General features: G+C 42.7%; 2 protein-coding genes and 1 long non-coding RNA gene across 7 annotated transcripts; 2 read left to right on the top strand and 1 right to left on the bottom strand.

Annotated features, from left to right (window-relative positions):
* The first annotated feature begins 323 nt into the window (after positions 1-323).
* On the top strand, positions 324-2,544 carry LOC124069765. Its single transcript, XR_006845099.1, has 3 exons — positions 324-363; positions 844-912; positions 1,491-2,544. It is a non-coding gene; the product is annotated as an uncharacterized LOC124069765 (long non-coding RNA).
* A 5,029-nt stretch (positions 2,545-7,573) lies between these two features.
* LOC124069539 (histamine H3 receptor-like) lies at positions 7,574-12,306 on the top strand. Its single transcript, XM_046408775.1, has 3 exons — positions 7,574-8,287; positions 9,112-9,278; positions 11,358-12,306. Exons 1-3 carry the CDS (start codon positions 8,041-8,043, stop codon positions 12,108-12,110), a joined length of 1,167 nt encoding a protein of 388 aa, XP_046264731.1. The 5' UTR covers positions 7,574-8,040; the 3' UTR covers positions 12,111-12,306.
* An 8,263-nt stretch (positions 12,307-20,569) lies between these two features.
* On the bottom strand, positions 20,570-110,603 carry LOC124068792 (zinc finger protein 521-like). Of its 5 annotated transcripts, none has more exons than XM_046407276.1 (8): positions 110,440-110,603; positions 102,643-102,699; positions 95,684-95,884; positions 67,731-71,224; positions 67,465-67,549; positions 38,539-38,670; positions 32,512-32,627; positions 20,570-22,024 (listed from the first exon to the last, which is right to left on the bottom strand). In XM_046407276.1, the coding sequence occupies exons 4-8, from the start codon at positions 70,866-70,868 to the stop codon at positions 21,995-21,997; spliced, it is 3,501 nt and encodes a 1,166-aa protein (XP_046263232.1). In that variant the 5' UTR covers positions 70,869-71,224; positions 95,684-95,884; positions 102,643-102,699; positions 110,440-110,603; the 3' UTR covers positions 20,570-21,994. The 5 variants fall into 5 exon arrangements, with proteins under 5 accessions (XP_046263232.1, XP_046263234.1, XP_046263230.1 ...); XM_046407278.1 differs by having other exon boundaries at positions 102,643-102,696; XM_046407274.1 differs by lacking the exon at positions 110,440-110,603 and adding an exon at positions 109,742-110,433.
* Between the last annotated feature and the right edge of the window lie 11,293 nt (positions 110,604-121,896).

Here is a 121,896-nt window from a genome sequence, read left to right as displayed (position 1 = left end):
TGCACTCACAGCACCTCCGGCGGATTTTGTTTGTTGTTCATGCAGTTGGCCGTTACAGCCAACAGCGTTTACTGACCATGTTGAAATATTCACACTGAGTTGTGTGTTTGCAATTTATATTGGAAAGGCTCACTTTTTCCATTATTATTATTGTTTCCCATTATCTGTCATCTCTTATTCTTTTCAGGGTCACTGGATGGCTGCAGCCTATCCCAGTTCACCACAAGGCCGACATATAAAGACAACCATTTGTGCTCACATTCACACCTGCTAACTTTTTCACCTCTTGTCAGACCAAATTGTCAAAGGATTTGGACACCCACTTCATCACTTATCTACTCATTACAATACACCTCTAGTCAGGTAAAGGTAGTATGGACTTATACTGGAAATGACTCGATGCTGCTTGTGCCATGCTACTGTAAATTAATTCTAGCAATGTCATAGTGTTTCCAAATGTCAACATTTAGACTACACTAGTGAGAATGTTAACAATAACCACAACCATAAGCATACATCCCTTCTATTTCTTGAAAATATATTTAGAATTCTGTTCACATCATAGCTAAATTAGAAATAAAATCCTCTACATTTTATGCAATATTTTGCTGATGTTGAGTACATAGTGTTAATAAACCCCTGATTACTCACTCACCAGAGCCCAGTTCTTCTTTTGTACAGTAGATTTATGTATTTGCTGAACTAGGTGATGTCTCCCCAGGTTTATTTTCTAAGCTTATATCAGGGACACAATAACAATGTTTGGACAAGACCGAAAAACATCCACATCCCTGCCACACTTTAACCTTTTTTGCTTAATTGTAGCTTACTTCTGTTTTAAAGGTCATTCATCCTAGACATTTTGGGCTCCACTATGCTATGTACAAAACTGCAACTGCAGACATTTTTGAGGTAAGGTCAGTACTCTGTGAGTGGCTTTGAAGGCCCTTCAAGCAATTAGCTCCCAAGAGGTATGTGCATATCTGGCAGAGAGGGAGATGGGAGGGTATGACTGTAATGAATGTGTCAGAGAGGACTTCAAAGATGAGTTACTTAGGCACCTGTGTGAAGAGAGATGTCTCTCTGAGTGGCTGCATTGACCAGGAACCTCGATCACAGGCAAGGCTGATACACAGTAGAGCTGTGGGTATGCAAAAATAAGATAAACACCGAATGTCAAAGGGCTTTAATGCAGAAGCAGCTAAATCACATGGACGAACAATGTATTCCATGCACAACATCTGAGTTAACAGTACTTGCCACCTGTAAAATAAGTCTGTAAATCAGTGTGTGTTCTGTTTTAAAAGCAACGTGACTGCAGTATTCATCATTTCAGGGTTACAAGTCTTGGGAATCATGACAATTATGCTAAACAAAGACAAACTGTGCTCTGCTAAAAATGTAGGTTTGACGGTTTTGCAGTAAGCAATCACTGACAAAAACAACAATGTTTCTCTCTCTGTGTGTTTTTCTGTTCTGTCTTGTTGCAGATGCAGGGATAAAATGTGCTCAGTCTTAGTCCTGTCACCTGTTTACAAGGTCATGTGGATGACCCCATGCTGGGGAAGAATGAGCCACTTCACAGCTTCCTTTTAATTTTCAGCAAGTGAACATATTTGTTTGTTGGTTATTGCTAGTCTCTACATGCAGATCTAAAGCTGTTGAAAAGAGTAACTGCTTCAATTAAAGGTTAAAGGTGGGCTTTTCAAGTTATTATATTTGAACTGATCATAATTGGTGTCACACTCCAGCGATGTTTGCACTGATCTCATTGCAATTACATTACTGTTCCTTACACTGGTTCAATGCCTAAATGAAAACGAAACTGTCTCAGTGGTAGAACTGAATGCAGGTTTTCTCTTTGTCCTTCAAAAAACAACAACCTCTGCATTTTATTTTTTAACATGTGTTGGTCAGTCATTATCATCAGTGACATATTTAATTACAGTGGTTTGGAAGGTATGGAAACACAGACATTAATCAAAGCATATTCATCAGATCAGGTCTGGTGAGGGAAAGAAGCGCACTGGGCGAGTTCCTGCTAATTAGCATGGCAATTATTGTAAGCTGTCACAGTTCTTAAGCAACGGGGTGGACTGTGTGTGCTCCAGAGCGTAATCCCTCACAAATTACAAGATAATGGAGGCAAAGAGAGGCCACTGCTTCAAAAGGAACCAGGAGATAGAATCCCCAGCAGGGACATTTTAGGGACAGGCAGGGAGAGAGACAGTGAGTGAGGGAAAGGTAGGGGAAAGTACTGCATGTATTCTCTTCAAACAGAGCAGTCTGAATAGGAGAGGTTCATTTGTCTGCATAGCTGTTCCTCTTTTATCACATTGTGCTTTTGTACTATAGCTGTAAAAAGAATTTTGAAGATAGTGGCCAACAAAAAAATTATGTTTGACTCTATATCTCAGTGTACCGCATGAGTTCAGTGGGCAGTTCAGCTAAAAACCAAAGATCAATAGTCCTCTCTCCTTGAGTTCAGCATGTGGTATGCTTATCTATGGTGGAAAACACACTATTAAAAGCTTATTCTAACTAGTATTAAACTGTTATGATGCTTTTGTTTTTTGGGGTTTTTTTTTTTAGCTTTTTTTGAGTTAGCTGACTTCTTCTCAAGACTTGATGCCAAATGGTAGGCAGAACTTTGCAGGAAAAAAGTAAGTATGCTGCAGCATTTCTAATACATCATATATGATTGTGCAGCTATTACACATTCAGTAGCACAGGAAATACTGATCTCATTTACACCCTGCATTAAATGCAATTGATGATTAATTGATTAATGCAGCATGGCCACATATACCCAGTAAGTCACCTCGCTCTGCTTCCTCCTGCTATCTTAAACCAAGCCAGGTGGTAGCACAAGCTAACAGGTAAAGGACTGTTTATCAGATGTCATCATTGAAATCATGTATCCAGATACAAATCACAAGTCAATACCAGGCTCTAAACTGAGCATTAATTGTGGAGTTAATAAATGATTATCTGGTAGATAACGCCTGTGTGAATTGATGAGGTCTTTAAGATCTGCATTATAGATTTGTACTTTGCACCACTAATGGCAAGGTTTTTTTAGGAAATAAAATTTTTGTTCTGTCTTATCATTTCTGTAGCCTTTCATATGGAAGTGAACCCAAATGTCACATTTATCACAAACTTCTATTACACATATGACTTATCTTCAAACCTGTGCAATTTGCCTGAATTTCTAAGGCTCTCAAAAGCACAGTCTCTTCATTGAATGAACCCCAGTGGATCATCAGGTCTGCCTGTTATTTTCACAGAGTTATTATTGACAACACTGATAGGTGTTAAGATCCTAGAACATTTATATTCATAGGAGGAACATTATTCTCAGTTAATACTGCCATTTCCAATGCCTTGATACTACAGGATAGATGTGACACTATGACACTTTGGGATAAATTACATTATTTGTCTTTGGTTAAGTAAACAACCTAATTTTAAAACATTCTTAATGAATATTTACATAACAATATGTAGAATCTAGTAAAAGTTGAAGCCAAACGTTTTTCCAAAGCAGCTCAGTAGAAATGAAAACAGACCACCAACACTGTGTGCATGGTGAAAGTGAAATTCTAAAGGATAATAGTTGCATGTTATTTACATAAAATTTGCATTTTATACAACATACATTTGCCATTCTGTCCATTTGCAACAAGGACTGATTATATAATACAATTTCTGTAATTTTTGAAATTATACAAACATCTTACAATGCCTGCACTTAAGTTTTGCATTCTAGTTATTTACCATTTAGGGTTTCCTTTTAATGCTTTCATAATCTTTATAGGAATGATTACTGTGCAAAGATACATTTTGATATGAGGGCAGGATACAGTGATACATGGATTAACCAGCTTGGAGCTTTTGAAAATGAGATGAAAAATTTAACAAGTCAAAATACTGTCAAGAAGAGGCACACCCACTGCATTTCAATGAGCTTCTGTGGATCTGGAGCATAAGGTAAATGCCAGCACCCTTCATCTCTCGAGCAGCTCTGGCAAGCAGACTGCGAAGCCATCCAACTATGAATTCAGTTCTCTTGTTAATGATTAGCATTTATTAAGTAAACTGTGACAGCACTGATGTGATGTGCAGACTGAGAGGGAAATTTCTATTGTGTTCAATATGGCAAGGAGCCCAAACCAGGGAGTTGGAGAATGCTTTTCTCCATAAATGTTATCCTATTTCTCAAACAACATAAATTCATTGCTATTTTAGTATAATTTTCCGCACAGCAAGATTAGGAGTCATTACTAACGTAATCCACATGCCTTGCTCATGTTTTTGTTAGCCAAACGTGAGATTAACACTTTGTTTCCTATTTCTATTAAGGCGGCAAGAGATGGGAAACATAAAAAGTCAAGATTGTGCCTTTTTGCCACAATTCCATCAGCAAGACATTTTTCATGTTCCTGACAGATGTGTGGCATTGCAGTTTGAAAATTTAGCCATGACACCTCAAACACCGGAACAAAATTAAATCAAATTAAAATTGAAATCTGAATGGCAGCCTGAACAATTATTGAAATCAAGTACAATCAGCTATAATATGTAACCAGCTCACATAGTATTTCCATTAAAACTGTAAAGCCTAGCCTGATGCGTAACACTCCCTGCCAAAGGAAGGTTTCTACTTCCTGTTTTTGCCATGGTGATTGCACATTTGCTGTACGTTACTTTCCATCTGTCCTCAGTCAAGTTAGCTCTCACTTTTTTCAAATTTTAAAGAATGCAGTGCCAGGCAACAGTTTTACTTTTAACAGAGACTACCCAGTTATGCAGTGGTGTTAAATAGCCAATAATAGGCTATAGCTCTGTAGGTTTGTGGGTTTGTTTTGCATGTTTTTTATCAGATCTAACATTTTACTGTCTCTCCCTCTGGCAAGGACCAAAATTGAAAAAATGATTTTAGCTTTAGTGTTATTTTATCCTCGTTATTTTTACTTGTATATCATAACTGGGTGTTTGCAGTCTTCTGTTTGGCTTTAGTATTGTCAAGTAAATATTTCTCCACCTAAAAACCTACTCAATAATAGATTATTGGTAAGCCCATAATATAATGCATAGACCTAAAATAGTATGCAGTAGTTATTGATGTTTATGATAAAATATCTACCTCAGACATGCAAACAATATGTTTTTTGTAAATTTAGACATATGCTTTGAATATTCTCTTGGAAAGATTTCTACAGAGGCTCCAGTGGGATTAAAAAGGAGAAATGGGATGTGCACTGTACATGTAATCTTTTGTATCTTTTCATGTAAGTTTAGTATCAGCTGTGATTAGTGGAAAGGCACATTGTTACAGTCTAATAGCATCAGTACTCCAGCTCAACATCCAAACACAAACACTTGAGCACTGGAGTAATGGAGAACCACAGCAGGGCGCGGTATAATCGGCAACACTAGAGCCCCTGTGCACCCTCTGTGGCACTGCTTTGTCTCTGAGTGCCCTCCATTTCCAGATGAGTCACTGCACTTGTATTTCCAAATTCAGCAACAATGCACCTGTCAAACTGATTGCATCCCTGACACACTTTCATATTTGTTTAATATGCATGCATTGGCTTAAGATATTTTACACAAGCAAAGTGCAGTTACATTTAAAAAGACCTTGGTGTGTGGAGGTGCTGTTCCTAATATTTCACTCTGTAGGTAATCAAGAACACTTTTAGAATGACCTTTGGAGTAATGATCTAATATTAATGTTGGGTTGAGATGCCTGCATGATCTTTACATTATATATGATTCTTATTTGATTCTTGTGGATAGAATATTTACAAGCTTTTAAAGGCACCTCATGATGGCTGAAACATTTTCTGTCTCAGGTGTGCAGCAATAGTGCAGCACTGGTGTAAACCTTGCATTAGTTACCATGACGGCACACACTAGTTTCCATGACATCTCAGCGTCTTTGTTGCAAATTTGAATAACTCACATTTGTAACTAATGGGTACTTTATGATTAGTAGCCTTTTCTATAGGCAGCTAGGAACTACTTGAATATTGAGTCTGACCTTTAAGGGACAATTTTTGTGTACAAGCATTAACGATTCAGCAGGGCTTGAGCGTATACTGTATAATCTGAAAAGTTAGTTGTCATTCATCCCTTTCTCTAGGAAAAGAACAATTAATCATACTGTATATGACTTTTATTTTCCTGTCAGCTTATTTACAGTATGTAAAATGAATGTGTTCCCCAAGCTGCCCTTCTGCATTCAATTCCAAATGTGGAAGTATTCTAATTTTTGTCTTTGAAAAACAAACAAACAAATATAAAAACAACTGATTTCCCATCAGTCATTATGAGTCATTCACAAACACAATCTCCTGTGTTTGATGATGATAACACATTTGTCACAAAATGAAGCTCTCAGTCATTTCTCTCTTTCTCTCGCTCTCTCATTTTTTTAAACTGACACATCGGCTATGAAAATTGCAGCATATGATGACTTTGTCTGAGACTAACTGCAAAAGCAGTTATAGTCAAATTTCTTAAGGGCTGGTTTGGACAGAAAAAAACATTTTAATTGAGCTTATTTTGAACCATATTTGGTAAGGAGTCACAATGAAACTGCTTTTGAACTCCTACGCTTGCCTCGCATCTTCGCCTGTGCTGATTCCTGTCTTGCAACTGTGACGTGACTAACTCTGAGAAATAGTGGTGGTTCCATTTGTGAGGAAATAACAGTAATTCAAGCTTGGGTCCTTCAGTCACTTCCACTGTTCTGTAGTGTTTCTCATTTCTCCTGGACCACAGCTGGGGGACTGACAGGATACTATCAGAATGCAAATAAGACCTACAACTTCTTCCACTGTGTGCCAGAGGGAGTTTGTACGTGCGCGCACACACACGCACACACACACACACAAAGAAGCTAAACAGGAACATGAGCTATAGGAATGCCCACATACTGGACTGTGAGGCACCGTGTGCGAGAATGGTGAATGTATGATTACAACTGGTAAACTCTTAATCTCACAAGGCGTCTTGATGAGAGCTTCAGTGAGAGACCTTTGGTGTCTCACTCATGTTTTGTCCATCATGCTGCTGCTCTTTGCATGTCAGTCAGACTGAAGGTACCGCAGGTTGGCTGGGTGGGAGGAAAAAACATGGAGTATAAAAAAAAATATTTACATTTATTTTGGGAGATAATGTCTCTAACTCAATATATAAACCAAAAAACTTTTGTTGCACGAAACCCTTGAATGTCCATATAGTGTCAACTTTGATGAAACAAATACCCTTGAGAAAAGTAATTTACACTTATGCCTTGTCAGTATCCATGTCCTGTATCCTCTCGTAGCCCACCGCATGTTCATTGGTAGACACAAAATTGGTAGACGTCTTGTGCGGTGGAGGGCTCATGCATCAAATATGAGATCTCTGTGAATGTATTTCAGCAGGTGAGACCGGAGTTGATCCACATCATGAAAATGGAAAAAGGAATCGGTAAAAATGACAGAATATCTCACTTTACATTGCAGTATAAAGACAGGTTTGCTGTCCTACCAAAACCTCTTTTCTTTCAACGCGTGTGTGAGGATGCTGCCGGATTAACATGGCACCATTTCTTGGTATCTATAATTTAAGGGAGATGGCAGTTTTAATTTAATTTCGCATTAGTGGAGAGAGCAAAACTTTTCTGGAGCTACACTGTGTGAGGCTTATTGTGTCATTAAAATAATCCCAAGTGAGTGAAAATCTGATACAGCAGGAATTATTCCTTGTTTGCTTCTAGAGGTGCTCTGTCATGTATGGTTGCTGGCAAATACGTGATTCATTAAGCGTCCTGACACCCTTTTGTAAAGAGCGATGTGCGCACTCTCGTGGATATTCTGGGACTTTGCGCGCAGTTTCAACAGGAGAAATCTGCGCTTTCAGAGGATTTATGGGGGGGTGTCGGACGCAGTGTCTTTTCGCCTGGCACCTGTTGCTGGCTTATTATTTTTCAGAGCTGGTCTGTTGAGGATTTAACCACAGTATTTCTCAGCTCATATCAAGAACATGTCGGAGGAAGAAACTGATTCTAACTCCAGTCGCTACTATTTTGGCAATGCCTCAACTAGAATCCAGAGCAGCTTCGTGTTTTCGGGACCCATATTTGTCATTTTGATGGTGATGATGGTGACTTTGGTTGTTGTGATAGTTTTGGGTAACGCACTGGTCATTTTGGCTTTTAAAGTGGACAAGAGTTTGAGAAGACAGTGCAATTACTATTTCCTGAATTTGGCAATATCAGATTTTCTTGTAGGTAAGTCAAACCGTAATCTTTAAAAATAAATTAAAAAAAAACCCAATACAGAGTAAAGTTTAATACAGAGGATGAATGTGTTGTCTAATAAACGGTATTTTTGTGCTGTGGTATACGGTGTGTGTCCAAGCTGATACATGAGACGTGAGTTCTGAAATTCTTACGTTTCTTGAATGCTCCTTTGTATGCCAGTCAACCTCCCTAACCCACTAGATACAGTAGTTGAGGAGGTGTACATTCACAAATTAATTACCTGCAAAATAGTTCAATATATGGTGTCAACAATAATGATTATAGTGCTTGACACATTTTTATTTTATTTTTATTTATTATTTATTAGGCTAAGGCATCGCTTTTGTAATGGTACTATTTACAGCTATAAAGAAAGGAAGGTTAAAAAATATTTTAATTTGAATTTAACACTGTACTTGATTCCCTCTTTATGTTGCACTCATGGGCACCATTTAAACATTTGATACATGGTTTAAAACACATTATAATGTAGTTATAAGAGATATAAGGGCATTTTCGTAAGTGTTCATAAATACTTAGCATTTTCAACAGCTATAATTTTGAGACCTATTTCTTTTGTTTAATATTATATATTACAATTATTACAGCTATGTTTTACTATTTAGTCATCAACTTTTTCTTTATACATCAACATCTATTAATAAAGGCTTTCTTTTTATATTATCCCACATTATTATTATGAATGATTTATCAAATACATTGTGTGTGTGTGTGTGTGTGTGTGTGTGTGTGTGTGTGTGTTATATGCTAAAAATATGGGTTTGTATGTTTTCCAATGCCTGTTTCTGTAGGGGCTTTCTGCATCCCAGTCTACATCCCTTACATCCTCACAGGCAGGTGGACTCTGGGTCGAGGACTGTGTAAGCTGTGGCTTGTCATGGACTACCTGCTTTGCTCTGCGTCTGTCTTCAACATTGTACTCATCAGCTACGACCGCTTCCTGTCAGTCACCAGAGCAGTGAGTGGAATTGTCTTGTGCATCACGTCTGTGATATGCAGAGCCATCAAAGTGAACTCAGGGGTGTAACACACAGAACAAGTGTCTGTCATATGTGCAAAAGAATCTGTAATGTCATGTCAGTCAAATGAAGGTAAATCATAACATCTTTGGAGTTAAGGCTAAACTTGCTCAGGATGATTTTCCCACCTCAGTTTGACTTCTTTTTTCCACATTCAAATATAATGTTAAAAACTGAAGAGCCCCTTTCCTTGCAGCCATACAGACATTCCCTACTTGTGCTCTGTGGCTTAATTTCTGACTGGTGAGTCTCCCAGGTCATTGATAGGGGCAGCGGCTCCTCATTCTCCCAAATGTGCCCATCTGCAGAGGTTAATCATTCCTGACCCATTTAGGCCCAGTGCCACCCCTAATTATAGCCCTTCCCCATGACATAGCTTAAAAAAAAGTCACATTTTGACTTTGGGAGGGACTGGCTTTCAGAATACACACAGAAACACAACATGGGATTGTAAAAACGTCTGATATACGATGACCAAAAATAATTATTTTAGTTTCCACCTCAGCAAGTTATTTAATATCACTCCATTAAACTATGGGCCACTGCTTTATTTTTCTGAAATACATTTCTACACCATGAGTCGATTTTCTGCCTGTCTTGGCACATATCTAGCAGTTCGCATAAGCTTTTGTTGGGGCTTGTCCCTGCATTAGCCAACCATATCCTATACACTTGTGTGTTAACTCGAAGGTGGGATGAGGCTTGGCATAGTAGACAAAGAGAGTGTTCTGTTTCCATTCACAAGCAAACACTTAACATCAGAGCAATGAATACAAATAACACCAGAGAGAAAGAGGGAATGGGAGAGAGAGAGAGAGCCTCTTCTTTAATTAGCTAGCTTTGATCATAGAGATCCTCCTCTATGCCATGGTCCTTCCAACCTGGAGAGATCAATCACAGCAGAAACAGGCCACTGGCAGCCAAGCAGCATTTTCCTAAAAGCATTTCCCTCTGAACCTTGAATGACAAAGCATCATCAACAGCCACAGGACAAAGTTTGTCTTTTCAACGAAAAGACGGAGTCAGATTAGATGCATATATTTGGCAGTCAGATGAAGTGTCAGCACATTAACAAAATTCCACCTGCACAATGTTAGAAACAGAAAGTGTTACTTGAATGTGTTACTTATGAATTTAGGATTATAAGAGTGAGCTACGATGAGTCCTAGAAGCTGCCAGCATGAATCTTTTAAAAAGATAATGTAAAATTTTAGATTGGATTTATGTCCACACCTGATTCTTCTCTGTTGAGTGCTATGTCACAACATGAAGAGGGGAAAAGTGTATACCAATTAATTCTTACAAACATAAGTGGAACCATTTTTCATCTCCTTTGAAGATGAACTGCACTTAATTTTTTTTGTCATTCAGAACAGGTGCACATCTTCAGAGCAGCTGAAGACGGAGTAAAGTACGCTGTCCACTGAGAGAGAATATGGACAGGGGCATAGGCTGTAACTCTAATTGAGAGCGGTCATGAGAGGTGCCTCGTTGACTTAACCGTCATTCATTAACTCTCCTGCAACACATGATGTTGGGATGCTGGAAACAACAGTTCATATGTTTTGCTTCATAAATATGTTCACAAACATATGATTATGTATCTGTTAGGAGATACATATGTTCCAGTGATATTATCTTGATACTTGATTATATTGTAAAAATGTACATGGGTTTGAAGTGTTTTACTCCTTGTTTGGTTTTGGGTGATTTAAAGCTATGGCTTTTGCTTTAAGACTTGCCTCCATATTCACTATACAACTGCGCAGTGATTAGTTAATGGAGATTAGTGTTGTGTTAGAAAGTCCTGGAGACAAACCTTGTCCATTAATACTGTTAAATGAACACTGCCTACCTTTTTATGGCTAAGGACAGCATACTTTAGGAGAATAAACTGTTATTTATCCCTCTAACTACATACAGGGCTAAATAACTGCGGAATGCTGAAATTACACATAAAATGGAGCAGCAGCATCATTCACAGTATATTTTCTGATTGAGACTTATATTTACTGCAGGTAAGTTACCGTGCAAGACAGAGCATGACTCATCAAGCCATAATCAAGATGATTGCCGTCTGGGTGCTAGCCTTTGTCCTGTACGGTCCAGCTATCATATTCTGGGAGCTGGTGGTGGGCAGAAGCCGCGTGCCAAAGGATGAGTGCTTTGCAGAGTTCTATTACTCATGGTACTTCCTGCTGAGTGCCTCCATGCTGGAGTTTTTCTCTCCTTTCATCTCGGTGGCTTTCTTCAACCTCAGTATTTACCTCAGCATACGCAGGAGGAGGTTCCACAGCAGGGAGGTCCAGCACCATCTTCAAGTGAGCGAGCCTGCCTCTGCCCAGGGGGAAGGTATCCCCCTGTCCCACAACTGGGGATTAGGAATGAAACTGGCTGTAAGAGGCTCTATCCACTCCCAGACCTCCTCTCCCAGTTTGGGTAAACTAGATCCCTCAACCAGCAGGGCTGCCCAGCCTAGCCGTCTGTCCAGGGATAAGAAAATTGCTAAGTCCCTGGCCATCATAGTGTGTGTGTTTGCCATCTGCTGGGCACCGTACACCCTACTGATGATCATCCGTGCTGCCTGCAGAGGGCGTTGCATCCAGCATCACTGGTACGAGGTCACCTTCTGGCTCCTGTGGCTCAACTCTGCTATCAACCCATTCCTGTACCCACTTTGCCACAGTAGCTTCCGCAGGGCTTTTAGCAAGATTCTCTGCCCAAAGCGACATACTACTCCCCCATCATCTGTCCTTCGTGCTGGCCAGTAACAAGTGGATACCCTTGGATGGTTGGGGACGAACAAAACTGCGGATGGAAATATTCATATCTAACCCTTAAACTCCACAGTGTCAGCAGACGAAACTAAACTGTGCACCACAGTTTGTCATACAGACATTATCATTAACAGTTTTCACTTGTGCTTTTCTGTGTTTGGATGTGTAAGGTCGGTACTGTAAAGTATGATGTGCATACTGTGTTCACATCAGAAGCATGTAGCAAACATCATAGGCTGGAACATAAGTTGTCTGAGTAAAAAAATGATGATGATATGGTCATTAATATAAAAATGTTTTCACATGGTATAAAAACCAGAGAGGTTTACTGTTGCTGTGTTGGTTGTTGTGTAGAAGGGTGGAGGGGTGGGGTATGAGCGGGGGACACACCCATCAAAGAATAAACCAGAACAATCTCTTCAGACCTGTCGGTGCAGACTATGTAATAGTAAAATCTGTCAGCGCTGCTTATGTACTCTATGAATCTTTAGAAATAAGTTCAAGAAATGCATTTCCTTTGACCATCTGCCACATTCTCTTACGTACACTAATGTGAAAGACCAAACCAGGAATCATAACTAGACTTTATATTTGTCTTTACAGAGCATCATACAGTGTTCTTTATATTACGCAGCTTGTATCTTTACTTTATATAGATTATATTGAAGATTTATGTTCGTAAAAAATATGTATTGGCCTCACTGTAACATCCTTGCTTTATCTGAAGTTCACTGTCACCCTCTACTGTTAGGATTTGCTCCTGTTAAAATTACAGAAACACAGTGATGAAAACACAAAGTGCCAATAAGTGTAAATATAAAATTAAAGGTGTTATCAAGGTTAACATTGTGTTTTCTCTCTTTTCAGGGCTTATTGTTATTCAGTAGATTAGTAACAGATTACAGAATGAATTCATTTTCTGCACAACCATCACCCTGTGTTCAAAATGCATGACTTTGTATCAACATTTTATTATGTTTCATTAACATTTTTATTACTGCCACTATCTGAATTTGTTTAACATAAAGTATTTTATTATTTTGTTTCATGTAAGAGAGAGAAAGAACGAGAAGTAATCTGTTTACAAACAATGCCAAAATACCATTTTACTGTGATCAGCAGGTGTATGTATACTTATGTGCCACTAGATGTCACCATTAACCTTTATTTATTAACACATTAACCTGTGTGTGCAGTGCTTGAGCATTAAGCTTCGATTCATCATAGAGTGAGGGCAGTCTCTCAGTTTCCATTTACTGTTTTCCTTCATTGTTTGATTCATTGGTTGTTAATTAAATCCATGCAGCATTTTTTGCACAAGGGCCCTGGTTGATTCAAATTGTAAAAGAGGAATGTAACCAAATGATCATAGGTTTCTAAAATTGGATGGCGCTCGCTCAGTGAATCCTTTGACCGTCACATAGTGTCACTTTGAACAGTAACATTATGTCCTACGCTTCAGCAAATGTTTTATATAGTTCGTAAGTGCTGTTATGCTGTATACTTTTTGGAAATTGTTTGTTTAACTTAAATATTCAAACAGTTGTTTGAGTGTTGTCCTCTTAAAAAATAAATAATCACTTTTTTTGTGTTCATTTCAAGTGAATGAAATTTAGGGTTTTCACAAATAAAATAAATTAAGTTTTTGATGCGTTTTTAAATGGCAACACCGTGTCCTGTAGTTGGTGTCTGCCTGATGGCTAACTGGGTCGCTGCCAAGTGTCTAGTAGCTTTTGTTTGACGTGCAGATAAAATGCTGAGAGTGCAATACCATTTTTGAATTGTCCCCCAGTTTAGGTAGGTTTGATTTGATAGATTAAATGAGTTCTTTCCAGATGTATACTTATTAGAGCTGTAATTACACCATCATGTTAGATAGTGGGGTTGCGTTTGCAGGTGCCTGGGTCCCAGAGGGGACTTACATTGCTCAAAATTGTTGCTGTTGTCCGTGTGCACATCTGGGCTCCCTGTCAGGTGCTGGGAATAAGGGCACAGCTGCAGGGAACAAGCCTGCACTCCCCCCTCTGTCTCCCTCTGCCCGTGGTGTTGTGGTGGGGGTGGTTGGGGGTGGGAGGGGGGATGTCCAGAAGCACACTTCTGACCAGAGGGATGCAGGCACATTTCCCTGGGGGTGACAGAACTGCATTTATCAGCAAAATGGCAAGCCTGGGTTTACACCCTGTGTATCTAAATGCAACAGCAAGAGCCATATCACCATGAGGGCCGCTTGCACTGTGTGCAGTTATATCAGGAGAACTACTGCTATTGATTTTGTTGATAGATTGAAATGTCATGGCATGTGTGCCAAACTGATTGGCTAAGAGAGTGAAGCTGTATTGGGGATCATGCCAGCTTAAATTGGTCCAGGAGGGGTAGCACCATGAAAAACACAGACAAGAGATTTTAACTATGTGCAAAGATGTGAGTCCCCTTTACATCCTATTCATGTGTATAAGTTAATGTGTTTAATGGGGGGTATGGATGTCTGTGACCCCAAGCAATGTATCTAAAAGCTGTGACCCCAAATGGAGTGCACCTGTGCCCCTTAAGTTTATAGAGCTCCATTAGCAGAGACTCAGCCAGTGATCAGAGGAGGGAAGAGGGCCTATATAACTTTCCCATGAGAATCTCTGAACAGTTAAACTCTTAGAGGTCCCCCTTTAGCACTATGTTAGGATGACCTAATGTTTTCAACCTGTATGACACCACTGGTCTGCACAATAGATAAATAAAATGGCACAGATATGGACTGAAGCCACTGTAATGTTTGGCTTAAGGAAAACACAGAAGATACTGACATGCTGACGTACCAGTACTCTTTTTAACAAGCCAGTGACCAACATGCTACACTAATATCTCAAAGTTAAGCTGGAATATGAAAGTGAACCGACCAATAAGAACAAACCACTTTAGTTTGTAGATACAGGTCAGAACCTCTTGTAGCATCTCTCAATGTACATTTCCCCCCACACAGGCTGTTCACTTTCTAACTAAATGTAAACCACAGTTAATATTTCATGAGGGACACACTCAAAAAGAAAAACAGACTGTTTCTGCTTGATTTTTGCCTTTTCCGCTCTCTCATTTTTCCCTCTGCCTTTTCCTGCAGTGTACTTCCTGACTAGAGATTAAATAATTCCATTGGAATCCTCTTAGGATGGGTTCCCAGCACTTGGCAATTAAACAATTACATTTAATCAGCATGGGGCGACGCTTCAAGTCACCCTCATTTCAGACGTTGATTAAAAGCAATTCTGCAGTGGTTATTGCTGTCGACTTTCGAAACTGTGGTTCATTTAGGATTGCTACATCTGTGGGGTCAGGTTGGATAGCAATATGGCAGGTTCAGTGGTGGTCGAGAGCTCTATCTGCCTGTGGTGGGTAAAACAGTAATGACAGAACTCATGGCAGACCTTATATTGTCCCTTAAGTCGGAGCTAGTTAGATTACTTAGAGACATTTTGACCCTACAGCAAAGAAGACTCAACGAACAATAGAAAGGAGAGGGACATTAAGTTATGCATGTGGGAGCCCAGATCCTGTGAGTGTATGTGTGTGTGTGTGTGTGTGTGTGTAAGCACTTTTTTTTTTTAACACTACATATGTGTATTTGACTATGTCCATACACAGTTATTTCTTTTTTGCCTTAACACTGAATTGCATTTTGTTTGAATGAAATGCACCTTGACATATACAATTTCATCATGCCATGCAATAACATCTCCCTCTGTGATGGCAAACAAGCTGAGAGAGGGCACACAGGGAGGAGGGCTTTTGTATGAGCCATATTTGACATCACGCTCGAGTGAAAGAGTGCTACGTGGCATAGAGCAGGAGCGGACTTTAGTCTTCCCTGTGCAACACAGATGAGTTGTGATGGATACCCGGCCCCCTCTTGTGAAACCCAGGTGCCCCTGTTTCATAAGGCACCCCACTGGGTCCCCGGCCCTCTTAATTAGTGGCTTCCGTCAGCTGGCGCCCAGGCCTTCAAGCACCAGTCACTGGCCTCTGGTGCTGAAGAAATCCAGTTCGCTTCAGATCCTCGGCTTTCCTAACAGATGGATACATTGGTGGAATGACTAAGAGGCATCAAGGTTTTTGCAAACCTGTAAATCATCGGTGAATTTTCTGGTGTCTAGATCACATACATGCTGTGAGGAGGGGAAAATGCTTTTGAATGATTTCATGTTTTTTGGTTTTAATAAAGGTGGACAACTGCAGGGAATGGGCCATTACACTTAATCTCAGCAGCAGATATACTTTTACAAGACAATGATGATATTTATATGATGAAGTCAAATTTAGATGAAAGGTTTCACCAGGATGGGAATGTTGACTTTTTCCTGGTGCAGTATCATAGCAGTGCTGTAACAATAGTCTCTTCTAATGACATTCCCCTAGTAACTTCTTGCCTCTATGAATCTCAGGGGGGCAGCGCTACAAAAAGTGATAATTACATGAAATATACATAGAGAATAAAGGGAGCATGTTTACATAACCAGGCCCATAAATATCTGACGGAGAAGACATTGTTCTCCGACTCCTTTTAAGCTGATCTCCCAGGGATGCCATTTTAATGACATGATGGTTTAAAGAGATGCTGCTCCATCTCGTTCCATATTTAATTAACTTTTGCTTTTCTGACGCAGAGGAAAAACAGAATAAAGAACGCGTGATAGAGACAAACACACACGATAGTGAGGAGACAATAACAAATAGCTGGGAGAACAGAGAGGGAGGCAGGGGAACATGAGCAGAGACCTTGTCATGCTTTTGTGAGCTGTTTACAATACAAGAGATGCAAAGGGAAAGGAGGGGTGGTGGAAGAACGAGAGCTCTTAAAATTTGGAAAAAGGAGCGATAGAATTAAGTAAAAGGAAAAGAGGGAGAAAGGGGAGAGAGTGGGGAAACACTGGGAGAATGAAGATCCAGTTCTCCCAGGAGGCTCCATTATGGAGCATTTTTTAGTTCATCACCGATGAGGGGAAAATAAATGTGAAACTGACAGTATGCATTTAGCTGACATTCCAGACAGTGATAAATAAAATAGAAGAACAAAATAAAAAGCCCTTTTTGCATTCTACTTTCACCTTCTTCTCCAGATTTCTTGCAACACACATCGGTGTTGATCTGCCATGTGTTCATTAAATAAACACATGGCAGATGTCAGTGAACAAAAATGATCACATCAGCGTTATCGTGCAGAGATTTCTACTCATTGGAAAAAGAAAAACTTGGCTAAAGACACAGAACTCACTAATTTGTGCAAAAACCTGCGTAGACTTTTCTCCATATTTGGTCAGGCAAAACGATGGCACTTCAACATTTTTAACTGGTTTCAGCAGCTACAATGAACTCAAATCATTTAACCAATAAATTCATGTACTGGCACTGAGATACAAGGGACTCAGCCCAGAATTTGCTGTGCCCTCCTCTCTCTCAGGCAATGTGTTTTCCATTTTTACTGTCAGCTGTATACGGCATACGCTGCATTATTGATACTTTCTTTCCCTCATCTCTCCTCTTGTTAGACTCTTCCCTTGTCCTCATATCATCACACTGGCCACACTGGCTGTGAAGCCTGGAGAGTTGCAGTGAATATGAGCCCACCTGGTCTATATTTTATTGTTTGGTGTTTAATACATTTTTGAAAATCCTGCCTTATCCCGGACAGGAAAAAAAAAAACAAAACAAAAAAACAAAAAAACAAAAACAAAACAAAAAAACAAAAAGAATCTAGAGCCTTGTCTATTTCAAGTGTTTCTCTTGGTGAGGCAGAGGGAGATGACTGGAGGGGGATACTCACCTTCAGCTCTCCCAGTTCAGGAGACAGGGGGGATCATTAGGAGGGGCTACAGAGGAGGAAAGCGTGCAAATGTGTTTGTTTGTCTATCTGTGCATCCGTTCGGTGATAGACTGGTGACTTGTCCAGTTTGTACCCTGCTCAGTGTGTGCAGGGATGTGTTCAAAGTCCCCTGTGACCCTGAAAAGGATAAGCTATTTAAAAAATGGATGGAGGAATGAAAGATGCATCTTCCCTACATAAATCAAGTTTGAATAAATGTTTATTTTAAAGTAGATTTATTTATATTTTCAATTTTTTGTACTTGTATAGTTTGACAGCAGGATGAGGGTGAATGTGGCTGAAGGTGATATTTACACCCCCAGGACCCTTCTCTAGTTATTACCTGAGAATGGACTTTCCATACATTTGCAGAAGAAAGTAACTTTACTCTGGGGAGAACAATTTGAGACATAATGTTCACACAACTGTTTTTCTCTTCTTTTCTTTTCTTTTTGCTGTTATTCTCACTCCTACAATAGTCACAAAAACACAGAAACAGCATGTATACAAAATTACACAGGACAAGCACAAAAGACAATAGCAAATGCCTTTGTGCTGGATCCATAAACATTGTGGCAGGGCTGCATACTGAGGTCGAGGCGTCCATTTTGCTGACACAGTTCTGAAGTGAAAAGATGGCTCTTTGGATGTGAAGTGCCGGTGTGAGAGATTGGGTTACCCCAGACACTCCCAGCGGATCTCCCGGCCAAATGGATCTGGATCTCACGCTTGGGCGCACATATTGAATGCCATAAGAGGTCTCCGAGGTCTCCTTCAGAGGGAGGAATGTGTGGCCTAACAATGTGGAGTTTTCACCAAACTAAATTTTGCACCAAAGAAGAGTTATAGCAAGGACACTGGAACACAAGGGACAAGCGCTGAATGCATACTTACATTTGTGCAGGTTGTTCATGCTGAATAAAGTGGCACATTTTCAGCTTCCTGGATAGGAACATACTGCACGGGTTCAGGAGTATCTCATAATTCTTTAATAAAGTCTTAACACAGCCCGGCTGTTTTCCTCCAGAGGCCTATGGGTATTAGCCTGTCAAATGAAAAAACAAAATGCCACTTCACACACATCCTGGACAAGAACAATGGCATTTCAGCTGCTCCCAAACATCTGGCCTGACTGGCCGATTCCACTAAGGACTGGCCAGGCTCTTAGCAACACTGAATGCCACTTGCACTGAGGTTATGTTCAGGCGACGACACCATAGAGTATCAGTAAGGCTACGTTATCTCTGAACAAGCCATCCATTCTGCTGTTTTCTGACGGAAGAATACTTGGGGGCAGTGTAATTATATTGCTTTAAATGAGCCCCTGAGAATGCCCCTGCCAAAGCGCCCACAAAGTCTCACACTTGGGCGAGTGTCAGAAACACAGCGCTTGTGTATGCACTCTTGTGTAGTTGCGTGTGTGTTTTTGCTGCTTAGGCTGGCGTTAAAAGGGAGGCCGTGGTGCTTCTGATACGCCTCACAAGTGAATTTAATTAAATCATAAATATGAGCTGGAGGCCGCCACCCAATTTAATGTAATGGATGATGTGGGCCAGTCCATCTCTGGCAAAGCAAAGTTCTGGACCCGTTCAAATGCCCTTGAAGCTTATTAAAAGTGCCTGGCACAGGGAGACGCTAGCAAAGTTGTTTAATGGATGCCCAGCTTGCATTCAGTATGACAGTTAATGTTGGGACGTACCATCTCGGACATGGATGCAGGGTTGTGCCTCCATTGTGGAAGTCTGACACTCTCAGAGGTCCCCTCCATCCCTCATCTGATCCTTGTTAAAGTAATGCAATAAAAAATACACATTTGACTGTAATACAATATATATATATATATATATATATATATATATATATCACAATATTCACAATATTATCAACTAGAAGGGTCACATTCATATGTTTTCAGACATGTTCTTCACATAATGGATCAAAAATTATATAGGAGCATCACTGTGCTTCCCTTAGTATTCCTATATAGGTTTGAAAATGCATATAATATATGATAAAGTGTGCAGCATATAATGAAACACAGTGTCTGCTGGGTATTTCAAATGAAGCACCGCTTTACAGCCATTTGTTACTCACAGTATAACCTAGTTACAATGCTATGATCTACAGTGCTGAGCCTTTTCAAAACAAAACTGAAAGCTTCAACAAATGTTATGCTGCTCGCGTGTCACAATTGATGAATCATTCGCTGGGACAGACAGATGTTGTTGCATGGGTTTTGTCCCATTCGGCAAAGGCAGAAGAATCTTTTCCTCTGTCTCCCGGAGAGCTGGAGGCTCCCTAAATAGACCTAGCGCAAGGGTGTGTAGAATGGGACCGCACAGGGTGATGGGTAATGGAGTCATTAATAACATAGACCTCCCTCAAGATGCTCAGATGTTTGTTAGCAAGAGCCACAAGGGAGTGAGGAAAATAGGATGCAATTTGATACAAGAGGAAAAAAGCAGTGTAAGCTTTTGATGATGATCGTGTTTATGCTGTCATAGGTCTTGTCTGATGGGTTAATTGTCTTTACACACACACACACACACACACACACCCACACACACACAGTAGTCTATTTTAGACAGATAATGAAGGTACACAGAAGCCGTTTCCTCATACAGTTTTTAATATTTTCATCACATGTGCAACACAAAAAACGAGGTCTGCCAAATACAGAACTCCATATTTGTACAATACATTTTAATAACATCAGAGATAACTGTCCTTTTGCTGCAGGAGATGGTGATTTCCTGTAAACTGTGTACGAACAATTCTCAATCAAAATGTCAAAACATTAAAGTTTTATACAAAAGTGCATTTCAGGTTCAATGAATGCAAAACATTTACATGACAGAATGGTTTAAAGTTTCGTATGATGCCGCAGTGGCTTCCAGCTTGAGCAGAGGGCAATGGGACACTGCAAAGCAACAAGAGGAGTACTTGGGCACTCTCCAGGAGAGCCAGGGATGGAGTTTAGTAACTACGGTATATCCCCGAGACAGACTGAAATTGTGTTCAGTCTTCATGACCCCAAATCCGGATGGATTAACTCCCCCACTGCGAAAAAATATGCAGCGATAACAAAACATAAAGGAAAAAAAAAAAATTCCAGTAATCTCCAGGCTTCAACGAGCAGTAAACATTAACAACAGAAATGTACAGGTTGAGTCAGTGGGCTGGAGATTTCCCCATGCTCTGAGAGCCACATGGGAGCTTCACGCCTCTGTTCACGAGCCAACCAGAGGAACTAGCCTTTTCCAAATCTGTGTCACTGCGTTTGCATATATCAGCATCCTGTCCTGTTTTTCTGTTCTCTCTTGTCTTTTTTTCTTTTTTTTCCTGCCTCTCGTCTGAACTCCAGTGCAGGCAGCGCAGATTAGTCGCACCGCTGTTCTCAGCTGGTCCTCTGGCAGCCATGTTACGATGGACACACGGACAAGATCTCAGCCAATGCTGGTGAATCAAGCTCTTCTATCCCGTAATGACTGACCATGTCAGGATACAGAGTGACATACTGCGCAGTAGGAGTGTCGCTGATGAAAAGAGTCCTCCTGACAACACTTGCCGGTTCCTACAGCTTCCTGCTCTCTCAGTTTCTCCTTTACACAAGTGTTTGCGTCCCATCTGGTCTGATTGACAATGTCATTGTTCTTTTTTCCCCCTTTCTTTCTGGACAAACATTTTGAACTGTACACTGGCAAATACTGTATAAGATTGCAATATAGCTGTAGTTAAGCAACACATGAAGAATTCTATGTACAAACAAGTTGGCTTTTTTCTTTCTTTTTGAAATAATGGTTACTAAAGAACAGAGAGGGTACTTTTACACTCTTTCCCCCTGTTTCTTTTATTTTCTTTGCTTTGCTTTTCTTTTTTTCTTGCTGTGGCACGGTTCCTTGTGTTGTAGCTGAATCGAAAGTTCAGTGCAAAACAGTCAGTGGGAAACTGCACCGACGGTAATTGGTGGTCAGACATTATTCTCCACGTCATGTGATTCTCGTTCTGGGCCACGGCGCTGATCTTTGCCATGTTAGCTGCTGTGCTGAGTCAATGTGTGGTTCTGCAAGGACACAAGAAGAAACAGGAGAAACATTATGAGCACGCACAACAAACAGAGCTTTCATGTTCCTTCCCTTTCATTCAGGACATGGGAACATTATTCATCTTCCATAGGGAACACTAATGTTTTACACCTTGAAATAAATCTTAAATGTTAAGATATGATTGACAAGCACCATCTTCTGATTATCTTGGCATTTGAACATCATGTCATTATCCAGATCCAATTAACTTGCACATGAGTCAAATCTGTGTGCAGATCAATAGCAGTCGGCTTTGGGATTAAGCATAGTTAAGTGTTGGCGTAACACAAAGGCACAAGACCACTGACAGATAACATCCCATTCCTCCGAAATGCTGCCTCCCGATCAAAGTCTGTGTCCATGGAAACAAATCCATAACAAGGCACTGACACACCTGATGGAATATCATCGTGGGAGTCTTGTTTATCCAGCACCTACATGTATTGAATACGCTGCAAATGTACAGCGGCAGAAAAAAGAAGTTGAGAAGTTGAGTGCAGGTGAGGCCGTTGATGATTTGATCCTCTGCACTGCAGTGAATACGTAATGGTGCACAATTTTCTATGACAGGATAACAAGCTGACAATATCACTCTGTTTTGCTGTATCTCCCAAATTTATGCGCGCACACACACAGACCGTTGAGAGTGGTTGTAGTGGGGCAGCTGTGCCAGCTTCTTTAAAGGGAGTGTGGACCAGGGGGTGTGTAACTGGTGTCCCTGGTGGGCTGAATCCAGGTCATCTTTTGAAGTGACTGCTAATCCCTTTAATGCAAACTACATGCCCCACTTGCTGCGCTCTGTTTAAAACACGGCCTAGGACTCTCTAAACTGGCATGGACTAGACACACCTGTCACAGAGTCATCAGCACGCATGCATGCACACACACACAAATACACACACACCCCAGTGCACCCATACATTTTGTTGTGCACATACTGTAGACACAGAAATAAGTGACACATACTTAACTGGCTTTAAAAAAGAGATAAAGAAAGAGACAGTCTAAAACGATTACTGCAACCTGAGTGAGAAGGTTTACCAAAGCAGTCACCTTCAGTTCTGTTGGTGCACAATCCCTCGAGCAGCGCTAGGAGATGACTATTAGCCTTCCCTTGCATTCATTCCTTCCCTCTTTACCCTTTCAGCTGCCTCCATATAAAGCATTTAAACACCTCGACAGCTTTCCTTTCAGCTAGGGCGATTACTTCTCGACAGGTGGGGTAATAAGCTGTTTGACGGGGAGCAGGAGTGTGACCCCTGTAAGGGTTAGTGTGGCTCGCCTGGGCCCTGCTCTCTCTTTTTTAAAGAGGCGGCCCCGGACAGCTCCTCTGCTTCCCTCTCTCCTCTGTTGCTGAAATAAAGCTCCTTTAAGTGAGTCTGGGAGGAGACTCCCCATGGGACGATCCCTCTCTCTCTCTCTCTCTCTCTCTCTCTCTCTCTCTCTCTCTCTCTCCCCCCAACACACACACACACACACACACACACACACACACACACACACACTCCACCAACCCCCTACCCCCCGGTGAAGACATCCTTGGCGTTGCTGAGGAGGGACAGGAGCACAGCAACCTTATTAATGAATGCGGCCCATTACCCGTCAGCCTGGCTCCTCGGCGACTCCCAGAAGCCCCTGCAGTACGTGACTTCAAATGGCAGGATATTGACACGAGGAGAGCAAAGCGGCTAGGACTGTGTGTATGTGTGTGTGTGTGTGAGTGGAAGACAGAGAAACAGAGAGAAAAAAATTGTGCTCAACTGAGTGTGCATGTCTTTGTGTGAGTTTGCCAGTGCGTCTAGGTGTGTGTGTGTGTGTCTGTTTCTGTGTGTGTGTGTGTGTGTGTCTGTTTCTGTGTGTGTGTGTGTGTCTGTGGACCCCAAAGGAACGTAGCTCCTTGGATATAATGTAGGGCTCGTAACAGCTATTAGAGGGGAAAATAACCCCTCTGGGGAATGGCTCCCCCCACTGCATGTCCCAGCTCTGTCTGACACACACTGCATTCTACCTTTTCCTTAAACATGCCAGGAGTTTTCTCACTGAGGGCTTTCTCAAGGACGGTGTTAAACGACTTCAGTGGCTATGGCAGCCATGCAGACGAAAGGGAAATAGAGAAAGGGGGGTGGTGGTGGTGGGGCGTTAAAAGAAAATGAAACTGATACCTTTATCTCTGTGGATACTGAACTCTACAGAGTAGCTATAAACTGTTCTGTGTATGAGTATGGAAGGTGGGAGGGAGGGAGAGGGGAAATTCACTTTCCAATCTTCATCCTTGTCAGGTTTTTCAAGTACCTCTGCACCAACGCTGTGTAAGTTAAATACCTACAGTGCCCAACCACAAATGTCAAATTAGATGTGAAACACATAATTCACATCTTATACAAGAAAATGACCAAAAAGTCCACTACCTCGGCAAGAAGGATGTCACTAATGGTGTCACACCAGAATCACTGCAATTTAGGATTAGATGCCCTCCATTAAGCCTTTTAGCTCTCATCCTGACTCCCTCCTTCAATGCCATCCTATTCCCCCTGAAACTCTGCCATTCCCCTTATCATCCATTTCCTTCCCTTCTATCCAACCCTTAATCTCCTCCTCGATCCTTTCAACCACCTGCTGGCCACACAGGCCTGCTGCAGGGCCCAGTTACCAGCAGTGTTCAGGTAAACCATAGCAGTCAATTCTCCACTAAATTAAATTTTGCTCTGATCAATAATGCGCACCCGCTTCTCCCTTATGAAGACTGGCTGCATTGGCTTGGAGTGAGCCTCTTCCTCCTCTTCTATTCTCTCACCGGCTCTGTGCCACCGTTAAACCAACCCTTTCATCTGATTACATCACCCTACTGCAACGCCCTCAGGGGTAGTGGAAGAGGAGGGGGAACATCCGGCAGGGGTCTTGTGTACCCATGCAAACAGGTGCAACATGTCTTATGAATTTAATGCTGCTGCAGAGAGGGAGAGGGTGAAGGGAAAAAATGGGGAACGATTGGGGAAGAGCAGAGAGTAGGAAAGTGCAAGGAGGCTGGGGAGTTGATTTATTAACTAATCATTCTTTATGTCGTTCCCCATTGCTCTGGTCTCCATCGATAGCACCCGGTCTCCAGTGAGGCAACAGAGGTGCATCTCTTACATCAGCTCTGCAAAGGAAGGCCAGTGGACCAACAGACACATTCTCTCTTTCATCTGATCCCGCTGAATTAAAGACAATCCTCACATTGTCCAACATCACAGAGAGAAGATGTAAAGCTTAATTGTAACGCTAACAATCTTTGATTAGCATAATGTTAATACCTGCAGAGCACATGTTACAATAATTACATTGTGTCTGCTCTTCCACCTGGTGTTATCCAGCACGTAACATTAAACCTGGGCTTTATGGAGTGGTTACAGAGTTGAGTGAGCAATAACGACCTTTTAAACCATAGTCTTTTCAAGGCTTCCCAAAGAAACAAAACAATGTGCAGTTTACACAAGTGACATGGACAGAATCTGTCACATTATGCAGTCCTCAAATTAAAAGTGCTGTATCTTTCTATTCTAGAAATTTGCTGGTGCTTATATACTATATTCACTGCATGGAAATGAATAATGTTTACAAACAAACTAAACTTAAATGTGACTGATCTGTATTACTTTTCTTAATTGTTTCATGGTCCAAAAAGGTACACAAAAAGCCAACAGGAACATGAAACAGATTATTACAGTTATGCTGTATGCCATGGCATATAGAATAGCAGTAATAATAATAATAATAATGATGTTTGGCCAGCATTGTAATTTAATTTTTTACTTTTTTGCTTACAAAAAGTTATAGCACTATGTAAAAAAATAATAGAGATTTTGTATTAGTTAATGATTATTCAAAGAATGAAGACACATTTCAGCGATATTTCTTGTTGATGTGCTGGTCCTACAGCAAAACATTAATTTGCCGTCGTGACCCAAGCAAATCTTACAGCAGGCTAAAATTGCTCATTAAAGAAACTACTTAGTTAGAAGAGTTAAGCAGATTCATTTTAAACCCTTTGGCTAAAATGTCTTGTTTAGTTTATCTATAATCCAAAAAAAATTGAAGGGACAGCCAAACTGTAAACATCCCCCTCTAAGCTCTTATTAAAAGTCTTATCAGACTGTGCCGAGTTTCTCTCTTACCCTGCATGGCTGACATTACAGTAAGTCTGCATCTGGAGCACGGGGAGTGTGCACAAAACCACTGAGACCTGTGCGTACCCGTACTCATCACTCAGGAATTTAATTAACGCAAAAGAGAACATCATCAAACGATACTAAAACAAAGAACCTGTGGTCTTTCTTCGAGGCTCCAAGCTGCAGGGTAACTTAAAGTAATGAAATCACTTGGAAACTTAAGCTAATTTATGTTTGCGTAATGACTGAAAGATGAACAATGGACCTTAATCAATATCGACCCCGTTGTGTCTCGGTGAAAACTCTTTGCCACCTTGCGTTTTCATCGTTCCAAAGCTATGAAGGAAGACAAGAGTGCTGCATTCTAGCCTGATGTTCAGTGGTGTGTTGAACTCTGTCCAGTATTGACTCAGTCTTCCTCTTGTGCATTCCCTACTGTTGACCAGTCCACTGAGGGAGTAATCCTTTCCTGCTTTGACCTCAGGCCAGGCTTACTGCTGGCTAGTTTAGCCAATGAAGAACACAATGAAATAAATAAATAATACGGCAGTTGGCATTCTCCACAGTCATCACTTATCAGGCCGTAGGGAGGGTTGACCCCAAACACTGTTGTGCCACAACCGGCCTTGGTCTCCTTGGTAACAGACTGTCTTATTTGAAGTGAGGTGCCCAGGGAGTCATGGTCATACAGTAACAGCACCAGGCTAGGGTGGAGTTGACAACAGTAATGGATTTTAATGTTTTCCATGTGTGTCATTTTGCGTCCGGTCATTTTCGCACTGAACACTTGTAAAAATATATAATAAATCCATAATGTTTGAAATGCTTTGATTAGACATCTAACTACCACAACCAAATGCTTCTGAGGTGTAACCAGAGATGACGGACCACCCTTTTTGTGGGCTGGTGCTTTGTAGCTCCAAATGATACTCATTACCCTGTCTAAGTAGACAAGTGAATGGTACTAGAAACACACTATGCAGTGATCCTGCTGTTTGACTGAGGTAGCAAAACAACTGCACAACTGCTGTGTTATTATGGGGCCTCATTAAGTGAGGAGAGAGTGGGAGATGGAGGGAGAGAGGGGAAGCAATAGAGAGAGGGCCAGCGAGAGAGGGGGGGGAAAGGAGGAAGGAAAAAAAACACAAGAGAGCGATACAAACTGTATTCTGACGTGATAGCAACACACAGATGCCTTTCCAGCCAAAATGAAGACTATGACTAAAGAACCCAATTAAGGGCTTTCTTAGGGGAGCCATCTTGGGAGGGGGATGGGTCTTCCTGGGACATGAGCCCTGGGCTACATCCTCTAATTAGACAGAGCGAAGGGGGAGGATCTCTGCCTGTCACTGGGAGGGAGATGGGGTCCATGGGGTTCCACATGTCAGTCCCAGAAACAAAACACAATTACTCTCACATTTAACCACTTCAGTCAGGGACAGACTTTGACTAGGGATGCTACAGAGCGTCCCCCACCCCCCCACCTCCCCCTCACTACTAGATATGCCACTTCACAAATGCAGAGATTTTTGAGGACTAAATTTTCTCTTGCATTTCCACACTTCTATGGGAAGGCAAGAGTCGATGTGCTCTCTCATGTTTTCCCACTGAAAAGGAGGAGCGGATCAGAAAATTAGCTTTTAATTGATCGGTGTCATTCACCATCAAATTACTTTGCAGTTGCAGTGTGAATATAGAATTCAAGAGGGAATAATTGTTCTAATGCTGTTTATTTTGGCCTCTGCTGCATTGTGCTAACATCAACAGCATAACAGATACTTGGAAATCAAATCACTACAGGCAGTAAATTAAACCTGTAGTGAATTTCGTGAGAAGTACTTAAAATGGCATTTATCAAAGTTGTTGAAAAAGTCAACTAAGAAAAGTAAAGGAGACGTGTTTGAGGGAGAGATCCGGTGATGGATTCTAGCACAGTACGCCAAGCGTCTTCTCTTTGTTTGGATTTAACTTTCCCCAGTGGTGCAACACAGGAAAAAGAAAAAAAGAACAGCTCAAAGGCTTCTGGGAGTTTTTGTCATGTCTCCCTCCAGACAATGTGTTTGCATGCACATATCAGACCCTGGGAGAGACAGACACAAAGACAAATACATACAGCACGCACACAGATGTATACACACACACACTGAGAAAGAGAATATCCTCCCAGGATCATTAGGTCTGTCATGCTGTCTAATTCTGATCCACCTACAAAACTAGAACACCACTATTGTGATACATCACTAGTTATCTAAAGGTGTTTATGTCCCCATTTACAGTGTGTGTACAGTGTTGTACATAATTATAAATAAGCTTAAATATTAATGATGGCGCCTCACAAGCAAACCTTTTTTTTTTCTAATTCATTGTTCTTTTATTTTGTAGTGCAGTTTTTTTTTGGTGACAGAATTCTGAGCACCTGGGGTGATGAAGAAGAAAACAAGTTGTCATATAAAAGGGAAAAAAATATATATATACAACTTTCAAAAGCTTGAAGAGCTGTCATATTTGGCAGATCAAGATATTCAGAGAATATGAGAGCCACTTAGGGACAAACACGCGAAGCTTTGCTTTTGTGCGACACTTTTGGGACGCGGGGCAGTTAGGGCGTTTTTGGGGGCATATTTTAAAATTCATGAAAAAAAAAAGAAAAACTTCGGGGGAATTAGGAGTCTGTGCTTCATACTGAAGATTTCATGAAAAGGAAGGAAGTAAAGAACTGCATAAAATGTTGTTTTGAAGAGCCATCATTCATAGACCCAACTTCAGTAACTTCATGCATTATTATATCTTAAAAACGCTGTAATTAACCCATTTCCACTTCATACTCTCTCTCTTTCCTATTCTGTCCTTTCTGCGCAACTGTCCATCTCTCACTTTCTCTCTCCGTTTTCTGTCTTAGACGGACATTGTGACATGCATTGCTGTTTACACCTGCTGACCATGAAGCCTATAAATATGCTTAATTAAAACAGTGGAATTGGTCACAGCTTGGCAATAATAGCTATCACACGGGGAGAAGAGAATCTCATTTGTGTGGGGAAGTAGAACATGATGCAGATGTGCTCTTGTCACTTTCAGCACTCATTAAGGCCAGGGAGCTCTGAATTGTCTTTGAAGGAATCCTTTTAAAAGACACTCCAATTAAGGTACGTGTCCTGCGGGCGTCTGAGGAGAGGGAGAAGTCATACAGTACCACAATCCTTCCACTCCTCTGTCGACTTAACACATGACTTACAATCTCGTGTCACTTCCAAGGAATGATAATGAAATTGGAGGATGGAGGGGTAAGAAAAAAAAAAAAAAAAGACAGCCTAGCTTAAACGGAACAAGGGAATCTCACGCAGAAAATGTCATCTTCACTGTTGTGTAACTTCAATCTCATTGTCTTGTCTTTGGAGGAATTGGGATCATTGGGAGAGACTGCAGCCCTCCAGTAGCTACACCACATCGCTGGAGGAGCTGAACTTGTGTGCTTCTTCACAAATGCACTCAGCACTCAGAGAAATGTCAGATTTAAGCTGTGGCTAATACTGCACATCCATCAGTTAATGAATCTGACTAATTAATCCAGCCTAGCAGCGCTGTAAGTGGCTCAGTTCCTTTCGCAAATGTGAAAAGCCACTGTATCTGAAGCCAACGCAAAGGGAAAAGGAAGTTTATTATCAAGTTTCACATTGCAATGTGGCCTTCTCTGGAACCCAGAAGATTTTCTTTTTCTTAAGAGGGCAACTCTTTCTTAAAATGACAGAGCAGTGGATATCATTTGGATGACAGGATGCAGTAATGCCGTATCTCCTTGTTGCACAGGGGGTGGGCAGTGGTTAAGGGTCAGTGAGAATGCTACACAGCCAACCTGCTTGCCCTCCCCATCAGTGCCTCATGAAATATCTAGACTTTGCTCTATATTTTAATGGGGTGAGGGAGAGGAATGCACAGGATGGTGTCTGTGTGAGCTTATGTGATGGTGGAGGGAAGTCCTCTGGAGGGTTTCGAGGGGAATGGTGGTCTATGCATCTCAGTGCTTATTTTTTTGTCTGTAAAGGAAAGAGGAAAGAGAGAAATGGAGGGAGAGAGAGGGGGAGAAAGAGAGATTATTCTCTTTTGGAATCTGGATTCTGGGGCACACAGGCCCAGGAGTCAGTCAATCTGGCCAGTCTGAGGGGGGCGGCTGGGCGGGGGGTCCTGGGAGGGCTGATTAGACGGATGCTCTCCCATCATCCATCTCGACAGGCTGGCGAAAATTGGCTAGCCCCTCGCAGGGTAGAGTTCACGGGGGGAGGCGGCGGGGGTGTGTGTGTGTGGAGCTGTGCACTGGATACCTGTCACAGCCTTTGGTCTGTTTCAGGATCTCAGCAGCAAATTAATAAAATATCGTTCCTGCTTCCCTTTACCTGCCGTGGCAGCTCTCCCTCTCGCAGCTCCTTCTCCCAGCTTGCACTGGCCCTTTGACCCCTCTGACTACTGTGAGAGATGAGGAGCCCAGGCAGCCTGTGAGTGGGCCAGAGTGTCAGGGAGAAATAGGGAGAAACTCCAAACTGAAGACCTGGCAAAAAGAGAGAGCTTCCACTTCTCTCTCTGCTGGAAGACAGCTCCTCTTCAGAAAGACTGGCAAACGACTACCCCGTGTCAGTGAGACATTTTGAAGTGTGATGCATGGGAAGTGGCAACCGCAAACAAACAACAACTAAAAACAAGACTCCAATCTGCACTGTTTGCTGAAGGCTTTAACTACAAACACTAAAAAAAGCAAATTTTACATCCATCATTGAGTACAAGAGTTTCCTCTTATAACAAAGATGGATCGAAAAAAACCCAAAACTTCAGGAAACTTTGAGTCGATCACTGCGTTAACAAACCCTGACACTGTGGATTTTACTGCATGAATGTGAACAGTACATGTGACACATCCAGTATATAAACTACATGTGTTTGAGGGAGTGTGAGCATACACTCACATGGGACAACCTTTAGAGCATGGCACAGGTTGAGCATAATGATTGTCTTATCCCCTAAGCTCATTCCTGCTCTCCTTTCATAACCCCCTGTTTCACAGCAAAGTGCCATAGGTCTTTCATGTTCTACCCTTGTCTCTTCGCACAGAGTGTAAAACAATATAATCATGCATGAAACAACACCTCCGGGAGGCGGAGATCACTTCCTTCCAAAAAATGTCAAATGAAAAAAGTAGGAAAACATCCCCAGGTTATTTGAGACTGTTTACTGGCACCTGCAACAATCCTTGCTATATAGAGAACACTCGTGCCAATGAGAGATGAAAATGTGATAAATAGGGGGCCTTGGCACGATTGAAAAGACTCCACGTTGGCAGTTTGATGGAGCGCAAGGCTTGTTAAATAACCTTCTCCATGGTGGAGTTTCATGTTGCTGGATGCCGGATTGTTTTATTCATGGGTGCGGTGCTCAAATGACCAGCAGATAATGATCGCACTCACCTTCCTCCTGGCAGACACACGCCTCTATGTTTACAACCTGAATCTCAATATGAAAATCATTGCTGATCAATGGGCGGCCAAGCCTTGGATACTTCCTCTGGCTACCTGTTAATACATAGTGCTGCTAATCCAAGCTTCACCCTGCGGTTTCACTCAGCGCTTTAAGGCGAATTAAGAACTATTTCAGTGATTGCATCAAACGTTTGGTTGTAGTCTGCTCATACTCAAATGATTCAGTTTCAAAAGGTAATAGAAAAAGGTCTGGATATGAGAAGTGCGCCATGTGTACGGAAGAGGATCCCCTGAACACAACAGAGCTGCCTGAAAACACCACCACTGTGAAATAATATAATAAGGTCTGTTTCATTTTTTTTTCAGGTTCTCCAAGGACCAGAGGAAAAGATTGCTAGAAAATGGATTATCTCTCTAACATTGTGAGTTCATAAGTCCAACTACTAACTTTGTTGAAGGGCAGATATGGTCTCCCAGAGGACAAAGCTCATATTTAGCCATGAGGCCTCCTCTGTGATTAGGAGGGGAGATGCAGGCATATTGACTCAACTGTGTTTTTGCCTCTGCACTGCATGTAATTACCTCTTCAAAAACGAACATTCCACTAATCCTCTAATTCCAGATATTTTAGTGCTCTGCTGGTCTAATAAGCAAATCAAATCATATCTGCACATCACAAATGAGTTCTGGAAACGGACTGAAATAATTCCTTCTGAATCTCTCATCCCAGTCGAGACGGAGGGGACAGCCGGAGCTCGGCGAGCGGTGTTTAGTGTTTGTTAAGCTGTCATGCATGATTAGCTGTAGTACTTTCTGCTGGTGGCCCTTTGGCTCCGCCAGCCCGAGGCTCACCTGTAACTCGGTCTGGAAGAAGAACTTCTGTGGGCACTGCGAGCAGTCGTAGATCTTATCCTCCTGGCCGTGGGCAGAGAAGATGTGCTGCTGGAGCTTATTGGCGTGGACAAACACTGCTCATATACAGGGGAAGGAGACACAGGAAAAGAAAAGAAAACAAGTTAGGGTGAAAATTTAAAGATTTTCATATCACTTTTATAAACTGTCTATAAACGCCTCTCCTCTTTGCTTGGTATTGCTGGCTGTCGGGCCTTGTTGCCTACACAAAGGGGGCAAAAGCAAAATCATAATTGCATCTGCCCGCCTGAATAAAAACTGAAAACAGGCTATGTCAAATGGCAAGGAAAATTACTTAATTACAAGCAAATGAATTCACCATCAACAATAGAAAAAACATTGTTATGAAATATATAATTGAAAAAAACAGAGAACAATTTAGATGTTAACAGTGAAACTAGAGTGGTCATATTCATGGCACTAGAGCTGGTGAATGTATAATGTTTTGGGAATAATGATGCTCTTTATTTAGTGCTACTGTTGGGACAACAAGCCAGAAAATAAACAACCACAAAAATTGGCATGGCTTCAAGTGCAAAACATGGCCTCCATTAGTCTACATAGCTAATTATATTGACAATATAAATATTCATGTTGTTGCACTACTTATTCATGCAGACTCAGACTACATTCACCATCATATAAACACACAACTCGCTGGCACTTAAAACATATACCATACGTTTGTGGTTTAATTAAGCCATAGTCCACGCTGAAAAGAGGGATGCAATTGTGTGCATCTTGACGGTGTGTGTGTGTGTGTGTGCATGTGTGTGTGTCTACATTCTCCAAGGAGCACTTCAAACATGCCGTTTGTTATCCTGGACCCCTGTGCTTTAAGGATGGCTGTCTAATCTCAAAGGTCTGGATGCTCTGGAAAAGTTAGCGTGTGGGGGCTTCATTTGAATTTCTTACAGCTCAAAATAACTTTTCTTCTAATGTGTGCACCGTGGGGCCACAAGGAGTGGGAGGGGGGAAAAAAAAAGCACAGCCACAAAAGGTGAGGTGTCTGTTGGAGATGGCTTTGGGGTCGCTGCAGCCCCGTGACAGGGCTCTACAACATTATCGTGTCCCAATTTGAGTTCACCTGGGAGAGCGGTTATTAATTATTGAGCTGCATACACTCGAGACGCACTCGGCTTCATTGAATGTCACACTCCTGACCTGGGAAATAAAAGTTTAGATTCGAAACAGAAGCACTGCGGTGATGCTTTCTGACTGCTAATGCCTGGGTGACAGCTGTCTCTGGAACATGGCAGCATGTTAACCAGAAATGAACAAACCCCCTCTAATGAACAAACAACAACTCCATGGTCCATTTCTGAAACTAATGACCACAACAATATGAAGGCAAACATAATTTCAGATAGATGGCTGGTTTTACAGTCTGTTACAAAACATTTACGCAGAAGGTTAAGGCCTCCGCTATCATGCACATTTGTGTCTCTATTATGCTCCAAAAATGATGACAATTTTCTTTGTTGGGAATACATGCTCTGACAGGAAAAAAAGTGCTGATAAACAATAGCTTTTTTTCTTTTGCTATGTTTTGTCTGCATATACTGTACAGAAGCAGGTCACAGCAGCTGCAGGAAGCCTTCATTATGTCTTTGGCTAGAGAAGGAAAAAGTCAATACAGCAAAAATAAAAATGGATCTGAGACTTGGGGGGGCCTTCAAATACTGTACAATAGGGCCAAACACAGCTGGCATGTCAGGTTAGCTGTTTCTCACTGTTTACATGTGTATCTGTTCCAGTTCCAGTGAGAGACACATTCAATCAGTTATACGTTTATCAATTTATAGCTCTGCATTCATTCATTTGCAAGCGGGCAATGATTTAGAGTGCCAGAGTCTAAAATGCACTAATGGCACCTACAAATCTCCTGTGAGCACAATAAATAATGAATGGACATTTAAGGCAAAGATGTAAATGGAAGCTCAGCAACTTTTTTTTTTTTTTTATCTAATTTATATAGTTAGACATTTTAAAAGGCTTGGTTTATTTTTATAATTGCTAAAGATGATTGGAAAAGTCAGCATTTGCTCATATAAATTGTGGTAACCGTTTAATTAAGGGCAAGATTTGAAATTAAGAGTCTTTGTCTTCATCATCATTCTTCAAATTAGCATGCAACGTGCAATAAAGGGATATAGTGAAATGGGCAATGAGGGGACATTGCATTGGTATTTGGCAGCATGAGTCACATATGAAATATGCCATTGCAATGCCCATTTAGAGGAGGAACAGAGGCTCCAAGAGGGTTAAAATGAGGACAGAGAGAAACGGGGAAGAAATAATCCAAAACCACATCCAAACAGGATCAGTGGCTGGCCATTGTGTCTCTCCCTGCTGAGAATGAGAGAGCATAAGAGAGAGAGAGAGAGAGAGAGAGAAGAGAGACAGAGGAGGAACTTTGTGGAGTTTGTTGGCATTGGAGCCAGAGCAGAGCAGAGCTGAACAGAGCACTGAGCCGGGTTGGGCGTCAGGGGTGTCAGGGCTGAGGGGGCTGAGGGGCCAAGGTCTCCTCGCTGTGGGGGATATTAAGCCCTCTGATTAGATCTCAGGGGCCGCCCATGGCAGACGTCTCCTTTACTACAGGCCCCAGCTCATCTTTATTTTGGCAGGGTGGTGCTCTCTGCAGGCTGCACTGCACCAATACTAAGCTGTTTGTGTAAGGAGGAAAAAAAAAAGTTTATCCTTTTTCCCCCCTTTCTCCTTTTCATTTATTTATTCGTCTAGCCTACATGAGTCCGTTTCTGCTTAATCCGAGAGTTCACAACGCAGGGGCTGATCCAAGTGTTCTGAGGCAACACAAACAAGTCGGCTGTGTAAGTTGATTTAGAGCTATAAGCTGGTAACTACTAATTTTCACTTGAAACTAAGCCCATGTCAGTTCTGTGGCTGTAGGATGTTTTAATTCTAACATCACGCAGATGTGGGCAACAACTAAATAGAAAGCCAATTAAACTACTGTATTTGTCAGACTCTTGTGGATTTGAGAGCAGAGCATCCCGTAGTTTCTCAAGTTTGTACTTTACGCTGTGACATAAGAAAAAGAAAAGCCTACACACATGCACACGCACACACAAATACACACATATGACTTTCATCAGGCACACTTTCTTCTGTTTTGTTTGTCTTAAGCACATATTCCCAATCACAATTTCCACACCAGCCCTCACCACTGCTCCTAAGGGTGCAGCCAGACACTTCTAGCTGCAGGCTCCCCCACTTCTGAAACCTGTCAAATCTGTCCTGGGAGAGTCAGCCTCTCTCTCATCATCCAGGGGCTTATGGACCTCTCTCCATTTACCCTCCCTCCCCTGCACAGTTCTCTTTTCCTCCTTCTCTTTCCCGCTTTCATCTCACATCCAAACTTGCCAGTTGCAACCTTCTCGGCTTCCTCCAAGTTTTGTCTCCTTTTCTCCTCTATTTTGTCTCCCCCTCATCTACTGTCTATGACTTACTTTTCCCCCATACTTTCCTCCAGTCTGTTTTGCGGTGTTATTTGGTCCTCTCTCCATTTCCTTCAATTTAGATTGAGGATAATCAGGTATGTCAAAGAATGACAATCACTCCCTGCCTCCCACCGAGTTTTGGGTCACAGGGGGGCACATCAAACTAAAACATCGGCACCGAGTGGGGAGGATCTTTTAAACAAAGAGTAACCTTGTTAATCAACTGAACTCATTGACCCAGCCGTTATTACCACCACCACCTAGTTTGATCAAAGTTTTGCTTTTATGTTCAAACTCATTATGTCTGCAATACGGATCCTTTTAATCTGTAAATAAAGTTTTAGGAATAGTGCACGCAGTTATTTATTCCCAGCATCTCATCCACACTGACTAAATAAAATTGGCTAAAACAAAATGTGGACTAAGAACATGGCTTTATACTTTTACTCTGCCCCATTTCAGAGGGATATATTGTACTTTTTACTCCATGTTACTTTGAATATTTATATTAAATATACAGAATAGAATATGATGCATTGCACAGCATAGGAATTCAGTAAAATATGAGCAGTAATGTAGCCTATTGATATGTTTTTATACTTTTATACTTTTACTTTATTTTATATCCTGGGTCAGATGCATGGTTTGGTTGGCTAAGCTTTGAAAGGAAAAAAGGGCAAATCAAAGAAAGAAAAGACTGGGGTTTAATGATAAATATGAATAAAATAATCACACCCTGTCTTGTGCTGCTGATGTTTTCAGTATTTTTAACTTTTTAACAAAACACGCTGAGTACCTAAACATAACCATTAAAAAGTTCATTACACTTTACTCAAAGATATTTGGGGAAAACAAATGACACAGTGTCACAGCAACATTTTTCGGAGGCGTTCTTTGTCATTTATGCTTATATCAGGCTGACAAAAATCAGAATCGGAGTGACTGTTTTTGCCAAATAGCGGTATATCAATATAATTTCTTGGAGACAGATGAGGGAAATTCTTTTAATGAAGGGCTCATACAATATTTTATCGTTGCCTTATTGATAGTAAAAGATCTAAACACTTCTAAACACTTCAATGTCTTAAAAGTAACACTGAAATCTGTAAGATGAATCCTGCTAACACTAGTTAGTTAGTTTATGTTAGGGGAGTAAAAGTAGTATCTTTTCTTTGCTTTATGTCAGCCTCAACTTGAAGAAATATATTCAAGGACAGCTGTCGGCCAAACTCTGAGTTCCTCCTTTTCCTCTGCGTACTCTGACTACAGTCTGTCTGTCCCCTCCATCCCCAACAGAGGGAGGCCTTTCAGTCCATCCATACCCTCCACAGTCTGCCTTCCCCACCACCACAGCCCTTCGCCCATCTGTCTGTCTGCTCTGCGACCACTGTCCTGAGGGTGTACTCTGTCTCTCCCTCCTCCCTTCTCCCTCCCAGCATCCTTCTCTCTCATGCGCTGTGATCGATATGGACGCGGAGGGAGAGGGGGGACCTGTCTGTCAAAGCCGATGGTGGAAAATGAAGGCTCAGATGAAGGAGGCATGCTCTGTATATTAAATGCTCAGACCCCTGTGAGGGGTGGAGGGGGATTCGGGGTGGGGATATATCAATAGGCTTCTGCTAAAAGAGAGATAAGGCCAAAACAGCAATGAGAGAAGTAGAGCGGAGTAGAGGGAGGGGAGTGGACAGAAAGAGCGATGAGGAAAACGAATGAGGAGCTGAGTGGTGGGGAGGATGAAGAGGTAAAAAAAAAAGAAGTGAAAAAAAGGTGTCCGAGCAAAACGCAAAACGTGAACTAATGATGTTAATTGATGTAATAACCGAAGGAGAGACAAATAAGTTGTTTAGGGCAACGGATGAATAAAGGGGCGTGCAGGAAGCACAAAAGAGAGAAATGAGCTGAGGACCCAAAAAGTGTGAAGAAGAGTAAAGAGCTGAGAAGGGAGAAAGAGTGAAGAGCTGAAGTTAACGACTTTGCAGATTTCATTATAGAGATAGTTAACCCTGTTGACACTGAAGGAGGGCGCTATCCTCTCAGGAGGAGTCCGGTCCTTCCACCTCCACGCACAGAGACAGATGAGATCATTACAGCTATCAGCACCACTGCCATCCACAATTAGCACATCTCCTTTTCTTTCCCCACTCCTCCATCCCCCATCTCCCCTCAGCTCACACTGTCTTCCCCCCTGCTCTCTTTCCTTTTCCCCCTCTCACCTCATGACACTTCTTTGGAGGCAATTTGACTAAATAAAAAGCCACATGCAGCAAACTGCTCTCAGCTTTAGTCGAGCTGCTTGCTTGACCTTTCCCAACTCATTTCGAACCCATTTAGCTTTTCACATTTAAAAAAAAAGACACATGTAAATGCAAGGCTTTGCATATGGAGAAAGAAAATGTCTCTGACAAGTCATGCAAAACCCCTCCAAAAACCAAATCTATCTTCCTTATCTTTCTATCAGGTCTATTGCATTGCAGACACACAAACTCACGATGCAAACGATACACACCTGTAAAGCAGACCGGACACTTGAAGGTTCCTCCCATGCCCTCAAAGCTGTGCTCAATCAGATGGCATTGAAGCTTCGCTGGTGAGTCAAATGACTGACTACAGAGCTTGCATTCATGGTTCAATCCTTCCTCTGCAGAGAAGAAACAACAAAAACACAAACAAAACCATAAGTTGAAAAATAAGTGCAAGAGTATGAATGCCAGAGGTCTCACTCTGACTTGTTTCTCTTCCTTTAAAAAAAATTATATTCTTTAACATAAAATTTAATTTTACGAGGCAAAGACTCCCGCCTGTGATCTTCATGACTCAGACAGGAAATAATATACTGTGTGATCTGCTCCAATCAGGCATAAATTAGTTGACCAGCTGGGGTCCTAATCGCTTTGACAAAACCTTGCGTTTTGAACATGGTGAGCTCCATCTTTTTGATTATTTTACATACGTGACACAATTGCTTATTTTTCGTGTCCACAAATTGACGCGAAGGAAAGTCATTTTTGCTTTGCAGAAGGTGAGTCAGTGTAAATTTAGAATAGTCTCATTTCAGAGACTATTCAAGAATTTCCCTTCAGGGATAAATGAAGGAATTCTGATTCTGATTCTGAAAGGGTCATTATTATTACTGCAAGCACTAAAAACAAAAAAATTGAAATTGAAATTGAAAAAAAAATTAGTTAAAAAATTCTTATTTTATGTCACCAAATTACCACATCATGTATTTAGTGTGCATGCACCGACAAGACTATCTAAAGAACGCTCCTTTACAACATGCTCACATGTCAACATTTTTAATACAGAGCACAACAGATTCCCAGGTCGCATTCGCATTAGAATTCCCTACACGTCTATCTTAAATAAATGTCGTTCGCACTGTGAACCTGCACACTCATTTGCAGCACAACGATCTGCTGACTCAGACTTCCAGAGAAGTGCCCATCTCCCATGCATCAATAAAAGGCCTATATGCTCACTGCCATGGGGTTGGACAAGTACTCTATCAAACTCCTGCCAAACCTGACATCAGGCCAGCCAGCTGCAAAGGGGGGTGGGGTGGATACACCAGGGCCTCTTATAGGGTTTATCCCCAGGTTTTTACAGTCCGGTACCCACCATATCGGCCCTGGGTACCAAAAGCACAAATACACAAGCCACCTAACCAGCTGTGCCCAGCTCGAGCCCTGGAGGATCCGAAAAGAAGGCTTTAGGCAAATCTGGCAAAATGTGCTGAAAAAGTGTAACCTGCCATGGACAGACACTTCCCTTTTTTACTTCTTTTTGAGTTTTTGTCTATTCGCCGTTGAAAGCTCGCCTGAAATTCACTTACTGCTCATCCATCAGCTGTCTCTCAAACGCACTCTGTGATAATGTAAAGAAAGCGGGAAAAAAAGCTTTTCCCCTACAAATGATTTCAGTTTATTTTTTTTTTCTTTTTTGAAATGGCTTGGTGAATGCACAATGGGCCTTGTCATTTCAGTATATATATATATTCATATTCGTCCATGTAAAAAAGGTAGCATCGCAGTTTCTGCACACATCGATCGATTCTGACTAATTCTGTCAACTGCAACCCAATGACCCCTGATATTTTCAGGAGGAGAGAAGAAATGGAAACATCCCTTGATGTGCCAGCCGGCCAGTATACATATTGAACATTTTACTGTGACATATTACCAGATGTTCTTTTACAATCTTCCCTCAATAACATAAACATACAAAATGGCGTGGCATATCACATAAGGTGATGTCTGCAGCATAAAAACAAATCATAAGTTGTGCATCAGCACAAGCTCACAGACTGTTCCCTCATGAGTGTCTGGTAAAAAGTAAAGGCCAATCAAGGCAGTGCATGGTAGTTTGAATGGGAAGGTGTTGATGGTGTGCTCTGCAAGCATGCATTTGACAGATGAGATACTCTGTAGCCTACATGTGCATCTAAGTGTAGCAGCAAAAAGGGGTAGAAGGGTGGCATGAGTGCATCCACGCAGCTGTGCAAGAGGATCACTGCCCTCTTTGATCACCATTCAGTTTGCTTGTCTGTGTGAGGGTGTGCACTAAGGTCAAGCTTGCTGCAGGGTTCACTGATCTGTTCTCCTGCCATATGTGCAGCCCTCATTTGACCCTAATGCACAACGCTGTCCCTTTAGAGACCTGGCCTGCTTCATTATGCAGATAACTCTGCACCTGCCTGACTGACCTTGTGTCCGTGCATGTGTGTGTTTACGTCTGTGAGCAGGTGCACCAAGGGAAAATGGCAAAGAGATATTAATACAGCATGCTTCAAGTCTGAACAATAAGGCTGGTGTTACTTTATGCTTTTTTTTATTATCGCCAGGAAATACAGTGAATAAACTGAAACCAACAATGTGTCAGTCCATCTCTTAATCCTTTCCAACTTTCCCACACTGACTGTGACTCTTGGCCCAAAGCCTGTTCATTCCTATTGAATGACCAGACAAAATACGAACCCTTAAAAACAGAAACAAATATATGCTTTTATTTTTTTTTTCTCTAAAAAGAATCTCAGTAATTCCCTAAAACAGCTCAGCTTTTTAGTTTTTACCAAACATTATTAAACCGCAGTAAATTGTACAATTGTTGGGACCTATTTTTTGTGGATTAACATGAGTTTTGGGGAAGCTTTACGGCACGGAGGAATGAGCTACATCTACATGGATGATACTTATTAGAATAATTAATTCAGTGTTATTTATGTTGTTTATTTGCATTATGCTGTATATCATGCAAGATGACTCATATCAGTAGGAATATGTGTTTAAATTTTATTCACTATATAATTTAACTTCATTCTTCATATGTTTATGTACAACCCTGAACTGAACGAGTTCCTGATAATAGAAAGAAAGAAAGACAGAAAGAGAAAAGTGGTTGAGAAAGCATTAGAGGTTTTACTGGGAGTCTATAATGAGTAAATTGTGCTCTGTTATCCCCTGTTATGCAGCCTGTGTAGGGCTGGGTTTGTATTCAGCAGTGTAACAGAAGTTGAATCAGGCTGGCAGCCTGTTTCTTAGTGAGAGCCAAGGGAGGAAGTCAGCTCGCTCGCCCCTATAGCTGCCTCATTGGGCTGAGGTCACTTCCTGTCGCTCCCCCAGCTCTTCTCCAGGGCTGCCCAATCAGCGTGGCCCTGCATGAGCCCCCACCCCTCTCTATGCACTGAACAGACTCTGGATATAGTTACAGGGCCACAGGGGACTGTCAGCTCTCTCTCTCTCTCTTCCCTTCTCTCTCTCTCTCTCTCCCTCCTCCGACTCTCTGTTTCCGTGCCTCCCGAGTGTTCTCCGCTGCCACCACCCTGTCCCTGTGCACTCCTAAGAAAATCCTTTAGATGAGAACTGCTCCTGTGCCTGCTCCCTCTAAGCATCCATGACACCAGCAAAGTAAGCCCATCTGCATATCCACAGGGCCCTGCGTTCCTGTGGCTCATGGTTTATGTATTTCGCAGCTCCTTAAAACACAAACGCCTAATATCTCTCCCATGTGGAGGACAGGAGAGGGAGAGGGAGAAAGAGGAAAAACTACTCTCAAAAAGAATGGTCTTTATTTCTCTGTGCTGTTTACTTTTTTTATCCAGGCTGAAGTTCATGTGCTGTTGAAGGTTGTTTGGGACACTGGGGCTTGCAGGTCTGGCTTGCATAGCTTAGTGAACTCTTTATGTAACAACGACACGGCTGCAGCAGCATATTGAATTCTGTAAGTTGAAGGCAGCAGTAAAAGTGTCTGTGAGTTTGATAGAGACGTCTCCGTTTGCTAAGAGTGCAAAGGCACAGCCATTAAATGACACTGAGTAAAAAGACCGAAACTAAAGTAACTAAAGAAGTCTAACTTTCTGATAATATTGTGTAGTTAAGTATAAAGCAGGGCATTGCTTAATTAAAAACTCTCCCTCAGCTTATTCCCTTCCAAAGTCACCACTCCACCACCACCACTGCCCCTTACTCTATTTAAACAATTCTGCTAAGGAGCAGTTTGCATTGGAGGGGAATTCAGGATCACTTTTAGCATTTGGCTTTGGAAGTGAAAAATCTGATACTTAGATTTACACTCCTCTCTGGGGCATAGTGAATGGTTCTCTGAAGCTCATGCTTAGAGGGACCCATGCTGCTTGTGTCGCCAAAGCAGCACACTCTCACAAATGATATTAAGGACATCAATCGAGGCACTTCTTTGCTGAAAGTAATGAGTAAACAAGTGGGAGAACAAATTGAGAATATTTAGCAGGCAGGAATGGGTTGTTTTGGAAAAGCCATAGACAGAACTAACAAAGTAATCAAAGCTTGTCCAGTCAAACTTATAAATCAGTGCAATACCAAGTTTCTAAACTGCCAAACCTTGCAATAAAAAGGTAGAAATACCTGCTTGGAGTGATCTTGCTTATGAGAAATTTCACCTTTAGAGTTTGCCTTTCATTATACCATCTGTTTCGTAATATTCAGGCTGATGTTGGTGTTGTATGTTAATAAACCAAGAAGATTTGGTTTTCAGCGGACTCGCTGCTGTATATACAACCCACTGCGGGATTGTGGATGGTAGCAGAGTAGACAGCTTCAGGCCTGTAAACAGTAGGTGGGTTTACTTCTCTCTTCTCTCCGCGGGAACTATCCATTAACAGATAATGGGGGGAAAATCAGAGTGATTAAGGCCCAGGGAATTATGGGTGAATACAAATTGACTCCACCTCCGTGTGGTGTGCTCTCTTGAGGTAGAAGCACTGCTCATAAGGAACAAACTCATTTCAGAAGTACTACAAGGCCCATTAAGGCTTGGAGGATGCTGCGGATGGGGGTAGGAAGGTGGTAGGTGGGAGCGCAAAGGGATGGACTCCCCCTGGACCAAAGCTGATTGGAGAACTGGTGCCTGGGGGGAACATTACTAATATCTATTTCCTGTCTCCTCAGTTTGAGAAGGACAGAGTGAATCAAGTGCAAAATATAAAAATTAAAGTACTAGATTCAATCATAGTACCTTGAAAATTCACCCCATTCTATCAAAAAGTTAATGTGTTATATGAACAGTGATGGAAATGTGGTCGAGTGCTAGCTAATAAAATCAAAGAGATTGGAAAACTAACACAGCATGAAAGGAGACGCTTTACTCCAGTTTGCCTGTAGGGAAGTGGGCATGTGAAAGACATATTCTGTGTCTGCGGGAGAAAAGTGAAAAGTGAAAGATAAGTTAAGTGAGGTACCAAAGCCCTGATGTCAGGGTCCCAAGATCGGTGCATGCCTGATGCTGTTTTCCAACCTCCAGAGGGAGAAGAAGGGTTGAGGCGAGATTGTTGGCTGTGACATGTCAGGAGTGCTAACGCCCGCGCACAGCAAGAGCAAAGGATTCTGGGGGAACATGTCTCTGGGAGAATGTCAGCTCTGATGCATGGCAGCTCGTTGGAGGTGCTAATCAGAGCAGGGCTAGGCTCATGCTAGGATCAGCCACTCAGCGCCTACATTAACCGCCTCACAGCTCCCCTGGCTACCAGGCCAGAGGTAGAAACACCAAACTGACAGGTTTTTGTGTCGAGATAAACATGCGTAACGCTTGAATGGATGTTACAAAAGGTTTAGCCGACTAGAACACCTTTCGGAGTTCACAAAACATGAGGGACAAAAACATAAGGACACTTCTTCTCCCTCAAAATAAACACACTGAGCAGACATTTCCACTTGAGTTATTTGCCAAGAGTCCATGTGCATGTGTTTAGCAATACTCTCAGTTTTGTTTTTTTTATTCTTTAGCAGAAAGTAAAGAAGCTGAAGCCAGTATTCACTGCTGAAGCATGAATATTAGAGGTATAAAAGACAAAAGGCAGTTTTGCTTTGCATTAATACTATAATGATGATTATTATTATCGTTATTATTATTATTATTAATATTATTATTATTATTATTATTATTATTATTATTATTATTATTATTATTATTATTATTATTATTATAATTACCATGTTACACTTTGTTATATCAGAAGACCTGATATAACTGTGTGGCAGAGTCAGGCAGGTTGGATGTATAAATGAAATATTTATGAAGAACTTTATGTTTATTCTAGTAAAGGAAATAAATAGACATGTAGGTCACTCAAATCCTGTAATAAAACATGCAACATCCACTGCACCATGTTTTTAGTTAAATATTTTTATTTTCAGGGAGAGTTTTACCTTATTTGAATCTTGGGACTATTGAAAGGGGGTGTCATACACTGTGCAGATTGTAAGGTAGAGGCATTGTGATTTGAGATTTTGGGCTCTATAAATAAAACTGACTTGAAAACAGTAACAAAAACACACAAGTTAGCCCTACATAAGTGCCAATACATGTGCTGTTTAAAGTACGGGCAGGACAAAAGTGAATATTTCATATTTTGTGCATATTTGTATTTTCTGAAATTGCACTGAATTTCATGTATCATACTGCAGACTGCCAAAGGGAGACTAGATGGTTGAACCAGGTGAAGCTGGTGTTTCAGCAAGAATTGGCGCTACTGTACGCTTTGAAGGATAGTCTGCCATTTTGAGTTTGGTCTGGACCGCATTACTTGCTATTCTTACAGCTGAAACCCTCAATGGCTAAAACTCGGTCAAATGAACAGTGTGTAGGTCATAAAGGCAGAGGAAAAGAAAAAAATAGAAGGGTGAAATCCACAACAACAAAGGCAAGAGCCGAATACTTGTTAACGAATGATGTGTAGGCGCTGCAGCTGCAGGCAGGTATGGAGGTCCACTGGGGACAAACAGTGCAGGCTGTTGAGATGGATTGCATGGGAGCGCAGGACCCCCTGCAGCCACACAAACACCATTCTGCACTGAAATGCTCTAATTTACTCTATACATGCCTATTCTAAACTGCTGGGCTTTTTCTTGTTAGAAGGAAATAAAGGTCAAGTGACTACGCCCTGACTTTCCAAGACTCTTGTGCTCAATGAAACTTGCAGCACGAAAAATTACAAACAAGCCAAGAAATGGTAAAATGAGCAAAGAAAAACTTTCTGGCAAGCAAAGAGGAACGAGGAAGTGAGGTGTAAATCTAACTGGAATCTCTTTCAGGACTCAATGGAGTGAGTGGCCTGAATGTAAAAAGTTAATTACGGGCACATGCCCGGCTTCTTTTTTGCTTGCCTCGCTGTGGCATTGTCAGGCTGAGGTATGTGGCTCTATGGGGTCTGTGGTCCACACAAAGGAGCAGGGAAGGAGAGCGTTGCGGAGAGGCCCCTTGGCTGAGCTCACGGCATGGAACACTGTACAATTAGCCAGCCCCTGCGTTCTGCCGGCTTATAATTATCAGTGCTTGCCTTAATTGACTCCCTTAGCCTGCTGCAGAGGGACCCCCCACCCCCCACTCCCACACCAACCACCACCACACCCCCATACCCCCTTCCCCCCTGCTCGATGCAGGCCGCCGAGTGCCACGCAGGGCTCTCCAAAGTCATTTAGAAAAGCGCTCATATTTTCGACACAAAAAAGGGGGAACATTTGGTGAGAGAGAATTCATCATCAGGTGTCTAGAGGTTTTCCTTAATAGAAAAGCTGAGTCCCACTGAGTGCGCTCCGTGTAGCGGCCAGCCACGCATGCTCAGGACCAGCAAGCCGCCATTCGCAGCGGGCCACAAGACATTAGCATAATTTTATATAACACAGGCACCCGCACTGGAAATTTAATACATCTCAGCAAATACGAGACAGGCGTTTTGCATAATTTTTTTCTCATTCTCCACCTAGCTTCCTCTCTCCCTTCTATCTCTCTGTCCTCGCTCCATGTGTCTCTCCTGTCTGGTCTTCGTCTTGCCACTCTCCCTCCCTCTCTCTTGCTGCCACTCTCCTTTGCCCCCCCCCTCCCCACACACACACAACCACCCCTCTCTCCTCGCCCCATGGTGCTGCTCTCACTAGGAGAGGGGAAGTTCATTACCTCAGCTAAATCAGAATTAGTCCCTTCATTTTGACGGGGCGAACTTCATTAGAAAGGCCCTTCCTTAATCCAACAGGGAGAACTGATGAATCTACATGGGGGCAATAATTTGCTTCACACAGCACATTCAGCCACTTCCTCCACACTCTTTCCCCTTCCTTTTCTCTGTCTATCTGGCTTTATGTACTTATAGTTACATTTTTATTAGTTCTACAGCAAAAAACTGAGAAAGGAAAACACCTGCATATAATTAACTAATGGCAGCAGAAGGGGTGTAAAGAATGAGTTATGCTGTTTGGAATGTCCCGTCTCCCCAACAGGCTTCAGGGCCTCTGGAGCAACCATAGCTGACTTGGCCGATACTCAAACACAAGCACAGTGAGCACTTCTGACAGGAGACTAAGTCTGAGGTAACTATTCTTGATAATTTTACAATGCCATGGTTATGTTCTAGTGTTTTAAGATAATGTAATCTTTCCTGTGAATGTGGTTACAGTAGGTGCAAAGAGAAAAAAAGATAGAAGAAGATAGACAACAAATTTGTTACACGTCTATTATGTGAGTAAGAGTCCTGTTTCCCGGATTTTCCTTTTTCTAAACAACATGAGATACCAAGAGACAGAGCTTCAGCAGTTGTCCAGATCCTTAGACCAAACTAGAGAGCGAGGAGACGTGAATCAGAATAGACAGCCCCTGACTGCCATACCACAGCGCCTGGTGTCAAACAGATGTGCAGCTTGGCAGCTACGCTCCCCAGAAAACAGAGAGCCCATGGATTCCAGGGTGGCGCTGAGTCGAGCTGCCCTCCCTCCTCTCACCACTCCTCCATCCCAGTCCCAACTCCCCCACACTGTTCCCCTGCAGTCTCCCTCCCTCATCACCTCTACACAGGGGTCCCCTGACTGGTAATCTCGTCCCTCGAATGTGAAATCTCCGACAGCGATGCCCCGCGCCTTTACCCCCTACCTCCGCGGCTGATGGGTAAATTGGAATGGCGCTCCCTGCTGGTGCCGAGAGCGCTGAACAGACAGCAGTACACACATGCTGAGGCACCCCTCACACGCTCTGTCTAATATAGTGGACATGCACACTCTTTCCAAGCTGCAATATCCATGCACAGACACACGTTCCACACGCAAATGTTCACACGGGAACAAACACGCTTTCACACATTCACAAAAGCTTCAGGTAAACTGCATACGCAGCCTCATAAACATACGCACATACAGATGCAAGGTAGGTGTTCCATGCATGATCTATAGCATATGATACAGTATATGATAAATAAACACACTAGGAACTGAGTCAATATATGTTCAAACTTCAAATTATCACTTGGAATGGCTCAGTTTGCATCCTTCTGCAAAAACTGTACCTCACTTCTGAGTACAATGCAGGACAAAACACACATAACAAAAAGTAACTGTATAAACTGCAGAGTTAGATCCACAGCATGTATAATGATCACTACAAACTGGATGTTTTTCAATAAGTAAACTGTAAAACATTAATAATAGGCTGTTTTTTTCTTTTCTTTTTTTATGTGACCAGGCATGAGGGTAAGATTTCCCTGAGGGCTGGTTTAGTTGTCCAAGGCTTCCACTCCATCTATCTGTCTATTTTTCTCCGCAGTCGATGCTCTGAAGCATGCGTGAACGGTTGAGTCCACCCTCAAATCGCAGGGACGTCCTGAAATAGTCAATGGGACCTGAAGGGGCTAAAGATCACTGCAGAAGAAGCCACAGAGGCCTTCCTGTCAAAGACAGTGCTTTCAGGGGGCCAGGGGTGAGGGGAAGCCAGGGGGAGAGAGCCAGAGACATGACATACATTTCATTACACTTAAACCAACTGTGGGTTCAACTCCGAGCCCTGGATTTCCAATGGCGTCTCAAAGGATGGAGTAAGTGGAGGTATAAGAGAATGGTTTTTACAAAGAACACAATGGGTAGGTGGACAAAGCCAGGCAGCTGGACTAATTGCTTGGGGGCTTGTAGGAATATTTTTCTAAGTACTTGTGTTTAAAGCTCAATTTAGCAGTATTCATCATTCTGGTGAACACTAAATGCCTAAAATGTTAATCTCCTCAGTCCAGCTGCAATTAAAAGGATGTTAAGATTAAGAGTTATATTTCTTAACTTTTGCATACATGTTTATGATTTGTTTTCTAATACCAACATATTTTTATATTTATCATACATTTCTTTGCTAATCTTGGCTAACTCTACAACGGTTATTAATTATCTTAAGGTGAGTACAGCATCAAAAGAATCTCTCCTCTCCTCTCCTCTCCACTCCTCTCCTCTCCTCTCCTCTCCTCCCCTCTCCTCCCCCCCATGTTCGCTGTCATAAGACGACTCTGTTTAATTTCTGCCCATAAACACAACCTTAGATGGGCCTGAGATGAGAGAGGAGAAAACAGTACTTATCCCAGACGTGCCCAGAGTGGTCTTTTCAGCGAGAGCTCTCCTGGTCTTGTAGAGAGACTACTTGTCCATTAAGACTGTCAGAGGATGCTCTCAGAAATGAGAGGCCATATCTCTGGAGAGGCCTGCAGGGAGCATGCACAGACTGGGTCTGGGGTTAAAGGAGAGCAAGCTGGATGGGTGTAGTGTAGTGGCCAATATGCACAGGGTTAAAGGACTCTGCAGCCTGACTCTGCCACACAGTTTCATGGCTTTTGGGGTGTGCGTTACTCTCTCGCTCAGCACACTCCCCATCATCCCTGCTACACTATGGAAAATATAATTTGCAGCCTAACCTACTTTGCTTTACAAAGAAATGTCTATTTAAAATTCCTTGGAGTATTATTAAAAGGCCTATAGAATTACAAAACACTATTATTATTGCTCGCTTGGGGGGAGCCCTTGCTCATTAAGCATCTAAGATGTCTTGGGTTTTGATTATTCTATCAGCTTCATTCTCTTATTATAGTGACAAACTCCTGCTATTTTGTTGCCAATCTCTTTCCAGCTGTCATATCGTTTGAGAGATCACAAAAACCTTCAAAGACACTTGTGATATGTCTTCAAATTCACCAGACATCGCTTGATTCCCCCATTGAATTTGTAGGATTAACTTGAGGAAGAAACATCTCATATTTCTTAACTGGTTGCTACATCTGACATCAGAGTGTATGAGATTCTAGCATACTGGTATTGTCCAGGGGAGGGAACCCTCACTCTAACCGTCAGCACATCTCCAAGTGGGACAGAGATGATTAAAACACACCATGGCTGTGACTGACAGACTCCCCACCGCTTCTGGAAGATGACATGTCTCCAAGTCACACAGAAAAGCAACTCCTCTAATTTTAACTCTGACTACAACACCGACCCCCTCTGTCAAACTCCCCCCCAAAAAAACCCAGCCATGCTGAGATTTTTAACTACAATAAAAGTGATAACAACTAAACAGAGAAATAAGTTTAAAAACAACAATAGGGAGGGTGGAGACAAAAGGGGTGAGAAGGCACCATTTCCCTCTGGTGCACACAAACAGCAGGAACCTGTGAGCTTGTGACAACACCTTCAAACATTTCTGTTACTTTCACAGAAATATCTGATGCTGATGCTCCAATGTGATGCTTCCGCAGCATTCTTGTCCCAGCGCACATTCGACTTGGCAAGCTCTTGGTTGCCAAAAAGAAAAAACTACCTCCTAACGGACTGTGTTTGACATTTGTCATGACAGGAATATAGTGAGGGGAGAAAAGAAAAGAGGAGTGAGTTGTGGGAGGGGAAGGGGAAAATGGAGGAGTGGCAGAGGGTGATCGATGTGTGAAACTGTACGTGTGAAAAAAATAATTCAGCATTCTCTGGGTTTGTTGCAATGTTCATTTTTTCATGATAAGGAGGACGGAGGGGGGTTTCCTGTTATTGTCATGTTGCGTAGAGTTCAGGGCCGCGTACTAAATGATTCACAGAAAGCGGAATCTTTTACATTGGCGTCAGCAATTCAGCCAGGCGCCCTTGTGGGGGAATTCTTTTTGTGTGTTTTTATTGAAGTCTGCACTGAGCGCGCCCAAAAGCTCTGACAGGGGGCCCCCGAGGGCGCTTGTCTTCACCTCCAAATCATAAGATGGAGAGACGAAGCTCCCTCTGTGCTCTCAATTATACCCCTCAACACCCCCTCTCGCACACACACTCTGCCCTCCCCACCCAAAAAATAAAACAGAGGCAGAGAAGAAAAGCCTTCAGTAATACAGTCCCAGTGGAGGGCTCCACGATCGTGCTGCACTGCTGGAACAGCTGACAGGCTCAATGCGGCGGGTCCATTCCCTGCGGTCTGTCAGAGTTGGTGCTACAGCATGACGGTTAGTACTTCTCTGGGGATGTGCCTCCTTTGCTTGCCCCTACGTGCCCCTCACATGACAGAGTCCTCCTCTGACCCATGGAAACACCGTGGCTTTGCCCCAATTACTGCTGCGCGTAGGTGGAACCCTGGGTTACGTGCCCCCTCATGTCTCTTTACCTCTCCCTGTCCCCACGGCAAGTGGGAGACCCATCTGATTCTCCTGGCACATTCAGAGGAGGTTGGATGGGGATTGGCATAAGGGGTAGAAGGAGGTGTGGGTGTTGCAAAAGGGTTGGTGTAATTTGATCGGAGGGCACAGCTGCATAAACAGGGGTATCGAGGAATTTCTGTCTGCTCGATGGAATTGACTTTGCATGAATGGCCCCTCTTTTCCCCCCAAAATGGGCCATTTTCCACATGTCTCAATGAATATGACAGCCTCTCCAACAATATGTGAGTAATACTGGAACTGCAACACCAGCTAGGGGTAGCTTGAGTCTTTTCTAGAGCTGTGAAATTCTCCCTCTCTGGCTGTCTTTGCTAAAGACCTCATCCAAGTCCTGCTGCCTGACCTGTCAAAAGCAACCCCGTCCTCTCTAAAATGCCCAAACAAAATAAACCAACAACCGCTGGCAGGGTCAGAGGGCAGCTGCTCTGGGTGCCTGGACTCTGGCGGGCCCTCTGATTGGTGGAAAGGGCAGTGAGTAAAAGGGAATCTTTTCAAAGTGAAATCTCCAGCTGATGGCTTAGAGCTCCACACCCCACAGTTTGTTTCTCTTGCTGCTGTCAGGAGTTTTGCCTGAGCCATTTGGAAGGATTAGAAAAAGTGGGGGAAGAAAAACCTCAACTGCGCAGATCGTGTGTACTGTAGGGTCTGAGTGATGGCTCCAGGACCCCTTGGAGAGTGATAAACCTTTGACCTTGACAGCCTCCTGTGGTGACCCCTGACCTCTGGCTTTGTGCCATAGACTCAGTGAGACAGGTGCAGGAAGGAGAGTGACCAGAACCCCACTGTACAGGTAAAATCTCCCTCATCTGACCTACCTGTCCTGATGGTCTGAACTCTCAAATTAAGCAAGTCAAAAATCCACCACCAACCAGAGGTACAACAGCTTATGTTACTGAGTAAATTACTATTTGCATGTGAAGTATAAAAATATCAGACTGTCACAAGACTACTGTGTAGTTTGACTGCAAATACAGTTGTACTACATTTACCAAACCAATACTGCAAAAGCAATATCAATAGATTATTATATGAAAGAAGGGAAATGGCTCTCCCATTTCAGGGAGAAACTCTGTGGCTCTAAATGGAAGCTGGGAAAGGCTTCAGTTTACAAATGGATTAAGTTACTTTTTTGGGAAAAAAAAAGCACTTAGTGAAATGATACATAATGTTATGTAAGAAATACAAGCGTGGATATTACAATGGTGGAGGTGTGTGGTGAGTGTAGGCACAGTGACACGTCACACGGCCTCGTTTTCTGCTCCGCAGCGGGCACTAGCTCCAAGGTCGCGCCAGTCCGCGCCAGTCTTTCTGCAGATCCATTTCCTCTCCCTAGGCACTTCCCTCATGTTGTTGGCCCAGTGATTCAGTGCCTTGCATTAAGAGCAATTCACCTGCCTCCGGCGTCCCAGCGGCAGAGGTCCCCTGGGGAAACCAGGTGGAGCATAAAAAAGTTCCACATATGGTAAAGTCAAGCTGCTCGGAGGCTGCCGAGTGTCTGCTGTGGGGATAGAGGCTCCTAAAAGGCCCAGCTGGTACTTGGAAAAGGGCTTCTGCATTACTACACCTCAGTGTCTGTTTGGGCTCCCCTTTGGAAAGTGTTGGCCGGCACACATGACCAGCCATTTTAGATTTCTCCCTCTACCCTGCCTCATCCCTCGCTCCCTCCCGCCTTCCAACTGGTTCTGTATCCAATTGAACATTTGGTCCTCCACTGCTGGTTAATCAAATTCCTCCATCTGGCCCCCCTATCCCTGTGGAACACAAAAGGTGCAGCCTGAGCCCGGGTCCAAGTGCATATTGGGAGGGAGGAGGGGGATGGAGACAGGGACTGCCTACCTAACTTACACAGCCCAGTCAACTAGATCAGGTAGAGAGCACGAGGCCAGGCCTGATCGTTTTGGGCAAACAGGAACAGCTTGGGACTAAGTATCAGAGCCCTGCTGTTCATATAGAGCTCAGGGACGGCAGTGGGTTCATATGACAGTAGGAGGGTTTTATGAGCTAATACCTCCACATACACTGTAGAATACAGAATAGAGTGTGGAGCCTAAGTACCACTGACTACAACAGAAGGGAAGCACTTCCCTGTCACTGATGTTATTTAGTCTCTGTGGCAGTAGAGGGCACTGCTCTTGGAAAATACTGCTCAGGAACAAAGAAAAAAAGGAAGAAAAAATGTAAGAAAGACATTTATGTTAAAACTGCAAATTTGCTTGTTGCCTTCATTCACTGCTCATTGGAGTTCAAAGTAGCAGTGTGTCAGTAACTAAGCAGTGTCTAAGCTTGTACGCTGATCAAAAAGAGCTATCTTAAAATATCACACAAAGCTGGCAGTGATCTTTTAATCCTCTAGAGAGACTGTGTAGCCTTCACAAAATATCTCCTTAACTACATATTTATTGGAAGAGACCTTTTAAAAAAGCTGTCCTGCTGCACAAAGTTAAACAGGCTTTAAAGTGCAGTCACTTTCACAAAATGCTTCCCTTACAACTGTGACATATCCAGCTGATCACGTCTGCTCTTTGCTCTGATTCAGCAGGAGAACCTGAGGCGAGGTGAAGACGGGGACATAATTTGAGTCACAGATAGGCAAACACATGGCATCTCAAGCACTAGCTCTACCCGTCCATAATATCTATTGTATGATTTCTATTCATGTCCAACCATCCCTTCCCCTGCCAGGTGGCAAAACATGTGTCAATAATTAAACTGCTTTTACATAACAGGATACAGGAACACAATGCAATTTGCTCCCCATATTTCATTGGGCCTTTATGAAAGCACATGAGAGAGTGTAATTAATCAAACCACTGGAATATGTGAACGGCAATTTCCACTTAATGGCACTTACAGGGATTGGGTCCCTTAAGCACCACGTTCTGTCTACCAAACGAGCGGGATTCATTTTCATCTTCATAGTTCAGACAATAAAACCTGGTGTGGATGTTAAACGACACCCATTTGACATTAGGAAATCTGAAAACAACATCAGATTGAGTCCATGTGGCCTGGTCTCATGCTTTTGGATGCACCACGACTTGGATGTGCTTAGCTCAATTTAAGGATGAACTGATACAGTCATATGGGTATGATTTCCATGTGTGGACTTCAGAAATTAATCCTCTTTTTTAATAATCTTCCTTTGACCTCAAACCTGAGTGTATATTCTGTATTCACCTAACCACAGGAGGCTAACCGCCTCCCAGCCAGGGACAGGAAGAGGATCATTCACTGCTTTTAGTGGCTTTCTGAGAGAAGATGGCCCTAGTCTAAATGGCACCCATGTCCCTAAAAGTGTTTCTCTCTCACCCACCTCTCTTTCTCTCTCCCTTTGCCTCTCCAAAGACTCCTCTAAGTGCAGCATCTTGTTTCAGTAATTCAGCCAGGGCAGAGACAGTGGAGAGAGGGAAGTAATCGATTTCTCTCTCATTTGGTTCCTCCTAGACTTGCTGTAAAGCCTCTTGGGGAGTTCTGGACTATTGGACAGGACAATGTTATGGGAAAGAGTGTCATTGCGTTTAAGGTCATCGTTACACCAAGGTTTCATTTTGAGTGTATTTTTATTGGTGTATGGAACAAAGTAGACAAACAAACAATGCTGCCGCCATTTCCAGGATGGCAGACATCAAGATATGCCCTCCCTTTTCATAACGGCATTGCCATTGTGAATGACAGACAGATACATCATGCACTAAAGCAACATGATCCACTGTAGAGATACACTCAAAACTGCTGCTAAGTACCAAGCTTTTAGTAAGGTCCATAGGTAAACTTTGTGTCTATAAAAAGATACCATTACTAAATAATTTAGAAGAGATGCCTTTAGTGTATGATTACTATTTCTGCTTCATGCTTCGTATCATCTTTCCAAAAGAAGGAATAAAGAAAAAAAATAGAGTGGAGAGCGAGAGAGAGAGAGAGAGAGAGAGAGAGAGAGAAAGTTATATGACATGGAAGATTGGGAATGAAATAATATTGTGCTTTCACACTAGATTTGAAGAGTTTTGCTGCAATATTAGACATCTGCCATTTTAGACGAATTCCACCTATTTTTCCCATTCTGACTGCATTAAGGTTCACCACATCCTGCATTACTTATGAGTATATTTGTATTATTACTAGTGGAGCTGCCTATAAAATAACACATTTACACTTTCTCAGGTATTTCTTAATTAAGTTCATGTAGCAAATTACAAAATATATATTTTGTATTTTATAATTAATCCATTAAGGGTTCGTACAGTGTAACTGATCTGCATTGGAGGTGTGGTGAGTCATTCTGTTGTCTCTCATGTGGCATGTACTGTGTATCAACACGAAAAATTCCAGCTGAAAACAGGAAGAAAGATGCAGCCTGTGCATCCCCTTAAGACTTAGCATTATTGGACAGTGCCAGTGAAGTCTTCCCTCTGCTTTTCAGCCTTCTAACCTGACCTAATCAACAGGTTTGTGTTTGATTTACCCCCCACCCCATCCCCCATCCCCGACCACCACCACCACCACCACCACCCCACCCCCTACCACCGCCCCTTTGGGCCCTTTATGGTTTCTAATCATTCATTCTGTGTTTCACCTCCACGCCAGTGTGCTAAATTCTTAATAACAGTCAGTAACTCTCAGGTTGAGCTCCCATTCATTTACATCTGATTGAGATATTCTTGCACAAACCAATTAAAAATGCAATACAACTACCTGAAAATCTTGGCATGCATTATTTTCAAAATAGAGACCAATCTCGTGTGTCATTAAAAGTGCGGCAGCTGCAATACAAACAAGACAAATCTATCTATTGTTTATTACCTCCTCAGGCGTTGTACCCAGAGGGCAGAATAAGAGAGGGAGGGGCAGAGGTCAGCATAATTACCATTCACTCCCTCCTTGGAGTCAGACAGTGCTAAGACAGGCATTGGCAAATTCCATGGCAGCATCGTATATCACATTACCATAAAGCCCCATAGAGCTAACCTTTGTTCAATTCCATTTGATTCTAAGAGAGGAAAACAGGATCACTGACAGCCTCATCCACCCTCAGTGTTTCATGAGTTCAGTTGTTTGTCTTTTAGTCTTGTGACTGCTCTTGCTAAAGATGTGCTATTCCAAAAATAAAGCGTCAGGGGACGTGGGGGATCATTGAATCATCCTGGGTAGAATATCACATCATCTGGAGAGCTTCAAGGTTCAGTCTCAAACTATGCCTTTGGAAAAAAGACAGTTTGTCTTGGAAATAAATCAGTGTTTAGTTCCAAGACCATATATCCACAGTCTAATTCAATGATTATGCATTTCTGTGGCTGCGCACATTCTGATTTACAATTACCTTGATTTGCATTTTTTATGATACTTAATAGTGAACCAGTAGTGTGGTAGATAGTAATATATACCTCACCTGGAAACACTCTCCATTTTGGCTTCTGTTGACAACAACAAAGCGTTAGCATTTGCAGCATCAGTACACTCTAATATGCCTGTTGACTGAAAATGAGTGCGCCAGTGCTGACAGAATGTGAAATACTGTTACTGAGCAGAGGAGGCTTAGTGGCGATGTCTTCAGTCATGCTTAAAACCAATGGCTTTGGTTCTCGGTGGCAATCTTTAGGCAGCTTGGAGGGATAAATGCTGTTCCAGAGGATGAAAGAAATGTAAAGAAGAAAAAGAGCAAACAGAGAGCAGAAACAAAGAGAGAAACGCATGGAAGAGAGGAATATAGAGAACAATAAACGAAAGAAATAAAAACATAGGAGTGCGCAAAGAGGAGAGAGAAATTGGAATGAGAGAAAGAAAGAAAGAAAGAAAGAAAGAAAGAAAGAAAGAAAGAAAGAAAAAGAGATCTGTGAATTTCCCCTTCCTCCCCTGAGACCTCCCTTGATGCCAAGCATTCATCATCCAGCCTCTAATATCAGTTATTCTGTGGCTCCTCTGCTTACAGCAGAATTAATTTCTGCTTTAATTACTCTCATCGGCGGAATGCTGATGAAGGAGAGGGACGAGGCATTCTGGGACTCGGGCCTCATTCCACCGCTTTAATTTGAATGAATTCCACCCGGAGACGCTGGCAAACAACTGGCAGCCGAGCCCCGGGAGCCACTCTGGGACTGCGCAGAAGAGCTGCAGCCATGGCCCCCACCAACCTAGCTAGCTACCTCATGTGTGCATGCCTGTGTGTGTTTTCTTGTTTGTGTGTATTATGTGGAGCACGCTGATTGCGCGTGAGGCTGAGCGCTGAAGTGAAAAACGCAGGGAGAAAGAACACACAAGACAAGGAAAAGAGGGGAATAAAGGCTCAATGGATTGAGGGATGAGTGTGTATACATCACGTGAGCATGTTTACAGTGTTTATGTGTGAGTGTGCATATGCCTAAGTGTGCACGTTTGCATTCACATGAATGTGCTCGGGGATATGGGGTGAGAAAGTAGAACGTGTACAGAAACAAACTGTAAATGATTTCATACACAGAGAGACAGTGAGAACAGATCCATAAGGACACCAAACATATGAAATATGAACAACATCACTGACTGCAACCCACTGTGTAACACAAGTGTTAGTTTGAGAGCAAAAATCATTAATAGTTAATTTGATTATTCCAGATATGGCACATCATACTCTCCAACAAACCCTCAGCCCATGTATCATACAAGAACACACAGTATAAAAAGGAAAAATAGGAAATGACTGCATGAACAGGAAAAGGCTACGTGTTTGAAAAGCACACGGTCCATGTTTGCATAATGAAAACAACTGCAGAAACAGTATAATATCACAGCAAACCCGGCAGAGGAGCAGAAAGAGAGAGGGCATAATTGACTTTTCTCCAGGCCAGCTTGGTAGTTACAAAATGTAGCATATTGGATAAGGATTGTGATTGATTATGTGGGTCTGCCATACCGATTCGTTTGATTAAATGCAACCATGGATTTCTTTTCCAAGCCTTAATGAAGCAGCAATTCGAAACTGAGAGACTGGAGGAGGCTGAGCCAGGCTGCCTTCAGTCTCACGCTGTCTGTCTGTGTGCATATGAGACTTCATACAGGAGTCATCATGCAACATCCTGCCACCACCTTCTTTATAGTGCACAAAAGGAAAAAAATTTCCAGAAGTAATCTCATTTAAATCAATTAAGAAAACTAAACAAGTTATTTACAAAAATCTTTCAGGCAAAAAAGTCTGGTATTGAAATAATAGCAAGACTGAAACTCCATGAATAATTATGTGGCACAAATCTCCACAGGGACAACATACATCTCCCTTCACAGCAGAGCAACATAACTATAATTGACATGTATGCTGATAGTGTATATGAGGAAGGTTCGTACATTCTGGGTTGGGTTTTACAAAATCTTGAATTCATTCACCAGCAGTCTTTAACTTCATTCCGTCTAACACAATTTATGTCCTGAGCCATCCCTCCTCCAGTTCAGCAGAGGGCAGAGAGGTAGGTAGGTGTGACCTCCACTAACCCTGAAACCTCTGGACAGGTGGGCGGTGGCCTGTGTGCACTGTCCGTTTTGGCAGCAGCTCTCTTCCCCTCCCCGACAGGGAGCTCAGGCCATGATGAGCAGCTGGGTCGCAAACACTAAGCACATTAATATCTTCTTAATGATAATAATCATTATGGCATAAGCACCTTCCCCAAAGTGGGAATGTGCCAGAGTAGCATCGTCGTTAAGGTAAAAAAACTGAGATGAAATGACTCTTTTAATGGGCAGCAACTTACAGCCACCAGGATAATGCAGACACTAATGTAATAATGTGATAATGAGATACACCGAAGACATTAGGGAGACCAAAAACTCAATGAAACCAGTGTGAATGAATAAATAAAATCTGTGCTTGAAACTGGGGTTGATGCAATTACCCCTGCAGATATACATTATGTGATACATATAGTCTAACATAAACTTGACTGCATTACAGATAAATGTTTTGATTAGGAAAAACTATCGAAAAGACTTCCTGATACTTTAAGGCCTTCCTGGAATTATTGGAGCGTTTCACTACCTTGTCTCCTTGTGCCTTTGAATCCTTGAAGTGCCACTTGCTCACTGCGTTTCCCATACACTCGCCTCATTTAATATAACTGTCAGTATTCACCTATCATAGGCCATTATCTGTCTCATCCGCGTTCATTATTGAAGCTAATGATCTGTTGTCCTCTCTGCTCCCCATTGAAGGAGCACTACATTAAAAGTCTCTTACTAACTTAATTAGTAATTATAAATGTTAAAGATTAATCAGAGAGTGAGTGGCTTAAGGTTTACGTCTCTAGGCTGCGGTGGGACAAATGGAGAGACAAAGAGGCCATGTCGCTTCTGTGTTCACACTCCACTGTCATGCTGGAAATAGAATGAGACACATGAAAAGAGTGCGATTGTGACCGTTTTACCTCTAATGAATATTATGTGTGTTTTGTCACTGTGTTTGCACACTAAAAGACGCACACACCAAAGAAAATGCAACAACCTATTATTTAAAAATCAAACATGTCTAGTAACACATATGCAGTACAGTGAGAGCTTATCTGCTTTAAGCTGTCTTTCAGCTACATTTCTACCAGCCAAATATGGAACATTGTTTCTTTTCTGTAATCTGCAAGCACTACTGTAGTGGATATAATGCTGTTACAGGAAGCAGCATTTAATATGGTAACCTATGATGCATGCAGTACTCACATTATCTCTTTCTAACAAGATGGAAATAGATCCCCTTAATTAAATCCTGGGTGTACACTAATTCCTTACTAAATCTGCACCTCTCTGACAATTCCACATCAGCAGCACCGTGCACTCCAGTAAACATATAAGCACTGATATCAACATTAAACCTTAATAACTAATAAAGCTTTCATCCAGGGAGTTCCTGTGTGATTTCCATTAATGTGAGGGGAATCGCCCAGGACCATCTCCCTGTTTTCCGGAGCATGTTAACGTTCAAGCCGGGGGGTCGGTATTCTTGGTGCAGGAGGAAAACAAGGAGGAACTTAAGCTATGCTGAGTTGCGGTGTGGGACAGTGCGGATGCAAATTGCATTTCTGTTGGAATCTCAAGCATGTGTGTAGGAGACACCGCTAGACTTTGTATTTGACCTGTACTTAAATGTCACTATTTTCAGTTTAAGGGGATGCACAGGATTCAAAATGAGCCACTGATAGAGTAAATATCTGATAAAAGCAAAGACAAACAAAGATTTTATGGTAAACAACAATGAGTATCCATGTCATAGCTCTGCCCTCTCTCCTTTAGAGGAGAAATGGTGGTGCTTTGACTGTTGAGCAGGGAGTCCTATCACACAAGACACAGAGTGGGGTGATGGTGGGGGGCTGGCCGGTGGCCCGCAGCACCTGAAACCTATTAGAGAGCTTTGGAACATTCCACAGGGTTCTTCCACTTTGGCCAGAGGGCATCGTAAAGGTCCTCACAGAGAGGGTTGGTATGACTCCGACACCGACAAACAGCCAGCAAGGGGAAACACTAAAATCAGAGTCTGATATGAAAAACCATGACATCTGAGTATATATAATGCAGGTGTTTTTTGTTTTTTGTTTTTTTTGTTTTTTGTACTGTCATTAGGAAGAAAACATTCCACCAGATCCCTGACTTGCCTGTGGTCCCTGCTGACATGTGGTGAAAAGGCATGACAATATTTTCGGCACCTAGATTCACAAGGAATTTATCTCTATAAAGGAACACTAGGATTAAAACATTTACCGTTGGCAAGCCAAGCAAAACTTTTATCAACTTTTTATCAAATGGTTTGCCATCTGGACTTAAAACAGTAGGGGCCCAATAGTGCGCTGACACTAAAAACAAACATGCATAAACACACACAACCCGCTGCCAAATTTCTTGGAGATAGCCTTATCTTCTCCGCAATGTGTGTGTGTGTGTGTGTGTATATATGTGTTTTAGTGGTATCAAGGCCCATCTCTTTGGCTGCATCTGTGTCCATGCCTCACTGTTATGCTCACTGGGTTTAGCTCTATGGGTGTCTGTGGCCTCTCCTCTGGCCGCCCGTGTCCATTTGCTCTGCGGGTATGGCAGGCCTGAGCTGACAGATGGCCGCCCCTCTCCATTCCGCTCCAGAGTAACACAGTAACTGGTTTTTCCTCCGCCGTTGACCTTGCCACAGCCAGCCAGCAATCCAGGCTGGCACTCGGCCTGTCGAACAGGAGGGTAATGAAGTCCAGCGCTGCTCACATGATTATTAAGGCTTTGACGCTGGGGGGCCTTTCAGAACCCTACCCTCCTCCCCTCTCCTCCCATGTCTGCCATTCACACAGCCAAACTTCGATGAGGATAGTCATTCGTTACATGGTACTTTGGAAACCCACCATTGTGCTCAATAAAAACAGCTAAAACTTTTTGGGGTACTTTGTTTGTATTCTTGAACAAACCTCTCTGCGCCTATGAAGCCATACTTAGCAACAATTTTGAGAACATCATTGAAACTCTTTCCTACTCAGTAGCATATGACAGCTACTGCTGTCCCAGCGTGCATGTCATTCCAAAAACACACCAAGTAAGAGCCACTACACAAAGTTAGATCAGATCTGTCACACTACTATTGGTGCTGACAACCTCTAAAAGCAATGCAGTTCAGCAGTAGTGCGGCACTTCATTCTCAGTGTAATTCTCCCTTACCACAAGCATCTCTAGGCACGCTTGGAACCCAGGTCCCATCAGGGCCAGGCTGGGATTTGAGAGGTGTAGGTTGCAGCTCTGACCTTTACTAAGGCAGGACTGTCTGTTTGCACTTCTCCCATAAGCCCCCCTCCAGTCAGACTGCTAAGCAACCCCATCAGACCAGGGGTGCGCGTGCACCTACGGCCTTGGTGACATCTCAGAGACCATAGGGAGGTGGAGTAATGCAGAGGTTAATTCTGATCATCCAGTATTTATGGGCTTCACTTCAGAACAAGGGTTGGCATTAACACTCTAAAAGAGACATCCCTCCTGTATATCAATAAAACATGGCCAGAAGCACAGGAAGAGCCTACCTCTATTCAGGTCACCCAAGTACCCAACTGGACTTGCATGGGAGGATTTTTAAAGTACATCAATGAATCTGTGATTAGATGATTTCTTTCAATTCAGAGAAAAATTGTAGGATATTGGTGTATTTTTTTGTAATTTATTCTTTAGTGATTAACTCAGCAAATGAGCAAAGTTCAACCAGTCACTGAAAGGAATTTCCCCCAGATCACCATGGTGACATCAACCTACCAATTGCAATGCAGTAAGGGGAAGTGAGTGTTCGCTCCGAGTTTGTACAAACAGGCTGTATGAACTGAGAGCATCAGATATTTTCTCACATGTTGGCCTAGTCTGTGAAGTGCGGGGAAATGTCAGGAAAATCAATAGATAAGGACCACATCAGACTGAGCTTGTCTGGCCCAGCAACAGAGCATCCCCATGGTGATGTCAATTACCTCTGCTTTACAACAAAAACACCAGGAAGAGCAAAACAGTCTCTGCAATGCTGTAAAACTTTTAATGCAGTCTCCTGGTTACATTGAGGAATTTGTAAGAAAGTTCTTTTTCGTTTTCCATCCAGACAGGTAGGTAACTCAATGAATGTGAGAATCTTATTGATAGCTTCTTTTTCTTTCTTTCTTTCTTTTTTTTTTTGCAGCTCACTCTGTTTCCTATTCTCCTCATGGACACCACATTAGTCAGGGAGAGGTATAATGTAACGAGCAGTAAGGTGCGCATAATTGCATATTAGCAGCAACACACTTGGCTGCACGGGAGGTGACTGCGCTAACGAACAGAGAGGCGTTATTAATCACCAATTAATAAAAGCAGGCAGATATCACACTCAGTATAGGGCATGCATGATTTCCTTTGTTTCCACTGGCTGGTCCAAGCCTGTTCTCTTATTTATTTCATAAGATTGATCCTGTTCCTGTGCTGTGTTGTCTATTGAGTTCTGACTCTGATCCAGCCCCCTAGGAGTCAAATGAGGAGTGCTTGGCCATGTTTGTTAGCAGATTACATGTGTATGTGCTCCATGAATGAGTCCCAGAAACTGAGGGAACACCATCAGACACACCTAATCAAAGAGGATTATGGAAAAACAAACAAAGAATGAAAATACCATATTCTGTTTATGCACCAGGAGAAAAACAGCACTTAATGTAGTAGTAAATGTGTTGCCACAAGGGCAGAGACAGTGATGGAGACCATGTAATCAGCGTACACTGGCCAAGTTGCTCTAGGGTCCCAAGACAAGAGGATATGTGTCGAGGATAATTTGAGGCCCTTAGCAAGAAACAAAGCAAGGCTTTCAGCTTCAAACACTGCTACAGTGCGGCTCCTGTCTGTTCCTCAACAATCAGCCAATGCAGTACGTTTTGCCAGGTTGGAGTGCGGTTAATACGAAAATTTGAGAGCTAGATAGTGAGCCGAAAATGGAGAGACAGTGGACAGAGAGAGGGGGGAAGGAGAAAGACAGAACAGAGAGGAGGAGGAGAAACTAGAGGAGAGCTAAAGGCCTCTCACTTGCTCTCCTCTCCAGCTCTGTAACGGCCCACAGTGCCTGCTTCACACAGAGCGGCCAGCTGTACAGCAAATGTGCCTTTCCCTCTCCGCCCCCGAACCTTTCCACCCCTCCAGTGCCCCCCCTCTGCCTGGGCTGACCAGGCCACCGGCTCCTGTCTGTGAGAGAAGGCTCCTCCCTGACTTGGCTTCAAGCTTAGTGCTGTCACCAACCCAAAAAATCCGTAGAGGTGACCCCAAAAACACTTTTCCGGGATGTGGTTTGGTTTGTTTGTTTACAATTGTCCTTCTGAGCACTGCCACCTTGGCAGTGGCTGCTTGGAATAGACAGGAATAACATGAGAATTGGACTGAAAGCAAATATAACAGAAAAGCAAAAACCCTTTTCACCTTTAAAACCCTCTAAGACAGAGCTGTTGCTTCAAAACATGTCAGGGCTGTGAAAATCCACACAGGGACATTTGAAACAGTGCGATAAATGGGCCAAACGTGCCCCCCACGAGGCTCCAAATGTCATAGTTTACAGTGGGGTCAAAGTGAAGCAATGGGGTGGCATGATGGCATGCTGATAAAACCAAACAGGCTTTTGTGTCAATGAAAGACCTTCAAAGGTCCTTAAAAAACTTTGTGTAAGCACTGCGTTAAATATATTTTCCAATAAAACTACTACAGATCAACATGCCAAATTGAAGGAAGGGACAGATTTGTTTTTTAGTCAAAAAGACAAATAGAAATAAAAGGCCGACTGCAGCAGCTGAAAGCCGTACAATTCCGTGTGCCTCTGGAGAAAAATCGGACACCCTCAATTCTGTAAGTGAGCCATGCCAAAAAAACTCTAAACTAAAGAGTGGCCAGCTGTCTTCTGGCCTGCTATTAAATTGCTCCTTGGATGGTGGCGATATCATTTTTTTCTCCATAGGAGTATCACACCAGGTCCCCAAACAGAGCGACCAGCTGTACAGCAAATGTGTACTGATCCATCTGGGCCCTAGCAGGCTGCGGTCTCCATCTTAAAACACGTGGGGCCGTTCACAGGCTTGGCTGGGGCTGGTCTGCAACACACCCTTCTGCACCCATGGCCATCTCCTAGGTTGTCATTTACCTCTATTATCATAGTAAATGCTGAATAGCTGGACAACAGAGCTGCAGTATCTAAGTATCAAAATGTGCTGGCAGTCATATAGAAGAGGCATCCACAAGCACCTCGGACCAATGTCAGGAGGTGAGGGTGGAGGCTGAGTGCACTTGGTTTAGGGAGACTATTGTATTACACAGACAGCTAATACGAACTTGTCTGGGTGAGACAGGCTCAGGTTTTGTTGTTCCATACACTTAGCACTATGGTTATGTCACGGCACATCACTATATATAGAGTTATCAGTGTGAACTGACACCATGGAGCGGGGCATGGATGAAAACAACACCCCTATGAATCCAGCGTCTGCTCCATTACCTACGCTAATAACGCTGACAGCTGAGCGGAGATGACCCCAGCCCCCTGTTTCCCCTCTCCTGTGCAGATGGCCATTAAAAGGAGAAAGTGTCCCTTTTTTCAGTAGAGAAGGTATTTAGAGCTTTTCCAAATTGGTATTTTTTTCCCTGTGTTTTTGGCCCAAATTGGCTTTGCAGTGATTACAGGCTGGATTGAATTTAATCCCATTCTACATTAAAATGGACCAGTTCTTGAGAAGCTATGTAAAAGCACAACATCAGTGTTGTAGCACAACTAACCCAGTGCTTCGGTGAGGTTTTTCGTTATACCCCTTCAGTTAAACATATTTTCGTTATTTTCCTTTCTTCCTGCAGTCACTTGTAGACAACTTGATTTTTCTACCAAATTTTCATTGCAATGAGTTTTGTTTTCCTCCATATTTTAGAGATCACAAAACAAATGCATCTAACAGAAACCCTTTAGAGGAGTCTGATGAAACCCGTGATCATGTTGAATACAAAGCAATGGCATATCAGAGAAGTAAGACATCAGACAATAACCCAATCACCTATCCTCCTGTTATCTTAAGCTGTCTGAATTCCACTATTATGGGGGAACTGTGTGCTTGTGTGGCTGACAGACATAAAATAACCAGTAGGGGGGTTTGTTTTCTACCCTCCCAGTGTGCTCCGTGCCTGCCTTTGCGAGAGAAAGGACTAATGCTGGCATGGTACTGTATTAGGCACCCCCAGTAGAATAGTGGGTGAGCAGATCGCAAAGATGAATACAAAATACACACCTACACACTCTCAGCTCGTCTCTCTCCTTTGCAAATACACCGAAGCATCAAAATCACAAATCACATGCTTCTGATTGTTTATGCACAAACAGTGGGTCCCTGATAGAATTGCCTACCGGTCCTGATAGAATTGCCCACCGTGTTTAAATTCACCTGCGCCTAGAAGCGTGTCCCAAACAGAGAGGCGGTCTGGTTCCAGATCAATGAGTCTCTCTCCCACTGAAGACAACAGATAATGCAGTGTAATGAAAGAGCCGCCAAACGAGCTGAATAAATGAATGAATAAAGGAACGTGAGACCGGAATTCAGACGCCTTACTGCAGGCAAGAAAACCTGTTTTCCAATTGTCTGTTCTTTACAAATTATTCTTCCTTGCATACAAATGACAACCAAAAGTGTGGAGGTTAGTCTTACACCAGAACTCTTTGTTAGGAATCTTGTGAAAGAAAATGAGAAATTTGGAATAATTTTGTGATACAAAATGTAATAAAATCAAATATTGATTTTTTCAGTTCATCATTAAATGCAGGTAACATGAGTGTTTTACTAAATGTTGTATTCAGATCTCAGCCATCTAAACAGACTAAAGTGAAGAGGCACAATAAACAAACAAAATATTGTACAGTAGCAATGTGGAGTATCTTCAAAACCGTGGAATAGTATTTTTTTAAAACATGGTTTTGTATATATTCATATTTTTCTTTTTGGTATTTAAATATTTTAATAATCTGTATTTTTCCAGTACTTCAAACTACCTTGATACAGTGTAGGGTTGTCACGATATCAGATTTTCACTACACGGTTATCGTTACCAAAATAATTCATGATAACATTATCAGGGTATGAATGTAAATTTTTAAAAATATATATCAGTCAAATTCATCCTTAACTTTGTGTATTGTGTGTTTTGTTGCTATTTGGGAAAGAATTACGCTCAAAATAACAGTGTAGGGAGGTGAGAGAATTCTATAACCTTAACTGTACAAAAAGTACAAAAAGAACAAATACGCCACACAACTGAATAGTGACAAGGCAACCAGATGAACTGATAAGGACAATATCCAGTGCTGGATTACTCAGATGACATTATCATATCTATATTTTTAAAACAATATCAATATTTCAAATTTTTGTTTTGTGGTTATTGTCAGTATCGGTATATCGCGACACCCCTAATACAGTGGTTTGAAGTGGAGAGATTCTGCTCCACAAGCATGCACACGTACAATATTAAACCATTCACATGCATGAGGAAATGAAGATGATGGGTTTATAAATGCACAACACTGGGGATGCAGTTGATGTTTAAAATATTAAAATAATTCCACCTATTTGGTGATGTGATCCAGATACTTGTGAGCCTGAATGAGACAGGGTCAAATATTTGATTACATATATCACATCAGTCCTTAGTGTGTGATTAACTATTGAGAAGAATGAAAAGACTATTTCTGATTTAGATTTTTTTTTCTTTCTTTTTTTTTTGAAGTGATCAAATCCTTGTAGTGAAATTCAGTGAATTTTTCCTTTGTGATTGGTATATTGTATCAATAACGGTAACACAAAATCATTCCCTCTAGCCCTGAAATCACACACATAAAAGCTTCATTGATTAAATCTATGCTACACTGTAGAGATACATTGGGAAATGAAGAAAAACACATTTACATAGATATTACAAAAGCAGTGTTTTTTATGACTTTGGTCCAGGAGTGCAACAGAGACCATAATGAATGAAACAAAAAGAGTTATCTCCTACCCAGCATGTGGTTGGCCACATGAACTTGGATGTCCCATTCACTGTAGAACACCATCTGACATTTGATGCACTGGTATGTTTTCTTCTGTAAATAAGAAGAAATGGATTATTGCAATTGACTTTGAATAAAAATTAACATGACAAATTGGAAATCATTTTTGATTAACCAGCTTGTCACAGAAATATAGAACAATCTGTAACCTCAGCTCAGCATGTTTTCATGAACTATTCAACCCTCATTCAATACAACACCTAATTAACAATACCTCTTCAGTTTGTGAGGGACTGGCTCTGGGCATGGGGGACACCTGGGGGGTCTTGAGCTGCCCAGTGGTGCTGTCCCCAACCTGTTCCCGATGCACTGTCTGGACATGGTTCTGCAACTCTGCTTCAGACTCAAACTTCACATTACAACTGGAGCATCGTGTCTTGGCAGCGGATGATGAGGATGTGGAAGAGGATGAGGAGGATGAAGAGACAGCTTTGACTTTCCCATCTCCAGGGCTAAGACTCTCCCCCTGGATCCATGTGTTTGTTGTTGCTGGAGTGGTGGCTCCACCTGGTTGCTGCCGCCCTCCATTTACTGTTGGGCTGGAGCTCTTGGACCCAGCTGCTGTCACGCAGGATGCACAGAGTCCATAAGGCAGTCCATTGATGTCCAGCTTCACCAGGTCTTGTTTTGACCGGAAATCTTTTAGACAAGAGGCGCACTTGAAAGGTTTTTGGATATGGTGGTGCTGCTGGTTCTGAGAGTTGACATTGCTACGGCCCATGGGTTGGTTGGCGGACATTCCTGTCTTTTGCATGTGAAAGGTACCATGGATCTTGAGTTCCAGTGTGGACGTGACTGTCTGCATGCACACTACACAGCGAAAACCTGTCAGGGAGTTCCTCAGGTCAGGGTGCATCTGGCAATGCTCGAGGAAGTCCTCTTCGCTTTGCAGTGGCATCTTACAAATTCGGCAGCTACCTGTGTCCAGACTCTTGCTATGGGTCACTTTGTGCTCAGTCAGAGTGAGCAAAGAAGGGAAGCGCTCCCCACAGATGGGACACATGTAGTGTTTGACAGGCCCAAGGTGGGTCTGCATATGTTCCCGCAGCCCCGCCTCAGAGAAGAAGGTGCGGGAGCAGACATTGCACTTGTGGTTGCCCTTGATCATTTCAGCTTTCCTTTTGACCATGGCACTTTCACCAGGACGTATATTGTGATCTCTCAACTGGTGGTTTGTGAGGAGTGATTCCATGGTGTAAGATGCACCACAGATGTCACACCCAAACATGGGTTCAGCAGTGTCCACCTCTTCCTCACTTCCATCATGACTGTTCTGGGACTCCACCACAGAGCCTCCTGCCGCCCCTGGACCGTGGCTGTTGGTTATGAGACCTTGTAGCTCTGTATCTTCTTTAGGCTGGCCATCCCCTCCACTTACAGTAGAGCCATTAGCACCACAGTTCTGTGCCTTTCCATCAAACACACAGTGTTTCTCCCTCAAATGCTTCTCCAAAAGGACAATGGCATGAAAGGCTTTGCTGCAGAAGCGACAGTTATACTTCTTGCTGTGAGTGGTGATGTGGCATTGCAGCTCCACCTCTGTGCCAAAAGACTCCCCACAAAAAATGCAGCGATGGGCACGGCCTTGGTTTTCCAGATGGCTATGTTTGACATGTAGCTGTAGGTCAGTCTCATGCCTGAAGTCCCAGTTGCAAGAGGTGCACCGATATACCTTTTTCTCATTGCTGTGCTTTACAGCCAGGTGGAGCTGGGTAGACACTTTTGAGTCAAAAACCTCCTGACACAGAGTGCAACGAAAGAATACAAAGGTATGCATGTCGAGTAGGTGCTTCTGCAGGTCATCCACTGAAGTAAATTGCTTGTCACAGCTCTCGCAGATGTAATACGTGGAGGTTATAGTGAAGTGGATAGTAACATGTTTCAATAGGGACTCTTGGTTGGGAAACTCTTTGTTGCACTGTGGACAGGTGAGTTGAGGCTGCAGACCATCCAAATGGGTTTTTAGGTGAGTTTGGAAAAGGTCTAAGCTGGTATACTTTGCTCCACACTGGTTACATATAAACTCACTGGCATTACGTGAGCTGCCTTGTTTCAGAATGGCAGTTTGTTCCACAGATATTGGAGAGGAGGGGCTGAGAGTACGCAGGGATTTCTTTCCATTGTTGATATAGTTTAGTGCCAGTGGAATATTCTTGTGATTCTCCTTGATGTGCTTGTTGAGCTTCAGAACACTATTGAATATGGGGGAATTGGTGCAGTACGAACAGGAGTACACCTCCACTATAGACTCCTTGGGAGTTACAGCCAAGGGGGAGTCAAAGCGCAGGCTTCCCCCATCACAGTGAGTCTGGCGAACATGCTCCTCCAAGGTGGCCTCTGTCAAGAACCCCATGAAGCACTGGGGGCAGAAGAAGGCATTGCTCTCCTTGGCCACAGGGCTGGGAAAGCCATGGGAGCAGCGAATGTGTTCTTGGAGGGCATTGAGGTCACTCAGTACCTCAGGGCAGAAGTTACACTGAAGGAGAGCATCAGGCAAGCTGGCTAACAGGGCAGCATGGTCTTCTGCATTGTGGACCTGTTTAAGATGTTCATTTAGATTTAATAAAGAGGGCAGAACCTCCAAACAAAACTGACAAGTGTGAGCTTGCTCTGGTTTGTCCAGATGCATGGTTCGCAGGTGAATTTGAAGCACAGCCAAACTGGAGAACACTTGCTTGTTGCAATAAATGCAACTGTAGGAGACTTTAGGCTGTTTAGAAGAACGTCCTCCCAGGTCTGAAGTGTTCTGAGCAGCCCTCTTTCTCCTCCCCCTTGTTTTGGGTACAGGTGGTGCTGTCTCCACCATTGTGGAGCTATCGACAGAGAGGTTGGAATCAGGAGTGGTGCTAGAAACAGAGGTGTAGCCCACAGTCAGCAAGGACGGACTGTTGCTGTGGTTACTAGATTCTGGGAGCTGATGGATGTCCATGTGAGCATAGAGGTCCTCAACAGACAGAAAGTGCTCAGAGCAGATAGCACAAGTGTGGCCCTTCCTGTCTCGGCTGTGGGCCTGGTCAATGTGAGTCAGCAGGGTGCCCTCATCACTGAAGGGCTCATGGCAGTAGATGCACTGCAAGGTGGCACCCAGGCCTCCATCCTCGGATGGAGAGCACTCAGGGTGGCACTCTGCAATGTGCCTCTGGAGGTCTTCTGGGACATCAAAGCCCTCCTCACAACGGCTGCATTTGCGGGTTTCTTTCAGTTTCCATTCATCAGCTCTAGAAAGGCTCGAGCTGCTGCCATCTTTGCCCCTTTCGTGTACTTGCATGTGGCCGTGAAGAGAGCTGGAGGAGAGGAAACCTCTGCGGCACACAGGGCACTTGTGGGGTTTGTTAGAGGCGTGAGTTTTCATGTGGATTTTGAGGTGATCACTGCGGGAGAAGGCAGAGTCACACTCTCCACAGTGGTACTTCTTATCACCAGTGTGTAGTTTCACGTGGCGATCTCGGCTGCGCTTGTGCTTAAACAGGCGGCTGCAAAAGGTACAGCTGAAAGGGAGTTTATCGCCGTGGCTCTGTTCGTGACGCTTGAGGAAGCTTAAGCGGCTAAAGGACTTGTCACAGAACTGGCACGGGTACGGCAGGCCAGGGCCCCCTTCTTCCTCGCCAAAATCATAGTCCTCGCAATGTCCTGGAGAAGTCTGATCTTTACTGGAGGGAGATGATGCTGGCCATGAACATGATGGGTCATCCTCAAGATCGGCACCATCTGGAGAAGAAGACAGAAAGAAGGAAAAAGGGAGAAAAGAGGGTATCAAGGGTAAGTAAGAGGAAAAAAGCAGGGAGAGGGAGAGAGTGAGTGAGAGGTGTGTTTTGTAAGACTGTATTAACAGCTCATTTGTCTCACTCTTGAATAGAAAAGGTGGGCCACTGTGGTGTTATTTGTCAGAGTAATTATAAGGTTGTGGTGTATGAATTCAGAATACTTCGCAACCGTTTTTTTCTTCAGTGGAAACAATACCTCTCCTTAGGTGTGAACTAAAAAGTTACATTTAAATATGCAATTTTAAGTATAATTAGGGAAGAGAATAAGTGGAAATACTTTTACTACAATTAACCTTGTATGTGGCCATGTAATGGCTTAGCCCACTGTGACACAAAACACAATCTCTCTGACATTTAAAGCCAACACAAGACAATTTGTGTACTTTAGGATGTAAGCTCCGCATGAGGTAAATTAGGACATTTTTATTATTCCTGAACAATTACTAGAATATTTTTGAAAAATAAGAGCCCTTGAAATGACCTTAAGACAAGAGAAAAAACAGTTCTCAAGAGTGTAAGAGAAGATTAAATGTGCAATTTAGACCACAGCTATGCATAGCCTTTAGGAACCTTCAACAGCAAAATAAATGATTTTCATGAACCAGGGGCATTTCAGGACATCACTCAATAAATATCAGATTATAGAATATTCATTATTATCATATTTGTCTGTGTGGACTCCACTAAGCCGTGAGGCAACTGATACTGGATGGATGAATGTGCCTTGTGCTGATGCGGGGGGGTGGGGTGGGAGCATGGAAACGGATAAGGGAAGCCAACCAAGTGGCTAGCTATCTCACTCAAGGACAAGCAGGTGCAGAGAATGACCAGAGAACACAGTTCGGTTTAATGTCTCCCTATTCAAATCGCTTCTTTGCCGACATTCCATTCTACTGGTTCACTGTACAGTGGTATCAATGGAAAACACAGACCACCACTTTCCACAAGTTCAAAAGGTTACAGACCACTTCTTCCCGCTGCCGAATTCTAAGTGCTGTGAACTTCCTTACCTAAATAAAACAACGTAATCCCAACCCTTCAGAAAAAAAAAAAACTGTGTCAAAAGGCCAAAACTTGGAATGGGAAAAACAAGAGGAAACTGCAAAGATTTATGAGAGGGACGAAGGAAAAGCACAAGCTCTTTCCAGGATCCAACTTCTGTACTCCCCTTCAGCTGACAAATCTAAGTCTCTCTCTCACTCTCTTTCCCCTTTCTGTTGTTTTTGCTGGGAGATCTGCCCTTTGTCAGGATATCATGCCCTCTCTGAGCACTTACCCCCATCAGGCCTATCTTCAGGAAACAGATGGGGTCGGAGGCCATTCCCTTGCCCCTCCAAACTGCTGAAAGCGGCACATTGAGAGCCCACCTCCACACCGTGGCCCTCCCGGAAACCTCCCACCCCTGGCAAGGCGCCCACTCTGCACACACATCTCACTCAAGGAGCAAACCTTGCTTGGTTTACTTGCTTTATCTCTCACACATGTCTCAATGCTATTTCTCTCTCTCTCTCTCTCTGCTTTGAGGGAGGATGGGTGACTCAGTGCTATGCCCTCCTCCACAGAGGGGGCGGATCTGCCCTCTCTCATACTGCCTCCCAGGGTACAGGAGAAGAAGACAGTGCAAGAAGAATGACCCCAGCCAATGCCTTACAGTCAAACATATTGGCTTTGAGACAATAGTATAAAACAAACAAATAAATGGATCCGTATACAAGGCTAAATTAAATTCTACTGTCTTAAATGAGGATGTCTTTGCCTTGAGACATCAGTAAGCTGCCAGGACAATTTCATCCATTTTTTTTGTTTGTTTACTTGATGTATATTATTTATTTCGTGCCTTTATTCCAATAACAAACATAGATAAAGTCATATCTGTGGGGGACATGTGGGAGTTGCAAACATTGCTTGAGTTCAACTAGCAGAATGAACATGTTTAGATGTGCAAATAACTATGCTAATATTAGGTTTTTGAGATATTGTAGAAGCTCACAATAAAATAATACCAAAATATTAATATTAAATTGCTGTATTGTAATTTGTAATTTGCCTGTAAGGTGCACCTGTTAAGGATCTATTGTCTATTTGTTCTTGTGGTATCAGCATACCAAACTAACTGAATACATAAAAAAAAAAGTCCTTTGTCTTACTGTGTCGGAAATCAAAATGGTTGAACAACCCCCCCTGAAAAATCCCGTCTTTTAGGGTACAGTTATTCCACATTATCCTACAGTGGGTCTTAACACAGACACACAGGCACACACTGTTTCCATCACTTTTGGGGACATTATATAGACTTACATTAATTTCCTGGAGGCTTAACCAACACCAACATTACTTGCCTAATCCTACCTCTAACCTCAACCTAACTGTAAAACAAGTTATCATCCTATTGTTTAATGATTTACATTGTAGGGACTTGCATTTTGTCCCCATAATTAAGGCAGGACCTCACAATGTGACTGTGTAAAATACCCATCCACACACAGACACACACACACATGCAAACTCAGTAGTAAACACACAAGACAGCCTAAATGTACACACTACACACTATGTGCGCAGACATACATACACATAGAGTACACAGATGCAAGTGCAATGGCCGAAACAAGTGTGTGAACAACTGCAGATGAAAGAGCAATTTTCCTCAGGAGACCTCAAGAGGAAAGAGAGAGAGACTTGTTTTTTTCCCTTCTTCACCCAGACAAGAAATGCCCAGGCCTCAGCAGCAGCCTGAGTAAATAAAAGAACGGGCCTTACTTCCCTGTCTCTCGGGCCGGGGGCCTGTGCACGCCAGCACTCTCTGTGCTGCTGCCAAAGGGGATGCTGGGGCCTGAAAAACTACACCCTGCAGCTGAAGGGCTGTCTTTGTTGGTCTGCCAAGGCCTTCCTGAGCATCCTCCAGCCAACAGCCTGTCACGTCCTGGGAGGAAGACCTCCATCTTAAGGCCTGTCCCTCTCTGGGAGTTCTGTCCATACCCCCTCCCTGTTTCTCTTTCAAATGTCTCCTATATGGAACAAAACAACCTCATTTGGAGTGCTTCTATAGGGGATGGCATAAAATGTGCCGCAGTCATATTTAGTAGTAAGATAAGCTACAGTACATGAAAACTTTTTTAAGAATTAAACAGAAAGCTTAGCCTGTCAAGTTCAAAGAATCAATTTATGGAAGGTTAATAAAACATTTGAAACTGCTCTGTGCAACTTTCGTATTTCTTTTTTCCCATACTGCAAAAGTAACCACTAAAAATTCCCTCCTTCACATGCAGGTCTCAGTTTCCTCCAGTCAGTCTGAGGTACTCTTTGTGCACCACTTCCTCTATGTTCATTTATAGCACAATTTCCCAGAGTAAATACTACTGCTCAAATAAGATCCTTAATGCTGAGAACAGGTAAGTTTGCAGTTTCTCTGCACAGTGGCATAGCTTTCAAATGTTTTCATTTATGCATTTAATGTATTTGAGAATTAGCAAGATATATTAACATATTTTTAGGGGAGCAAGTCATTAATTTTCCTGATGACACTGTTTCCCTTTGGACTAGAATACATATGGTGGCAAAGATTGTCTCCAAATTTGAAATGCTAAATGATATGCATAATTTAAAAAAAAAGAATTATGACAATTGAGTTCTTTGTTGTCAGATACAACTCTGTCATAGTGTGAGCTGATAGCAAGACCAGAAGGAAGACAACATTAAATTTTTGGATTGTCAATTCTTCACATACATTTATAGCTGGTGTGCTCTGCATTTGAGTTATAAACAGTTCTAAACAGATCTAGTAAAATCCTCTGTTGGTGCAAAAGTGTGGAGCAAAAAATATGCTTGATAGAATAATTTACTTGATAATGGAATCAGAGGAGAGAACTTATTTCTTTTTATGAATACGTGGCAAAATGAAACTATGTAAGATGCACTGGTGCTAAAGCAAAGAAGTTTGGTTTTGCATTTGACAGTGTAAATACTGTAAGAAACCCTTTAAACAGAAATAACGTTTTGCCAAAATACCACGAAAATCTATATGCACAGTGCTCAGCAAAATGATTATTTTTCCTCTCAAACCCAGAGAGCAAAAAGCCCTGTTCTGCTAATTTGATCTAGCATTTTTTTTTGTATGGCACTTTGTACACCATGTTTAAGAAAAAGTGCATTAAATGCACTGTTTTACTTACATAATTACCTATGTGCTTACTGTTTTATCAGAGAATTTGAGAAAGCCCACTCTGAAACACGGTGCTTGCTAAACAGGCATTTGTGATTCTATTGTTTTTATCTAGTAATACACCATCCTGAAAACCTTTCAGGGACTGTGGTTTGGGAATAACTCAGTGATGGTGCCTGGACCTTCGTGTCCGAGGTCCTGGAAGCAGTTCAAGATGGCTTATCACTGCCTGACAGCAACAGAGTACATCTCCTGTATTTAGGAAGCCAAACTCTTATCCAGTTCCAGGACCTTATCTTATCAGAAAAGTGTTTTTCGCAATCAGTCATCTGCTGCTTCTATAGCAAGCTATACTTTGTTCAAAAGCCATTCTACTGAAGCAAAGCATGGCCGTGCTTTCAGCCGCCAAACCTTACTTTCCTGTGTGTTGTACCACAGATCTGTTCGTAGTGGTTGTCATAAGAGATGTGTTTGTGTGAGTGTATTTGTGGCACATTGGGGATTGGGGATTCAATGAATAAACAAAAAGCTGACAACTTGTCTGATGTAACACCATGACCCCACTTCATATTCAGAGAGGAGATCTTTTTACAGTTACTGGGAAAAGTAGTGAGTCGCTCCCATGAGACGATCCATGTGTCATCTCAACGCTTTTCCTGTTCTGATGCCCAAATAGCAATGTGTGTCTGAACAACACGCTATCATGTACGGCCCTGTTTGTGACACAACCACTTAAGATCTAATCGAGGAAGTGGTGAGGGAAATTTTTCATTAGCTAAGACTCCTTTTTCCCTGACTGAGAGACAGAAAGAAAGATAGTCGAGTTTTTGGGACTAATTCCGATCAGATGAACAAATCACTCGGTTGATTCAGGACGGAGAACTCAGAGGACACTGAGCTATTGGAAGAGGCCCAGAGTTGGGCTTTACTCACTGTAGTCCTGCTACATCCCCGTTTTAAGACATCAAATCCAGTCGAAATGAAACACTCATAATTCCCAGTGGCTGTCAACAAAAGTGTCAGTTGGCTAGATGTGGCTTTTTATGCCACGCAGCTGATTAACACACAAATAAGCACAAGTGGAAGGATTTAAAGAATCTGGTATTTACCCTTAGATACTCAACCTAATATAGTATTGTCTATCTATGTATGTGTGTGTCTGTGTGTGTGTGTTTATACCCAGCCTGTCTTTCTCTCTTCCTCATTTTTTTCTTAGCAAACACAATATGTTTTTTACACATCACTGAGAAATGTCAGGTCCCTGCTCCCCCTTGCTACAGATCAATCAAATCCACTATGCTACAGGATGAGAAGGAGGGGTTGTGTGAGAAGACTGGAGTAGCAGCGAACAAGGATATGCTATCTTTTTACTGAATGAGGTGGAAAAACAGCAGATGAAATAAAGATTCACTTCCGGGGGTTTCATCAGTGCCGTAGCCACGAGATACTCTGACCTAACTACAAGTACACAACACATTTTCACACCCACACACACTTGGAGGAGATATGCACACACCTCCCTCCCCAAACTGCAGTCAGTGGGGATTTTATCACACAGGGCCTGACACAAAGAGCTGGAACATCAAGCGCTGTCCTGACTCTGTGGTCTGGGTGTCCATTATTCCGGCCCTCATGGCTCTGTCTCTCAACCATGGGGAAGCGGCAAACTGTCAACTACTTTGTCCACATTACCCACGTCCCCCAGCTCAGACAGGAGCACTTGGTCACTGTCCCAGAAATCACAGTGTCCCAGTGGCGTCCCAGGAAAGTTAGACAAATGGAAGACCAGAGGAGGAAAAGTAGGGCGGCCAGTCATCCTTTACTAGGCTTTTTCCTTCTGTGATAGCCAGCCACAATGAAAAGTGGAATTCCATTACTTATCGCTGAGATGAGCGCATTCTACAATGATGTCTTTCCACTGACAAACAAAACATACACCAATGATGATAATCAATAATGTTTCCTAAAATAGTGTCAGGCCTCGAAAATGAACGTTTGCGCATTGTGCCTCATTTTTTTTGCCTGAGAAAATTAGCATCATGTAACAATCCATAACCACAAGGTTTGAACTCTGAAAGCATGCCAGAGATGACTTACACATTTCATATCCTCCTTCCAATGCACACTGTCTGGTGTATAGTTTTGAATGACAAAAAAAAAGTCTATTCTATTCTTTAACAACTGCATACTGTTACAATGAGGTCACTAAGGTCATCAAAATGCAGAAACACTTCATATGAAGGCCTGATATGGATGAGCAGGCCTTTAAACATTCTGTTAATCACATATTTTACTGTTAACTGGTATTTCATTTGAACAAAGCATTAAAATAAACACGGTCACGATAAAATTTGCAGGGAGGTCATTCAGGTTGAGGTCGATCATTATATTGATACAGATTGCTGTCTGTAGTGCATTTTCCTGTGAGTGTTAGTTTTTTTTTCATAAGAGAAAAAAGATTAAGGAGAGAACAAGAAAAGGGACTTAATTACACCATTATTCAAGAACTGTGAGTTTGGTGTCCTTTATAGGTTACTGTTCAGTTTGCAGTGGGTGGGCTCACAGGCTAATTTTGTTTTTTTATTGCTTCAGTTGAATTGTACTTGAGTTTAAGTGTTTTATTTATTAAAAGTGAATAACACTAGAACCAAAATGAATTTCACAGCAGGCGTCATTATTTCTATGACACCTGACATGGTGTTTTTTTTACATTAGAATTAAACGTACAATTTCACAGATGCTATCTTCTAGATTTTGGTAAATCATAATGCATTCAGTGGTCAGTATATTGAACACTATTTATTCAAATTCAGTCACATTTAGCTTTAAAGTGATGTGGTGCTGCAATGCTAGATGATCAGAGCTGTGTTTAGGATGAGGGTGGAGCTGTCTGTGTGTGTGAGAGCGGTGGTGTCATCTCCTGTAGAACAGAGTGGCTGGTGGTGTGGAGAGGAAGGACAGTTGACCACTTCAGGTAAACTGCAGCACAAACAGGAAGGAGGCTGTTCCCCAGGTCTTGGCTGGACCAGCAGCCACAGTGAGCCTCCCGGGGGGAGAAAGGAGGATGACAATCTGTCCCCCAGCATGCCCCTTCACCGCCTGCCTCACTGCACTGGCTCTAAGGGAGAGCTGGGCCAGGCGGGACTGGGCTGGGCTGGGCTTCAATAGGCAGGGGAGCCTGTGTGTGTGTGTGAGAGTGTGTGTGCACGTGTGTGTGTGTGTCCTGTTCCCTCAACACTGCGGCAGACCAGGCGCAGGACCCAGTGGACAGTCGGCTAGCCAGTCAGTCAGCGTGCCACTGTGAAAGGTGCTGCAGCGTTGTACTGTACTATACTGTTTACAGGTTTACTTGGTTGCTCTTTCATTTTATCCCCACTCTTAGTTACTCACAGAAATTTGATTTATGTGATCGTCTTGGAGAACAAAAAATTGTTGTGCGTACAGAAATATGCTGAGTTACTGTATGGTTGCTTCATTAAAATAGGGTTTGCTCTGCAAGTTTCAAGAGGCGCTATCCATTACCTAAAACCAAGCACAGCACACACTGAAGTTGGAAAACAGGGTCTAATTCTTTTTAATCAAACTACCTCATAATGAGCCATAAAACTGGGGCTGGACGAAAACTGAAAATTGTTTCACTTTTTAAGGATAACTTCAGACACTGGGGTCTATGTTACAGTAAGGGGGGAATATTCTGAAAAAGGGCAGTCAGTCTGCGAAATGTCCAATTTAAGCATTTTATTTCAACACCTCTTTTTTTTTCTTCCTGCAGAGGACAATGAAAATCATATACATATGGACACACAACCCCGGACTTGTGTGTGTGTGTGTGTTAGCTTTAGCATTAGCATTTATCTGAAAATTCTGACCCTGCCTCTTGACCCATGACCTTCAGTTCCCCTGATTAATACACTGTGGCTCTATTTGATATCTCCTCAACGCCACCCCGGCTTGTCAGTGGTAAAACAACTGGAGACAGCCCAAGAGGGAGAAGAAAACATGCATCTCTGAGAGGAGAGAGGGAGGGGAAGAAAACAAGCATCAACTCAAGCAAGACGATGTATTTTCATGCATCCCTGTCTTAAATGTCAAGATTTCTTAACCCTCAGTGACTGCAGCGCTGACACCTCTCCAAGGTTCAACAGAAACCGCATTCATTAATAATTAGCTTAGCTGTGAGGACAAGGAGTGAGACTGGGAATGAGAGAGCAAGCGAGAAGTCTAAAATTTAAACTTCTGTCCTTTCCCCAGAGAATCCAATTTCACTACAAGTTTTTTCATTCTTCTTCGTTTCTTGTTTTCCTCATGTTGGCCAGAATCCCGCAGGCGGACCATGAACGAGCGCTGCAGACGTCGCATCAGCCTTACTACTCCCTCCTCTCCTTAATCATGGCTCTAATACCCTCCAGATGAATAAACATCTTCATCCCCTCTCTGTTAAAGCCAGAAGGCTCCTTCACTCTTGAATCCAAGAAAGAGAGAAAGAAATGGAGAGTTGAAGAAGGAGCACAGAAAAAGGATGACAGATGGAAGGGTGGATCAATGTTGAAATGAACCAACAGCAAAGTAACAAAGCCACGGCAAGATTTTCTGGTTCTTCACATAATTCGTCTGATCTATTTCCCCCTTGACACAATTATCACAGTCCTCCTAATTATTTTTTCTTCTTAAACCGATTTCTAATAGCAGGCTGTGTTTTTTATGATCATGTTTGTAAAGTGGAGGTTTTGCGAGCTGTTGTGCAACCTTGTCGCCTCAGACTGTGTCCACAGACTGCACAGGAAGGGGGAAGGGGGGCGGAGAGGGAGGAGGCAAGGAGTGGGAGGTGGGGGGGGGTTGTCTCTGGAGAATGGGCCAGGCCCCAGACCAGCACTTCCCTGGCCCAGAAACTGTGCCAGAATACTCACGACATGTGTGTACAGTATGTGAGCGCAAATGGCAGACAGATTTAGGGGTTTGCTTTGTTTCCCCTTGTATTGTTTTCTGCTGGTATCCAGGCAGCTCATCATCATATCTTAATACGAGTAAGTATTGAGAAAACACACACTGACACATGCACACGCCTTGCAGAATGAAGGCGTTCCTTCACTGCCCTCACCCTCATCTTCATTTGCAGAACAGGGCTGGAATATGAGGCCTGAATACATCCAGACAAATGACTACAGGGCATTTTACTTATTCATTCATCACTTCACATTGATTTATTCCTGTTTATCTATTTATCAGCTGGAAAAAAAGTTTCCCTTGGATTGTTTTGCAAAAAGTTTGCATGCTGACATACTCAGTGAAAAAACTTTCAGGGTCACAAAAGAAAAATCCCTAAAAGAGATTATGGAGGTTCATCTTACCCTTGAATGCTCACCTCTCACTCCTCAATGGACACTACACTGTTCTCTGCTACCTATTTATATAGGCCCAGCACTCCTTGGCTTAGCAACCATTTACTTAGTTACACACCACCACCTGGAAGGCTATTTATGTTTTTCTCAGGAGACAAACTAAGCATGACTGCCAACAAACACCCCAATATAAATTATCATCCAATGCAACACAAGTAAACTTCAGCACATTTGGAATCTGCTTGACAATATTAAGTGAATAAACCAAATATTAGCGATGAGATGTGTTAATAAAAAATAAAAGTCTGCAGTATAATAAATCGTTTTTACTGATATAGTGACCGTTTCTTAAAGGTGCGGTAATACCTGGGAATATGCAACTCTCCTGTAATAATGAGGGGTTTTCCTTCATATATGTGCTAATCTCACGTCTATCTGAATATGCAGCTTACTGCAATGAACCCATTTCAAGGATCATCATTAGAGAGAGTGAATGTAATAGTCCCCCAATATCAGTTATCTCTGACAGCACCATTCATATCAGCTAATTACTTTTCATTGGGCTGTTGTAGACGAGAGGACATCAGCCTTTATCTGTATATGAAAGGAGAAGACATTACTATTATACTGTTACTGTGAAAGGACTAGTGTTGCTGTACCACTAATGTAGAAATGGAATACAATGAGATGGTAATAAAACCCTTGTCACCCCTCCAGTGCCTCTTCTACTTGGCTACTTTAAATATCAAGAGAAAATTACCAGTAAGGTGACCTTTAATTACATTTGGCATGTAAATAAGTTGACGAGTCAGGAAGAGAGTGAGAGAAAGAGATGTTCTAAGATTACGATTGGAGGCCTGATGACACACACACTACACATAGAGCCCTACCCGCCTGGTAACAATATCCGTGCTGGGTTTTTTATTTTTATGTTTGTTTGTTTTTTCTTTAACCAGCCTAAACCCAGCATAAACAGATGAAGCCAATAGGTTAGTGTATTCTCCCTTCCTTAATTTGTATTTTCCTTGGCATTCTTGGGTTAGTGAGGTGACTGTCATCTCTGCAGCTGTTTATTGTCCGAAGGAGGAGTTGGAGTTGGGGAATATAATCCCACGCACTATGAATACAGCAGGGAGGAAATATGGGCACAGAGTTTGTGCACGACCCCCTGGGTAATTTGTAAAACATGAGCCACAGCACCCGAGAACCTCGCTGAAGCTCGGGTCAGGTGACTCAGTCACAGGTGCACCATGGGATCTCTGTTGAGGTAGTTCAGCTCCCAACACGGAGCATGGTGGGCAACACAGTGTTGTCTAAACATGGAAATCTCCAGCTAGTTGCTGTCTTTATTTTTAGGAATGTGTACAAAACTGAAACTGAAGCAGAGGTGGTAGCTAGATGTCCATGCATTCTGAGAACGATGTAGTTTACTATTTACTACATATTGATGACACTTAAAGTTATTTTATATTGTCAAATAAACAACAAAACAAATAATTTGCATCTATAACTGAAGGTGGGCGGCACCTTTCTTCTATTGGATGAAAAGTTGCCACACCTTTATATTTAAAGATTTCTGAGGTGCATAGAGTTTGGAACGTAACATTACAAACATATCACACATATTATACATGCCTGAGCTCACACATGTCGCTTTAATAAGAAGTCTTGATTAGGATTCGGCAGACGTAACATCCCGCACGCACGGTCTCTGCTTTGCTAGGCCTCAGATAACCTTTATCCTATAGGGTTTAATTAATGTCAGCCAGCCTACTCTGCCTTTCAGAAGGAAACGACTTATTCCTCTGCCCTCATGAAGCCCAAATCCCTCTGTTTCACTGGTGAGGCCGACTGCCTTGTTTATCCCAACTACAGGTACAGCTCCCTATTAAGGCCAGCACTTGTTACGGGGAAAAGGTTGAATTATTTACCAACAGTAGAGGGGGAGAAAGAAAGAGGGAGAAAGAAACACACACACACACACACACACACACACAGAGAGAGAGAGAGAGAGAGAGAGAGAGAGAGGTATTTCATACTTCGAGTGAGATTTTTATGTTGTTTTTCTTAGGTTATGAACAAGGCAAAATTAATGATCCATAGACATTAAATACAGGTGCTGATTACCAAGGAAAAGGGCAACCTGGCAATCATTATGTGGAAAATAAGGTCATACAGAGGGATGTGTAAACTACAAAACATGAAAGACATTATTCTCTACGCTTAAAATGTAGATAGTTTATACATTTGGTCATGTGTAAATAGATGAATGTGTTTTGTTAAAGAGATACCAAGGGTGCTTGTGCGCACTCTTCACCCAGGGCAAACTGTCTGCATTCTATCTGCATCTCAGCCTCTCTGCACAATACAACAAAACATACAGAAAACAAAAGGGAGCACAGAGGGGGAGAACGAAGAGACAGACCAAACAATAAACTCAACCACAAGAGACAGAGTTTGACTTGGTGTGTATATGTGTGCGTGCGTGCGTGTGTGTACCGAGGAGGGAGACAGAAAGCAAGAGCAGGACGAGGGAGATGAAGACAAATGCAGAAAGGGAGAGAGACAGAGGGCGGCAGAGAAACGAAAGACAGAGGGAGAAATCAAATTTGCAAGAACATAACAAAAAGCTGTATCTCCGACAAAAGAGAACACACAAGGGTATTTGTCTAGCTGTCTGCAGCAGCAGGATCCTCTGAAAGTTTATTAAACTAGAACCCTTCAAGAGAAGGCAGAGAGTAGTAAACTATACTACTGGGGGAGGAAAAGAGAGAAGGAGAGGGAAAGGGAGTGAGGGGAGGTTTAAAAAGAGAAAAAGCTAGCTTTTCAGCCTCTGTCTCTCAGAAATTCTTTTATTTCAGCCATGCATTAAGTAACCTCCCCACTGAGTTCTGCTCTCCTTCCTGGTGTGGATAAAGCCGTCCCTCGGGGGAGCCGCTGGTAATTTCCAGCTTCGCCAGAAACTCAGGTATTAGAAAAGACCGCTTGGGGACCTGCCACAATATACCTTCACAATTTCATACGCTCTGAAAAAGAGGGAGCCCCTCCCTCCCAGCCTACCCCCACCCTCCCAGTAAACCCCCTCGAGGGTCCCCAGTTCAAATTTCTGAAGTGCAGACAACGGGTGTATGTGTGGGGGAGGGAAGGGTGGTGTTGGGGGGGCCCGTGGGACTTAGCACCAGCAATAGAAAATCCACTGCATAGAGGAGAAAAAAGCATTTCCTCTCTGGTCTGGCAGGAGTGCCTTTTTTCCCCTGGCTCCCACCAGAGGCTTTTTACAAAACATGTGTTGCTGACATGTTGACAGATTGCTCAGTGAAGTGTTAGGCGCATGCACACGACTGGCCATTTAGGGGGACATGGCTTCCTACCCAACATCCTCTACCTGAGGCACCATGTTTTATACATCATCCCCCAAAGAAAAAAAGGAAACAATAAAAGGTAAGGGAGTTGCTTCCTTTGTGAGGAAAGCAGAATATCAGAGAGCAGAGAGAGACTGCGTATAATGCTGCCTTAGCTGAACTGCGGTGATGGGGAGGAGCAACGGAAGTGAGAATAAGGGAGGGAAATGGTTTCAGGCAGGAAAGACGGAGATAAAGCAGAGAGGTGGGAAAAAGAGCTTGAGGATGCATGGTATGCTTATGTACAGCAGGTGAGTCTGTCAAACCAATAAAAAAAGCTAAAAGATCTCTTTGTGTTCCTGCACTGAAACCACCAATAGTAGTCAGGAGGATGAAATCTGATCAAAGGCCAGCTTCCAGATGCAACTTTTGCTCCTATCAAGGTATCGACAGCACACGTCTTAATCGCCCTGCGGCTCCAAAAGTGCTGCCGTGGCAACAGGATGGAAATGGGGATCATAATGTATTCATGGTGCCGGCGACCTGGGGGCTGCGGAGCGTGCTCTCTGGGGACCGCACTTTACCCAGAGCCAGACGTGTCTGGGCAAAATCACTCCACACAAGACAGCAGCAGAATACTGAGGAGCCATGACAGGATGGTGGGAGGGAGAGAGAGAGAGAGAGAGAAAGAGGGGAGGCAGCAGAGAAAGCTACAGATAGAAATGGAAGATGATAATAGAAAATACAGAAACGGAAGGGTTAGGACATTAGAGGTAAACAAAGGCAGCTGAGTACGGTTTCCTCTTTTCTTTTTTGCAGTGGAGGAAAACTTGCATTACTCCAGAACTGAAAGTTTCAAACATAAAAGACAAAAGATCTGAGGCCTGAGGAGGCAAAAAAACAGGATCTGATTGGTGGAAAGGCGCTTGCTGGGATGAGTGGCTCTACCTTGAGAAGCCTGATGCTGCTTGACCAGGTGGGTGGTTGGCTGGGAAATAAATTGCAGAGGAAATTGGTCGAGATTATCAGGGCCACAAAGAGACATGGCCCTTTGGCCACGGGCAAGAAAGGATAAATGGCTGGATGAGTAAATGAACAGTGAGATAGAGAGGGGAAGATTGATGGCTGAGCAGATGGATGGTTCAGTTGGGCTGAGAGTCCAGTTACCCACCCGCCACCACCCCCATACCCACCCATCCTATACTGAAAAATAAATGCTTACATTGGAGATATATCCTGTTTTTTCCTAGCTGAATGTAATGTACTCTCTTCCTCTTGCCATGCTAATGATCCCCCCTTTACACACACACACACACACACACACAAGCTCATACACAAGCTAATTCCTATACACCTACAAAAATGCACACATGCACAAACAAACAAACAAACAAACAAACACAAAGCTATAGCCTGACCTGCTTTTCCTCAACAGGAGGGCAGCTACAACAGGCACCATGCCAGGTAAACATCCTCAAGCCTTGTGCGCTCACTGCAGAGGGTAAAGCTCAATGCTGGAAACACACTCTAAAATACAAGGAATAGTCAATTATATTTAGGACTGGGAAGACATTCTTAGAATATATATTCCTCTTACATGGCCCTCCTGCTGAATTTAGAAATAAAAAAATAAAAAAGACAACTCTTGCTGCATTTTATATCAAGGTTCTTTCTGTAACAGAAAGTCATAACACTCCCCCCTAGAGGTGATGATTCAAATGCATTAAGTCTTTCAAAATGAGAGGATTCACCTGCAGACTGCGGTGCGTCCTTCTGCACTAACTATCCTCCACACGTAGTACACCCTCAGGCATTCAACCTAGGGCCACAGACAACTCCCCTGTCTGTCTTTCCTCCTTCCCTTTAGCTGACAGGTTCTTCGACTGCTAAGCTCCAACACGGACCTCTGTGTTTGAGATGACGGTGCAGAACAATCAAGGGAGGAAAAGAAAGCAAGAGAAGGAATGATGAAGCGGGTCGAGAGAAGGAGTGCGGGTGAAGACGAGGTAGAGAGAAACAAGGACATCAACAACGTGTTCTCACAGAGAGATGACCCCTGGCCATCCCGAGGCATCTGGTTTATCTGGCTGTCTGGGTAAGCCACGCACACACCTAATGACTCCAGCCTGGTCCGTGTCCCATAGGTTTTTTTATCCCGGATTACGGATGGGGAATGACAATGGGCTGGTAAACTACTGTGCCTCACGTCTAAGAGCTCATATCAGACAAGGAGTTCTCCATTATGAAAAGACGGGGGGGGTTGAGTCGAGAACAAAGTTCAAAGTTACTGAGAAGTTAAGGTATTAGTTTTTGAATTTTATTTTCAGTATGATTTAGGGGAATTAACAGGCAGAAATGGAATATAATATTCTTAATTATGTTTTCATTAGTGTATAATCAAATGAAACTCACCATCATGTTTTCGTAACCTTAGAGGGAGTGGGTTCGCCATGTTGTACGCTCGTGTATCTACAGTAGCCCAGAGCTGACAAACCAATCACTTGCCACAGAAAAGAGGATGGTGAGATCAGCGATGTTCAGGCGGTTGCAACTGCAGCTACACCAGTACATGTCACTAAATCCTACACACTAAACCTTTAAGACTAATGTATCCTTTTAAAATATTTTCAGCATAAGTTTAAGACACGCTGTTTTTGACAGCGCTCTGCTGCTAATTTGTATGCATCATAAAAAGTATATATCATCTCAAATAGAAGGTCAAATATACTCATAATTCTTGAGTTGCACATAATGTGGGGGGCTAATATGGAGATGCAGTTTAGACTCTAACCTTCTTTTTTTCCTCATGTTGCATGGCACTGCTGAACAGCCCTCAATCTACTTCTGTGGTGGAGATTAGTAATCATCTAGGGTCTTCATATTGATGGCCAGGCTCAGCTTGTTTGCATATTTACTGGCCTCAGAGCCCAGTCGCCTGAGGTGAGAAGCAAATTACATTTCTGCTTACCCCCACGCGCACAACTCTCTCACACTCTTTCGATTTCTATCCCTAGTTTTCTCCTCCTTTTTTTCTCCAACCTCGTTTCTCTTAACATGCTGATCAGTCATCTTGCGGTAAGCATCCTCGCCTGCCCTGGTTGCATCCGAATAGCAGTCTCATTTGGCTAACATCATCACAGCGTAATCTTGTTGGAGAGAGCAATCAGTTTACTTTGGAATTAGGTATTCCGTTGGCGGGCCCGGAGAGAGGGAAGGCTCATAGGGTTTAAAGGATGCAAACGAAAGCATGCTCTCCAGAATACAGTCTTGAGCCTGATTGGGTGATAACAACCCACACAGGCTCCATGTGAGAGTAATGAATGGCCAATGGGAGGCCTGAATAATAATGCAATTGGATTAAAATCCAATCACACGATGGTTTTGTCTGTTGACTTTGTTTGTGGGGTATGTTCTACAAACCAAGTTCATGATGAGAAAGATGCATCATGCTTTGACTGGGGGCACATAATATCCTAATATAGAGATTACCACTCTGTTTACTACAGCCCAATCTCTCTTGACTGTCAGTCAGTCCTGCAGGATTGTGTTGATCTGATTTTAGTGCACATGCGATGCATATAGAATGAGTCTGATAACAAAATGAAGTGATGGTAACAGTAACATGTTCTTTGCTGTCTTAAATCTGTGGCTTATTTAGAGAATGGCTACCACAGGTGGTGAATTACTATTTAATCAGGGATTTTAATGTCTTGGTTTATCACAGAGACATGTACCAAGCTGGCACGCTCTGCAGCCTTCCACAGAATCTCATTGGGAGGCCATCTCATAGGAGAGGCTCTCTGATCAAATCGATTGACTCCTCTAGGATGATCGATCAGCCAGGCAGGTTGGAGGTGGAATAGATTAGATGACCTTTACATTCTCAGCTGTGTTGGACCCCCCAACTGTCCACTGCTCTTAACAATAAGAGGACAACTCTGTATTACCTGACAGCATGACTGTCAAACCATTACATTCTGCACCGATACACAATGTTCCCTCTGCCGAAGCATAGTCCAGCTGGTGGCCTTGGAGGCCTGAAACGACACCCATCCTGCCCATAAAACTAAATTTATGAACCCACCTTCTAGTCCGAAAATGGCAATTAGCACTAAGGAACAAATGTGTTACTTCACATGATATTTGAGAATCCCTGTCCTTGTGGGTGGCTGTACTCCCCATATCCTGAAGTGTAGGAGTGGCTGTTCCACAGAGCCCTATAGCAGCCCCCACCCAAACACTACCCCCTGGCCAACAAAAACAACCCCTGGGAGGGGTAGAGGAGAGGGGGAAATGTTGAGTCGGTGATAGTGTAGCCCCAAAGTTCCTAAACCACAGTGGCTAGCAGGATGCCGTCACAGCTGGCTCCACTCCTTCCTGTGGGCCCGCTCCACAGAGCTCAGCCTGCTGGGAGACATAAACCTGTCGGACTGGTCACTCTTTCCACCGCCCTCCATCTCCCTCCTTCCTTTCCTCCCATTACTGGTGAATTTGGCAAAAACCATCTAAGGAAAAAGCCCTGTGGGGATCAATGTGCAGTACATTTCCACGCAGGCATAAGCAAAATTCTATGACCTTTCCATCAGGGAGTATTAACATGATTCAAAAGCCTGTAGATGTTTATTTTAGGTGTTTGTGAATGAGGTACATGTTGATTGGTTGAACTTTTCTTTGTCTCAAAGTCATGTTACATCCTGCCGACACCTTGTGTAAATTATCAAAGGGAAATGTGACACTGAAAAGCTCTTTGGCATTTCATATGCTAATACAAAGTCTTAATTACAAACCAAGTGTTTGTTCATGTTACTACACACATTGTAACAGTTGTTTATAAAATCAAACCAGAGTGAGCGAACACTCATTTGCCACACATCACATCCACCACTTGATCAAAGGAAATCAGATTACTGCAAGCAAACGTATATATATATATAAACTTGTTAAGGTTTTTGCATTTTTGCACAATATCGTATTTTATAACTAACTCTGTATTCTATAAATTAAAAAGGTACAAACAAAGCAAAACCTTGGACATTTGATTGCACCATACAGATTGAAAGAAGAGAAACCACTTAACATTTCACAGAAAACATGTATTAAAAACCCAGCACAGAATGTCCATAAAGTTTTTAAAACACATTTTGCCTTTTCTTTGCGATGTTTCTCTGTATCTGCTTCATCATTATTCTGGTGAGCAGTCCCACGTTTGAAAGAGAAAAAAGAAAATCATTTGAATTCTGGGGACCCAAAGGATAGTGAGCAAAACCCAGAGGTAAGATCCAAGCTCGCTCTCCGTGCCCTTCCGTTGGCTGCCTACCTGGTAAACATCTCCACAAGCTCCTTGCTTTCAAAACACGTCAACCGGTGCCTATGTACTTTAGACTGACCGACCAAGCAGGAATTGAGACTTTATTTGTTTTTTTACTTTTTCCTGTCTCTCTTCCGAGCCACCGCACATAACCTGCCTAGCATTAATGATGTTGTTAATAAAATGCGGTTGGGCTGTGGGTGGATTTGCCTGGCAGGCCTGGTGCCTGTCCTTCTCAGAGATAAGCCCACTGCTGGCCTTATCTACCTCCCACAGCCCCACCCAGCAGTGCCGTGCACTGGACACACAACCAGTCAACTCATCACTGGCTAATTACCACCTCTGACTGCCTTACAAAGCAGGCCTGGACTCACATGGCTGCTCCTGCTAAGATTGACTCCCCTGCCTTGACTGTCCCTGTCTATCCACTTCTTCATTGTTTTCTAACCCCTTTGCCTCTAAACTTCTCCTTTCTTTCTCTGTCATGCCAATGCCTTAATAAATTTAACTTGTCTCTCCCCTACTCCCTTCCTCAGCCAGATTTTTTTGAAGAATACCCCATAAGTAATGGGTTTTGTGGCTGTATTTTCCAACTGTCACTGAGATGGGTACATGTAACAGATACATTGTGGGTGGCCAGGTGATTTCTGTGTCTACATTCCACTGTATGCAAGGACTAATGTCATTTACGTTACAGTTTTTCAGTAAGGGCTTATGCCATTTGTGAGCCGGAGTCAGTTCAGTCTCATAGCTTCAGCAGGGCAGCCGAAGTCACTTGTGTTACAGAGGGAGGGAGCGGTTTCTTTTATTCAATTGTTTTCCACTTCCACGAGCGTGTGCCAAGGGGGAGGAAAGCGCCGGCTTAACACGCTCTGCAATTCAACACGGCCAGACGCAGTCCTATTAAGATTTAATGTGCCATTCTTCTGCTTGTGCCGCTGAAAAAGACTTGCAGGCTGAGGAAGAGAGTGAACAAAGAGCAGGCAGAGCCAGGGCCAGGGAGGGATGAAGAGAGCAAGAGAAACTGAGACAACCGCTCCTTGGCCAGGTCTTTGTCACACGACTGAAGTCAGTAGTTTCAAAGGGATGCTACATAGTGGAGGGGGAAATGACAACAGGGTCGTTGATATAGTGTTTTCACACAGTACGTGTAGATCTTGGTGAGTACAAGAGATTATCTCTGTTTCGTCCACATGTCATCCCTGTTATTGTGGCTACCTACTTAAGAAAGAGGTCAACTGGATGAAGTCACAGCATGTTTCTAGTCTCTTGGGCGATGAATTATGTGTCGTCTAAAATGCAAAGTGCAAGCACGCAGGTGCTGCAAGCGAGGGAGCATGTGTGCGGGTGCGCGCGTTAATACGTGTTTGGATGTGTGTGTGTGTGTGTGTTTGCATGCCTAAGCGGATGACTGATTGAGCAAGCAAATACATGAGAGACAGAGTGTGTTAGATGGAGGGGGATGTGAATAGTGAGAGTCGCAGTGCTGTCCATTGTCATTGCTGCCTGGAACACACAAACCAAAGCATAAAACGCCGTCTCCTCTATTCTTATTTTGATTGTTTTTCTGCAGAAAATGCAGCCCTTCTCTGACAAAGACCAATAAATACTTTATACAGTGCATAATGTGTGCTGTGTGAAGCACAAGGGAGAGTGAACGAGGGCGTCCTCACGAGGGCATATGCTTTGAATTCCTAATGACACTCCTGTTAACGTTACAGACACTGTTGCATAGAGAGGAAACGCACAGGGATGCTATGCCATGGAGTCAAACATCTACTTTAATACTCCCTTTCTCTCTCTTTCTTTCTCTGCCTCTCTTTCTCTCCCTACCTATTTGTCTTTCTCCCATAGACACTCACATAGAATATTGCCCCCCACACAAACACATACACAGGAAAGACTCAAGCCCAATTCTGAGAGCTCACTCTAGCATGAGGTCTCTTTTCAGTGGCTGCGTCGTGCCAGAAGTAGCTATTCTCCCCTGACCGCCTCTCCTCCTTTCAAAGCCTTGTAATCAGTGTGCTGCTCTTTGTACCAGGATGTCGCAAGACGCCCCGGCAAAAAACACAGCAGAATTTCTGATGAACGGCAGTGGCTCAGAGTTCGGCTAATCAGGTCTTGCTCATGTCGCTTTCCTCTTATGTGAGGCCTTTTGAAGCAAATAAAGTCTTTGCAGTTTGGCACATTCTTCTTGGCAGCCACAAAGCAGCTGTTGGATCAATACACAAAGTCAGTTGAACAAAAAAAAAAAAAAAACCAGTACAACCAATAGGAGCCTGTTGGAAACACTTAGTAGAAAACATGGACTGCCAGGAGCCTGTTCATAGTTGAGGGTATTACTGAATGTTTCCATGCTGCTGACCCAAAGACTTGATGTAAATGAATTCAAACACTTCAGACAAACATGTCGTGGTTGGGTATGGAAGGGGAAAAACATATCAGTGGGCTTAAAAAATTTGTCTGGTTCGCCATCGCAAACAGAGACTTCATATTAGAAATTTGTCTAAACTATTTCTATCATATTACTATCGTCTGCATTGTGGGGGGGATCTTATTGTTTTTCACAGAGTATTAATATTTCATTTGTATTTTTCTCATAAATCTGAAATGTATTTTATTGAAGCTGAGTGCATTTTGCAATGTCTACAGGGAAGGAGAAAGGGGAAATCTACATAATATAAATCCATATATGGCCCAGTTATCTCTCTCTCTCTGTTGCACCCTCTCTGATTGATTCCTTTATCTGAGGGAAGCAGAAGACATGCTCTGTTTGCTCGCGCAGTGGCCGGCAGGAAAACAGAGAAAGACACTTATTAAAAAGGTCATCTCACAGAGGGTTAAAATAGCAGGGCACAGATCTCTCTAAGGGGAGCAGCCATGCCCCTCCTCTATCGAAGGACACAAGAAAAGGTGTTGCTCAAGGGAGCTGGACCCGTAATGAAAGAATGGCCACCAGGCTGTCTGACCATGTGTGCGCTGGCTTATTCAAATACCTTCAGAGACACAGAATTGGAGAAGTGACAGTGAAAGGCTTTGTGAAAATGCAATCTTCTGAATTAAACTCTGAACTAGACGTGTTATTTTTATTTACAGTGTGAGCTAGCTAGTAAACACAAGTTGAAATGAGCTGAGGAGCGATGTATTTCTTTGGCGAGTTGGTCTGTAGGCACCTCTCCTTGCCTGCCGCTGCAATCTCATATCTAGCATTTGAACATGTTTTGTGCCAACTGAGAACAAAAGTCAAACTACAGAGACTGTTTCTCTCTCTCCATGAAGGATCAGTAACAATACAAGAACTGCACAGACAATGCAGTGAGACAAAGCATTTCTGAAGTGTTTTTGGAAAGGCCTATGGAATAGCAGTGCCTTCAGCCTCCTGTCTCCTCCCCAGGGCAGCCTAAAGCCCTGTCGGCAGGATGCTGATCCCCACACGGAAACCTGATCCGCAGCCATCCTGGAGCCGGAGGGGGGACGGGGGAGCGCTCTCCCCCCGTGGAGCCCCTCCACTTCTGCTTCAGAGTTAAAGGGGTGCTCTGGGGGAACATTCCTCTAGCCCTGCCCCAGCCAGCCTCCACTCTCAACTCTCTAGAGGAGCATTCTTCCAGCCCTGCCCTAGCCTTCACTTGGATCTCCTGGGGAGCATTCCTGAAGCCCTGCCCCAGCCCAAGACGGGCTCCCTGGGGACGCATTCCTTCAGCACTCTCTCTCTCTTTCTCTATACACATCTCCCTCCTTCTCGCTCGCTCCCTTTCTCAGACTCTTGCCTTCCTCCGCAGTCCAGCATTAGTGCGATCAATAGCACCGATCGCATCAGGGACACGAGGCAATCCATACCCATGCGCTCCCTTAGCGCACTGCAGTGGTCACGGCTTAAGTGCATGGAAAGGTGTTATACCTCTGCCAGACAGGGGGGAGACAATGGCCACCATTGATCGCAGTGACATGTAACATCTTTCTCCTTCTGCCTGTCTATTGGGCGTGGTCGACACACAGATAGAATCTGTTTGGACCTTATTTAGTCTCTTTTGTCTCAGTTCAACTTGTATTTTATTGTAGAACGTAGATGCAACATATGAAAAGGCCCAGAATAAACAGGTGAGGTAGTGGGTGTATATGGGCATGTCTAGTTCTGGTAATACACTGTGGACGCTTGTGGGACATCAGCTGGGAGAAAAAGAGCTGAGCTCTGTCAGGGAACAGCAAGTAAATCTCCATATGTGGATTGGTTCCAGTCAAGCTCTGCAATTTGTTTACCAAAAATAAAACATTTGAAATTGTAAAATTGAAGGGTTTAGCAGGTGCTGGTGGTTGATTAGAAAATGGTTCTAATAAAGGATCCATCTGTGAGTAGAGACTTGATGTAAGGCAGATTAATTGGTCATGGATGTCTACATAATGCCACATAGGAAATCTCCTCCCATATTCGAGCAAATTCACAAGCACACACAAACACACACTCACACACACACACACACATATTCAAAGTACTTAGTATGCCATCTAGAAGTTTCTTTTCCCCCACTGTGTTTGAATACTAATAGAGTGTTTCTGCACAATCACAATACCCTAATGGCAATTAGATTCTTTTGTTTGGTTTCCACGGGGGCTCTTATCCAAACTGTGTTTTTTTTCATCATTGAGCAATTAAGAGTTATTTGTCCGTAAGATTGACATTTATAAAAGCCAGCCTTAATTATAGAAAGAATATGGCTGAGTCAGTCATGACCACATTACAGTGGCGCAGGGCATAAAAGGCCTGCCCCTGAATCAAATACACAACTTTTATAAGATTAATATTTCCACCATATTACCCCACCAAATATTTATGATTAAATGACCATTTTAATTCAAGTAGCCCCCCCTATCTTTTATGTAATGCCCCTTGTGTTTTTATTTTACAAACTAACCACAACTCTGTGTTGGCTGGACGGAATTTTGTGTTGCATTAAAAACGAGGCGAGATTCTGTATTTAGTTTCCTGTAAACCAATGAGTGACTGAGTGTTGGATGACAGTAATGTGAAAGTGAACAGTACATTGATTTTCACACCTTTAGTCGACAGAGCATCACCTTGAATTTACACACACGAGCACGCCAGAGGCACACACGCATGTAAACAAGAGTGCTTGCACGTGCAAAGCCACTCTTACAATGAACATCCATGCAGTTCTGCTCAAATTAACACCAGTGGGGGCATGACAGAACACACATATGCATGCTTATATACACACACACACACTAACTAACAAACACAAGACTTGGTTTGGGAGAGTGTCTTACAGTTAATGGAAAATCTTTGTAAAACTCGTGGGAGAGCTACCCTATAATTTGTGGTTTGCTGATTGTGGGTTGCAAAATATGAAATCAAACTGTGCTTGAATGTAAACAGAACAGAGGCTACACTAGCTTCCTCTGAACAGTGCTTTGAATTTGCTTTGACAAACAACAGTCTCTGTACTACATCAAAAACATGATCGTTGCATTTGTGGCCTGTTCATGTTCTGCTTCTGAACAAGATAAGAAGAGACAAGGTCTGTGCCCCAAACATTGGGAAATGTGTGTCAGATGCTGGTTCTCAATGAGGGCCCATCAGGACGTGTAAAGGAGGACAGCAAGTCCAGGAGAAGCACATGGAAACCTTCAGTTCACATCATTAGTTCTGTCTGCCACCTTGTCAGGGTATTTATAGCCTTATTCATCCATCAACAGGTCAATGACACAGTATGCCAATGGCATCCTTCTCTTTCAGTCCCACTATGTATTACTACCGCGGCTAGCTAGCACTGGGACCAGCTAAGGGACTTTCCTGGAGCAAAGATCTGTTTCCAGTTGGTGGTCTGGTTACTGTGGGTCCTTGTAGATGCATGTTACACTCTGGTGAAATGTTCGAATTAGTATAGTGCTATATAAAATGTTACACTGAACAGGCAAGGACACGGTGCACATCATATAAATACACATACTGCAGCCTACAGTGATCTATTATAAGGACACACAGAGGCCTATTTGTATGTAATGTCTGTAGACATTGATGTACAGCGCATATAAACAATGTGCTATGTGCGTGAGGTCTGTGTATTGGATGTCTACCAAGGAAAGTGGTAGTCTGGTGTTGTGCTCCCCTTGGTGCGGTGTACTAACACACATAGTGTGGCATATTCTCTGGTGAAGGCATAGAGCGAGAGTGGGAGTAGGAGAAGAGCTGAGTGGCAGAGTGGAGGGGAGGCTCGGTGGGCTGAACGTTGTTTACCTGTCAGCTGGCATTGATTAATCTTGTGTTCGGTGAGATCGCTCAGCGACTCGAACACCTGCCGGCAGCTGTCGCAGCTGTGCAGCGCAGGCTCCTCGTCCTCCTCCTCTCCCTCCTCTCCTTCCTCTGGAGAGAGCAGCCTCTTCCTCAGACGCCCGGTCTCACCATCCTCCGCCGCCCTCTCGAGGGCGCACTCTGGATCTGCCGAGCCACAGGAAATGACAGCACCACATAGTCAGAGGGGTGACCCACACAGTGAGGTACTACAGCTTCCTCTGGGTGACAATAAAATGGATTTCTAGACTCTGGATTTAATAAAAACAATAATAAAAGCTGTAATAAAAATGCAGGTTCAATTTGGGCCTCTGTAACTCAACCACTCATGCCATAACGGAACTGTTGGGCAGGTGAGGGTGAGAGATATACAGGCACACAAAGACAGACAAGGTGGCACAAATCTAACACACACACACACACACATACACACATACTCCTCTGTTATTAGAAATGGTTTTACGTTGTGTTTGCCCTGCTTCACCCAAGCAAAACTTCACTATATGAAACTAGACTGATGGGAATATGTGTAGTTAATAAATCCTGGATTGCAGTTTTGGCTCGACCAAAGAAATATGAAATTCCACCAGTGAGTGCTGAATTGCATCAGTCAACGTCGATCCAAGGAGACAGACTTTGCCATATTATCAAGACATCTAGGCCAGAATTGAGGATATATGCAGCGTAGCACAGTAGGACACACAAAACTGAGATTGGTGTGTGTTAGGCTGTCGTCACGACACACTTCCCTAAATTATTCAGCCTTGCTCGCAGGCAGCCGCGGGTCGCGCGCATCAATATTCTTCAATCCATCTGCAGTTTTGTCTCTTGTTGGCTTTGTGCTGCAGCAGTGCCAGGGGTGGGCGACTGACTACCTTCAACCTGGACTAGGACTCATCTTTCAAAATACTTGTCTATTCTGAAGTGCTCCAATATTCGGACAGCAAATCAAACCTTGCATTGTTCACTCACCGCAAACCATCAACATCTTCACTCAGAAGCACAGCAAAACGAATCTGGCTTCTTATAGGAAGGCAGCATGGCCTGTGGCCCTCTTTCTCTCCTGCTGTGACTATTACACTTCACAATAAGACTGATTTAAAAGCCATACTTACAATCAAACAATCATGTCACCCTGGTTAAGGCTTTGTGGGGGAGAAGAGCCCTTGCACTTCACTGGCAGCCATTTTAAGCCCCACTGATGCAAGCGTTCCTCAGCCTGTCCTAAAACTCCACAGGGGAATGTTAGGAGGAAGACATTTTTTTTTTGTCTCGCACACATTTAAAAGTGCCTAAGGACAAAGGAATGTGTGGCACTGATGTATGCAGGTGTGGCCGCATACATACAGGGTGTATATACACATGGGCAGCCATTTTAAGTCCTCCTTCTGTAGGGTGCTCTGTGTAATTCCTTGAGGAAAGGCGTTCCAAAACTCATCAAGGCCACCCAGGATTTTTCCTTTCCCCCACTTGCGCCAAGTATTGATGTAACATCACACCCTCCATTGTCCTTCCCTCTTGGCGACTCAGGCTCTCGGAACATGCCCTCTAAAAATATCAGCACTGTGGTCCCTAGTGGGACCATGCAGAACAGAACAGAAGGTGTTTCAAGAAAATGAAAATCCCAACCCAATCCTCACAGATGCAGGCCTTTCTTGCTCTGGGGGAAACACTTCTGACTGAGGCCAAAAGCCACACAATATAGACTTATGATTCATCCACACACACAGACACAGAATTCACAATATGCACTGAAATGTGTATACCTCGCGTCTTTTTTTTTTTTTTTTTGCAGGGTGTCTGTGGAGAAAGTTAAGAATTTGATTTTTTTTTTCCAACGGCCTTTATGAATCATTAATTTCTCTAATATTACAGCTCAGTCCTGTCAGAGAAAACAACTGATGGCTACATTTAAGCATTTTATGTTTAACTGACATTTTAAAAAATACATTTCTCAGTGTAGAATGCGGATGCATTTTATTCCAATGTTCATATTACATTTATATTCTTACATTGTTTCAAGGGTAACAGATTTATGACAACAACCAAAGGAAAAAAGAAACTCAAAGATTGCAATCCAAAGAGCTTAATGCTTTAAAGTTTGGGCTGCAGCTTCCAGAAGGTCAGGGCTCTTGGTCGAGCTGAGAGACCTCTGGTTCACCACTGTGTGGCGGAGCTGGAAGTGTAAACTGCTACACATTTGGGGGTTTGGGTTGGGGGGCTTGACACGGCAAGGTCACGTCCAACCCTGGGATTAAAGAGCCACGTCAATACTGAGGTTCCTGTGCCTCTGGGCCTCATACAGTAATCCATCAGATCAGGACATCCTCTTCTACCAGTCTCTACAGGCTGGACAGCAGATCAATACTAGCATGCTTGGAAATCCTGACAATCACATGTGGAATATGGGGGGAAGATGCGGCATATTGAAAATTTTTCATTATGCCTAACACGCTTGTTAATTTTCTTAATAAGCTTGACAATGTTGGCATGGAAGGTGAAGACAACAGGGAAGCTTCATTGACTGCTGATCCATATCCTGATAAGGTCAGCCTGAAGTGAGATGATGTAGTTCGGACTGAGAAATTATTCATATGGGGAATGTAATAAAAATCGGACTGCAAGATTTTTAAGGGTGAATTTTCAATCTTTATGGTGCTAAAAGCACATCACTACTGTACTAATAAAAAGAGGAAATGTGGATGGTGATTGACATCTTTAGAGTCATGTAATATCTGTCTGAGTCCGAGTCCATCCATCATACAGTACACACTGTTGTCTCTTATGGTGCCTTGTGACATTTATCATGCCACAACTTTCATCTTGTGACTTGAAGAGTCCCCTGGACCCCCCACCCTTATATTATTGAATATTTCTGCTCTTAAATATTTATAACCTTTTAATTGATATTCTTTTCTCTGCTCCATTAGGCCCACCAGGGATCTGTGGTCCCTAGCAGGGAAGCCTACACTCTTCCCCCACTGTCTGGACCACACACTGAGACAGGTGGAGACACTGACCATGAAGAGAGGAGGAAGAGCATGAATGCACAGGAATAATCAAAGGATATAATAACAACAACAACAACAACAAAGTGGTAAATGTCTGGCCATCCTGCAAAGCCAGAACTCAGTCGAATTTTGAAAAAGTTAACTCCATGAACCCTGCTTTTAACCTCACTGGAGATTTCATGTCTAACCCCAGTTTAAAGATTAAATAAAATACTGAGCGCCTAGAACAAGGAAAAGTTGTTGTTGGGTACAAAGTAATTTTTGAAATGCAACATGTGATAGATGTCAGTGTTTTATACTGAAATTCATTCAAATACAGCCCCAAAACACTGAGCACAAAAAGTGTGAAATCACTGAGGGCTATGTTCTTACTTGCCTGTGGATACAGTATGTCTAGCTCCATCAGGGTTTATCCTGAGTCTGTCTTTGTGCAATGAAAGACCTTGGTGTCGAAAACATCATTACAAGCTCACCCATCTCCTCATTTCCCCATCATTTCCCAGAGATCCTGATCCTATGATGCCCCCTCCCTATAACCCACCCTACAACCACCCACCCCCAAGTTCGAATTAAGAATTTATTTTAACCAGCGAGCAGCTTCTGTCGACACATGTCGGCGGGCCTGATCAAAGGTGAGTACGCTCCTTTATCAGAGTGAGGGAGGCTGTCAGAAATAGGAGGACATTAAGATTGAATAACCTTCACACGGTTGCCGGCACCTCATTATTTAAAAATCTAAAACTTTTGCCGAGCACTCACCATATATAGGTCACACTACATTCTAATGCCACATGTGCCTCCGAGTGTATCCTCCTCTGTGTGGTTGGGATTTGGGGCTCTCCACTTAGACCGTCACATTCACTGATGCCCCATCATTAAAGAATGTCATGATCCAACGACAAGGCTGTGAGCTTGACACTTGCCAGATTGTTAACGATTGTCAAGAATTTGCATTGGGGGTTGTGGAGGTGGTTGGTGGGGGGGTGGGGGGTCTGTCTTCATATGGTTGGTGCATGCAATTGGATTTATCTGCTTCAAGTCCCCAAGATTCATATTAAGGACTAATTGCGATTTAATATTTTGATGCATGATGCACTGAAATTTGAAAGTGGATTAGCAGAGGCTGTTTGTCAAAAGCCATTTCTCTAGAAAGGCTAAACACATTACAAGCTCAAAGTGACAGAAAGCTGACAGAAAATGTTTCCTACCTTGTTATATATGTTACAAAAAAAAAACAGAACAAAAAAAACATGCAGTATATTTATGAAAGTTTTATGATGTGTGCTGAGATAAAGATTAAAGTAGCAGACAGAGAGAAAAGGTGCCAAACAATTACCGGAGGAGTAAGCACGAATGATGAAGACAGCGCAGAGATCAGTGCATGAAGGAAGCAGAATGCATAATCACAGGTATACAGACAGTATCAACCACCATTAAAACTCTGCACCAAAAAAAAAAGACAGGAGCATACAAAGAAGAATGGAAATCAAAGCATTTGAATGAGAAACAACATTTGAACACACCAAATGCTCTCTTTCTTTCCCTCACTCTGTCTCACTGGCTCTCACAGGGTGTGATAATATTGAACGGAGCGCCTTGCTATGCCATTAGTGCAGTAAAACATCAAAGGAAATGAATAATAGAGAATATGATTTTCTGAAGTGGTGAAGTGAAAGAGTCCTTTCCTCTTCCTGCTGTAGTGAGCCCTGCAGTACATTGATCTGTGGGCAGCCTCAACCTCAGCCAGAGCCGAGTCTCAGACGCCGCACCACTACGCTACACTACTCTACACTACGCCACCTTGCCACCCAGACACCCCTTCAGATCTCTATAACACTTCTATTTGCCTCAGTCCACTCCACTTTGACAGAGCTGAAACCCTCATCCAAAAAACGGCCTCAATGTGACATAGCCAAGAGCAAGAAAAGAAAGAAAGAAAAAAAGAAAGGTATGTATATATAAGAGAGAAGAAAAAGCACGGAGCATGTGGTTATAATTACACACAGGCAGCGCAGTGGTAAAGCCAAGCTGCAGATCTTAAGCCTGCTCGACACACTCTGTGTAAAAAAGAGCACTGCCTCATTAAATCTCAGATATCATACTGTTCCTGGCCCTCTATACTATGCATAATACTGCCTATCTTTTAGAGGGCCTCTTTTGTTAGCATTTCTCCTTTGCCTTTGCCACATATCAAACATGAATGAGAAACAGGATGCGGGGTCTGCAGAATGCTTGCAGAGTCACAGAAGAGCACAACTGGGGGTCTACTCATGAGGCAGATCTTGACACCATGTCTGATTAAACCCTTGGCTTGTCAGGAGTCTAATGGCTATTGTGGCCGTGTCCGTCAACGTGGCAAATGCATGAAAAGCAGGTAAGGTTTTTCACAGCTTTTCAATTTGACGTTAAAAAGAGCTTGTTTGGGCCATAACCAACCCTGAGGATGAAATACTGCTGCTACAGTTAATATCTGGTGACACACAAGTGGCGGTATAGTATATAAGTGTATATAAGTTGGAGGTGACAAGAGAAATCTCCAAACGTCCTTAAAGTTTGCCGCCACAAACAACACTTTTCCCATTGACCATTCATCAAACTGCATCCTGAGAGGGGGTTAAAAAACAAATCAGTCAGATGAAGTCAAATGAGGAAAGTGAGAAATTAATTTGTGCGCCCTCCTGATTTCTCCACAGGCAGACATCGATCATGTGGCGGCTGTCTCCCCTCACTCTAGAGATAGAGGTGGTGGAGGGATGGGGAGAGGGGAGATTCGTGTGTCTGAGGGGGTCGTTGTAATCAGGCACACTCATTAGCTCTACTTTGGCTCTGGATGACAGGAGGTCTCCGAGGCAAGTCTGCCTTTTATGCCCAGTCCTTCATCCCTTGATGCTGGGGTTAGAGGGGCTAAGGAGGCAGTTTCTTTCCACAGAACCACCCACCAATACCCATCGATACACATTAACTCAGCAGCAGATAGGTATTGCTCTGCTTTTTTTTTTTTTTTTTTTTTTTCCAGAGATGAACAAAAATGTCACAAAAATGTTTACTGGCATATCTGATCCATTACACACTAAGGGCTCAATTGGAAACACATAAGAGGGATGATGAATGAAACCAAAGGTCAGACATGGCACTTTCTGTGCTGCAAGATGTCTGAGATGCATTAGTCTGCTTTTCTCTTAATACCCACTAGATGCTAAAGTATGGGTTTGCAGAGAGATCACCAAGACAAAAAGGCAAAAAAAATAATAATACTGTAGGCATAAGCAGCTAAGAAAAACCAGGATCAGTTGTATCTGTATTTTACACAGGAGTACTCAGAAAGCTGTGAGTAAATGCTGGACTAATGTGGCAACCTAGGAGTATCCAGGGTCCCTAGCCTGCTGGGCAAAACCATCCATATCAGGTTTAAAATAACCACGCCTGAGACTTAACCTTTACCAGAGACAAATGAAATGAAAATATACAGTGTGGTGCATCAGGAGCAGGCTTCATTCATAGGGGGCTTTCTGCTAGGCTGACCTGAATTACCACTCTGTTCCTGGAGGGCCACTGTGAATGGCACGCGTGGAGACAGGACACATTCATCTGAGTAGCTCTATTCTACATCATACAGAGGATTGGGAAACAAAGAGTCTAAAAAAATGGCAGGAACATTCAGAACCACAAAGACAGCTTTAAGCACACCTGCACCTATGCATGCACACAAATACACAAACAAAAAAAATAGAGCTACAGCGCTCTCTTATAAACACACATGCTACCATGCAGTTCACGGTAAGAAAACCTCAAAAACAGGACCTTATATCATTTTGAAACCAACACACACACACACACACACACACACGATCCACTTTCCATCCGAAAATTATGAAATATGAAATGGAGCATTACCGCTTGGAATGGCAGTCTGCCCAGGACTGTGCTGGTCCTCTGTCACATTGTCTTCTACTGCCAGAAAAAGAGAAAGGGGAGAAAAAGAGGAGAAGAAACAGTTAACAGTGAAAAACAAGTTAGACATATTGAGATTTCCTTCTTTTTTATTATTTACTATTGAGATTTTCTGTATGGAAACTCCAGGAGATTTCAACAGCTTTCGACAGCTCAACCTGTGGTTTGGGAATCCACGCAAGCCTTTCATATGTATGAGGTTTGGCAACAAGGCAAACAACCACCCACGTAAATAACATATTGGACTGGGTAATGACTTGATGAATTATGAAGGTCTCCCCTGAAACGTCCTCCCAACATCAACAGTGACCAAGTATGAAACACCTTGATCACTGCATTAGTGAGAAGGTTGTATAGTGCCTCGGTTTGCTAAATTAGAAGATTTGTAGGACTCGATATAAATATGGACCTTCATCAAGCACACTCTGATCCAAACTTAAATGCAAAGAAAACTTGCATTTATGAAATATATATTGTGGTACCTGCTGCTAAGTGCTTTTGCTCTTTAAAATTATGGCTGAAAAAATAATGACGGCATGATCGGCACTCAGATCTGCTCATTAGGTGCATGGCAACTAAACCACTTCTGACTTTCTGACAAACAGCATCGACCTTGAAAAACACAACTTCTGTTTAGTAAAAGGTAGGAACCTTTTACATTGGAGCTTTTTTGGAACTGGTGAGAGTTCCTCGTGGCATGTCAAGTACAAGAAATGAAATGGATTTTAACAGCGGGAAGAGAACAAAAGAGTCTCCCACCTGTTCCATGTAAAATGAGGGTCTCACTGAGGACTTCTTACGCCTCTGCGTTCTACCCCTGCAGTTGAAATGCATTCTCCATTATGTCTTTTCTTTCTAGCCTTTCATTTTTCTGGGCAAAAAGGAAGGGGGGAGTCTGACAGGACCTCCCAGTAGGGGAGTGTGGCAGTGACTGCCAAAGCAGAAACTGGCGCACTTTTAAAATCGCACAAAATATCCTGTACTTTGCATAATTAAGGCAGGATCCTATGGTGGCAGAAGCCTTTACCTCAGGGGAGAACGAGTCAGTGTCAAGCAGGGTGTCAAACCTCAGCGAAAAATGAAGAGGAAAGCGTCGAGCTGTTTCTTATGAAGATGGCAAACGACGGATCAACTGTGTTTCGTTGTCAGGCCTTGTCCAGCCGAAACTGAATTCCCAAGGAAATTTCTATGAGAAGCTTTTATTCAAAATAGCCGTTGTGAAGAAATGCCACTATTCACTCAAATATGAGAGGTCTGATCAGAAATATTTCCCTCAGTAGCACTTATAGTTGCTTGTACACAGAAAATATGCTAAACAAATGGTCATGGGTCTGGCAATTAATTAGCTACATCAATTAAAAGTGATGGAATAGACATAGTTGTACACCATGGAGGCATATCCCTCTGAGCCACCAGAGAGGACTGCATCAGCCAACACAGAAACCTTGTCCTGTTAAAGGAGGCCTTAGTGACTGACGCCCTGAGAGTTTAATGAGTTTCTCCAGCACTGTTGAGCGCCTTGCATCTAGGATCATTTAAATGGGCTAGGGATAGGGGGTCCTAATAAATCCCCCATGGTTCTATCAGAAATTGTTGGTGGGAGCTGGAGTTTTTGTTTTGATTACCGTCCCTGTTGGTGAGATGGGGGAGTTCAGGCAGAAAATTCTATTTTACAATGCCATAAGAACTTAAACATTACGGCGGTTTGCAGTGATTTGTCACCACTGTGAACTTATTAAAAGTTTTGTCATTTAAAGTAAACAACTTCCATCACAGTGCAAATTCTTTTCTCATTTGCACCTGTCTGCTAGATAATTAATGGCTGGCTAGGAGCGATCATAGAGGGTGAGCCGTCAAGTGAGGGCAAACTCCTGTGATGTACTAGCTGGACATTTGATCAACAATCATAACACAGCAAAACACAAATAGAGAGACAGCTTTAATTAGTGCACTCTAAAGCTCATGATCACCTCATAATGGCTATAACTTTAACAGAATAAAAGTCAGTCCACATTATTGTTAATTCATCACCGCTATCAGTTAATTAATGTCTGACAAGGTACAGTGTATCAGTCAGTGACAAACTGTAATCGTGCTCCTAGGTTTTGTTGATATAATAAGAAACACACGTGGGACCATTTCAGCACTGCTCCTTTGATTTTCAAAACACGGAGCAGGAAAAGCATAATCCCACAACAAGTGGCACAGCATTAAAGGCCACTAATTAACACATTGGTCACACACAAAAAATGAACACAAGCATTATATTCAGAGTGGCAATCCTCAGGACAGGACATTTCCTTTTCAGGAATGAATTCATTTATTACTTTTCTGCAGCTAAGGAAGCAAAAGAGCAAAAGAAAGCTGCAATTTCCAAAAAATGAAAACATTAGATTGATCTCCACATGCACAAACTATGATTCATCACACACGTATTAAACTAACAATTTAACAGACATGAATAAGCAAAACATACCAAACTGAATGTGAAGTTCCTGTCGTGTAAGAGAGTGTGTATGTGTATAATACATGTATAATACTGTACATTTTTACACAAAAGATTTCCACGTATTTGTGTGTGTGTTTGCTTGTGTGCACGGGCATCTCGTAGCATTTGTCAGAAATAAAAAAGCCCTGAGTGTGTTCCTGGATATGCGTGACTCATCTGCTTGGTTACAGCCAGCTTGGACGATACAGTGGCGAACACAATGGCTGTGTAATCCGCTCTGACTGACCGGGAAGGAGACGCTCGCCACAGGGACTACAACTCAATTTAGCTCAGGTCAAGAGGTCAACCCTCCTCAATTAGGGCTGGGAAGGGAGGGAGGAGGACACACACTGCACATGAATAACTTTCTTAATGAGCATTATTTGAACTGGTGATTAGTGTCATAAATAATTTGCAATAGAGGAGCATGTTAATCACGTTGCATAATATTTGTAATCCTTCATATATTGCCATGTACTGTAAGCAGAACACAAGAGCACTTGTTAAAAAAAATAAATAATAAAAGGACTTCATTGGTAGCAAAAAAGAAAAAAAAAATGCCATGAATCAATAATCTCATTATTCAATTATTTCAGATGCGGCTTCCAGAAATATTAATGCTATTCATACAGGAAAATGAGATGGATGCAAACGAGCAATGTATCACTTCATTTGCACCAGCAGTGGAAATCAATCATTGTCTCTGAATCAGAACTCTTTCTCCATGTGGCAGACAATCCATGACAACAAGAGAGACACATGCCATGGAGTAAGAAGAGATATCGGCCAGCTCCCGCGACACCCAGTCCAACACACTGAGCCGCATGTCAAGAGCACTGACAGCCGTGCTAATGGGATTTTTCCATGGCTCCATCATAATTTCCTTAATGATAATACTAACCATATTTTTGTGTCACATTAGAAAAGTGTTAATGGGTGTTATGCCACAGATCATTAATTGCGAACAGACTTTAATACTGCAGCCTCCTATAAACTAAGAATGACTGTTAATAGACATTTTAACAAGGGATAAAAAAAAAGAGAGAGTGCAACAGATTATGTTTCTGCATTTAGAACTGATCAAATTAAGTAGAGCCTTTTGTTAAATTTAGCATCTATCATGCTGAATGCAGTGTGTATCTGAAATAATGAATGAGTGTTTGAGTAGATCCTCCGACAAAAAAAATACTTAAGCATAACTTTTTTAGTTGCACGGGCCTGTGCTTCTGATCCTTCAAAAAGTGCAACAAATAAAGTTTGATTGATGAAGTTTAATTGATTGTAAGGAGGGGGGGGGGGGGTAAATACATCTCTGGGCATAACGGTCAAGTGTCTTTTGTTCAAAAAGAGAAAGCTTTAAATTATGACAAATATGGATTTAAAAAATACATGTGTATTTATTTTTGTGACTGCTCTAATTTCAATAGCAGTTTTAATCACATTTTCCTGACATGAAGGGAAATGAAAATGTTCTTCAGGTCTTTACGCTTGAACAGAGGAATTTTAACTTTAAACAGTCCGTGATTTTAAATTGATTTTTAGCAGGCTTTTCATGGTTTTCACAAATTGACCTGTTCTGTAGGCTTTACATTTAAAGTGCAAAATATTTCCTTTCATTTCATAGCCAAGCAAAGCTCCTGAGTTCACTCATGTGGCGGCAATTTTCAGCTCCTCAGAAACATCAAATATTTAAGGTGTACATGACACAGCGCTGATTTCATGACAACCGCTATACATAAAGTAAATGGCGCAGAAAATATATTAATGTATGCGAATGTCAGACCTGGAAACTTTCAGCTCGGCCAATAAACACACCAGGACTGAGGCTTGGGGAGGGTCATTTGTGCTCCAAATGAAAATATTAACCCTGCCTCACATTATTCAGGAAGTGCTGTAGGACAGGCAACGTGGCAGTCATCACACGCTACATGCAGGATTTGGAGTGAGATCCTCCTACTCCGCTGCTCACCACTGACTGAGGCAATGTGCTGACCCAAAGCCTCTGCACATCAAAACAAAATTACAATGTGCCTACAGTCGAGAAATGTAGAAGGCTCAGGATTGAGTAAATGTCAGTGGCTAGGGTGAAGTGTTTGCATATAAGCGAATGATGTATGGTCTCGTCCTGTGCCATTTATTCCCCCAAGCAATAACATAGCCGGATCTGTCTCTCAGACTTAATTGAAACGGGACTTGTAATGTTGCCCTTTTCCTCGATGGGACCAAAAACATAACCTCTGACTCCCAAAAGCAGCCAATACTGAGGACGTGTGTGTGTGTGTGTGTGTGTGTGTGTGTGTTCGGATACACAAGGGGAAAAAAAAGCATGCCAACTGTCACTGCATGTTTTTCTCATCTCCTCTACATGCAGTGCGTGTCCATACTATCCATAGCCAGTTCCTAAAACGCCGCGCTTGATGCCCGTTCTACCTTCCCTCTATGTACCAACGGCACTTGTGTTTATTTTCTCATCCGCAGAACAAAGTGTTCTTTCTGCGCAAAAAAAAAAAAGCCCTGTCCATATTGACCACTGCCACAAGTCAGCAGAAGACAAGCTATAAAAGTGAAACCTGACCTCTGTAACCGCAGTCTGTTCATGAAAACGTACAGCATATGCAGATGCAGGCTCGCACACATGCAGGCGCATGAAGGCACATATATAAATGTGGTGACACAAATTTAGGGATGCCATTTTTGTCTTTCACAGCAACTAAAAAAAGCTTGCAAATAAAAATGACAAATCCTTTTCTTACACAAGCAAAAGAGAAGACTAGAGTGTCAACTATTTTAAAAAAAATGACAGGGAAAGTTATTGTGGACATCTGTATAAGTGTATCTCTGTCCCCGAGGAAAGAGATAGACAAAGAACAATAAATAACATCTGCCTGGCCTTCTTTGGGTCTGATCCAAAACAGGGAAATATCTATGACGTATCTGCATTTCTGCTCTGCTTCAGCAGTCAGGATGAAGACATAAAAGTCGGGATGTTTTGTGCACTACATTTTTTCCAATTTAAATTTTAGCGACAATAACAAAACAAACAGTGTCATCACTCTGACTTCATTTGCATACTGATTTGCTCACTCTCTGTCTCTCTCTCTCTCCCGCACACATAGACGTACACAAATCTTGACAGATGTTCTTCTGAATTCGCACACACACACACACACACACACACACACACACACACACACACACTTGTAGCATGTAGGCATGCTGGCAGGAGACGATTATATATAAATGATGTGTCTTTTGAGAGTAGCAAGTGTCAGATCAACTAACAAAAAAAACAGTCGATGCCAATCTAGCCTTAGAAAATAGGAAATCTATGTATAGAGCTGTTTACTGTGAACAGAGGTCTGGAAACAGAATGTGACAATTTTAAGATGTGCATGCACTCACATTTCCACCCTCTCCTGGGTATTGATTTAAAATGGTGACTGCATGAATGTACTACCGCAGACCATGTAATCTTCCTTTGAGATGAAGACTTCCGAGAACGAATGGGGAGAGAGAAAGGGGTCCGCAGACCACAAGCTGGGAATGTGAAATTGTGGACAATTATTTGCTGAGCAAAATACAATGCCTGCCAGATGAACTGGAGCTCAACCTCCAAACCCCGGCAGCTCCCCCACCAAAATGCTACAGAGAAAAGTAGTGTGTGAATGTGTCTGTGTGTGTACGTGTGTGTGTGTGTCCAAGCATGCTGCTCTGTCTCTATTTCTCTCTCCCTCCCCCTCTCTCGCCCTCTCACACACACATACGCACAGACACAAATACACAATCGAATTACCACCAGGCCAAGTGTTTTTTGTTGGGTTTTTTTTTTTTTTTCCAAGAGGGGAAAAAAGTAACAAGAAAGGAGAAAAACAACTAAAATCATATACATTATCTGCTGTGTCATGCTGTGCTGAGATTTTAGAAGAATTCAAAAACGTCATAATGTTAAGATGTTTTCAAGCTTTGGGCAGACATGACAAATCCAGATGTTTACAACTTTTTAATTGACGTGTCCAATTAGCACTAAGCTCACCTCGAATTTCTCTTTTAACTGTTGTGCGCGCGCGCACACACACACACACGCATTCACACACACACATACACACACCACAGCCCTCCCTTTCCCCAAACGTATAAAATGTTTCCTCCTTAGTTTCTCAGACGGGCTGATCACGTGACTCTGCGCCCCATTCCATCAGACGGCTTAAGTTCCGACCAGGAGCGTCTTTAATACATCCAGATGTTTGCCAGCGTCGCGCTGCTCTGTCGCTCTCTAGACTATCCATGCCCTGCCCTTGCACTTTAACTATGGTTACAATACAGTCTGAACTGAAGCCGACCAGCTTTTATTTCCCCCCGATGCCAAGTACGTATATGCAGTCGATTTCATGCGCAACATAACAGGAAGAACACTTAGAAATACGTTTAAAAAGAGAGGGGCAGAGACAGTTTACATTTCAGTGAGCGATAAGTTCAGTTCATGCTCGTCTAGACTTGTCATCACCTTAAAATAAAATGTTCTGTGAGCCATCTAAAAATAGGCTTATCACTTACCTTTCAGTGATCTTGGTTTAGCTTGCTTGCGGCGCGACATCCTACAGAAAACGCTGAAGTTGCTCAGTTTGTGTCTGATAATTTGTTTAAGACGGGATAGTCTAAAGGTATAGTCTCTCTAAATTTCGCTGACCAAAGCTGCGGCAGCTTTTTTAGCATTACAGAAGGATGGAACTTAGCCCTTGCCGCGCGGTCTAAACACGAGTTGCCTGTTATTTTGTGATGAGTAGGTGGATGTTATAAAATCCAATTAGCCCGATCGGTATAGGCGACTCGGTTTAGTTGAGCTGGGTATCGGGAAAAGTGTGAGAATACAGTAATCCCGTCATGCGCTTCCATTCTCCGGGAAAACGCACACGCGTGCAGGCATGATGTTCGTTTAGGAATAAAAGCGGAATATTTGCCTTTCGCCTCTCATCTCAAATGCATCCGCGTGAGAAAGACATCAGCAAAACGCCTCCTGTGAGAGTGCAAAAAAAATGCAACAAAACCCAAAAAAAAGGAGGAAAAATGATAATAACACTTTTCACTTCATATCCACCTAACAGCATCAAAACTATTATAGACTCTTCCTTTTCTCACTCCAGTCAGCTAATCATGAATTAGGTTCGGAATCTGATCTAAGTCTACGTCTAAATTGCCCTTAAAAGAGGATGAAGAAGCAGAGAGAAGATGGAAGCTCCCTCCTCATCACAAACCTGCAAGGTCTTGGACTGCGCTGTCGCTCCGGTAGTCCACATAATAATGGAAAATGGAAGCAAGGCCCCCAAAGCCATCAGGATGGCTCCAGAGGGGGCCCCTACCCCGCAGGGACTCGCTCTGTACGTAATCACTGAGGAAATCATTGTCAGCCTGCCTGCACTCACACACAGACAGAGAGGCATGATTAAAATCCTAGGGATCATGGCAAGATGCGGAATGCTGGATCTGCTGGTCCCCGGATCCGGAGTCGAACTCTAAACCCAAAGTCGGCTTGCTCACCCTGGCGTCTCCTCTGCCTCAGCTCGCCGTCGGCCACTCTCCGTCTACGGCAGACGGACTGGTCCCCCTTCTGGTAGAAATGGTTAAGCAGAAAGACATTTTCAGTGTGGCTGTTGACATATATGACATGTAATGGCACGCACAGATTTTGGGATGATCGTTTTATTTACGGATGGAAGTGTTTCTTTTTCACGTTACTCGGTGCTCGACCTCAATTAGATTATTGTACTTCATCTAATTATTTGAATATTAATCATAATAATATAAAGAGATGTCAGTGTTGTCAGTTGGGCTACATGTTGATTTTTTTTCAAACAATGTGCAACGAAACAAACAACGAGTCAAACAAGGTAGCCTCCTTCTGTTAAATATTAAGATTTGTTTTCTTGTCTTTTTTGTTTTTATTTTCATGTTATCATTTCAATAGGCCTACTAATCATTTCAAGTGTAATTTTGCACCTTTGCAAATTTTATTCAGCAAAGTTTAAGGTTAAGTTGAAAGGTCTATTAATGTGTTTTTTTTTGTTTGTTTGTTTGTTTGTTTTTTTTTAAAAAAACAACTCACTCTCCTTTCTTTCTTTCTTTCTATCTTTTTCCACAATGCTGATTTGGAATATCCCCTCGCCTGCATGTGGATGTCCAGGCCCCACACTACCCCTGCTATGTGAAAATGAGATCCAGAGAGGAGTCCTGCAGTGGGCTTCTCACTCTGCTCTCTGCCCCTCCGCAGCCTGGAGGTAGCCTCGACCAGGGGCACCCACCATCTAAAAATCACAGTCACACAAATGCCTTTCCCACTTTCAGCGCATTTCTATTCCGAACTGATTCACGGACACAAAATGGAAGAGGATGCCGAGATTTTTCGCTGCACACCTAGGGAAGGAGAGAAACAGTCGATAGGGCAAATCCCAAATTTGGGCTGGCGTAGAAGAAGAAAATTAGCAGCAACCTTTGATAGCCTTTACTGTGCCGGAAACTAACTTTGTTAAAGAAAATTCCCTGTAAAAGTTAACTATAACTATAAAAGTTAATGATGTGAGTACATAATAAGGCTGCTCTTATTCTATAGGGTATTCCCATCTTTTACTTTGGAGTTCATAATGAGGCCATATACTGTTACAGACATCTAAGGTAATCACCCAGCAGAAAGTCATGTAAATGTAATAGAAAATTCAGAGCTACAAAAGAGATATCTGTTAGCTGTCATTATGAGCCTCTTATTTTAAAGAGGCCTTGTTATTTTGCATCGTTTGTCCCCAGTCAGTGCTAGATATGAGACTTTAATATAATAAGTGGGGACTTATGACCTACATATGATGCTGAGGCTTTTCATTCTATTTGCTCGATTTTTATCTTGTAATTTTTTTTTTCGTTTTTCCTGCATTTTTTTTTTTTTTTTTTTTTTCTTTTTCAAATAATTTCCCCACCCACACGCTGCCATAAAATGTGTGCAAAAGATCAATAAAACAAAGTATGACACAGATTGACGTGATGCGCTTTGGTAAATTCAAAGCCCTCTCAAACTACAGTAAAGTTGGTAAACATACACATATGAAACATCTATTTGTAGGTGCTTGGAATCTGTCAGGAGGTCTCAGTTGCCTTAAAACTTCAATCTTAACAATGCTCCAAAGTCCCCCCGCCCCCTTCTCAGCGCTCTGTCAGGCGGCTCTCCCAAAGTTTTACCACCTTGCTACCTCCCCCCCGCCTCATACCTCTCGAATGCTCTCTCAAACACAAACAAACAGTGCTCTTCGGTCCTCCAGGGCTCTTTGCTACTTTCATTAGTGACAAAGTAACTGGGAAAAGGCTTGACTTGACTCGGTGCTTGCACAGTTCAGTCTCTAAGTTACAGTACACTATTGCTCAGAAGTTGTTGTTTTTTTTTCTTCAAGTAGAAGAAACCTCATGTGAGGAATGTTGCTCATGATGCTCCAAAAAACCGTCTGACATGGCTCGTCCCTCTGGGATAACTTTATAAATATGGATAGGAGAATCAAATGTAATTTTTTGGGAGCAAATAGGCACAATGAAAATCAACAAAAATGTTTCTGTTTCAAGTCTCACCTCAGAGCACGAGGGAAAGGAGAATCAAGTAAAGATAAATAAAAAATGTGACATGTTTGTCTTGAAAACAGTACCAGCCAGGAAATTTCTATTCAGCTCACACCTATATGATAGTGCAAAATTAAGCAATTGATTTGTTTTGGTTTTTTTTGGCCTACATGATGTCTTTCCACATTTAGTCATTCATATATATATATATATATTTATATATATACAATTTAATCAACTTTCTAATTGTGTTGTCCTTCAAAGATGCTGCAAGCAGAACACAAGCCTTTGAAATTCTATCAAACGCACAAAGACGCATCCTGTTTTCAGATCACCTAAGCTTCTTACCGCAGTATTTGTGGCAAAACTGAGCAGTTAAGTGGAGATTTTTTCACCACCCACGGGTTTTGGTTAGACATCAAGACGCCACAGCAAGTGTATGTGCCGTAGCATCAGAGATTTCACTCTGCCTCCCAGCAGGGTGAAATATTCCCCAGTGGAATCTATGGCTCGGGTGTTGGGACCCTTCAGCGGTTCTGACCTGTGGTCCTGATCACCCTCTGTCCATTTGGATCTGACTGCACCAAAAAAGCAAGTAGTAACTGAACTTTAAAACTCAGAGAAAGTTTTAATCCCAATGAAGTGTCTCCTGTAGAAATAATAATCACTGAAGGCTATTTAGTAGAATACTCTCGCAAATGGTGAAAAACGGCGGCTTAAAAGCACAGTCGGTCAATTACGCTCGTTAGAGGAGGGCAGATACACAGACATGAATGTACACCAACCACACACGCATACACGCACGCACACACTCTTGACTTGCCTCATTAAAACCCATCCAGCTACTAGAACTCAGAGATGTGAATGTTTCCCTTGAGGAGCAGGGCACGTTCATTTTGAGAAAGGCAGAAGATTCAACTTTTTTTCTCACTTGCTTATAATTACAGAGATTGCTGGAATGCATGACCCTGAGAATAAGGCTGAGTCCTGGGAGAGTCCACTAGAAGCATCACCATCTTCAGTCTTACTCTCCATTGTGTGTCTCCCTAGTTGGATGCCACCCACACCCGGCATGAGTGAGGTCGAGGCAGTGCCCCCATCACCAGAGGACCGCTCCCCGGGGACTTTAACTCTGCTCCAACAAGCCAAACTCCTGAGGCTGCGAAAGAAAAAAAAGTCAAGATAGCGAGTGACTGAAAACATTGCCCTATCTGAGCTCTGAGACATACTTCCACAGTAAACTGATTAAAAAAAAGAACAAAAACAACACGGAGAGCTGAAAATCAGAAGGCTTCAGAGTTGGCAAGCAAGGGTGAGTGCAGCTTTCCAACTTGTTCCACTGTTATCCAAATTGTTGGGCAATTAAACACTGGAGCAAAAACCCATCATATGTATGCTGTTCACATAAACATTGTTTCCATCTACCAAGAACTAGTGCATATAATTACCAAAACGTTGTGAAAATAAGAATATTCCTGATCTGCCACTTGGTAAATAACCACACCTGTTTCAATAAAAGGTCAGTGACATCCTCCACCTCTCAACACTACACTTGCAAACTGAAGGATGTCAACAGAGTAGAGGGAATGTAGACTGAGTGGTCCTCGTCAACGGTGACCTTCCAGCTGGATATCCACAATTTCCATCTTCCCAAGCCAAGGAGCCCCGTGGAGCAACTCCCAAACCGGGTCATTAGCACAGTGGTGTCACCAGACAGCAGATCACGGGCCAGAGAGGGAGCAAGAGGGGGACTCCTGGCACTGCAGCGGCTGCTGTGCGGTTTGACATTCAGGGCTGGCTGATCTATGGGGCTGGGGAGACAGTGCCCTTGCTCTGGGTCTTCATGAGGAGAAGGTCCTGGCAGTTTTCCCCATACTTACTCCATCATAAAACTGAGGTCACAAGACGTTAGACTCACATAGCCCTTACTTGCAACATCACGACCCGAGCGGTAGGGTGTTATCATGGCTTTATTGACGGTTGTATCACTTGCGCCACTGGATCCAGCGCTGAAACCCATTTGACGTCATCAACGAGGTGACTGGTAGTATGTTAAAATTCCAATACAAACGAAAAACATCTACACTCACTCATCAGCAGGCTGCATGACTGTAATGTCCAGCATCTTCATCTATGGGCCATACGTTTATTCTCACAGACTAATTTTAAACTGCTTGTCATGACAATAACCTTTACAAAGATGTGTTACTGGCATGAACAATATCGTTAACCACAACGGAGTGGTTTCATAGTGTGATCAAAAATCATTCTAGGGGTTTTATGTCCTACTCAAATAGCTTTGACCTCCACAGCCCGTCTTCAGCAAATGGTGACCACTATGAACATGCCAAGAAAGAGGATCCCCTGGGGGCATTACCATGAGCCAAGACGACCATAAAAATCTCCCGGTGAAAGATGGACATTTTCCACTTGGCACCGCCACGCAAGATGAAAGGAAAAAATAGCAAACCTTTCAACACTTTTTTTTTTTTATACCAAAATGAGAGTGATTTTTTTCTTGCTCATTACCACTCTCTCCTTAGGAGATCTTCACTGTAAGATGAGATCAAGCCTACTCACCTCTCCACGTGCTGGTAGTTAACTGAGCTGCAGCATGTAAGTGTGCTACAGAGCCCCTTATCATACAGAACATTTTATACAATCGGCTAGACTCACTTCGAGGTGGTACTAATATGTGATTACCAGGTTCAGTGGATCTCATGTTGAATTTGATCATTTTTTCAAGCATTTATTTCATACTTAGGAATACATCATGGCTAAAGAATATACCTAAGCAGCTACTGCTTTATACCGATGATTAAACTCTGTGAAAATGAAACAGAGAGACTTTGTAACCAGGAGAAAAAAAATACAAAACCTATCCTTAACCTAACACAGTGAATTAGGCCTTTGTCAGTTTTTATAAATGTGAACCATTGCGTAGTCAATGGCTACAGCGTAAATGAAATCTTTTCTAATCACTTGCAAAGTAATGAGCTGTAGGGCAAATGAAGAGCAGCCATCTTCTCATCAGTATGTCCAATTTACTTCGGGATCGTCCCTGGAAAATAGGCAAGTGTGTAGAATGACTGGTCTGTTGTAGTGATGTGAAGGCATGTGGATGAAAAAAGGCTCTGAAGGATTAAAAGAACCCTCACTCCCAGGCCATGCAGGCATTATTCATCCTTCCTCCTACTCACCACTCTCACCTTCGTCACTCCCACCCGCCCACCACCTTTCTTGCTCCCTGATGACTCCCCCACTTCTCTGACAGTTGCATAAGCCCCAAGAACCTCTCTCTGGACCACAGTGGCGGGAGTTGGGAGTTGGGATGGTGTTAATTAAAAGAAAAGGTTAACACACTCGGGGCTTGCAGAAAGCACGTTCAGGAGGCTCCCTTGTTGGAGCAGCTGCTCACTGTTCTCCCTCAGAGGCCCCTAGGAAGGGACCAGCGACCAGGGATGGAAGCCAGGTGATTGGGGACACCAGGATGAAGGAGTGACTGGGCCATAAAGGATGAAGCCAATCTGACCCTCATGCTAAGGAGCAGCCAGGGGGTGTAGCAAGTGGTTCCATTCACCTGTCCGGTGCCTCCCTGCCTGGGCCTTGGTTTGGAGCTGATTAGTGTGTCCCAGAGAAGGTCTCACCTCCCTAAACACCACCCACACACACACATACCTTCGTTAGACAGTGGGACTTGTGCCAGGCCCATTTAGACGAGTCTGTCAGGGAGGTAAGGAGAAACAGACAAAGTGTGGGATGAAATGGCACAGGGAGAGGTACAGAAATGTCCTTTCAGAGAGAAAAAGTCATGCTGGACATCAAAAAAGAGGTCAAAGGGTTATATGGGACCGAACTCGCACTGAAGCTGAGTCTCAGAGAATTCGCCCATCAAGATGCTGCACAGCTGTTGTCGCTGACTGCACCATGTGTGATGTACTGTCTGTGGGAGATCATTAAATAATGATAAATTATCACTTCATATTGCTCAAATATGTAGCATTATTTTCGAAAAAGAATATTCATTTGGGGAAATAGTTGGCCTAGTTTAGTGGAGCCCACGTTGAAATAGGTGTTTTGCGTCAACTGGGAATAAATGATAAATGGATCACACTCAGCAGCAATATTTTAAAGATTAATTCATTAAAGTAAATTAAGAGCACCAACTCAGTTTAAATTTCCAAAAATAATCTTACATGTTTTAAAACCGTGATCTAACCTTTGTATTTTGGTTCTTTTGTTTTCACTGTGAATCGACAGTGCACTGTTACCCCTCATTAAATTCTCTCACAACTGGTTCGGAATATTTTCCATCTTAGGTCAATACATTGTGATGATCAAACATAGCACACTGATTGCCACTTAAATTAATTCCAATAAATACTCATGAGCTTTTAAGACAAACAAGAGGGAGTGAAACAGTTTTTCCTTCCTTCTCCCCCAAACAAGCAGAGATAATTAAACATCTATCCTCAGAGAAGAAGTGTTCCCACTGGAAGGTTGTTTGGTTTAAGGATTTGCTCAGCGGTTTGACTCGCCAGGGACTCTCCATTTGAGTCTCAAGGTTTTATATCTCTAACAAGGCTTTAATTGCCAAGGTAACAGACCACCTGATTAAACCTGACAATAAGTCTGCTTTATCTGTGGGGCAGGAGTGAGCAGAATAGACTGCAGGGATGAGGAGGAATATTCAAATTCAGCTACCAGTGAGTCATGCATTCATGGTCAAAAAGGCTGTTTTCTTTGTACAGCCAACAAACAGAGAAACATATTGTATGGTCATGCACCTCAGCTGTGGGAACTTGCCTCAAAAATTCTATTTACTGCACGTCAACTTTGGCAATGCACAGCACTTGCAGGAAAGATCCTAATTCTACTGAGAGCGTAGAGGAGGCGGCACTCAAAGCCTCAGGTCCCATGCCATGTGCCCTCCTTATTGTAACGAGTGCATTTCTCTCCTCAAACTCTGACTGGTGAGTGTGTCGGGGAGGGGGGGTATTCTTCAGAGGAGATGGCGAGCGTCTGGTGGTGAAAAACTCTGTGTTAAAGTCCCATCTCTCCTGTCAGAGGGCTGACATGGGGCATCCAGGGATGCGGGGCCTTTGGTGCTCTGAGTCTGGACACTGGCCTAGTTTCCCACCCCCCCCTCCACTCCCCACACACAGCCCACAACCCACCACCCCACCCCCTCTCCTACAACATCCCACCTACAAAATACTCCTCAGCCACCCCATCTCATCTGTTCTTCACTGTCATCCTGACCTCAATGAACCGCCCTCTCCTCCAATACCTTCCCTGCATCCCTTCACTTCGACCTGTCTTGATTTCCTCCTCGCTTTCCTTTTTTCATGGCAATCTTGTTAATACCTGAAACATTAAAAGTCATCTTGAAAGTAGAAATATAGTAAATGGAATACTTCCTACTGCAAACAATAACAAGAAAGCTGAGCCTATAGCTGTGTCCAAAAGGCTTAAATGAATTGAATTGAATTAAGATGAATTGATGCAGATTTTGGGTGTGTAGTGTGTTCACAGTGAGAAAACAAGTATACTCAAAACGGTCACTTTAAATACCAAAATACCCATTGATTTTTGAGTATGCTGTTGGTCAATACTATTCTCTGACAATGCAATGCAGACATATACATACAGACATAAATTTAAACCATTTCGAATTCCAGTCATTTTGTTATTGGCATGTTATTCAAGGAGCAGATTTGCATGCATATTTGTAGCAACTGACAGCATGCAGTTTCATTTCAACTGGACTTCCCCTCAACACATTCACCAGAGCGATCAACAGACATCTCACAGGTAAGGTTGAAAGCTAAAAATGTAGATTTTTGCTTTATCTTTTTTCAGATGCAATTTACCTCTTAAAAGTAGGTCTTTCAGTGTTTTAAAGATGTTGTGAATGCATATTTACTAATAAGTGCCGTATGTCTGCTGTTACAGCATGTCCCAAATGGGACTAGAGACAATTTTCCACTGTTGTGAGTAATAAAGTCTCATTATGCTGTAACATCGCTCTTGGCACTGTTGGTATTCATTGTCAAATGCACTGAGAAAAGCTTGACAATATCACTATTGACTATTTTGTTGAATTGCTGTAGATGCACTTAAATTTTTCTGTCCCAGATCATAAGGTTCTCTTTTCAAAGCTTTGCCTGTGTGACATTTTAAAACTAATACTGTATACAAATGACTTATCTTACCATCCCAACAACAACATTCAAAGCACCTCTGTCATGTGAACATGTTGTACATGTCACTTCATGAAATTCAGTCTGACATGAAGCGTCAGCTCGCACTTCACATCAGTTGGTGCGTATGTGGCTATGGAAATTTTTCATGTCAGGATGGTGCACTCTCTCTCGCTGGCAGGTGTAAATGGTGCAAGTTTCTGTCTTGTTCAACACCCATGCTATTTTGATGTGTTGGCAATCCCTTTGCCAGACCAATAACTCCCTCACACCAACACTACTCTTTCATGCTGCCTGCTTTATTCTCATTCTTGGGAGAATCCTCATGAGATACATAGTGTGCTTCTTAATTTCCCCAGGGATGCATGCAGGAAACATACACTAGTGATTTTCCAGGGATGAAACACAGGGAAAACATTAGAGCAGGATATATCATGACATCTACTCCTGCTGGGTCAGATAACCAGTTAAGTGGGTATCATAACTTTTCACAAGTCCATATTTTGCATTTTTCCTCTTTGTTTGTCCCTCACTTTGGTTTGCTCTTTTGTTTTCCAGGCCGAGGGTGGAATTATGATGAACAGTGTAGCGCTGAGCAACATGCAGCCAGTCTGCACGGCATAGTAAGGGAGAATCCCAGGAGACAACGTGGCCCGGTGGGTTTGGTTTGTACACCCGTCACACACTTCTGAGGGGTGACGTGCATCACTGCTCCGCTGAGGGAGAGCCTCTGCCATGTTTACTGTCATGTTCCAAGGTATGCTGCGTGGCTTCAAACACATCAAACACATCTACAGGAATACTGATATTGGGAATGCCATAGGGAGCCCCGTGAACAGTACAGACACACTCCTGAAAACACACATGCCCACAACAGCGCCACGAGCACTCAAAAACTAAACAAAAACAAATCCATACTTTTACCATACATTTTTTTAATGTATTTTTAAATTGTCTGTGATTGTAATGTATAGACTACATGGTTGTAAATTCAGGCCAAAATTATTATATCTCCAAAAGTGTATTGGATGATGTGTCACTCATGCCTGCACTACTGTATCTAAATTTGCCAATATGCCATTTTCTCTGCACAGTTGTTTCCATAGTAACAATGCCAACAGTATCACCTATGATGTAAAAGGAGACGGTGCTGCCAGGGGATTCTTCTTTGTTCAGGTTTTCAGAGCTGATTGGAAACAAAACTTATTAAATCTTCTGCAGGGCTTTTGTAGTTGTGCTACAAACAATAAAGTATTATTAAAAATCCCAAATTTCTTAGTTTCTGTCAAATCATTATACATCCGAGCACTATGTCAACAAAATGCCAATAACCTGTTGTCTTTCATACACAATCACTAGGCTTTCGGGGTGTGCAGTCACACGGCTGTAGTTGATTTGTGAAGAATGGTCAAGACTGATTTGACTAGCAAAGTGCTCCCCTCCCGGCCCGCTGTTTGTAGTGTTGACGAGGGCTGAGTTGTTTGCTGTGCCTCTAGGCGTGAGGATGAGGGGGAGCAGCCTGGAGTTCCTGCCTGGCTCAGAGGGAGGTTGGACTGGATTAGACGGCTGACAGCTGGGCCACATCTCTGGAGGCGCAGGGCGGAGAGGCCCCCTGTCTGCCTGCCTCTGCACCAAGTGTCAATTTGAGCATGAAGGAAGGATGGAGTGAGCAAGAGAGTAAGTAAGTGAGCGAAGTGGGGCCACTGGTAGTCCTGGGTGGATTGACATCAGTGGTGCATGGGCCGTGCACACCGTTAGGCATCAAGAAACACACTGTTTATTTAGCGGGTTTTGACTTGGGGGCATGAACGTGTGCACACATGGACAGACACACTGACACAAGACAAAACCCCCTTACAAGGTTGTATAGCTCTTGACCTCTCAAGTTTAGGTAGTGATGTTCATATTCATCACTACATGGTGTCAGGGAAGCACATAAGGCAGTACTAGTTATTTGATTTCAAAATGCAAGTGTTGCTATTAATTGCATTTGCTTCATAATCAAAGCCAATCTTTTCTTCACAGAATCAAAGCTTTTCAATAATGCAGAAATGGCGGTGAAACGAGCTCGCCTCGGGTGGTATCCTGTACAATTATGTGCAATCAAGATTACAAACTCCTTCAAAATCAAACGCACTCCTATTTTACTTCTATTTTCAGTGATGGGATATGTAATTAAATCTGACTTCTCTAAGCGGTTGCATTATTTGATAGGCTGACTTTCAACATTTGCTCCAACTACCAGAGGAGATTCCTTGATAAAGTATTTGATTGTAGCATGCACAACAACTGGCATAATTTCCTTCAGCAGTGTAGTGTTAATATGAAGAATGTTGCCATATGAGAATTTTCCATAATAGGTTTTCTCTAATCCTGGGAGACTGCTTTGTGTTTTTTCTGCACTGAGACTTGGCTATCACTGGGACGTGGGATGTGGGCCGGAGTCGACTTTATTAGCTGGTGATGTTCTAATGTGATTTATTTTTATAAATGAGAGTGGGGTGGGAATGCAAGTGGGGGTGGAGGCCAGTATGTAAATATGGACCCTCATTAAACACCACCACCAAACAACATTATCTGCTGCTCCTCAGATTGCTTGTGTGCATTAACGAGGTGCAACCATGTCTGCTAACTAATGATAACGTAATGATCAGAGCATTCACGATAAAGTCATCAGAAGGCATGACGTTTACACATTCGATGTACTATGAGGATCTTTACCTCCCATACACTCAGATGAACTTTGTGAATTTGTCCATTAGAGAAACTCAGAAGTTATAAAAGATTGGAATTTAAAGTTTATGACACTGACCTTCAGCGACAACAAACAACTTATCTTGTCTTCGCTTTATCTTCGCAAGAACCTTGCATCTTCACTTTTAGCGAGTCTTCTGTTAGTTAAGCTCCCCTAAAGGT

The sequence above is a fragment of the Scatophagus argus genome, chromosome 13 (assembly GCF_020382885.2).
Source record: "Scatophagus argus isolate fScaArg1 chromosome 13, fScaArg1.pri, whole genome shotgun sequence".
In the NCBI taxonomy this organism is placed as follows: domain Eukaryota; kingdom Metazoa; phylum Chordata; class Actinopteri; family Scatophagidae; genus Scatophagus; species Scatophagus argus.
This window is presented reverse-complemented; position numbering and strand designations above follow the sequence as displayed.

Excerpts from the sequence above, each read along its gene's own strand:
- LOC124069539 (XM_046408775.1), top strand. The coding sequence starts at position 8,041 with ATGTCGGAGGAAGAAACTGATTCTAACTCCAGTCGCTACTATTTTGGC. Across the intron at positions 8,288-9,111 it reads AATATCAGATTTTCTTGTAG|GGGCTTTCTGCATCCCAGTC; the intron begins GTAAGTCAAACC and ends CTGTTTCTGTAG. Across the intron at positions 9,279-11,357 it reads TCCTGTCAGTCACCAGAGCA|GTAAGTTACCGTGCAAGACA; the intron begins GTGAGTGGAATT and ends TATTTACTGCAG.
- LOC124068792 (XM_046407274.1), bottom strand. The coding sequence starts at position 109,781 with ATGTCGCGCCGCAAGCAAGCTAAACCAAGATCACTGAAAG. Across the intron at positions 38,671-67,464 it reads TGTGGCCAACCACATGCTGG|AGGAAGGATTGAACCATGAA; the intron begins GTAGGAGATAAC and ends TCTTCTCTGCAG. Across the intron at positions 32,628-38,538 it reads GTGTCCGGTCTGCTTTACAG|TGTTTGTCCACGCCAATAAG; the intron begins GTGTGTATCGTT and ends GTATATGAGCAG.